This window comes from Nelumbo lutea, chromosome 3, assembly GCF_056320005.1.
Source record: "Nelumbo lutea isolate HS-2025 chromosome 3, American lotus-T2T, whole genome shotgun sequence".
Lineage (NCBI taxonomy): Eukaryota > Viridiplantae > Streptophyta > Magnoliopsida > Proteales > Nelumbonaceae > Nelumbo > Nelumbo lutea.
Window position 1 is genome coordinate 93,003,557 of NC_142686.1, and position 144,179 is coordinate 93,147,735.

At 41.1% G+C, this 144,179-nt stretch overlaps 3 protein-coding genes and 1 pseudogene across 11 annotated transcripts; 3 read left to right on the forward strand and 1 right to left on the reverse strand.

Moving 5' to 3' along the window:
- Positions 1–1,671: 1,671 nt before the first annotated feature.
- On the forward strand, positions 1,672–46,202 carry LOC148866890 (pentatricopeptide repeat-containing protein At5g39680-like). 7 transcript variants are annotated; one of them, XM_088974608.1, is made up of 6 exons: positions 1,672–2,054; positions 2,373–2,478; positions 2,609–5,012; positions 5,162–5,292; positions 35,181–35,216; positions 45,736–46,202. In XM_088974608.1, the coding sequence occupies exon 3, from the start codon at positions 2,756–2,758 to the stop codon at positions 4,859–4,861; it is 2,106 nt and encodes a 701-aa protein (XP_088830734.1). In that variant the 5' UTR covers positions 1,672–2,054; positions 2,373–2,478; positions 2,609–2,755; the 3' UTR covers positions 4,862–5,012; positions 5,162–5,292; positions 35,181–35,216; positions 45,736–46,202. The 7 variants fall into 7 exon arrangements, with proteins under 7 accessions (XP_088830734.1, XP_088830732.1, XP_088830733.1 ...); XM_088974606.1 differs by lacking the exon at positions 5,162–5,292; XM_088974607.1 differs by lacking the exons at positions 5,162–5,292; positions 35,181–35,216.
- LOC148866891 (uncharacterized) lies at positions 6,310–7,080 on the forward strand. The gene is made up of 2 exons (XM_088976437.1): positions 6,310–6,664; positions 6,761–7,080. Exons 1-2 carry the CDS (start codon positions 6,310–6,312, stop codon positions 7,078–7,080), a joined length of 675 nt encoding a protein of 224 aa, XP_088832563.1.
- A 6,780-nt stretch (positions 46,203–52,982) lies between the features above and the next one.
- On the forward strand, positions 52,983–54,001 carry LOC148866892 (pentatricopeptide repeat-containing protein At3g14580, mitochondrial-like; annotated as a pseudogene).
- Positions 54,002–54,264: 263 nt separating this feature from the next.
- LOC148866893 (C2 domain-containing protein At1g53590-like) lies at positions 54,265–102,997 on the reverse strand. Of its 3 annotated transcripts, none has more exons than XM_088981508.1 (13): positions 102,813–102,997; positions 101,989–102,693; positions 101,673–101,747; positions 101,359–101,502; positions 100,674–100,769; positions 100,423–100,554; positions 92,146–92,298; positions 92,006–92,047; positions 91,738–91,786; positions 56,406–56,498; positions 56,020–56,203; positions 55,706–55,829; positions 54,265–55,624 (listed from the first exon to the last, which is right to left on the reverse strand). In XM_088981508.1, the coding sequence occupies exons 2-13, from the start codon at positions 102,112–102,114 to the stop codon at positions 54,563–54,565; spliced, it is 2,280 nt and encodes a 759-aa protein (XP_088837634.1). In that variant the 5' UTR covers positions 102,115–102,693; positions 102,813–102,997; the 3' UTR covers positions 54,265–54,562. The 3 variants fall into 3 exon arrangements, with proteins under 3 accessions (XP_088837634.1, XP_088837633.1, XP_088837635.1); XM_088981507.1 differs by having other exon boundaries at positions 54,265–55,639; XM_088981509.1 differs by having other exon boundaries at positions 54,265–55,639; positions 101,673–101,846; positions 102,813–102,954.
- Between the last annotated feature and the right edge of the window lie 41,182 nt (positions 102,998–144,179).

A 144,179-nucleotide genomic window follows, 5' to 3' on the forward strand; every position in this document is an offset into this window, starting at 1 on the left:
GTTTTTGCTAACCCATTCCAATTAATCCATCTTACCCTTTTCTTATTTTCATTATCCCCCACCAAAATCTTTTTTGGCAGCCTACCATGATCTTACAAATTCCCTTTGGAATGAGAAAATAGGAATACAGTATGAGGGAATAATAGTAATGATAGATTTTATGAGAATTTCCTTCCTTGCTTGTGATAGTAGGGTACCTTTCCAACCTTTGGCCTTATTTGAAACTCTCTCTGCCAAATGACCAAAAGTTTGCATCTTGTTCCTGCCTATAAGGGTTTTGAACCCAAATAGATTGAAGGGGTTTCCACTTTTTTAATGTGCAAATACTTGAAGATAAGTTTTTTTAAATTTGGGGTGCATATTTTTATTAAAGAAAACTTCAGACTTTTGATAATTCACCTGCTACCTTGAAGCTTTTTCAAATACAGAAATGGCCTCCAACAAAGAGTTTGCTTCTCTAAAATCAGCTTTTGAGAAAGTATAACTATCATCTACAAAAACTAAATGAGAAACAGTTGGGGCCCTTTTGTAGATTTTGGTACCAGAAAGCTCATCTCTATCAACTTTTTTATTTAGGATGGAGGACAAAACACTAGAACACAAAAGAAACAGGTGTTAGACAGTTATGCCCTTAGCTCCAATCAGATTGATGTATCTTTTGATATTTATTGTAAATGAATAAAGTACATAATTGATTCATGTCATTGTGGTGTATTTCTGTGTAATATCCTTAAACTGAAAACTTATGAGACTCGTGTTAGTTTAGAGTCTTCACAGTCGTTGGATAGATCTGGGGAGATTTATCTTGTCAAGGCTGACACTGATGTGCTGCCAAGTTGGTTGAGGTGACTTGTCTCAACTGCCAGGGTGAGACCTGAGGTACATGTAGTGTGGGATCAAAACCGGAATATTACACATGACCCTTAGACTCGATTATGGTACTGCACTAGGTGTCAGGTCGGACTGTCTTTGATATGCCAATCAATGAGATCCTTAGAGGGGATCAAAACTTTGGTATGTTGGGACAATTCGAGAATTCATCTGAGTAGGTGATCATAGTGACAGGATTAGCCCCTTTGTCGGGCAAAGTGAATGACCAGGGATGCACTATCTCTGATGGAAACCTAAATTGCTGGCAATTGATTTCAACCGTTGAAATTTGTTTTTGCAAAATATATTTATATAGAGATATACATATATATTGTGGTTTCAAAATATTTGCAAAATGTTTTAATTCCCGGATCCATATGAATAGAGAGTGCAACATTGTACCTTGCAGCTGAGAGAAAGGTATTCTCTTGTCGGGCAATGTTTGATCATTATGGGCTGAGAGGTTAAGTATAAGATTATTGAGGGTAATACCTGATGGGCTAATCTTGCATGTGTCCACAATCCTTGGACTTTCATATGGTGGTTGGACCCAATGACCATTTAGTGTAAATGTTGGGCTCATTTAGAGTCCATAATGATGGACTCAGGGGTTCACTGTCTCTTACAGTGAATTCAGTTAGGCCTTGTAACAAAGGCTGGACTGAACCCATGTGGTTGATGTGTAAATTAATGTTTGTGTCCCATGCCATATAAAAAGAGCCAACTAGGTAGTAGGTTAAGAGGTTAAATGAATACATAAACTATTACCAAATGAGAAAAGCCCAGAATTCAAGCTTCCGGATGCGGCCTTATCTGATTAATCTGGTTTACAACGGTGGAGGGTGGGCCGGTGGGAGGTTTTTTCGGACTTTGGAATTGGAATAAATTCAATGAAATTTTTAGTGTGGGGCTCTAAAACTTTATCTAAGTTGATCTCGTCACCACTGAGCGTTCAATGCCTCGAAGCGCACCACTAAGGGACGGACGCCTTGGCAGTTTCAGTGATGATTGCATGCATCTCTGTATCTGTCCGGTGGTCGTCGTTGGGTACTCTGATGTGAAGGATGGAGTTTCTACTGGAGACATCACAATGGACACTGAGGCCGCAGCTGATACAGAGGTAGAACTTAACTCAGTGCCGGAGTTGGAGCAGGAATATCACAATGCCTCCAACGAACATAAAGGTTGGTCCTTTTCTTCTATATATTCATGGAAATTATGGAAGAGCAAAATAACAAAACAGTCTGAACATATACGAGAAGAAGGGCAGTTTTAATATTATGTAATATTTAATTGATGAAATACTAAAAATAACTTTTATATGTACATGGATGCTGGGCCCCTTTACGCCTCAACTCTGTAGAACAAGATTTACAGTCTATGCGAATTTCACACAGAACTAAATCGAAACCCTATTGGGTTTAATAGAATCCCCGAAATAAAATGAAACTGGGGAAATCTTATTCTGTTTTTTTTTTTTTTTTTTTTTTTTTTTTTTTCAGATGTTGGTTTAAACCAAACGAACCAACGACGAAAGTAATTAAGAAAGGGAAGAAAATATCAAATTGCCAAGCACGTACATCTTACCCCTAGTTTCTTTCTACCCAAGTACGTACATCTTCAAGTTCAGACCCTTCTTTAAGCTTTTAGAGGGATTCAGAGAAGAAATCTGAATCTCTCTTTTCTTTTGTACTTGACTTTCTGAGAATTACATTTTTTTTTTTTATTCTTTTTCAAGTCATAGAGCAAATCTTCATGGACAGCCAATGAGAAGGCGACAAAGAATACATATAGGGGCATTTTAGTGAATTAATGTTTGATCTAATTACTGAAAGCATGGCACATAGGCAAGCATGATGAAGGTTGCACTCTTTCTGTCGATTAAATGTTCAAAGTACAGTTCATGTCCATCCATGCACGTCCGAGACCCATATCACACTCTTGCACTCTTGAAAAGACTAAATATCTGCTGAAAGTATCTGCTGATACAAGGAACTTGAAATTGGGTAAAGTTCTCCATGGTCAGTTGATCAAGAGATCAGCTGAAAGCATTGAAGACGTCGTAATTCAATCCAACAGTTTGATCAATCATTATGCAAAATGCAACCAAATGTCATTAGCCTGCCAACTGTTTGACCGAATGCTCGAAAGAAACCTAGTTTCTTGGAGTTCTCTGATGGCGGGTTATCTCCATAGTGGGTTATCTTCTGAAGTTCTTAGACTATTTAAGACAATGAATTTGGATGGAACTCTGCAGCCCAATGAGTATATATTTACTACTGTTATTTCTTCATGTTCTGATATCAGAGCACTTGAAGAGGGAAAACAGTGCCACTGTTATGTATTGAAGTCTGGATTGTTATCTTATTCATATGTTAAAAATGCTCTTCTATATATGTACTCAAGTTGTTCAGATGTGCAAGGGGCTTTCGAGGTTTTCGAGACTGTGTCGGGATCAGATATTCTTTCCTATAATTCAATCATCTATGGGCTTTTAGAACACGGGTATCTGAATAAAGCATTGGAAGTTTTAATTAAGATGGTGAGTGAGCCTGTCGTGTGGGACAATATCACATATGTTACTGTTATTAATCTCTGCAAACATTTGAAAGATTTAAACTTGGGGTTGCAAATCCACAATCGGATATTCAGGACTGGTCTTAAGCTTGATGTCTTCATTTGTAGTGCAATTATAGACATGTACGGGAAATGTGGTAAGATATTCAGTGCAAGAAATGTTTTTGATGGGCTATGCAACCACAATGTGGTCTCATGGACAGCTATCATGGATGCTTATATCCAGAATGGTTGCTTTGAGGAAGCATTTAATCTGTTTATCCAGATGGAGTGTAAAGGTGTTCTTCCCAACGAATGCACATATGCTGTTATATTGAATTCATGTGCAGAGTTGTCTTCACTGAGGCACGGAGATGTATTAAATGCACGCATAAAGAAATCAGGACTTAGTGATTATGTTATCATCGGGAATGCCTTGATCAACATGTATTCCAAGAGTGGTGATGTTGAATCTGGGCATCAAGTCTTTTTGGATATGACTTACCGTGACATCATTACATGGAATTCAATGATATCTGGCTACTCCCATCATGGACTTGGTAGAGAAGCTTTGGAAGTCTTTCAAAATATGTTGGCAGCTGAAGAAGCACCTAATTATGTAACTTTTGTTGGAGTTTTATCTGCTTGTGGCCATTTGGGCCTTGTTGACAAGGGGTTCTACTATTTGAATCAGATAATGAAAGGCACTGGGGTCACACCAGGGGTGGAGCATTATACTTGCATTGTTGGGCTTCTGTGTAGGGCAGGGCTACTCAAGGAAGCTGAGAGTTTCATGAGGTCTACACCAGTCAAATGGGATGTTGTTGCATGGCGTACCTTGCTCAATGCTTGCCATATCCAAGGAAACTTTGGTCTGGGAAAGAAAGTAGCAGAGACTATCCTAGAGTTGGATCCTGATGATGTGGGGACATATATCTTGTTATCAAATATGTATGCCAAGGCAAGGAGGTGGGATGGAGTTGCAAAGATTAGGAAGTTGATGAGGGGAAGAAACATTAAGAAAGAACCAGGGGTGAGCTGGATAGAGATAAGAAATAACATCCATGTCTTTGTTTCAGAAGACAAGAAACACCCCCATTCAAGTCAGATACATGAAAAAGTTAGTGAGCTACTGGCACTGATAAAACCATTAGGTTATGTGCCCAGAATTGACACTGTGCTGCATGACGTGGAGGATGAACAGAAGGAAGAGTATCTCAGTTATCACAGTGAAAAGCTGGCTGTAGCATATGGACTTATGATTGCACCTATAGGAGGACCAATTCGTGTCATTAAGAACCTTCGGATGTGTGACGACTGCCACTGTGCCATAAAACTCATATCAATGGTCACTAACAGAAAAATAATCATCAGAGATGCCAATCGGTTCCACTGCTTTAAAAATGGCAGTTGCTCTTGTGGTGAATACTGGTGATGATCCATTAATCTTTCAGTCATTGAGCAACTTATCTAAAGAAAATAGTCTATTCAGCTGAGAGTTCAACTGTGCTGTATTACACAAAATCAGCTTTCAATGCAAGCCAAACTGAGCTTTTATCAGGAGGTCCATTTTGCTTGGATTCCATGTAAGTATTCTAAACCACATTTGTTAGGAGTCGACTTAAGTTCTATTTTTCATGAAGTATAAAATTGTAAGTTAATTTCTCCTGATCACCTAGGTAGACATTCAATTCTATATTTGATCTTCTTTAGTTTGTGTGGGTTACTCATACAGCAGAACCACAAGGGGAAGCAAGGAAAATAGTTCCCAAAAATGGAAACAGAAATTATAGTTTTCAAGTCTTGTCAGTATAGAGGAATTACCCATCTCCTTAAGCTTGAATACACCTGAGCCATCAGAAACAGGTTAGCTTTTGTAAATAAATCATGAACTTGGGAGAAATCAGTTTCCTTTGCAACTAATCTAGATCCTTTAACATATTAGTATTGTCCCTAACTGATTTTTAGTTTGCACTGACCAAAGCAGATTGTGCATAGAAAAATAGGATAAAAATAACTGTTGGTGGCATGAAAAGAACCATTATTATGGTTTCTTTCTTGTAGGTTTGGAGCTACTTGTTAGGAGATCAATACTATTTGTTGAGATTGCTTAGACAGGGGTTTTTGGAACTTTTTCTCTTCCTTGTACTTTTTTTGTATTTGGGCTCCCAAGTAGGGGCTTCCTTGTAATTTACTATTTTCCAAGTATAAAGTTTTTTTGAGGGTGTGAACAGTAACAAGAACACACCTCTCAACACATCTTCTTCTTCTTCTTCTTCTTCTTCTTCTTCTTCTTCTCTCCTCTTGCTTCTCTCTTCTAAACCCTAGTTTCAACTTTTGTTTGTCAACTTGGTATCAGAGCGGGTAAGGGAACTTGGGAGTAACTCTCCTGCTGATCTTCTCTCACGAGGTGAACTACTAACGTTAGACCGCCGCCGGATGACGTCAGCAATCCATACAAGTGTCGGTGGCAGTCAATGAAACTTACCTGGTTTGATTCGCCCTGATTTTAGGTGAATTTTGGTATGACTCTTGCCCTCATTTGAAGCTTCTATGATTTTTAGTGATTTTTTCAAGGAGAAAATCGCAGAAATTTCAGATCTGATGTCAAGCCTTGTACATCATGTTTAATGGCTTCTTCTTTTGTAAAACCTAGACCATTCAAGTCATTTTACTCTTTGGGAATGATAGAAAGTGGTCCCGTAATTTTCTGAGCCCTGTATAAATTTTGGGTGTTTTTTTTCTCCCTTTATTTTGCTGCCAATTTGGTTTTTTGGTCTCCTTTTGTATCTTAACCGTGTGGTGACCTTGGTTTTTGGGTCAGTGGCTTTGGTTAAATATTGGGGGTCTTTTTTGGTTGGTGAGAAAGTGCTTTGATAGAATATGGAATCATCTAAGGATGTTCAGATTATTTCCAGTGTGTTCCCGGGAAGTGTAGATATTGTTAGTGGGATGATAACTATATTTAAACTTGATCGAACCAATTTTTTAGAGTGGTCTCAATCTGCTAAACTTACCATTACTGGGAGTGGTAAACTAGGATTCATCACAGGAAAGGAGGTGAAGCCAAACCTTGAAGACCCGAAACTTGTAAAGTGGGAACAAGATAACTCCCTTGTTATGTCATGGATGATTTGCTCAATGCAACCTCATATTGCCCGAAACTACATGTTTCTTTCAACGGCCAAGGATATTTGGGATAGAGTTGTTGCCACTTATTCCCAAGTTAACAATACAGGTAGAGTGTACTAGCTTTGGAGGGAAGCTTGTAGTATGTGTCAAGGGGAGAGATATGTGGCTATGTATTTATCTTCTCTACAATCTATTTGGGAAGAAATGGATAACTTAAAAGCACTCGTATGGAAGGACCCTGAAGATGGTGAGCAATATTGGAAGTACATAGAAGAGAATAGAGTCTTTGATTTCTTGGCTAGCTTAAATCTAGAGTTTGATTTTACCAGGCAACACATTCTTAGTGCTGGCATTATTTCTCTTACTTCTGCTTACTCCCTTGTACAAGGGGAAGAAAGTCGAAGGACCGCCATGATGCAACCTCCTATGATTGATCACTCTGCTTTTATGTCATCTCGACCCAAGCAAAATACTAGCAAGCACCATATTACTGAGAAGGCTGAGGATGTGTTTTATTTGTGATTATTGCAAGAAGCCAAGACACACTAAGGAAAGGTGTTGGAAGGTCAATCCTCATTTAAAGCCAGAAAAGTACAAAACCGGGAAGAAGGGAAATGTTCACTTGGCTACAGTTGGTAATGGTGCTCAACCTTCTGATGTGCCTGATTCCTTTGACGTAATGGACAAACTTAGGAATATATTGTTGCAGCTGGAAAATGGTGGTACAACCTCTTCATCTGGTTCTGGACCTAGTAATCCATTTAGTTCATATGCCAAAACAGGTACTACACTTGCTTGTTCCACATCTTTTAGCTCATGGATTGTAGACTCTGGGGCTAGTGCCCATATGACTAGTATACCCCCACATTTTACCTCATATAAGTTAACCTAGGGGTGATCATTTCAGCCCGGCCCAAAAATTCCGGGCTTGGGCCTGGGTTTTGTGTTCAGGCCCGATTGGGCCTAGGCCCACATCAAGCCCGCAAATTTTAGGGTCAAGCGTGGGCTTAGTACTTCAAGCCTTGCCTAGGCCCGGGCTGACCCGCATATATTTAAATTAACACGTTTTGTGTATAATGTATACATATGTATACATGTTATTTTACATTATATTATATATTTTATATATAAATATTATAACATGACATGTATAATTTATATTGTATGTAATATTTTATATTATATAATGTATAAAATAAGTTTATATGCATGCTATGTCATTTAATATAAAATATTATAGATATGTAATGTTTTATATATGAGTGACATTGGCCCAGAATCAGGCCTGGCCCATCTCAGGCCCATATAGACCTGGCTAGGGCTTATGTTTCCGGCTCGGAACCTCGGGCTGGGCTGGGCCCGGGCCTAAGCTGTAGCCCTTATCATAAGTGTAAAGCTTTGCCCGGGCCCGGCCTATGATCACCCTTAAGTAAACCCTAGGGAAGGGCAAGATTACTGTTGCTGATGGATCTTAGACCCCTATTTTGGGTCAGGGTGAAGTCAAACTCACTCAACCTTTCTCTTGGATCTGCTCTTCATGTGCCCCAACTACATAAAAATTTGTTGTCTATTAGTTCTCTTACGAAATCCCATAAATTGCTCAGTGACTTTTTTTTCCTACCCATTGTGTTTTTCAGGACCTGAGCACGGGGAAGATGATTGGAAGTGGGCATGAAGTTGGAGTTTACCTCTTTGATGGACCTTCAAAGCATTGACTGTCAAGCCATACTGAGTTTTGTTCAAATGAAAAAATGAGTCTTTTGAAATTATGGCATTGTCATCTTGGTCATATGTCTTTCAATTTTGTAAAACTTTTGTTTCCAAACTTGTTTGTCTCTGTGCCAAAGTTGAATTTTGAATGTGAATTTTGTCATCTGTCCAAACAATGTAGAACTACATATCTTGCAAGTAGTAAAAGAAGTAATGTTTTTTTCCATTTGATCCATACTGATGTTTGGGGCCCATGTGCTATCTCTTGGATGGGTGGGTATAAATATTTCATTCTCTTCATTGATGACTACAGTCGGTATACATGGCTCTACTTGATGAAAAGTTGGGATGGAGTTCCTATGGTTATTTAAAACTTCATGAATATGGTAGAGACAGTTTGAGAAAAGAGTGAAGATAATAAGATCTGATAATGCCAAAGAATACTTTGAACATCAATTGCATAGATTTCTTGAAGATTGGGGTATTATTCACCAAAGTTCATGTAGTCATACTCCACAACAAAATGGGGTGGCTGAAAGGAAGAACATGCATGTTGTTGAAGTTGCTTGTGGTCTACTGTTTCAAATTCATGTTCCTACTCGTTTCTGGGGTGATGCTGTTGAGACAACTGTGTATCTTATTAATAGACTCCCGTTAAGGGTCTTAAACCTTCATTCTCCTCGTCAACTTCTCTTCCCCAATGAACCTTCTTTAATCTATCCCTCAAGATCTTTGGTTGTGTTTGTTTTGTTCATGATATGAGTCATTCCCAGCGTAAGTTTGATCCTAAATCAGTTAAATGTGTATTCCTTGGTTACTCTCCAGTCCAGAAAGGCTATAGATGCTTTGATGCTTTATTTGGCAAGAGATATGTCTCTAAAGATGTTACATTTTTGGAGTCCTCTTCCTTTTTCCACTCATCTTGTCCTCTTAATGGGGAGAATATGAGTGAAGATCGGACTCCCTTCTACCTTCTTGTTCCTCCCTCTCTTCCTTATAATGATGGTATTCCTTCTCCTCCTCCTCTTGTGTATCAACCTCGGTCCTGGCAACAGTTTTTCAGTAGGCGCAGTAGGAGGGTGGTCTTGAAGCTAAATGCCCATCACAATCTAATTCCCCAAACTCAGGTGATCTTGAAGCTTCTGACAATCCCGTTATTGATTTTGACTTTGATCTTCTTATTGCCATTCGAAAAGGGAAGATGACATGTAGCAAGTATTCTATTACTAATTATGTGTCTTATTATGCTCTCTCACCTTCCTATTGTGCTTATATTTCTGCCATCTCTTCTGTTTCCATCCCTCAGTGTTATAGAGGCAATGCAATCCCCTCACTGGAAGGAAGTTATGAACCAAGAAATGGAGGCCCTAATAAAGAACCAGACTTGGGAGGTTGTTCCTTGCCCTAAAGATAAGATTCCTATTGGGTGTAAGTGGGTTTATACTGTTAAGCACAAGGCAGATGGCCTGATTGAGAGGTACAAAGCTCGATTTGTAGCCAAAGGATACACTCAAACTTATGACATTGATTATCTAGAAAGCTTTGCTCCACTTGCTAAAATGAACTCTATTCATGTGATCCTGTCTCTTGCTACCCATTACTCTTGGCCTTATATCAAATGGATGTAAAGAATGCCTTCCTTAATGGGGATTTACAAGAGGAAGTGTATATGGACTTACCACCTGGGGTAAGCTTTCCTAACAGTGATGGAAAAGTCTGTCACCTTAAGAAGTCTTTGGATGCGCTTAAACAGTCCCCGAAAGCCTGGTTTGACAAGTTCAGAAATGTTATCTTAAAGATTGGGTTTGTTCAATCTCAAGCTGACCACACCTTATTCATTAGAAGAGTTGATGGTAGAGTAACAATGTTGATAGTATATGTTGATGACATTATTGTGACAGGTGATGATATCACAAGTATCTCTCAATTAAAGTCCTTCATCGCTTCTGAATTTGAGATTTAGGACCTTGGTAATCTTCGATATTTTCTTGGCATTGAAGTTGCAAGATCCAAAAAGGGAATTTTTCTGTCACAAAGGAAGTATGTACTTGATTTGCTTCATGAAGTTGGGAAATTAGGGTGTAAGCCTGCAGAAACTCCAATTGATCCTAACCACAAGTTGAGTTCCACTGAAGGAGAAGTTCTTCTAGATAGGGGGATATATCAGAGATTGGTAGGTCGCCTTCTGTATCTCTGCTTGACTAGACCTGACATATCCTATGCTGTTGGAGTGGTTAGCCAATATATGCATGAACTCGGGACATTTAATATGCAAGCAGTTAACCGAATTTTAGCCTACCTGAAAGGATGCCCTGGAGGGATGTTGTATTCCAATCACGGCCATGTCATAGAAGTATTGGATTAACAATTGTTCAGGAATTTGGTGGTGGGGACAACTAGCAAAAAGTTGCTTAAACCTTTCCCAATATTCATATAATGTCTCACCACCAAACTGCCGAACTCCACATATTTTTCTTTTCTTATATTCGCAGCCCGGGATGCAGGAAAATATTTATCTTAAAATATCCTATTCATTTCATCCCATGTGCATACAGAACCGGGAGGGAGAATATAAAACCAATCCTTTGCTTTATCTCTTAAAGTAAATGGAAAGGCTATGAGTTTTACCTGGTCCTCGGTCATACCGTGGGGTTTTATGCTTGCACAGACGACATGAAATTCCATTAGATGTTTGTGAGGGTCCTCACCTAGGAAACCATGAAACAGAGGTAATAATTGAATCAAGGCTTACACAAATGCTGATTGGACAGGGTCCATTGATGATAGAAGATCTCAATCTGGTTATTATGCCTTTGTGGGAGGCATTGTGGTTTCATGGAGAAGTAAGAAACAACTTGTGGTTGCTCGTTCTAGTGCTGAGGCAGAGTATAGGGCAATGGCTCATGGAGTGTTTGAACTACTCTGGTTGAAGACTTTATTGACTGAGATGGGCATCCAAGCAGATATCCCAATGAGACTATATTGTGACAATCAAGCAACCATAAATATTGCCTACAATCCTATCCAACATGATCGTATAAAGCATATTGAGGTGGATAGACACTTCATTAGAGAAAAGGTTGATAGCGGAGAGATTTGCCTTCCTTTTGTAAGGTCAGAAGACCAACTAGTTGATTGCCTTACTAAAGGTGTCCACCATCCAAAGTTTCCTAAGAACCTTGACAAATTGGGCATGATTGACATATATGCTCAGCTTGAGGGGGAGTGTTGAGATTGCTTAGACAGGGGTGTTTTTGGAACTTTTTCTCTTGTACTCTTTCTGTATTTGGGCTCCCAAGTAGGGGCTCCCTTGTAATTTACTATTTTCCACAATATAAAGCTTTTTTGAGGGTGTGAATAGTAACAAGAACACACATCTCGACACATCTCTTCTTCTTCTTCTTCTCTTCTCTTGCTTCTCTCTTCTAAACCCTAGTTTCAACTTTTGTTTGTCAACACTATTCATACATAAAATTACTGTATATACTATTTTCTTTGTGCTTTAACTGTTGTTATTATTATTAAGAATCTACTGTATATTGTATATACCATTTTCTTAGCAATTCTTGGAGTCAGAGGTACACACTTGGCAATTTGATGTTTTCTTCCCTTAATTACTTTTTTTGTTGGTTCGTTTAATTTAAACCAAGTTGTGAAAATACTGGATTAGATTTTACCCAATTGGATTTTTTTTCCTTCAACTTCGATTCTTGAACACCTGAAAGTTGTAGAAAATATTATTACTTCTGTTAGATTTAAAGGACTACCTATTTTGTAGCAACTATGCTTGCAGGAGAAGCTTAGAGCTGTAAAATGGGCTGGGCTGCTCGTGGGTTGGCATGATTGGGGCCATGGCCCATGTGGTATAGTACTGGGCTGTGTCGGGTAGAGGGACTTGAGGCCAAGGTTCAAAGTATCGATACGATACGCATATCAGTACTTAGAAACGGCTGAAACACCATTTTTTTTAGTTTTTTTTTTTCAAATTTTGGATTTTTGGGAAGCTTAAAACGTGTTTTTTATTATTAAAAAAATTGGGGGTCCGAAACACTTGAAAATAGGCATTTCGGACCATATCTTTTGAGTGTATCGTATCAATACTTTAAACCATGCTTGAGGCACATGGGCTGGCATGGCACGACCTAGGAAAATGGCTCATGTTGGCATGGCCTACAACCCAGCACAACATGGCTTGTATTGTGGCCCGACACCGATCAACACACGTTGGCCTACAAGAATATAACCATTGGGCCCCTAATGGCTATAATAGGTTTTAATGGGGCCAAATTTACTGAAATGCCCCTCAATAGATAAACATCTAGTTTCAGGGGCGTTTGCATATTTTACCTTGGGGGCATATGACTTTAATGGCCCTAACAACTACAACACAACTAGTTTGGGGGGCATCTTGGTATAATGATAAATTAACTTTATAATAAACCAAAATATCCCTCCCAACAACTATAAACAAATGATTTAGGAGGGTATTTTGGTTAATTGAATAATCCTCAACTCCTATAAATACACTTACCCTCTCTCATTCTTATCACAACAACTCTTATTCTCATGACAACAACTCTCATACTCTCTCATTTGTGTATTTTAGCAAGAAGAATTTTGAAATTCTTGTTCATTCTCCTCCGTAATCTTGAGGAGCTTATATGACCATCGATTTATAGAGTATACACCAGATGTTATCAGGAACTTGTATCAACATCTACATCATCTCCAACTCTACCTTTTGACCCACCACCCTCATCTGAATCATTGACAGATCCATCACCGTCAGACCTTGATCTTCCTATTGCTCTTCAAAAGGGTAAGCATTCTTATACTAGTTACCTTCATTTCCTCATTTATCCCTTGCGCATTAAAAGTTTGTCTTTTTCTCTTCATTCTTTGTTCCTTGTTTTGTTTAGGAAGCTCTTGCCTAAGAAATACTTCAAAGATTCTAGATCTTTTTTTCTTCATGCTCTTCAATTCAATCATACTTGGGACCTCACTTCCTTACCACCCGGGAAGCATGTAGTTGATTATCGGTGGGTGTATTCAATGAAACATTGTCAAGATGAAAGCATTGAATGATTTAAGGCATGACTGGTGGCAAAAGGCTTCATGTAGATATATGGTGTTGACCATTCTGAGACCTCACCATTTGTTAAATTGCCCTCATCAGGGTCCTTATTTCTCTAGAGCTCATTTTGATTGGCCCTTATTTCAGCTCAATATCAAGACTGCCTTCCTCAATGGTGATCCTAATGTTGTGTTTGGTTGTAGTGCAATTTTATTTTCACTAATACAAATGCAAGGTAATGCAAATGAAAAGAATGCAAATTCTGGTTTAATTTTGTTTTGGATTTTACTTTATTTTGCTTTAGGTCTTATTTTACTTCATTTGTACTGCAATTAAACAAAATAAGGTAAAATTTGAAACAAAAATAAATAAAAAATTGCATCCAAATCATTTGCACTACCATAGTTTTTCATTAGTGCAAATAAATTTGTACCACAAACAAATACAGCCTAAAGAAGAGTGTATATGGAGCAATCTCTTGGGTATGTTTCTCAATTTATGGGTTGAAGCAATCACCATGAGCTTGGGTTGGTCATTTTAACAGTGTGATATAGGAATTTGGTCTTAAGCAGTTTGAGGTTAATCATTCAGTGTTCAGTAGGGACATTGTATCGGGGAAGATTATTTTGGTAGTATATGTTGAAGATATTGTTCTTACAGGCAGTGATGTATGTGGGATCAATGAACTCAAATAGTTTTTTGTAGTAATATTTCAAACAAAAGATCTAAAATCTTTGAAGTATTTCTTTGGTATTGAAGTAACTCAATCAAAATGGAGAATCTCCTTGTCCCAATGTAAGTATGTCTTAGATTTATTGGACGAGACATCGCTTTTAGGAGCCAAACCTATTGAGATTTCTATGGACCTAAATGTGAAGATGACTGATAGTTAGGGGGAATCATTAGGTGATATGGGAAGGTATAGGAGATTAATTGGTAAATTGATCTACCTTACCATTACTCGGCCTGACATTTCCTTTATTATTGGTGTACTAAGCCAATTTATGCAACATCCAACAACTGAACTGGGAAGGTGTTATGAGAGTGTTGAGGTATTTGAAGAGTGCCCAAGACCCTAGGCTATCATATAAGAAAGGGAGAGAATGGTCTCTAGAAGGATATTCAAATGTAGATTGGGTAGATTCCTCGATGGACAAGAAGTCTACTACGGTTTATCGTGCTATTCTATTTGGGAGCCTCTTTACCTGGAAGAGTAAAAAGTAAAGTGTTGGTGCTAGTAGTCCTAAGGCAGAGTGCGGGGAAATGGCATACAAGTTATCACACACATTGCCTCCAACCTAGTTTTCCAATTGAGGACTAAACATATAGAAGTTGATTGTCATTTTGTGAGAGAAAAAGCGATAAATGATGATCTTGTTACTCCATATGTGAAGTCAGAAGACTGACTGGTTGATTTAGTCACTAAAAGCTTGGGTCTCACACAAGTTGGAGCTTTACAATATATATGCACTAGCTTGAGGGGGACTGCTGAACCTAAGTTAAGGGGTAAGTCATTTATATGCTTATTTATTTTATCTCTGTTGTAAGTTACTTAATAGGGTATTTTGTTATTATTTGGAATGTGTAGAGAAGATGGGCCGAATGGCCCATAGGCTGTTTATCCTTTTTTATCTTTTATGTTCTTTGCTGTAACGGGCCTTAATCTAGGCTTTATTCTTTCTTATGTTTTGTCTTTTTAATTTTCTGCCTAACTAGGGGCTTCTCTGTAAATTACTAAAGTTTAACTTAATGAAATAGAATTAAGGGAGTAAGAGAAGAGGTTATGTTCGAAAATCTCTCTCTCTGAACCCAAGTTGCCACCACCTTCTTCTTCTTCTTCTTCTTCTTCTTCTCTCCTCTTGAACTCTGATTTTTACTACTTTTTTTTTTGAATTTTTGCAACTTTCTAAACAGTCCTTTCTTCTCAAAAGGCTGTTTTTCTTCTTGGTATCAAAGCAGACTCGTTTTTCCCTTTTTTCACCTTTTTTTCCCATACACAGTGTGTATGGAGAACTAAATCGTATGAATAGTTAAAGAAACCTATTTCAGCCCAGTTGTTAATGGTTTCGAGAGAAAAGGGGACTAGTTTTGTCGTCCTCTTGGCAGATTCAAGTGTGTTGCCCGAAACCCTAATTTTCTGGAGATATATGATTGTGGGCCCCACATGGAGTTTGACCTGGGCGCTCAATGACTGAAGGCCTTCTCATTCTTCTTCTTGAAGATTGAATCAAGTGGATTGGTGTTCTATGAAGTCTACAAGGAGCGGCTGAGTTTTCTTTGTTTCTCACTTCCGGGTGTGACGCAGGTTACTGGTACGACTGCATAGAGGTTGGCTCACAACACAGTTTTTGTTTAGTCTTCATTTGTTGTTATTTGAAGTTGTTTGAAGTCATTTTTGAAGTATTTAAAAAGATGAACTCCTTAGACTTTGAAAACAAGCATGTTGTTGAATTCGAACAGGTTCCGGGAGCCTCTGTAGACTCTCTACTGGTTGTGACCACAGTCAAGTTGGATGGAACTGTTAGACAGTTATGCCCTTAGCTCCAATCAGATTGGTGTATCTTTTGACATTTATTGTAAATGAATAAAGTATATAATTGATTCATGTCATTATGGTGTGTTTCTGTGTAATACCGTTAAATTGGACACTTGTGAAACTCGTGTTAGTTTAAAATCTTCACAGCCGTTGGATAGATCTGGGGAGATTTATTCTGCCAAAGCTGACATTGATGTACCGCCAAGTTGGTTGGGGTGGCTTGTCTCAGCTGCCAGGGTGAGACCTGAGGTACATGTAGTGTGGGTTTTCTTGAAACCTTGAATCGGACCAAAATTCTAGTATTGCACTAGACCTTGGAGATAGATGGGCAAAACTGGAATGTTACACGTGACCCCTACACTCGATTATGGTACTGCACTAGGTGTCGGATTTGGATGTCTTTGATATGCCAATCAGTGAGATCCTTAGAGGGGGTCAAAACCTGGGTATATTGGGACAGTTTGGGAATTCACCTGAGTGGGTGATCATAGTGACAGGATCAGCCCCTTTGTCGAATAAAGTGAATGGTCGGGGAATGCACTTAAAGATTCCAGATCCAAATAAAGATTTGGATCAGGAAACTCCTAATTTGATTAGGATTAAGCTGATCTTAAACTGCAGATAAGATAAGGGATTATCCTTATCACTTAAAGAGTCCATATCCAAATAAAGATTTGGATCAAGAAACTCCTAATCAGATAAGGAGGTTGTCTCTTTAAGGCTATAAATGAGAGAGCAGGGCAGACATGCAAAAGACACTAGGCAAGATATGTTAAATTACAGAGTTCTTCCCTGTTTTTAGTTCGATCTCCACTTGTGGGAGTGATCAAGAATTGTTGTTGATATTGCTTCTTGGCAGAAGAAGCAATCTGAAGTCGTGCTCACCAACCCTTTACTCCATTCTTGTTGAAGAATTCGGTTCTTGCTGAAGAGTCGTCTTGCTGATTCTGTTTCACCTCACACTATGTCATCTTCAGTGGAAGCAGGTTTTGGTTTTCTCCTTGGGCGTGAACACCTTCATTGGGAGTTACTGCTATTCCGTATCAGGCATATCCCTCTCCTCCCTTTTGGTTCCAAATCTGGTCCGGTTTGGTTCAAGATTGAGCCTTGAAAATGCAGTTTTGTAAAATAGGGAATGTGATTCTCAGATGGGAGAGAGAAATTTTTGAAATTTCGCCCAACCTTCCTACAAGGTTCATCCATTCATATGTTGGATATCTCATCCTTTCAGTGGTATCAGAGCTACGTTCAAATCTTGAACCGAATTAAACAAGATCTGAATATGCGCAAATGGGCAGAAGGCGTTCTACCCAATTTGCATAGTTAGCATTTTTCGGGGAAATTGGTTCCCAGTTTTTGGGTGAATGATATGAAATTAAATATTTATTAATCTGATTTATATTTAGAATTGTTCTTTATATATTTCTTGGATTTTGGGCTATTCGTATGGTGGAGATCAAATTCTTTTATTGGTGCAAGAAATCTGCGCACCTACTGATTTACTCTATTCATTCTTGGTTTGTAATTAATTTTATTTTTTTAATTTTTAGACGGAATGTATAGGAATTCAAATCTGATGTAATATTAACAGAAAAATTAGTTTTTCTAATTTTATTTAATTTGAAAATGAAGTAGAATGCGCAAAGGAGAGAATTTCACAGATTCGGGTTCAACGATCTGCGATTTGCAGTTTTGGAAACTACATACTACGAACTGATCTTTGTTTTTGCAGGGTAGCAGTCTTACGAAAACCCTCTTACTGATTCTTGATTGTTATGTATCAGTTGTTTAATTTCAGATCATCTTCTTGAATTGAATATTGAATTAAACATCAAACCCTAGACCCATTCGAACTAGATTGGACCAAATTGGTTGGACCGAATCTATGGTTCGATAGGGTTGTTCTCAGCTCTAAAATTTCCTTCATGGGCCGAGGGATTAATGGTTAATTGCAAGATGCAATTCGGCCCACATCTGTAAAACCCAATTTTAATCTGTTAAAACTGCTTTAGCCCAATTCAGCATAAATGCTATATGGGTCGAACTGCTCTGTGCAGTTCAACCCATATACCTAGATGATATTTATTGGTAATATTATAAATGGGCTTTATTTATGGGTTTTACATTTATTTAATTGATTGGATCATTTATGGATTTCATGCATTTGATGTATGAATGTGTAATGTGCTACGTTCATGGGCCATAAGCACTTGGCCCATGCTGATTCGATAGTGGCTCTTTTGCACACCATGGCTGAATGCACATCATTGTCATGGTGTCCTTAAGATCATTGGATGATCTCCCTGCATGGTGGGCCCCACACCAGCTTCCTCCCCAAGAGGAACCATGTGGAACCCTATCCATTTAGGGCCCATCTAAATCTGGCTTTATGAAAGTTAGTGGGAGCTACTTTGGTTTGACCTAAATTAAATTAGGGCATAATTATTCGTTCCCTCCTGAAAATATAAGTGCATGTGATAGGGAGATTCATATGATGAAACTCTCTAAAGGCCTTCGATCATTAGTATGAAGGTTGGCTGTATTGGTGGGTGGAGATGCACTATAAAATTGGGCTATCGATCTGCTAATGCAATCAGCTGGATTGCTTCATAAGATGATTGAGGCGTCATAGACCTATGTGGGAGGGGCCTATCTTAAAACGGAAGACTCTCTCACGGTACCTTGGCGTTCACGAACATGATGGGTGAGCACTTACTGGACAGAAAGGTTTAACCTAAAATGGCTATGAACCTTGTCTAACAGAGGCCAAAGGGAAAGCTCATAAGATGTGGTTTCCCACATTTCCAGAGACACAGAAGGTGATGGTGTTTTGCAGCTGAAACATTTGGCTCCATGCACTCTATGTGGTTTCCCACATTTCCAGAGACAACTATCTCCGTAACTGAGATTGGAGGGAATCTCAGAGATGCCCAAAATGGAAATGGAACATAGATTAAAAGCCCTTTCTATGTGATGACATGAATCAATTAGGTTGTGGACTTACAAAATCTGCCTTGCCTTTACTAGAAATGGCAAACAAAAACTTCACCAAACTGTTGGATAATAACAAACTCAAGGGCCCTAATTATGCTGACTGGTTCTGAAACCTTATGGTGGTTCTAACGTCCGAGAAATTGGACAAAATTGCTAAGAACCCTGCTCCGGATTGTTCGGGTGATAGGGCTTTTGAGGCCCGAAGAAGAGAGTATCAAGAATGGGAAGAGAAAAACTCTCTTGCCCGATGTTATATTATAGCTTCTTTGGACAATCCGATATAGCGACAATTCGATAAGATCGAAGTGTCCAAGGATGTATTGGATAGTTTGAAGACTATGTATGAAGAGCAGAACCGTTCTACTCGACAAAAGGTCTTAAAATTACTTATAACCGCACAACTGACCGAAAATCAACAAATTCAGGGCTAAATCATGACACCAAAATTGATGCTGTCCTCAATTCCTTACCTTCATCCTTCAAGTTTATCATGAATTACAACATGAATAAGCTAAACGTTAGCCTTCAGGAACTCAACAATATGTTGCAGAGGGCTGAAGAACTGATAAAGAAGGATAAGCCGATAGCCATGCTTGTTGAAAATGGCAAATCGGGCAAGAAAAAGCAGAAGGCTAAAAGGAAGGCTCAGAAGAAGGGTAACAAAACTAAAATGTAGAAGAAAGATAAGGCATCGGATGCCTGTCACTTTTGCAAATAGACCGGCCACTGGAAGAGGAATTGTCCTCAATATCTGGAGACTAAGAAGCAAGGTAATTTCGAATATTTTATCATAGAGACCAATTTGTTGGTCACTTCTGCTTTCTGGTGTATTGATTCCGGGGCTTCAACTCATGCGTGTAATTCATTGTAGGGGTTCAAGATAAGCAGAAGACTGAGTGACGGAGAAGTGACACTCTACATGGGGACTTCTGCAACAGTTGCAGCTACAGTCCCAAGAATTGTAGAACTTGTTTTCGGAGAAGGAACAATTGTACTTAAAGATTGTATTTTCGTACCTAATTTAAGAAATTTGATTTCTGTCTCAAAATTGTGCATGGAAGGTTATTGTATCTTATTCAGTAGTGTGATTACTATTAAACAGAATAACAAATTCCTCGCACACGGAGAACTTGAGAACAGTCTCTATGTTCACCATCATTCTTTGAAAACAAACATTACCGAAACTACGTCAGAAATAATCCTCAAGAAGAGGACTCGTGATACAGTTAATCCCACGTGCTTGTGGCATTACTGACTTGGCCACATTAATATGATCGTATCACAAGGTTGGTAAAGGATGGTCTTTTGGATTTTCTAACTGTAGAAGATCTTCCAACCTGTGAACCTTGCCTTCAGGGTAAGATGACGAAGCGGCCATTTACTGGTAAGCCTGAAAGATTTACAGGCACACTTGACCTTATACATACTAATGTATGTGGTCCCCTGAATGTTAGGACACGTAATCAACACGTTTATTTTATTAAATTTACCGATGATTACTCACGGTATGGTTACGTGTACATAATGAGACATAAGTCTGAATCTTTTGAAAAGTTCAAAGAATTCAAACAAGAAGTTGAGAAACAGTTAGGGAGAGAAATTAAGACCCTTCGATCAGATCGAGGCGGCGAGTATCTCTCTGACAAATTTAGGGACTACTTAAAGGAAAATGGGATAGTATCACAACTATCTCCTCCTGCTACACCACAATTAAACGGTGTGTTGGAGAGGAGAAATCGGACTCTATTATATATGGTCCGATCACTTCTTGTCCACTCAGAGTTACCTACATCCTTTTGGGGTTTTGCATTAGAGACTATGATTTACGTGCTGAACCGGGTTCCAACAAAATCCGTTCCTAAGACTCCATATGAGCTCGGGACCAGTAAGAAACCAAGTGTAAGACACTTGAAGATTTGGGGTTCGACACATGTTAAAAGAACTAGTGCTGACAAATTGGAATCCAAGACCAGTCGTTGCCTATTTGTAGGTTACCCCAAAGGCTCTGTAGGTTTACTTATTCTATGATCCAAAAGAGCAAAATGTGTTTTGCAGTCGAAATGCCCATTTCCTAGAAGAAGATTACATCCTGGATAATCATCAGGAAGTTGTTCTTGATGAGGAGAGCCTAGGGGTAGTGGGAGATGTCCCACTAGCTCTATAAAATAACCAACCAAGAAGATCTACCCGGGTTTCTAGGCCTCCAGTTCGTTATTTTTATGACCAAGAAAGTTACTTGGTGGAAGCCACAACCAATGAGGAGGATCCCGTAACTTATTCGGAAGCTATGTTGGACATGGATTCCTTGAAGTGGGTAGATGCCATGAGAGCTGAGATGGACTCAATGGAGACCAATAGAGTTCGGACTCTAATAGATCCACCCTTGGGGTAAAGACAATTAGTTGCAAATGGATCTATAAGAGGAAGAAGGGCCCCGATGGTAAAGTTGAAACCTATAAGGCTCGTCTTGTGGCGAAATGATACACTGAGAAAGAGGGAATCAATTATGAGGAAACCTTTTCGCTTGTAGCCATGCTTAAATCCATTAGGATCCTACTAGCTGTAGCAACGTATCATGACTACAAGATTTGACAAATGGATGTCAAAACTGCGTTCCTGAATGGAGATCTTACTGAAGATATCTATATGCAGCAACTGCAAGGTTTCATAGTTGTAGGTCAGGAACACATGGTATGTAAACTCAACTGATCCATATATGGACTTAAGCAAGCTTCTAGGAGTTGGAACATCCAGTTTGATTCTACCGTCAAACAATTTGACTTTGAGCAAAATCCGGATGAGCCATGTGTTTACAGGAAGACCAGTGGGGATAAGGTTACATTCTTGGTTCTGTATGTAGACGACATTCTACTCATTAGGAATGATGTAGGAATGTTGATTACGGTGAAAGTATGGCTTTCACAACAATTCTTCATGAGAGATCTTGGAGAAGCTTCTTATATCTTGGGACTTCGACTCTATAGAGATAGATCGAAAAGGATAATAGTTTTATCATAGTCTACTTACATTGACAAGATAGTCAAGAGATACAGTATGGAGAACTTCAAGAAAGGAAATGTTCCTTTCAGACATGGAGTTAGCCTCTCCAAGGGTATGTCTCCCAAGACACCTGAAGAGATTGAGGGCATGAAAGAAGTTCCCTATGCTTCTACCGTAGGGAGCATCATGTATGCCATGCTGTGCAATTGGCCAGACATTGCTCAGGTCGTGAGTGTGGTAAGTAGATACCAGTCTAACCCAGGACAAGAGCATTTGACTATTATAAAAAACATGCTGAAATACCTTCCAAAGGACAAAAGAGTTTTGTTTGATATTCGATGGTAGTTCACTACAGATCGTCGGGTATACTAATACCGACTACCAATTAGATCCAAATGGTAGAATGTTTACATTTGGTTACATCTTTACGATGGGGTCCTACATAGTAAGAAAAATAGTCCACAACCCAAGCCGAGCACATTGCCGTAAGTGAGGCTGCCTAATGAACGAAGGTGTTCATTATGGAATTTGGAATTTAGCACATCACCCATTCCACTGTTGTATGGTAACACTGGATCTACGAGAGATTGATATTAAAGGGTAGCATCAACGGAAAATGTAGCAGACCCATTAACTAAGCTACTGACATAGAAAGTGTTTGAGAAACACATGGAAAGTATGGGACTTCGGCTTGTACCCGATTGGACCTAAGTGCAAGTGGGAGTTATTAGACAATTATGCCCTTAGCTCCAATCAGATTGATGTATCTTTTGACATTCATTGTAAATGAATAAAGTACATAATTGATTCATGTCATTGTGGTGTGTTTCTGTGTAATACCCTTAAAGAGAGCCAACTGGGCAGCAGGTTAAGAGGTTAAGTGAGCACATAAACTTAATGGGCCTAAAGCCCAATTTCGAAATGGGTTAATTAGATTAATTAAATAGGGGCGGATCTGGTTTTGGATCAATAGATAAGGATAAGAAGATAAGTCTTACCCACTTAAAGAGTCCAGATCCAAATAAAGATTTGGATCAGGATACTCCTAATTTGATTAGGATTAAGCTGATCTTAAACTGCAGATAAGATAAGGGATTATCCTTATCACTTAAAGAGTCTAGATCCAAATAAAGATTTGGATCAGGAAACTCCTAATTAGATTAGGAGGTTGTCTCTTTAAGGCTATAAATAAGAGAGCAGTGCGGACATGCAAAAAACACCTGACAAGACACAACAAACTGCAAAGTTCTTCCCTGTTCTTGCCACCCCTACCCAATTCGATCTCCACTTGTGGGAGTGATCAAGAATTGTTGTTGATATTGCTTCTTGGTAGAAGAAGCAATCTGAAGTCGTGCTTACCAGCCCTCTACTCCATTCTTGTTGAAGAATTCGGTTCTTGCTGAAGAGCCGTCCTGCTGATCCTCACACTGTGTCATGTTCAGTGGAAGCAGGTTTTGGTTTTCTCCTTGGGCGTGAACACCTTCATTGGGAGTTACTTCTACTCCGTATTAGGTATATCCCTCTCCTACTTTTTGGTTTCAGATCTGGTCCGGTTTGGTTCAAGATTGATCATTGAAAATGCAATTTTCTAAAATAGGGAATGCGATTCCCAGATGGGAGAGAGAAATTTTTGAAATTTCGCCCAACCTTCCTGCAGGGTTCGGCCATCCATATGATGGATCTCTCATCCCTTCAGGAACTAATTATCTGGCTTAGTCACAATTATTAAAAATTCATATTTGTGGTAGAGGCAAATGGGGTTTTATCTTTGGGAGCAAAAAGGCTCCTTTGGAAGATGATCCATCATATGAAAAGTGGATGCAAGAAAATTATACTGTTATTGGATGGCTTGTGAAATCAATGCAACCAAAAATTAGTCAACACTATTTGTGGATTAATTCAGAAAAGGAAATTTGAGATAGTGTTGCTGAAACCTATTCCCCAAAATTAAATGTGGCTAGGGTTTACAAGTTGAGAAGTGATGTGAAGAATTTGAGACAGGGGGAGAAACCATTAGCTGTATGCTTCTCAACACTAAAGTCTATGGCAAGAAATAGTTTTGATAGAAGCTGTAGCCTGGGACATCACTAATGATGCTGAGAATTTCGTGTCATTCCGTTGCTTGCTTCGGTTCACACTAGAAAGTGCTTCGAAAGGTGTCAGCAGGTGCGTGGAGCCGGAGCCCGGCATGTTCGCCCGGTGGGCCGAGTGTTTGCCCAAGCATGCGAAGCCACCTTGGTGTATAGTTTGGCGCTAGCACATCCAACAAGAAAACGACTGTGCCTAGAGTGCCCCTATTGTGTAAAGGGGCGTGTGTGAACCTTTCTCCCTTCCTCGCCAATCTTTGGTTTTGCGGCGAACGACCGACTTTTATCGGGAACCAAAGAGCCCATACACCAACAACCAAGGAACGGGAGTGGGCTCTACTTTAGCATTAAGTAGTACTTAAGTAGCTAAGTTTACAAAGGTGAACAACCCCTTGTCCTTTATAGTCGTAAAGGGCTTCTCAGAAAAGTAATGAAGGAAACCCGAGGGCTCGCTTTCCCTCCTCATCAGCCCCATCTAAGTCAATTAGATAATCTTTTTGTATTGAGGATCTCCCTTCTGGGATTCCCTAATTCCCTCAACAAGGCCATTTTTGTCTACCGTCCTTCTCACAGAGCCGTACATGGACGGGGCTGATGAGAAGGGAAAGCGAGCCCTCGGGTTTCCTTCCTTACTTTTCTGAGAAGCCCTTTACGACTATAAAGGACAGGGGGCTGTTCACCTTTGGAAACTTGGCTGCTTAAATACTACTTAAGTAGTTAAGGACAGGGGACTTTTCTAGCGAAGAAAACTACATGGTCCTGTAGTTTTCTTGCTAGCGCGGCGTTAACGCGCAACCATTTTCTTGTTGCTAGCAACAAGCAACGGCTTTCGGGCGTCAGTGCTCCTGGAGTTGCTTGTTGCGCATCCGTTTTTCATCATGCTTCATCCACTTGAGCACATTGTATCTTTCTTCGCTGGAGTGCGCAGGAGCGCCGTGTAGTTTTCTCGCCATGTAAACCTCTTCCTGCAAGTCTCCATTAAGGAATTTTTAACATCCATCTGAAACAAGGGCCAAGAGTAACTAGCTACAAGAGATAATAAGACTCTGATAGTTGTCATCTTGGCTACCGGTGCAAATGTCTCCAAGTAGTCAACACCATATGTCTGAGTAAATCCCTTTGCAACTAATTGGACCTTATACCTTTCAATGAAACCATCGGTATTATCTTTCACAGTTAATATCCATTTACATCCAACTGGTTTCTTCCTTTTGGGCTGATCAACTATCTCCCATGTATGGTTTCTGATAAGGGCATCCATCTCTAATTTCATTGCATCTTTCCACTTAGGAACTGACAAGGCTTCCTACACTGTTTTGGGTATGGGAATATCAATAATGGATGCAAGAAAGGACTTGTAAGAGGGGGACAGATGATCATAGGACAAGAACTGGGAAATGCAATGGGCTGTGGATGTGGTGCAATGGCATTTGCCTTTACAAACTGCAATGGGGAGGTCAAGGTCATCCAATAAAGGTGAGGGCTCAACGGTGGAAGGTGAGGGCTTAACTGTGGAAGGAATCTCCTCTGTAATATCTGATAAAGGAACTGTGGTACCTGGATCTGGATCTGTAGAAGGAACTGGGGCCGGCCTGGACTGCTGATGACCGAAATCAACCTGCCTCCACCGTTTGTGATAAACTCTCAAATCTCGGCACCTTTGACAACCCTCCCCATTACATTCCTCTTCACTCAATGGGACAGGTAAAGGAACTTCTAGTGAGTCAATCCCAACCTCACTACTCTTTCCTTGAGGAGAAACCTTAGGATGATAAGGTTCATCCTCAAAGAAAGTGACGTCCATAGAGACAAATCTCCCCCTAGAAGTAGGTTCGTAGCAGCAATATCCCTTTTGAGTTTGTGCTTAACCAAGAAAAATACATTTTGATGCCTTAGGGTCAAATTTGGAATGATGAGGGCCATGAATCTATACAAAGAAAGTAAAACCAAAGGTTTTAAGGGGAACGGTAAACAACTCTTTATCAGGATATAAAAGGGTAAAGGGAGGTTTCATGTCAAGAACCCGTGAAGGAATCCAATTAATGAGATATACTGCTATAAGAACAGCATCCCCCCAAAAATGTATAGGCACATTGGAGTTAAACATAATGCTTCTAGCCACCTCCAATATGTGTTTATTCTTTCTCTCGGCAATCCTATTCTGTTGTGGTGTATGAGGACAAGTACTCTGATGGATAATCCCATGGTCAAGAAGATAAGAGGCTAATGGTTTTGCAAAGTAGTCTTTCGCATGATCGGATCTAAAAATCTTGATTTTGACCCCAAACTGGGTTAAAATCATTTGATGAAAGATCCAGGTTAATGCTGGAACCTCATCTTGAGAATGCATAAGGTAAATCCAAGAAAAACGGGTATAATCATCAACAAACTACAAGAAATATCTGTACCCCCCATAGCAGTGATATGATAAGGTCTCCAGACATCAATATGCACAACTTCAAAAGGAACATTACTTCTTTTATTACTCAATGAATAGGTTGTTCTACAATGCTTTGCAAGCTCACAACTTTCACATCTCAAATTGGACATCTGAACAGACTCAAACAAATTCGGAAAAAACTCTTCAAATCCCGAAAGGATAAATGATGCAATCGATTATGCCAAAGCATAACCTGACCAACAAATTGAGAAACAAATGACCTCCTAGCTTCACTACCTTCCCAATGAGAGCTCCCTCCAAGCAGATAGATTCCATTCGTCCCACGGCCAGTCCCAATCACCTTTTGTCTCCAAATCCTGAAAAACAAATCAATCAGGAAAGAAAGTCACTGAAAAATTTTGGTTTTTTGTAATGCTACTATCTGAAAGCAAGTTAGTACTAAGTTTAGGAACATGCAAAACCGAAGATAAAGAAATGGCATTAGACAATTTGATGTCTCCCTTGCTAGAAATAAGAACAAGAGAGCCATCAGCAATGGACACTTTGTCTCTGCCGGAAGATGAATGATAGGTAGTAAATAGTGATGGCAAGCCAGTCATATGGTCAGATGCTCCTGAATCTATTACCAAATAATGTTTTATATTACCTAGAGCTGAAGCATGGTAAGCTAAGGCCCAATTACCTGAATGAGCAAAAGCTGAGGTGGGAGGAGCTGATGGTGGCTGAGGAGATGGAGCTGAATCACCAATTTCATTTTCTAGATGATTTAGATCAGCTCGGATAGCACCTAGGGTGTCTAGAGGAGTGCCTCTTGTGCCCGATGAGGTTATACCATCAGCGTTAACATCCATATTAGCATTCCCCTTTTTGTTTCTAGGTTTTGCTGGAACTAGATGAGGATGCAACTTCCAACAGGTGTTTTTAGTATGTTAAGGTTTCTTGCAATGTTCACGTACTAGGTCCCTCTTAGCTTCCTTCTTCTTATCCCTCTCCTTATTACCTCCAGACTTAGGTCTAACTGCTGCCAAGGCTGATTCGAAAGGTTGTTGTTGCAGCATAACCTTTTTCCTGGTCTCTTCACTGTGCACTAGGGAACAGGCTTGTCAGCAATTGCTGTCTCACAATATCATATTCAGAATTCAGATCGGCCAGGAACTCAAACACCTTATTAGTTTCAACCTGCTTTCTATAAGTCTGTGCATCCTTTTGACTCTCCCATTCAATTGTTTCAAAGTGGTCAACTTCATGCCACAAGGATTTCAAGGTTGAAAAATAAACTAAGACCTGTTTCTCTTCTTGTTTGAGATTTTTAACCTCACATTTCAGCTCATAAGCCCTAGCAACATTAAGGGGCTGAGAGTAGGTTTCTTTCATTACATCCCATATTTCCTTATCTGTCTTTGCCCACAAGTAGTTTTGGCTGATGTGTGGCTGCATAGAGTTGCATAGCCATGTCATCACCAAATAACTCTCTTGAACTCACTTATCATAAGTGGGATCCTCCTTAGTTGGTTCCTTCACATCCCCCAACAAATAGTTCAGTTTTCCTCTACCCACAATGGTCATCATGGCTGATTGGGCCCATTCTAAGTAGTTTGATCCATCAAACTTAATAGTTGTAATCTGAAAAGTGTTCTCAATCATGTCACCTGAATCATCAGTCTCCAAAACACCTTCCCCTTGGTTCTTAAACTCCATTCCTGGTTAGAAGTTAATTAAAAGAAGACTTTTAAATCACTGTAATAAGAAAATTGAACCCAAAAAACTAATAACAACCGGCCTAGGATGATGATTTATTCTGTAGTTACCTAGAAACAATTAACAGCTCTTAAACAACTCTTCTGGACCAGTGTTTTAAAAGGCATGGGAGGCGTACGCTTGGAGGCGCACCTCCGGGCGAGGCGCTCCCAAAACCCCCTGAGGCATATGCCAGAGGTGCTGACACCTCTGAGGCGTACGCCTCTTGCGCTTTTTTCATGAGGTGTGCTAGAGGCATACGCTTCATGCGCCTCATGCACATCCAATGAAAGGAAAAGAAAGGGAAGGGAAAGAAAAAGAAAGAGAAGAAAAAAAGAGAAAAGGTAAGAAAAGGAAAGGAAAGGGAAGGGAAGAAAAGATAAGGGGAAAGAAAATGGTTTGCCCCCTGCCTTGTTGACTGGGGGGCTTTGCCCCCCAGACCCCCCACCCCCTTTTCGATGCAGCCCAATTTGTTTTTTCGAGTTAGGGGGGTCTTGCTCTGCATTGGCGAGCTCACTTCCTCTTTGACAAAACCCCCCTTTCAACTAATGTTATGCATCTTTATCTTCTTAATATAAAAGATTTTCATTAAAAATAAAGAAAAAAATGAGATCCCCCCTTCCTCTTCATCCTCCTCCTAACCCCCCTCCTCTTAAGGAGGTTTACGCCTCCTTGTGTTCGGAAGGTTTACGCTCATTGCGTTCTGAACTATGCCTCACTCCTCTAGGTAGTGGAATGCCTCGCGTTACGCCTCCGTGTTTTAAAACATTGTTCTAGACCTTCCAAAGAGCAAGAAACAAACTTAGATGAGAGAAGCAAGTTCAACTACTTCCCCGGAATCAATAACAGACCTGAATTTTAGGTTTTCCTCTTAAAAAACCCTAAAACAGGTGAAAAAAAGGAGAGATTTTCCAGCCGCACCTCTCAGAATAAACAAAGATGTTTTCTTTTTTAATTGTCAATCTCAAAAAAAAAAAACTTTATGAAAAAACTGATGCCAACTTATCTATTACTGCTGCCGGCCTCAAGAAGAGAAAGAACTTTTTCAGAAAATTCTGATTGCTACCTTCAATCCTCAATCTTGATCAACAGGCTGCTATTGGCACCTTTAATCTTGATAAAAAAACTGACATTGATCATAAATTTACCCAGAAAACTCTGATCGGCACCTTCAATCTTAATCACTTAATTCTTTTCTGATTCTTCCTGATTACCAAGAACACTCTCCATTCTTTGGACAGCTGCTAAAGACTCCTGGTAACCTCCAAGAACCAGTCGAAGGAATGATCTTTCTAAACTTCCAGCCCTAGATAATTCTCATGTGGTTGGCTGAATTAGACCCACATGAGAAACCCTAGATCGAGTGCTCTGATACCAAGTAGTCGAACAAGACTACAATCTGTTTTAAATATTGATGAAGAAAACAAACAAAGATCGAAGAGAAGAAGGAAAGAAGAGAAGAGAAGGAGAGGAGGACTCGAAGATAGAGTTCTGAAAAGAGAGTAATAGAACAACAATTTCGCCCCCCTCTTATAATTTATATTCATATCCAATTAATTGTAAAAGGGCTGAATTGCCCTTGCTTACATGGCAAATTAATAAAGACAAAAAGACCAACTAATAAGCCTGAAATAACTACTAACTAACAAGCTGAAATAACTAACATAACAACTAACTATACGAACACAGTGGGGACCACATCAGTGTTCTCTACACTCTTAATCTTTTAGTATCTCCCGTCTTCCTTTTTGTCAAACTCAAAATACCAGAGCTAATATCTTTGTAACTAATAGTTTTAAACAAAGACTTATTGGGATTATCCTAGTAATGGGATGCTTGATACATGTTCTCTTTCCCTTCCAAAGGGCAACAAGAAGATTAAGTTTAGGGTCAATAATAGACGTACTAGGAGGTTTAAGATTACTTGAGTCCAAGGGATTAGATTGTGGTGGGCATTCAGATTCAAGAGCCACCCTCTTACTGCACTTGACGAAGAATTGCTGCCAAGATTGAGGCTGATACACAAGGGGTGGACCCTGGAGGAGGAGGGGAAGGAATGCCCTCATTACAAGGATGAGTGGAAGAAGAAGAAGTAGTAGACACAGAAATAGGAACAGGAAGGTAGAATGGAGTTTGATCTTCATTGGCAATCTCCCCCTGAAGAGGCAGATGGGATAACTGGAAAAGGGTTGAGGACTCAAGGAAGGTAACATCCTTTGAAACATATCTTTGACCAGATTAAGGATCAAAACATCTATAACCTTTCTAAACAAGAGAGCAACCAAGGAAGACACATTTAATAGACTTAGGATCAAACTTATGTCTCGAAGGACTCATATCATGACCAAAATAATAGACACATTTGAAGACCCTAAGAGGTAAACTGAAGGTTGGTTCATTAGGAAGAAGAAGCTAGTGAGGGGATCAAAGATTTAGCACCCTTGATGGTAGCTGGTTAATAAGATACACAACAGTCTCGATAGCATCTCCCCAAAAATGAGTAGGAACATGAGTTGAGTTTGGAACAGTAACCCACGAGCAACTTCAACCACATGTCTATTCTTCCTCTCAGCAACCCCATTTTGTTGTGGAGTATGACTACATCAGTTCTAGTGAATAGTGCATTGTTCTCCAAGAAACACAGATGGTGGTTTTCAAAGTACTCCTTTGCATTGTCAGATCTTATTATCTTAATTCTTTTCTCAAACTAGGTTTCTACTTTCCACCATATTCATGAAATTTTGAACAATCATAGGAACTTCATCACGCTATGTCATCAAGTAAAGCCATGTATATCGATTGTAGTAATCAATGAAGAGAATGAAATATCTATACCCATCCATGCACAGAGTGTTATATGGGTCCCAAACATCAGAATGAATTAAATGGAAAGAAATATTACTTCTTCTATTACCCGCAAAATATGTGATTCTACATTGTTTTGGATAAATGACAAACTTCACATTGAGGATTAAAGTTGGAAATTGAACTGAACAAATTTGGAAAAAAAAGTTTTACAGACTTAAAAGACATATGACCAAGATGACAATGCCACAATTGCAAAAGACTCAATTTCTCATTAGAACAAGACTAATTTTGGATCAACAATCCATATTTTGAAGCTTCAAAAAAAGGTAGACTCCATTGATTTCATGCCCACTTCCAATCATCTTCCCCGTGCTCAGATCCTGAAAAACACAACGCGTAGGAAAAAAGGTTACAAAACAATTATGGGACTTGCTAAGAGAATTGACATATAACTAGTTTTTATGAAATTGAGGAACATGAAGAACAGATCCAAGGGAAAGTTTATGGGTAATTTTGACTTCTCCCTAACCTAAGGTAGGGGTCTGAGATCCATTTGCAACAGTAATCTTGCCTTTTCCAGGGATTAACTTATACAAAATAAAGTGTGAAGGCTTACCATTCATATGGGCACTAGCCTTAGAGTCAACAATCCATGGGCTAGAGGTGGAACAAGCAAGTGTAATACCTATGTTAGCATATGCATTGGATAGATTACTAGAACCAGATGAGGAGGATGCACCACTCTTTTCCAGGTGCAATAGAAGATTCCAAAGTTTATCCATCATGTTAGAGGAGTCATGAGATTGAATGGTCACATCAGAAGACTAACCCTCGTTACCAATTGTGGCCAAATGAGCATTGCCTTTCCTTCCAGTTTTAAACTTGTTTGGTTTCAAGTGAGGATTGAGTTTCCAACATCTTTCCTTAGGTCCTCCAAAAATCTTACCTTGTTCCTTGCATTAAGATTATGCCTGATGTGATTGAGGAAGAGTGAGAGGACCTTGTGTATTGCTTTTCAAGGTGAAGCTCTAGCAACCCTAAAAGACACCCCAACATCCCATCCATTCTCAAATAGCCCATGAATGCTAACATGGAGAGTCATGGGTGTGAGAAGCAACATGGAAAGCAGTGGCAGGGTAACCTGACGTAAATGCAAATGAGGTTGAGGGAGGAGTATCCATCTGACGAATTGCTCTACCATAGAGCTCTAAATGGTCACGGAAGGAATTCATAATGTCCTCCCTCGGGTCAGGTCCAGTGAGATGTGTCTGAGTCACAATAGAAATGGGGGGCTGATGCGCCCGAGTAGCCATGTTGGCCATGTGATGTTTCTTTGTATTTTGCTGTCCGTACTTCTTATTAACCTCTGTACCTTACTTCTTAGTCAGATCTTGAGCCCATTTTGGTTTCCCATGAAGATCCCAACAGGTATCTTTGGTGTGTCGGGGTTTCTGGCAATGAGTGCACCACAATTTTTCCTTATCTTCTGTTTTTTTCTAGAGATCTCCTTTCCGGGAAGAAGATCCCCCACCAGTAGATACACCCCCTTTTGCAACTAGCACAACAGCATCCCCACCAGGGTTGTTCATCAAATTTCTCTTGCTTTCTTCAGATTGTACAAGAGCATAGACTTCCTGAACAGAAGGGAGATCCTTAGAGCTGAGAATCTGAATTCTGATAGATTCATACATAGGATTCAGACCATGTAAGAATGCAAACACCCTTTGCTGGGAGACAAGCAGTTTGTACTTCTTAGCATCCTCATCACACTTCCAATCCACACTCTGGTAGTGATACAACTCCTTCCAGGCAGATGTTAAGTCAGAGTAATAGACCGATAAACACCTCTCCCCCTGTCTACAAGTAGAAGATGCTGCCTGCAGTTGATAAATTTTGGCATAGTGTCGCAATTCTGAATATGTAGACTTTGCTTGTTCCCAGATTTCATTCGCAGTTTCAGCCCACATGAAATTCTTCCTGATTTGAGGTTGCATGGAAACCAAGAGCCAGGACATAACAATACTGTTCTCCTGATTCCATCTATCATATTCAGCACTCCCGGAGGATGGTTCTTTTATCCTCCCATTAATATAGCCTATCTTCCCCCTTGCAGTGATGTATAACTTGATCCCTCTTGACCACTCTAGGTAATTTAAACCATCAAGAGGGACAACAGCCATAGGAAAGGATAGGTCACCCCCACCCATTCCATTCAGCATTGAGGAAACTCCAGATGTGGCTGAATCTTCACTACTCATGATTTCTGGTTTAAGAAAAAACAGCAACCAAAGGAGTACTTCCTTACAAGGCTATTACAGAAACAGGTCCTTCTGACCTACGGTTTCACTGGGAGCAAAGACTAAACACTGTTGTTGCAGTACTGGAACAGGTCTGTATAACCTACGGTCTTGTAGGAATCAAAAAAAAAAAACACTACAGTTGCAGTACATAATCAGGTATGTATGACCTACAATTGTACAGAGGTCATATGACCCTCCAACAGAATAGAAAAAACAAGGTGAAGTTCACCACACCCCTAATCGGCAGGTCTGGTAGCCGAACAGTCAATGACTAAGATCAATATAATATCTGCTTTAGGACATCAACAGTCCATCGAAGGGGTAAAGAAATACAAAAAAAATGTCGAATACAACTGCTTTGTTAAAGAAATACAGTCCATCAATAGTCCATCAATCGGCTGAACAGTCAATCAATAAACAATCAATCCGTAGGGCAGCTGAACAGTAAATGAACAGTACCTCTTTTAACTTCAAATGATAGCCTCTCTGTAAACTAGAACTCCCTCTATGAACCTCAGATGATAGCCTCTCTACAGTCGAATAGACAATGAATACAACTTCTGGGCTGGAAGATGAAAAGTCTCTATAACTTCTAGGTCGAACTGAATACAACTGATTAGCAGTTCGATGGATACAGCCCTGGGAGATGAAAAGACTATCTGCTCGACATTGAACAACAGGTTTGCTTGACACCACCCTTCAGGCCTGGACGACTTGCTCTGATACCATGTTGAGAAAGAGCAAGAGAAAGTGAAGAGATGAGAGGAGGGAAGAGAGGGAGAGAGGAGAGGAGAGCCGAGAGGACTGAAAGCCCCTTCAGAACTTCTGGGGGCGAAAGAATGATATATTATTATTTATACTAGTACAGCCAAACAATGTAAACAAGGGAGAAATTACAACAGTACCCTTATGGTACTAAACCTGAATACATAAACAACTAACAACATATATATATAGGGGCTGCACCCCTATTTTTGTTATAGGAAAAGAAGAAAAGAAAAGGTGGAAGAAGAAGAAGAAGAAGAAGAAGAAGAAGAAGAAGAAAATGTGTTGATTAGACAAAAATTTAAGTTCTTCCTTACTTATTGGTTCAGGACTTGAAGCCTTTGAGGGTTCAATACAACAGTTAGCAACGTCTGTGTTGATTCAACCGAAACAAATTAGAAAATACTAAAAGGAAATTAGTATAAACACACAAAATGAATATTTTAGTTTAATAATGTCTATTTTATAATTATAATCTCAAAAAATTAAGAATATAAAAGTATTTTATTACACAACATACAAAACTGCTTGGCAATTAGGTGAGGTGAGCCTCCAAGGGCACCTTGTTGCCTAGGCACCCGCCTAGGTGTCGCCTTGACAACTATGGTTAATAACTATGTAATATGTGCCTCAGGGGAACCCTTTTTACTCCCACTCAATTCTTCTCTCTTCTCTCTTCTATCCTTTGACCTTCTAACACATTGCACCAATAAAACATGTTATAATATTATCTCTTGTACTATGCATTGTGCTGGTACTATTTTTTGAGGAATATGTCAATTCCAATAAATTACGTATCACTCCCCATGGAAATGGAAATATCTCTTGTACTCCACATAATGTTGGTAGCATTTGTTGGGGAATATGTTGATTCCTGTAAAATTTTGTGTCACTACTCATTGTAATGGAAATATGTCATGGAAATATTAGGAAGCCACAAACATGGTGGGAACCATGAAAAAGCACACTGCTAGGCATGTCTTTTCATAGGTCCCATGTCTGTAGAGAAAGAGTTCAGGAAGGTGTACCTTGATGTTGATTACCATTATTCTTCTTTCATGATGTCACTTGGCTAGCACCAAATTCCATAGATCCACTGATTATTTTCAACTTCTCTTAGGGATTTTTTTTTCTCAGTACCTATCTTTTTGAATTTCTTGTTTGATTTTTTTCCATCTAACTTTGACATGGATATGTGCTTAATTGTCAGACACCATTGGCATTGATCTCAACAATCTGCCAACAGGTTTGTTCCTTGCTTACAAAATATTTTTCTAATTATAGATCTTTCTGCAATAAGTAATTCACTTATACAAACCCCACTCATTTTTGTAAGATTGCAAAATTTCTTTTCTGTCCATTTATCTTGTCTTAAATTGCTAAATGACTCCTATCTGTTGCTAGCTTGCTGATCTAAAAAATAAATAAAAAGAGAAAGAATAGGACTGAAGAAATGAACGTCTAGCATGTGTGCAAGGTTATGCTTTTGGTCAATACAAGTTTGGTGAGATTACTAGGCAAGAGCTTTTTTTTTTTCATTTAATGAGATTACTAGGTAAGGGCATGAGTCTAACTGATATTAACAATACAAGATCCCAAGTCCTGAGTCTGAAGTGCTAAATTGTATAGTAAATTAAGTAACAGTGTAAGAAAGAAAATTGTAGTTGGTGAAGGAATGAGAGATCCATCATATGGATGGTCGAACCCTGCAGGTAGGTTGGGCGAAATTTCAAAAATTTCTCTCTCCCATCTGGGAATCACATTCCCTGTTTTAGAAAATCTGCATTTTCAATGATCAATCTTGAACCAAGAACCAAACCAGATCTGAAACCAAAAGGTAGGAGAGGGATATACCTGATATGAAGAAACAATATCCTTTAATGAAGGTGTTCATGCCCAAAGAAGTCTCCAAAGACTACTCCCACTGAAGATGACACAGCGTAGGGTGGAGCCAGGGTTGTTCACGGGTCGGGTTGGGTCGGTTTACTGAGATTTTTCCAACCGACCCGACCTGGTCAGGTTACCTGAAATTGAAACCGAAACCGACCCTATGTTAAGCAAAACCGATCTGGTCGGTTTGAGTCAGGTTGGGTCGGTTTTGGCTCTAAGTTCAACCATGGTAATAAATTGGTAGATTGGAGAAAGAAGACTGAAATTTAATGTAAAAAAGGACACCTAGTTCTATTAGAGAAAGAAGACTGAAATTGGTAGGGGGGGGGACCAAGTTAGAATAGAAGTTATCAAGAAAATAGAAAGTCAAACTGTATTAGAGAAAGAAGACTAAAATTTGTATATTTCAAGAAACCTTCTAATCTAAGTAAAAAAGGACACCTAGTTCTAATTGTAACTGGTTGCCTATTTGGTGTAAAAGACCATAAAAACTAGGATCCTTTGATTCTTTTCTTTAAACTTTTCCAAAAAAATTCCTTGTCTAGTTGTCTTATAATACTTGCCATTAAGGTCATTCCTAACTACAAGACTAGAAATTAAGTTAGGTTGTAACTAGGATAGAGACAACTTAGTTAAGTAGGAACTAAGTAGGTTGTAACTACTAACTACTAAGTTGGTTCGGTTTCGGTTTTCATATGTGAAAACTGAAACCGACCCGAACCATCGGTTTATGATTTTTTACAACCCGAAACCAACCGGTGCTGAAGAAAACCCGACCGATTTGGGTTGGGTTGGTCTGGGTTGGTCGGTTTGGTCGCGTTGGGTCTTCTTATGAACAGCCCTAGGTGGAGCAGAATCAGCAGTGTTCTTCCCAAGAACCGAACCCTTTAGCAAGGATTCGATGGAGGCTGTGAGCACAACTTCAGATAAGCCTTTCTCTAAAAACTGATATCAAGAACCATTCTTAATCGCTCCTACAAAACCGGAGATCGAACTGGCAGGTGGCGGCAACTGGAGGAGAAGGCAGGGAGAAGATGGCGCAGTCACACTGTTGTTGTCTTCTCTCTGTGTGATCTGAGATCTGATCTCTGAGATTTTTGGATGAACTGAATGGTTCGCCCCCTCCTTTTATAGACTTAAAGAGATCAACTCCTAATCCCATTAGGAGTTTCCTGATTCAAATCCTTATTTGAATCTAGACTCTCTTTAAGTGATAAGGATAAGTCCTTATCTTATTTGCAGATTGGATCAGCTCTCTCCTAATCTCATTAGGAGGTTCCCAGATCCAAATCTCTATTTGGATCTAGACTCTCTGAGTGGATAGGGTAAAACCCTATCCTATCTGCTGATCCAAGTCCCAGATCCGCCCCTCTTTAACTAGTCTAACTAAACCAGTTCGAAATGGGCTTTAGGCCCAATAAGTCTTATGTGCTCATTAGCCTCTCAAACTGCTGCCCAGTTGTGTTTCTTTGTATGGCGTGGGACCCAAACATTGATCTACACATCAGCTACATGGGTTCAGCCCAGCCTCTGTTACAAGGCCTGGTCGAATACATTGTTAGTGAACCCCTTGAGCCCATCACATGGGCTCTTAATGGGCCCAGCACTTACACTAAGTGGTCCCTGGGCCAAGCCACTTTATAAAAACCCAGGGACTGTGGGCAGATGCAAGATTTGCCCATCAGGTATTACCCTCAATGGTCTTACACTTAACCTCTCAGCCCATAATGATCAAACACTGCCCGACAAGAGAGCACCTCTCCCTCAGCTGCAAGGAACAGTGCTACACTCTCTACTCACATGGATCCCGGGAATTACAACCATTTTGCAAACATTTTGAAACCATAATATATATATGTATACCCGTATATAAGTATAGTTGAAAAACAGTCCTATGGGCCATTCAGCCCATCTCCTCTACACTCCCCCTCAAGCTGAGCATAGATGTTAATCATGCCCAGCTTGCCAGTGTCATGATGAAGCCTTGCCTTGGAAATGCCCTTGGTGAGAAAGTCTACCAATTGTCCTTCAGAAGTAATGAATGGAAGACACACTTCTCTGGAGGAGACTCTTTCTCGAATAAAGTGTCGATCAACTTCAATATGTTTGGTTCAATGATGTTGTACCGGGTTGTGAGCAATGTTGATGGTAGCCTGATTATCACAGTACAACATCATGGGTTTGTCATGATCAATCCCAAGTTCTTCCATTAAGGACCTTAGCCACAACAATTCCGAGGCTCCATGTGCCATGGCTCTATACTCTGCTTCTGCGGAGGATCGGGCCACAACAGATAGTTTCTTACTCCTCCAAGAGACAACATTACCAGCCACCAGACTACAATACCCTGAAGTAGATCTTCTATCATCAATATTTCCAGCCCAATCAGCATCAGTATAGGCTTCAAGTTTCAGATGACCATGCTTGGTAAATAGAATTTCTTTCCCTGGAGAGCCTTTCAGATAGCACAAAATCCGTTTTGCTGCTGCCATATGAGTATCTCTAGGAGCATGCATGAACTGGCTAATGCAACTGACAACATACGCAATATTTGGCCTAGTCATGCACAGGTACAGAAGCTTCCCAAGAAGTCTCTAAAAAACCCCTTTGTCTTCCAACAAAGTTCCATCCGAAGCTGAAAGTTTGTGACTCATATCAATGGGAGTTGCAACTGGTCTTGCACCCAGTTTTCCAGTTTCAGACAACAAATCAAGAACATATTTCCTTTGGGAAATAAGAATCCCATCCTTGGATCTGACAACTTCCATGCCAATGAAGTATCTCAACTCCCCCAGATCCTTAATCTCAAATTCTGTACGGAGGAAAGACTTAAGGGCCAGAATGCCTGAGGCATCATCACCAGTCACTATAATGTCATCAACATACACAATGAGATACACTGCTAGAGATCTACTTTTCTTCACAAACAGAGTATGATCTGACTGTGTCTGAACATAGTCGAATTTAACAAGTGCAGCTCTAAATCTCTCAAACCAGGCTCTAGGAGATTGTTTGAGACCATAAAGTGATTTCTTCAATTTACATACCTTTCCTTGCATATCTTTCCCATACATCCCTGGAGGAAGACACATGTAGACCTCCTCATGTAAGTCACCATTCAAAAATGCATTCTTTACATCTAACTAATAGAGAGGCCAATCAAAGTGAACTGCCAGAGATAAAAGAACCCTCACAGATGTCATCTTGGCAACAGGGGCAAAAGTCTCCAGGTAGTCAATCCCATATGTCTGTGTGTAGCCTTTTGCAACAAGTCTGGCCTTGTACGTCTCAATAGTTCCATCAGCCCTGTATTTAATGGTAAAAACCCCCTTGCACCCAACTGGATCCTTCCCTTCAGGCAAATCCACCACCTCCCAAGTACCATTTGCATGTAGAGCATCCATTTCGATCTCCATGGCATCTCTCCATTCTGGAATCCCAAGAGCTTCTGAGACAGACCTAGGAATGGGGTTAGAAGCAACAGAAGAGAGATAGGCAAAGTATGAAGGAGAAAGCAGGTCATAAGAAAGGTGTTTGGAAATACAGTGTGCAGTACACTTCCGCTTCCCTTTCCTAACAGCAATGGGGACATCAAGGTCTGGGAAGGATGATTCCAAAGGAGCTGAAGCAGTACCTGCTATCTCATCTATGATTGGGAATGTATGAGCCTCATCTGTTGTAAGGGAAACTACTTGCTCATTCCTGGATCTCTGCCTTTGATACACTTTGGGATTATGGATAGGACGAGGAGGTAAAGAAATAGGGGCACTAGGACAAGAGGTATAAAGTGATTGATCCTCCTTTGATTCATTTGGTGAGGATACAGGTTTGTCAAGAGACTCAATTGGGACATGAAGAGGAAGGGCAAAAACTTATGACAGACTCTCCCCCTGTGGACAATGTCCTTCCTGAGAGGAACCATAAAAAGGAGAAAGTTCATCAAAGGTAACATCCATAGAGACATGTCGGGTGCCAGTCTTTGAATCAAAACAACAATAACCCTTTTGTGTGGGGGAGTAACCAAGGAAGATGCATTTGTGGGCTTTCGGTTCAAACTTATGTCTCTGCACACTTGGAATGTGAACATAGTAGGTATAGCCAAACACACGAAGAGGAATTGGGAAGAAGTCCTTGTTTGGATGAAGAAGACAGAAGAGGGATTTAAACCCTAAAACCCTGGATGGCATACGGTTTATGAGATAGGTAGCAGTAAGTACAACATCACCCCAAAATCTTGTGGGAAAATGTGAAGCAAACAAAAGGCTCCTTGCAACTTCAACAATATGTCTATTTTTTCTCTCAGCAACTCCATTTTGTTCAGGGGTTCTAACACAGGAGCTTTGATGAATAACCCCCATGTCAGAGAGATACAAGGATAAACTCTTCTCAAAATACTCTTTTGCATTGCCAAATCTGAAAACCCTAATTCTGATATCAAATTGAGTTAAAACAAGCTCATGAAATTGCCTCACAAGTCTTGGGACTTCATCCCGGGATTTCATTAAGTATATCCAAGTGAATCTAGAAAAGTCATCAATAAACAAGATAAAATATCTGTAACCCCCTATAGAGGATAAGTGGTAAGGCCCCCACACATCAAAGTGCACAATATGAAAAGGAAAAGAGGATCTTTTATTGCTTATAGGGTAATTTTTTCTACAATGCTTTGACAACTGACAGGACTCACAATTGAGACTGGACACACTGACTCCCTTAAACAGTTTTGGAAACAAATGGCTTAAAGCAAAAAAAGGTAAATGACCCAACCGACAATGACTCAACATAATTTGACTTACAGACTCTGAAAAAGTAGAACCAAAGGCAACATTCTTGGGATGATCAAAGCATTGGTTAGGGGTGTCGAGCAAGTATATTTCATTCGCTTCATGGCCACTCCCAATCACCTTCTGAGACTTCAGGTCCTGAAACACACAGTGAGAAGGGAAAAAGGTTACACAACAATTCAATGACTTGGTCAGGCTACTTACAGATAATAAGTTGGTATTTAATTTAGGCACATGAAAAGTGGAAGATAAGAGTAAGGAGTCTGTAGCCTTGACAGTTCCCTTGCCAGAAATAGGGGCAAGAGAACCATAAGCTAAGGTGATTTTGTCACGACAAGGAAGTAAATCATATGAAACAAACAAGGCGAAAAGGTTAGTCATGTGATCAGAAGCACCTAGGTCTATGATCCAAGGGGTTTTGTGATTACCTGAGGTGGATGCATGGTTAGCGGAAGCCCTTATACCTAAGTGAGCAAATGCAATGGTGGCTGGACTTCCAGAAGGGATGGATGATGAAGATACACCTTCAAGGTGGCTGATCATCTTTCCAAACTTCTCATATTCAGCTTTCATAGCTGCTAACTATGCACTGGTAGACTCAACCTCTGTATCTGTGCTTGTGGCTGCATGTGCACTTCCTGTCTTTCTACTATCATTCTTTTTCTGGAATTTGATAGGTACAAGATTGGGATGCAATTTCCAGCACTTGTCCTTTGTGTGTTTCGGCTTCTTACAATATTCACACACCACCTCCTTCTTTCTTGTGCCACTGTGAGCTCCTGTAACCCCTTTGGGTTTAATTCCCATATTTGCAAAATGATCATTGATACCGACTCCTTGAACCTGCACTTGCCTCCTACTTTCTTCACTGCTGACCAAAGTATATGCTTGTGACAATAAAACATCTTCCTTGGACAAGATGTTTTGCTTTGTAATGTCGTATTCAGAGTTCAGCCCTGTCAAGAACTCAAAGACCTTATTCCTTTCAACCAATTTCCTGTAGGTTTCAGCATCCTTGGGGGTATCCCATGTCACAGCCTCTATCAAATCAATCTCTTGCCATAAAGATTTCAAGTTTGAGAAGTATGTTGCAAGTGACTTCTCCCCTTGCCTTAGATTCTTCACATCACTTCTCAATTTGTAGGCTCTGGCAACATTCAACTTCTGGGAGTAAGTTTCTGCAACACTATCCCAGATTTCTTTAGCCGAGTTCATCCACAGGTAATGTTGGCTAATCTATGGCTGCATTGAGTTCACAAGCCACCCAACCACTGTGTAATTCTCCTGCACCCATTTCTCATAGGAGGGATCCTCCTCTGGGGGAGCTTTCTTGCTCCCAGAGATAAACCCCCACTTTCCTCTACTGCAAATATGAATTTTTACGGATTGTGACCAGGCCAAATAATTGGTTTCATCCAATTTAACTGTAGTTACAGCCAACAAGGAATCAGTTGTAGTTCCCGAATTATGTCCATATTCAGCAATGCTCTTGTTCTCAATTTCTGAGTAGTCCATTATGTAACAGTTTCAATTAGGGTTTTGGCTAGCCTTTGAAAGTGATCTGACTTCAAAGAACTCAGATTGAGTTGAAATAATAGCAAACACAACAACACACAAACTTAGTTCAGAACTGACAGTCGTGAGAACCAAGTTCGGTGGCAGCACTTTCAAAGAGAAGAAACCCTGGTTTAGCTTTCAAGGAACAATCAGCAGGCCTCCAAACAATATGTATTCTTGGTTCCCAACAATAATTTCCCAAGGAGAACAAAGAAAACAGTCCACAGTACCTAAGAGGACCTTTTACAAACACTATGTATGCAACAGTCAACACTTCACTATTAACAAGCAGAAATCACTTCAAGAACACTTTGTCGAAAATCTGATGGATTTACCCATTCAATCGACCCCCTTAATCTATATTAGATTCTAATCATAGTTACAAAGACAGAAATGACCTTACTTAAGTGTGGGGCAGAGTAACTCTAATAACACTGCCACATAAGCAAGTTACTTAATAAACAGAAGAAGACTAAACTACCCCTATTTGGCACATCTTAACACTCCCCCTCAAGCTGGAGAATATATGTCATATAATCCCAACTTGTTACATAGATAGTTCACTTTCCCTGAGCTTAGAGCTTTTGTAAACAAATCTGCCCACTGGTCATTGGAGCCCACATGTTCTGTATTTATCTCTCTGGCAAGAACCTTCTCTCTCACAAAGTGGCAATCAACCTCTATGTGCTTTGTTCTCTCATGAAAGATGGGATTGGATGAGATATGTAGTGCAGCTTGGTTGTCACAGTACAATTTCATAGGTTTATCCATGTGAAACCCAATTTCTTGTAGGAGATTCCTCAGCCACACTAATTCACAGGTAGTGTGAGCCATGGCCCTATATTCGGCTTCAGCACTGCTTCTGGCTACAACCGTCTGCTTTTTACTCTTCCATGTCACAAGATTTCCTCCCAGAAATGTGCAATAGCCTGTAGTAGATCTTCTGTCACTCACTGAGCCTGCCCAGTCTGCATCTGTATACCCAACTACTACAAGTTTTCCTCCTGGTTTATACAATAGCCCACGGCCTATAGTAGATCTTCAGTGGCTCACCACACTGACTGCAAAGGAGATGTCGGGTGTCGTGATAGTCAGATAGTTCAGCTTTCCCACTAGTTGTCTATACCTTCCAGGATCTTCAAATACTTCTCCTGTATCACTGCTCAACTTAACATTTGGTTCCATAGGGGTCTCAGCCGGTTTTGCACCTAACAGTCCTGTTTCTTCCAATAGATCAAGGACATATTTCCTTTGGCACAGATTCACACCTTGTTTTGACCTGGCAACCTCTATTCCCAAGAAATACTTTAATGTTCCAAGGTCCTTTGTTTGAAAATGATTTTGTAGAAATACCTTTAGTTTGCCAATCCCCAATTTATCACTACCAGTGATGACAATATCATCCACATAGACCACTAATAAAATCTTCCCAGCTTCTGAGTCATAGCTGAACACTGAGTGATCAACCTGGCATTGCTTCATTCCAAAACTCTTCACCACTTCGCTGAACTTCCCAAACCAAGCACGTGGAGATTGCTTCAACCCATAAATTGCTTTCTTCAGCCTGCACACCTTACCACCCTCCCCCTAAGCAATAAACCCAGGTGGTTGCTCCATATATACCTCCTCCACTAGATCACCATGGAGGAAGGCATTCTTTATGTCAAGTTGAAGGAGAGGCCAATCATACATAACTGCCAAGGAAATTAGGACACGAACAGAATCAATTTTAGCCACCGGAGAGAATGTCTCCATATAGTCCACACCATATACCTATGAGTAACCTTTAGCAACAAGTCTGGCCTTCAGACGCTCCACACTACCATCTGGCAAGTATTTCACAGTATACACCCATTTACAGCCCACAACATGCTTCCCAGGAGGAAGAGTAGTAAGTTCCCACGTTTGAGTATGTTGAAGAGCAGAAAGTTCCTCCTCCATTGCCCGCCGCCATCCAAGTGAAGAGTCACGAACAATGCTGAGGTGCTTTACCAACTGACTTAGGTCAGGAGCTTGGCTCTGATACCATGTTTCGACTGTTGCTATAGTAGTCCGAACAGGAAGAGGAGAAGAAGAAGAAGAAGAAGAAGAAGAAGAAGAAGAGAAGAAGGGTCTGTCGAAAATCTGATGGATTTACCCATTCAGTCGACCCCCTTAATCTATATTAGATTCTAATCATAGTTACAAAGACAGAAATGACCTTACTTAAGTGTGGGGCAGAGTAACTCTAATAACACTGCCACATAAGCAAGTTACTTAATAAACAGAGGAAGACTAAACTACCCCTATTCGGCACATCTTAACACTTTTAATTATGCCAATGCTCCTTGTTTTTCATTTTCTGTTGTGGTTATTTCTGTTAACAGTATTTTGTTATGATACCATTATGCTGTTTCCTATAGAATAAGACGCAACCAAGTGCAAGGAAGTTGAAATATTAAATTAATTTGGAGTTAAATTTTCAGGTCTGGTGCAAATACTCGTATAGGGCCTTCTGGCTGATAGGTGCCCACTTGCATAGCAAAGCCCTAAAATTAACAACAGCTTCTCCCTTTTTATCAGATTTTATCTTTTTCTTCTAAATTATGGAACATGATCTGAAAAAGCTGACTGATTACATAATTAAAAAGCCTTCATCATACATAAAGGATAAACATATTAGTGTCATATCATTTTCCATCTTAAATATATTTGAAATTGAAAGATTTTCAGTCTTATGATTGTGCTCAACTCAAATATGAGTCCCGTGAAGTAAAGCAGATTTATTAATGATGGTTAGCACATTGAAAAAGCATACAAGGAAATATTATTATTTCCTAAATAGGCGTGATATTGGTTCTCCTTAAGTTCACAAGATTTATAAATTTTTGCCATCTTTAATTTACCACTTTATAACCCAGTCCAAAAGCCTTTAAACTTATGCATCTTTAGACACACACAGAGACATACATAAAGCTAAGATTTTATCATACCAAGTTTGGATTTTTACGTGAATGTCAATTTGTGCTGACCATGTTTTGAACACAACCACAATGAATATGGAGGTGGTGATATTTAGTTCTGGTATAAGGTAACAGTGACAATATGACTTAATTAAACTACCATAGAAAGCAATATGATGTGTAAGATTTTGGACTCAATTCAGTTGAGTTGGATGCTGCTCCAACTGTATCATGTAACTACTATTTACGTTCAATGTAGAAAATTGTTGCCATGCCAATGCATCCACAGTCCAGACCATGACCAATGTCCAGCCTTTCTGTATTATCTAATCAGGTGGAGTCAAATCGTAGCCTTATATAATGGTCCTGGAAAGTATTGGATTAGTTACCCAATGGGCTCGTTCCATGAATCTGGATAGTCCAATTGATATTCTTACTTTTGTTCTGTTTTTCCGTGGATGTGTGCGTGTGCATGACTGCACAACTAAGCAATTTCTTAGTGCCATCCTTTGGAAGTGTGATTGCATTGCCTACACTATATTTTGTTAAGATTTTTTTTTTTTGGATGTTATTTTATTTTTTTTCTTTTCAGGCAAGAGAGGGATGTTGTTTTGTCAACTCAGGAGCAGCTTTCATCGATAAAACTTTCAAGGCAGTTGGAACCCAATTTGCAGTCAATGTAAGACGATGCAATCAGAGGCAATTGGAATTTCTGCCAGTACAAAGTTCGTCCATTCCATTGCCACCAGCATGCTGACAGAGACAGGGCAGGAATTGGAGGCAGCTTTTGCATCTTAGGGGTGTTCTTTTTTTGGATTTTGAGAGGGGGAAAGTTGGTCAATGGGATTTTGATTCCCATTGACCAAGAATCCCATGTTCTTTTTTCAAATTAATGTGAGGACCAGGGAAAGTTTAATTTCTTGGGTACCACTACCCGGGTAAGTGATACCCATCTCCTAGGTGGGTAAATAAATTTCCCACCAGGGGGGAAAGTTTCCAACACTTTAATGGAACAAAAATGCCCCTTTTAATAATAGATTTTTATGATTAAAATTGTCATTTCCTTCTTTGGTTGGGAAAAAAAAGAACAAGGATAAATACACTTAACTAGGTAAGTGTTTCCCAAGAAAAACTTACCGAGGTAAATAACTTACCGAAAAGCGAACGGAGCCTTAGAACGAGAAATCTCGATTACAGTGGTTATGGTGATGTTTGATTTGAATGGAATCTAGCAACTGGAACACGGACCAAATTTAAACTGGGTTAGGCAAGGCAGTTGGTACTGATACTCATCCGGGGGGAAAAGTTCCTCAGTCCTCCCCAAATAAACGAATAAAAAACTAAATCAAAGGACATAATGGGGAAAGGAAAAACTATACATGACAAATCATAGAAGTGGTGGGGGTGGGTTACTAGGAGTGTCGCCCATGTGTTGCACTACTCAACCAATTCAATTATTTTCAGTGTTAGTGTTTGCTTATTTTCATTTTAATCCATCAATGGTTTAACTGGCGGATGAACCATTAAGTACGTAGTTCCCACCTCAACTGAGGGTTAATGCAGATAATGCATCAGATCACAAGTTTGAAGAAAATGATCCTGCATTTTGTTGCTAATCGTAGAGGAATACCCCAAGCAATCTTCCATACGTCATTGGTTGATGATCTGGTGATGCAGTAGGGCTTGAAATAATAAACTATCACGAGAGAGAGATCCTGAAGAATCACTCCAAGGGTCCTAGAATTACTCTAGGGTTTGTAAGTATCACTCTATATTCTATATGACAAACTTTCAAGAGAAATCCATAGAAATTTTCATTAACTTCAAAAAGGAAGAGTATATTTATTTATAGTGGCTTGTGTGGTTTGAAATACTGTTCATCATAATTATAAAATATGCCATTCTTTCTCTTGTGCATCAAAGAAACATAATAGCTGGTTACCTATTAATGTAAATAAACTAAAAATTGAAAAATAAGCCCTAATAAACTAGAAGGATAAGATGTTATGGGCCTTATGGCCTAGTCCCACATGGGGCTGGTTGAAATGATGAAAATGCCCTTGAGCAAATCAATTCAAGTCCCAAGAGTCTTCCCCCATTTCAAATCAACATCTGTTTTGTTGATCATAATCTTTTCTTAGCTTGAAAGAACACGACCCTGGTGAGCTAAAGGCATGATATTGCTCATAAAGATCTTGATTTAAGAGAATACAATTCATCAATTGTAATTCATGCACATTTTAAAAGAGGTTGGTTCTTCCACTTACAAGAAACTTTTGATAATCCCCACCTTTGTAAAATCAACTTCTCATCAAGAATGTCTTTAGGCACATCAGTAGATGGAATCAAAGGCAACTTTGGCAATGGGACTATGGGACAATCACTATGGCGATGATATACACTCAAGTCTTCAATAATGAAGATCGGGCTAATTCCCATGTCACTTGGCAACTCTAGGACATAGGCATTAGAACTGATATTCTTAATGATCTTGTAGGGACCTAAACTCTTGGAGTGAAGCTTCTTATAAAAGCCCTTAGAAAAGTGTTCAGGACGTATATGCATCATTACTAGGGGTGTTTATGGTTTGGTTCAATGTTGTTTAGAAAAAAATATCAGACCAAGCTAATAAATTACAGTTTGAGGAATTCTCAAACCAAACGAAGCTTTTTTGGCATGGCAACCAAACCAAACCATTTTATTACAGTTTGGTGTGGTTTCTAATACTGTTTAGGGAATTTTAGACCATTCTTTGATTCTATTGGGTTTAACCCAATTAGAAAGCCCAAATAGCACCCCTAAAAATTAAAACTTAGAACTTTTATTATTTTATTATAAAATAAAAGAGTTTATTAAATATTTATAAATTTATAAATTTGGTTTAGATATATTATATTATATTATAGCTATCTCAAATGGACTTCTTCCAGTTGACCTATTAACTAAACTAATGTAAGCAAATTCACCCATATGTAGGATGAGATCCCACCTAGAAGTATGATTACCAACTAAGAAACATAGCAGGCTTCTATTAACTATCTCATTTTGGCCATTGGTCTAAGGATGGGAAGAATATGGGAACTTAGTTTTGTATAAAAGAGTTTCCTAAGTGTCTTCCAAAAGCAACTCATAAACTTAGCATTGCAATCAGAAACAATAGTAATAGGAACACCATATAAGTGAACAATTTCCCAAAAGACAGGTTTGCCACATGTAAGGTATTTAATGTATTATTACAAAGAATAAAGTAGGTCATTTTAGAGAACCCATCTACCACTACATAAATTAAATCTTGGTCCCTTACTCTCTTAGGCAGACCTAGGCCTAGGACTACAAATATGTTGAATCAATTCTGATCCAAATCTGAATTCAATTTGGTAAGAACCAAATTCAGATACCTCCTTGATCCTAACAAATGGGATTGGATAAAAATCAACCCACTTAGTTAACAATTTGAAATCGGATATATCCCAATCCAATCCGCTATGACCCAATTTGATCTGTTAGTTATGAAATATTATATATTATAATATACTATCTATATTATATCATCAAGCTTTGTTATTACAATTCTAATTGAATCGGATATCCGATAGAACATTCAAATCATACTCTTTAAAATTCAACAAATTCTTATTGGATTTAGATTAGTCAAATTTCTGATTGAATCAAATTGAATATACCCTTTACCAAATCCAATCCAATCCTTTTGCAGGTTTACCTAGGACAAAATCCATAGAGAGGTCTTGCCAAGGCTCATGTGGAACTGGTAAAGAGAAGTACAACCTTGTATTTTTCTTTTCCCCTTTTTCCAATTGACAAATTCTACATTGTTTAATCACATGACCAGTATCAGCCTTAAAGATAAGCCAATAAAAGTGATCTTCTACTATAGCTATGGTCTTGTCTCAACCAAAATGCCCGGCAAATCCATTTGCATGTAAGCTCATGTAGAACATAATATCACGTAATGAAGTGTTAAGAAGACACTAGAAAATTCCCTTGATCAAATAACCATCATGGATAGTACATCTAGGATATTCGGATTATTGTCCAACCTGTAAAGAATCATAAATGATGTTGAAATCCTTTCAACCAACATAATCTTGGTTCAACTGATCAAACCCTACAACTTGTATAAACATAGAATGAAGTATGTACACCACTTGACTTAATTCATCGGATACTTGGTTCTAGACACCAATTGTATGCTTAATCATAAAAGTTATGTTCTACTATCTAATGTCAACTGCTAAGATGCTTCTAAGATTTGAGATATCTGAGTGCTTCATGATATGAAAACAAAACAAACTCTTAGGAAATTAAATTATGACGCCAATGTTGGAGAAATTGCACAACAACATAGAATTCCTTGTCATATATGGAGTAATTTTGTCTAGCTTCACTAAGCTTTCATTATGAAAAGCTATAGGATGCCCTTCTTGCATAAGCACACCACTTATTTCAACTTGGGAAGCATCACAAAAACCTCAAAGATTTTAGAAAAGTTTGGCAATTGTAACACCGTGGTCTCAATCATCCTTTCCTTGATAGTCTTAAAGGCTTTAGTTGCGGCCTTAAACCAAACAAAGTCCCCCCCCCCCCCCCCCCTTTTTCATAGCTTCTATAATTGGTGTCATAATAGTGCTAAAATTCCTTATGAAACACCTTTAAAAAGTAGCCAATCCATGAAAACTTCTTACTTCATGGATGCTATTGGGGTGGACCAATTAAGTATAACTTTTACTTTGTCAAGATCAGCCTTGACACCTCCAAAGGATATAGCAAATCATAAAAAGACAATAGTATGTGTCATAGAAGAGCACTTCTTTAAGTTAATTTAGAGCTTTTCTTGGCATAAGACTCTCGTCACTTGACATAGATAGTTAAGATAATCATCAAGAGTATGGATGTATATAAAAATGTCATAAAAATAAACAACCAAGAAACGACCAATAAAAGGATGAAGTACCTAAGACATAAATCTCATATGAAAGTGCTGGGACATTAGTTTAAGCCATAAGTCTCATATGAAAGGCATAACCATCCACTCATAGAGTCATCTTTCTCCTTAAAAGCAACCTTCCACTCATCTTTAGGTCAAATCCTAATTTGGTGATATCTGCTCCTAAGATCAATCTTAAAAAAAAAAAGAAATTGTAGATCTAGTCATCATATCCAACATGTCAACTAAGCATGGAATAGGTAACTAGTATTTGATTGTAACCTTATTGATTGCTTTGCTATCAACACACATCCTTCATGATCCATCTTTCTTGGGAGTGAATAAAGTAGGTATGACACATGAGCTCAAACCCTCTCTAAGGAAGCCTTTTTCAACAGATCATCTACTTGCCTCTTCAACTCAACATGTTCTATGGAATTCATTTGGTATGTAAGAAAAATAGGTAATTGGGACCTAGGAATCAAATCTATTGTATGTTGGACATCATGCATAGGTGGTAATTCATCAAGCAACTCTCTTGAGATCAAATATGAGAAATCAGCTAGCAAGTCTCCAACCTCCTTAAGCACCTCTAACATAGGGTCAGGTTTTGGTTTGTTCGCTTCTTTCACTATTAGGGCATAAACAAGGCTTGATTCTTTGCCCTGCTCAAATTACTTCTTGGATAACAAGAGAGGTTGCTCCTTTTGCTCAACTATTTGTTTATAGTGTGGAATTGCCTTTTGGGAGATCTTAGGTTACTTCTTAATCTCATCAAATGTCATAGGTTTTATAACAATTCTCATTCTATTAAATAGAAAGTAATATAAATTTTCTTTTCCACATTGGTATACATCCCTATCATAAAGCCATAATTGGCCTAATAGAATATGTTTAACATTCATAAGAACAACATTATACTATATACCATCATCATAAGACCCAACAAGAGCTCTTTGTTCTACATGAAGAATTATCTTGTTTAACCAAACAATCTTGTATGGTTGAGGATGAGGTTTTACAATTAAATTGAGCCTTTCAACAATTACTGTAGAAACCACATTCATGTTGCTACTACCATCAATTGTTAAATTGTAGAGCTTGTTCCACTCTTAACAAAGGTGAGGATGATTGTTGTACGAAGCCAATCTTTTTTTTCTCTTCTTTAGAGGTTGCTAAAATACATCTAACAACTCCAACAAAATTGTTGTCATCTTTTTCTTCATATGTTTAGATCCAGTGTACTATTCTTCACCAAGGCCTCTATCATCTTCCACTTATCCTTCTCATGTCCTATGTGTAGATTTTGTTGGGGTATTTAAATGCATAATTTCCCTTTCCACCACACTTAAAACAAGTATTTTCTATTGTTCCCCTTTTTATTAGAATCAAACCTATCGTTCATCCCTTTGTTGTTAGTTCTTTGATAAGGTTTGGATCCATTAGGCCTTGTTGGAACAATATTATGAGATATGGATCTAGTGGCTCTACCCTTATCTAGACTGGTTTGGATCCTTGATAAGGTTAGCCTTCCTAGCTTGAATACCAAACCTTGTACTATTTACTTGCCTTAAGATCTTCTCTATTTTAATATTCATCTTACTTTCTATAGACTAGCATCTAATAGTGAGATTATCAAACTTTTGCATGTACTCAACAACAGATAAGCTGCATTGCCTTAATGTCATCATTTCTCATCATGGAAGTCATTGGGTAGACATTTTTCTTCCAAGTAATGCTTCATGTCTTCCTAATGGGTGAATGGACGTTTTCCCATATTCTATAATCTTTTCTCCATACTCATCCACCATACTTTTTCATAGTTTACATGTTTAAGTCTAGCACTAACCCATCTCTCATCTGACATATCAAACCAATCAAAGCATTTCTCTAATTATACCAACCAATTGGAGAAAGTCCATTGATTGATATCACCTTTAAGACTAGGAACTTCTATTTTCACTTTGCTAATAATATCATTTTGATAATCATCTATATTAGTCTTAGAATGCTCCACCGACTCATCATATAAACCATTTAAAGTACCTTGAGTTTGTAGAGTCTGAAACCTTAGGAACTTGATGGCAGTCCTTAGTGTGTGGTTTACATGTTGACCAACAGGGTTATTGGGCTTAGAACCCTTTGCTTCGTCTCCTCCATGTATGACACCAATGTTGTTTTTACCATGGTAATCTTCCTCTCATGTTTCTACCATGATTAAACATAATGCTTTGATACCAAAACTAATGAAGTAGATAATCAAGGGACAAAAAGAGAGATAGAGGAGGGTAAAGAAAGAGGTAAGAGAGAAATCCCAATGAATCACTCTAAGGGCCCTAGAATCACTCTAGGGTTTATAGGAATTATTCCATGCAACAAACTTACAATGAGAATAAAGAAATCTTCATTAGCTTCAAAAGGAAAAGAATTACATCTATTTATAGGGTGGCTTGTGTGGCTTGGAATATTGTTTATTATAATTACAAAAATACCACTTCTTGTCTTATTCATCAAGAAACAGCAATAACTTTCCACCTACTAATGCAAATAAGCTAAAAATTGAAAAATAAACCCTACTAAACTAGAAGGACAAGATACTATGGCCTAGGCCCACATGGGGCGGGTCAAAATGATGAAAATGCCTTTGACCATATCAGTCCAAGTCCCAAGAGTCTTCCCTATGCCAAATTGGAACTTGTTTTGTTGGCCTTCTTATGAGAATAGGTCTTATAATGCCTGGACTGATCCCCATCATTTGGGTATTACCAGAATACTAGGTTGTACTCTTTCTGCGTCCTCTGCATCTTCTAAGGAGATTGTCGTGTTTGGCCGGTTAAATCATAATTCATAAGGACTTGTTAGAACCCAAAGAAGTTCTAAAAATCTTAGGAAGGATGAAAAATCTTGAATCAGTTATGAACGCCTTAGAAAGGATCTCTAAGTGTATAGACTATAAGCTCAATGGGGCTCTTTACACTCTGCGCATTGAGAAGCTCACCCAATGAAAGAAATTTGGTGCCATTGATGATGTCATGAAGAGGATAAAAACTGAAAAGAATTGCAGGCGCTCTCATGGTTTCTTCTATGGTGTGATCAAAATTTATGGAACATTGGCCAGGATTTTGAATAAAGTAATAGAGACCTTCAGTATGCCGGAGTTCAATTGTTGGCTAGAGGTTAGAACCTTCAATTTAGTGCTTAACATGCTTTTCTCAGCCAAACGGTTTGATGTGGTTCGTCAGGTGCAGTTAGGTGCTTCTTGATTGGGTGTTGCCTTAACATTCTCATCAAAGGTTTGTGTGAATGTGCTAAATCATTGGACGCAGCCTCTGCCTTGCTTGATGAGTTTCCCAAACAGGACTTGAGGCCTAATGTTAAGACATACTCAACTTTGATGCACTATCTGTCTGAGCATGGTAGAGTGGATGAAGCATTTCGGGCTGAATGAGAGAATGGACACAGAGGGTTGGCCTTCCTGATACAATTACATTCAATATACTAATTCAGGAGCCTTGTTTTTGGCATAGATAGAATGAGATTAAAGGATGCTACTCCAATTCAGAGTCCTATCAACAGGTTCTGTATGGCCTACTCAGTTCTGGGAAGTTTGTGGACCCCAAGCATTTCATAGAATGGATGGTTTCCAAGGTGCATTTCCATGTTTTCATTCCTGTAAGTTGGTGCCTTTGGGGCTCCTTCAAGAGGGTTTGCAACTTTGTACCAAGGATGTGCATGTGGAAAAAGATTCTTAGGAGAATGTTTCCAGGGATGAACAGTTACGGTTGCATTTCTTACTCTGAAATTATTTGAGCAGGCTCACAACAAAAGGATATATGCTCTGGTGACTTGGCAGCTGGATGGATCCTGGATAGAAATGTTTCGACAGGAAATTCATGAGAACGTTCTTGGATGAGTGGAAAAGCCTGGGAACTCAAGAAATGCATATAAAGCATAAGATTTGTGGAGTCATATTCCACTCTTATCAGGTTTATGTCACAGTAGTCATACTGCTTGTCCATGACCTTGGATATAGTCATTGAACAGTGAGCTAAATATAGCTTGTTTGTTGAACTAGGTTTCTATTGGGTTCTCAGCCAGCATGTACTATGGCTCTTTTTCCTTGGACTTGCGTGAACAAATGGTGACGAGTAGAAGCAATTTTTCAACAAGAAAAAAGAAAGAAAAGGCTTAGTTTTACAAAATTGATCTCAATGGCAGTATTCCTCAATATTACAAATGTACATACAAGAACCCAAGTATATTCCCAGAAATCAACAAATCCTAACAAATATGAGACAATATTCACCATGTTTAGTTCTGAGTTTCTATGTGAAGTGAAAATACAATTTAAACAATAGAAGTTGAAGCAGCGCAGACAAAACCCAACCAATAAATGCTTTGCCATCATATTCTTCTTTAGTTTTTTGATTAACTGAAGGTAATTTTAAGTATTTATTAACTTTCCAAGCAAATCCTATTTCTGTTCTGTGGCTAAATACTCCTCTGTGAGCTTTGTGCCCAAGGGTTCTCCTCCACCATGTACATCAGTGCACACAATATTGCTTTGTGTTGCCACACCTCTGGAAGCCTCCTCTATATTCTTTGAAGAATCATACAAGCTCGTCTGGACATTTTGTTCCTCGGACTTGGGGGATTCTGTGACATGCTTATTTATCAGAGGAGAGTCAATTGGGATCCCCTTAACTTGAGTAAAACCCTTTGATGAGGATACAGATTCCCCATCAGATGAGTCGACTACCCAAGGGTTCTCAGTTGAGGGTGATGATGTACCCTTTTCAGTTGATGCTAATAAAGAATCCCCCTTAGACTTGCTTGAACCTTTTCTTGAAAGTGCATGTTTCAGGCCATGAGCAGACCTTCCAGCATGCTTCAGAATGCTCTTTGCCATGCCTTTAATGTTTCCCTTGTCTGGACTTTCTGGACCATTCTTCTCGGGGCTGAAGTTCACCCCTTCTGCTTTTGGGTCTTGGACAGCTGCAGTACAAATATTATCGTCAACTGTAAACATCAAAGCTGTTGTCTTCTCATTCACTGCTTGGATGTTGACACTTTGTGAGGGAATTGTTTCTTTGATGTCAACAGGATCTTCTGTTTTAGGGCTTCTGTGAAATGCTGAACCAATTTTCTGCAGGCTCTTCCTAAATTTGTTAGGCGGGTTTTGTTTTTTTCCCTCTAGATTCTCATCATTGCTGCTATCATCATCAATGGATAAACCTGCTCCGGACTGCAAGCTGTCAATGAAGAGATTACCCTCTCCATATATTAGGGTATCAGCTTGTCTACCCTTTCCTTTTCTGGGCTCCCAAGTTCGTGAAACATCACTTCCTGGGTGATGAACCCATACTCCTGTATGCTTTTGTCCTTCAATGTCAATGGGTTCAAATTTATCTGCCACTTTTGGGTTCTGTTCCAATATTAGAGTTGAATCAGAGCTTTCCTCAGCAGTTACACTTGGATCTAGGTTCATATCCTCTCTCTTGGTTGATGGTTCCTCCTTGCATAGAATTTCTTCCATCTGCGCAAATTTTGCCTGAAATTAGGAAAACTCTCAGGTGTTCTGTTTTCATTTTTGTCACATAGATCATAAAAGATATACCTCATTATTAGCATCAAGTACAGTTACTGCTAGATGCACCCTTCCCGTTTTAATGTTCTGAAGTGGCAACCACATGTCATGCCTCTGCCCTCCTCTTAGATCAGTAATGTTTATGGAACAGTCCCTGCAGACAGTCTTATGTCAGATGATTTGAGAATTCACAAAACCCATTCAATACACAAATTCCAGCATACCAGATGTTCTCAGATAGTGATAGAGAGATCAGATAGGGGAAAGTTAAATCTACTTTAATTACATAACTACATATCTACATACACGGGCAAAGAGAGGAAACTGGGGATTAAGAGGCAGACCCAAGGTTATCATCAAACAAGTGATCTTTGTCACGAACTTCAAGAATTAGTACATTAGGTGACTCCCATGTACAAATGGGTATCTTGAATTCCTCCTGCCACTTTGGAGCCAGAGTTTTCTTCTGAATTTTTGTCTGAAATCTGTAAGGACCAAGCTGACCTTTCACATATGGATCAGACAATCCTGAAAGATATAGATCAAGTCAAAATCCATGTTTTGTATTATATGAATCATCATCATCCAAGCCTTATTCCAACTATACTGGATTGGCTACACGAATCCTGTTTCACCACTCTGTTCTATTTAATGCCAATAAATAGCAACAACAAAAACAGCAAATGCTCTTGTTAGGAACTAAGTAAATAAGTTGGCCAGTAAAACTAACCATTTAGATCAGAAGGTTTCATGTCAGCTCCTTCCACAATTTCCACTTTTGCATAAGCAATAGCTTCTTTCCCACGTACAGAAAACCAAGCATCTGAAAATTTATAAGCATTAAATATTAGAAATTGTTTTTAACTCCTGAATCTTTTAGAAAGAAGCAACAAAAGAAATACATGCTCATAACTATCTATGCCATCTTCAGATTCCCTACAGAAATCTGTGACAAGGACAAAAATCATGACCAAAAGAATAAATGATAGCTAACAAATCCATACACAAACCATATGATAATATCTAATGGTCACCATTAAGTAGTTGTGTTCAGTTATAAAATGGATATAATGTTTTGGGTGTAGAGGCAATATACTATGAAGTCATACATCTAATACATGTAAAAATAAGAAGATTCTTAAATACTAAAAAAATCATATTTTTGAGAAACCAAGCTCAAATCTGATGACGTGGTAACACTCCCACAGAACATTTTCTGGTGTTACTGAAAGCAGAAAATAGTTTCCTAGAACATTACTAGATGCCACAGAAGCTCCCACCAGAAAACCCTTTTTACCACATAATGTTATTATGGCCTGGGGGATGATTGCTCCATCAATGTGATGATAAATGGAGAAAAAAAAAATCCTATATTTGACTCATTATTCTTCCTGCTCAGACTTAGTTGAAATCTTTATTTCATTCTAATTAGATGTTACAGAGAAGTTGCAAGCAATTTTAGTTTTGCGACCTCCCACTTTGCTACAAATTATTAGCAGTTCTACCTTTATAGCATTGTGTAAACAACACTATCAATCCCAACCATTAGTTCATATCTCATGGATACTTGCCACCACATCATGCCATAGTTTGTTGGTAACCAAATAGAAATTCCCAGACGTTTGCCCAACAAAGCTGAGTTTCTTAACCCCAAATTTCCCAGTTCCAAGTTCCAATTGCTGATAAAAAAAAATCCCATTTTCAATCCCCCTTTCTCCTTTTATATATTGTCTCCCAACTTATAAAATAGTCCCTTTTTGAATCCCCTAGCTCCACCAATATATCTCTTAGGATCTTTAATTTTTTTGTAATCAATGCAGTTAATCTAAAAGCAAAGAGGTAGTATTAGGAAGGTTAGCAAAGTTCCTCTTCCAAGTAGCTAAGTTCCTAATGAACCTATTGACCAAATCCCAAAAGTTGCAATATCTAGGGTTTCCACCTAGTGGAAGAGCTAAGTATCTCAAAGGTCAACAAAACAAAAATCCAGCCAACATAGAAGCATATTCTAACCCTTCCCCAAAATTAACTCTACAACACAACTCTTGTTGAAATTAATTTTCTAATTTGAGATTTTTCTTGATCAGTATTCAAATTTGATATTTTCAAAAGCATTTTATAGTTGTATATTGTTTGCCCCTGACTCATGTCTTCACAAAAAATAAAAGAAAAACATAATATATAGTAAACAAATTCTTGTGTAGTTCTTGTCTCATACCTAGCACTTATGCAACCTTTGATGAAACCATGATAATGCACCTTGAAGATTATTCTACTGAAGACATCAACAATGAGAATAAAGAGAAAAGGGATCTCCTTGTCTCAAACCTTGCTTAGCTGGGAAAAGTTTGGCATTTCATCAGCAAGCCCAGGAATGTGGAAAAGGATAGACAAACAGAAAGATAGGAATATAGAACAATTGATTCTAGGGCTTTGATGCAATGGGGAGATGAGGAAGGTTAGGTATCTGAAGGGAGTCTAGAAGATGGTCAAATCATACTCAAAGAAATTGATCCATCTAACAATACTCTACATAAAAGAGCTCCTTTAATCTGGCAAATACCAATTTACATATGTATCTATCGGAAATAGGTAGAAAACTAGGTCTTCTATTCTTTGTGGGGGGGGGGGGGGGATGATGTTAAGAAGCTGTCAGTTTTTCTTTACTTTGGAAAATTTGGAAGATAGGAAAGGACATGAGAAGGGGCATGATTAGAGGATTTCTGGTATCCACACAATACTGGGGACTAAATAGCCTTGAAAGAGGGTTGTACATTGACTTTCTTAGATAGTTGTTATTTCTTGGGATTTTAGGGGTTGGGAAGTAGGAAAAGAAGATTACAGGTTTGTGATTTTTGTAGACTAAATGGCTTTACCTTTGTATGAGTCGGCTAGGGTATTCTTACTATGGGACTCTAGTCTTTAAGAAAATTGATTGAGAATTGGGAGCCTTCTCAGTTTCTACTCACTTCATAGAGTCATTTTCAGTGGATTGTTACATTTTAGGTTCATTCTAAAGGGTTCAATTTGAGGAGTTTGATGACATTTAAGGAAGATAGGAAGCTCTTGGGTCATCAGAAGAGACAGAATCTCATCTGGATGTTTGCATTCTTTGATTTAATCCATAGGAGTGAATCAGTTGAACCTACCATGTGAGGGAACTATTTTACTTGGTCAAACAATAACCCCCACCCCCAAATTTTCAAGTGCTTGGACAGATAGGATGCCAATGTTGAGAAAGAGATGAGAAAAAAGATACAACTTTCAATTTTCTATAATTATGGACATGGAAACAGATCTGTATCTCCCATTTAATATGCTTACATCATGCTTTTGTATCTAGTATTTGAAGATTTGAATTTGTCGTTCATAAATACTTCTATCTTTATAGAGTTAATTAAGCTTTTAACATAAACAGATTTGTCATGGTATAACGTGTTAAAATATACCAGTTTACATGTTTTAGAAGTGTAACTCCTATAAACTATAAAGTGCCTGTGCTCCAGTGCTATTTTGGTATGCGTTGTGTCCAACAACTGGTACTCTAGGCATGTACGTGTATCCGAGTGTCATAATATAGATGTCTCACAATCCAAGGCCTTTCAAGATTGAAAACAAGTGGCTGTTGGAGGAAAATTTCATGTCAATGGTTGAAGAAAAGTAAGGCTCCTTCCCATCTATGGGCTGGGTTGGAAAAGATGTTAACAACAAATTAAGAATGCTAAAATCTTTCCTTAAGGAGTGGAACAAAGAATTTCTCAGAGATAATAAATAGTAGAAAATACATGTGGAAGAGGAAACTAAACAGCTTGAATGAAACTATGAAAGTACATCTCTCTCTCTCTCTCAATCAGAAAGGAACAGGCTTCTTCAACTAAAAGAGTAATGATCTAAATTTGCTTAATTGAGGAAGCCTCCTGGATACATATTGTAAGACTATAGACATTTCTATTACTGCAGAATTGCCAAAACATATTGCAAATCCCAACCCTGTGCATGTGAATACTGCAAGTAGATGTTCTCAAGACTTTCAAAGCCTGCAGGATCCCAGTGTTTTATGCATGAAAAATCTCAATAAGCTTCAATTTTGACATGTGGCGAGATCATGTGAGAGATGAGGAAAACCACACAGGCCAATACCCGGTCCCCTCACCGACATTCTTGTCCATAAACTGCCCATGTTGAGTTGTCATTACTAACTTGGGAATTTTTTTCCAAAAAGAATATTTTAGAACTCTGTCCAAGGTTCATGGCCATCTTTCCTATAAATAGGGAACCCAACTTAACCCCCAAGCTTCTAGAGTAGATATCTTTGTCTGACTTTCAAAAATTCACAAACCATTACCGCCCCATCCTCTCACACATATATGAAGGATGAATTTATTTGAAGGAAGCAAAAATTCTGCATTTTCATGGGTGTATGATAATTTTAGAGGGAGTTCAACTTTATAGTTAAGATGAAAGTAGAGCACTCCTAAATTGAGAACCCAAGTGAGGTCAGACAAATGAATGAAAGCTACTTTTTAAATCTTTTTACACCCAGCAATGGTGATTTTCCTATATTTTTGGGGATGGAATTCAAAAGTTTCTCAAATGAAGGTTCGGCAGAGATTAGGGCGGACAAAGATGGTTTGTTCATTGCAACAGAGGGGCTGGAGAATGAGAAGAGAAGGTTAATTCTAAAATCTTGCTTAGTCGGTGTGGTCAACACTACGAGATCAGTGGAGGAGACTAAACTTTGGGCTATCCATAGATGGAAGTTGAAGGGGGGCTGAGGATTCAAAGACTGCCGGACTCCAAGTGACTATTCATTTTCGCTAGTGAGGAAGAAGCCAGGAAGGCATGGTGCATGGGAGACAAGAATATCGATGGTGAGTCACTACACCTGCCTCCTTGGGACATGGGGAAGTTATTTTGGTATGCAGGGATGAGGAAAGCCATCTGGGTTAGAGTTTTGGGCTCCCAATCCACCTTTGGAGTACCAAGTTAGTGGAGAAAATTGGAGATTTGTGTGGAAGTTGCCTAGAGATGGATGACTCCAGCCAAGCTAAAGTAAAGGTAGAATGGATTAGGATTAGAGTAAAATGGCAAGGTTACCCTCTGACTACCATTAGAGTTGTTGTGAGAGTTGTTTATTTTGTTATTTTACAGTTGTTGGTAGCATGCTGTCAGCCAGTGTCTTTTATTTCCTTATTCGTTATATTGAGTTAATATAAATGATAAGCTGGGTACCACCAGCTATAGTTTTGATTCCCAATCTCTCTCTCTCTCTCTCTCTCTCTCTCTCTCTCTCTCTCCCTTCTCTTCCCCTCTCCTCTCTGTTCTCTTTTCTCTCGTCTCTATCCAGAAAAATTACATGGTATTAGAGCGAGGTTCTGGGCGATAAAGAATCTTTCTCAGTTTTTTTTTTTTTCGTTTCTCTCTCTTGATCTCTTGGACGTGTGGAGGACAAAGAAACCTAATCGGACTGATCAGGCCACTTGCCACTGCTTTCTTTGGGATCCTCCTTGGTCGTAACACCAAGGAAGCCCTAGTAGAAGAAGGGCAATGCTGTAAACACCACTCTTCTCCTTATTCGATGCTGTGAAGGTTGTTCGATGCAGTGAGGATTGGTTTCTGGCTTTGCACCTTCGAACAGGTGCTGGACAGGGGTATGTATTCCCTTTTTTTCTCTGTGGCCAATGCAGTGAAGGCCTTGGTTTTTTTATTTACACCTTCGTACAGGTGTTAGACAGGAATATGGTGTTGTTTTTTTTATCAGACAGGAGTATGTGCTGTAGTTGAACTGTGACTGATTACTGGGTTGTTCTAATGGCTGAACCATTACTGGACTGATTACTGGTTGCTATAGTGGAATTAGACAAATTACTGGGCTGTTCTAATGGCGGAACTATTGCTGGACTGATTTCAGCAGTGTTTTTTTTTTCTCTCATTCCAGAAGTAGAATTCTTGGGGGTTTAGCATTCTGGTTGTGTGGGATCAGGTCTGGTACACGTGATTCTGTTTTTTTTGTAGTGTAGACCCTCTCCCTCAATGGAAAACTATGATCCAGCATCATCTGGGGTTACACCAACCCATAGCACAGCTGGTATGGGTGGTGAAAACTTGATCTTTTCCATGCCAATTACCCCTCTAAATGGCCTAAACTACCTGGAGTGGGCTAAAAGTGTGAAACTCTATGTAACAGCAAGGGGAAAAACTGGTTACATAAATGGAAGAGTGAAAGAGCCCAAGTGTGAGACAACTGAACATGATAGGTGGGACCAAGAAAACAATATGGTGATGTCTTAGCTTCTTGCAGCCATGGAACCCGATGTGAAGAACTTTATGTGGGCAGACACCGCTAGTGAGACTTGGGAACAGGCCAAAACCACCTATTCTGAGCAAAGGCATTATGCCAAGATTTACCAATTGCAAGCTGAATCCTCAACTTGTAAATAGGGGAACCGTAGTTTGTCTGCCTATTATTCAGCCCTTACTTTAGTGTGGAAAGAATTGGATTACTATCAGACTATAGAATGGAAACATGATGATGATGCTAAGGCCTATGAGAAGCTAGTTTCTCAACAGCGTGTTTTTGCATTCTTGTTGGGACTCGACCCTGCTTACGAACCCTTGAGAGTTCAGATCTTAGGAAGTAAAGTGTTGCCTTCGGTTCAACAGGTAGCATTGGTTGCAATGGATAATAACAATATGGGCAAGAAAAGTGACTCCAAGAAGGCTGATGATAAAGATAAGTTGTTTTGTGCTCATTGTCGGTGCTCAAGATATACTCGTGACACATGTTGGGAAATTCACGGGAAGCCCAAGTGGGCAGTGAATAACCAAGAAATGGGTAAAGTGCAAGGTCAGAAGAAGCCGAATACAGCACATAATGCAGCATACGTGGCAACCCAGGATACTTAGTTTGCCGGTACTACACAAGACCACTTAATTGGTTCTGACCCCAAGGAAAATATCATGAATTCCTTCAGAGACCACTTGGAGTCATATGGTAGGGCTTTGTGACAGATGGATAGTTCAATTACCGGTACTCCTACTTCATTTGTGTCGACATCAGGTAATGCGGCCTGTGCGTTCCATGTCACCACTACCACTGACTCCCCTTGGATCATTAATTCAGGGGCCTCTAACCACATGACCGGTAAGCCAAACTTGTTTCAGACTTGTAACCTTTTATAAGGAAGGGATAAAGTGAGGCTTGCAGATGGATCATTCTCCTCCATTGCAGGCCAAGGATCAATATCCCTTCCCCATGGCCTTAACCTGAATTGTGTATTGCATGCTCCTCAACTTCCTATAAATTTGCTTTTAATCAGTAGTATTACAAACTCTTTAAACTATCGTGTAACCTTTTTTCTTGCTCATGTGTTTTTCAGGATCTAACTTCTAGGAGGACGATTGGTAGAGGGAGCCTAGTGAATGGTCTCTACATTCTCGACAACAAAGTTGGTCTCTCGGTGTCATCCTCGGAGTCATATATTCAGAATAAGAGTCAAATTTTTCTGTGGCATAGTCTTAGGTCATGTTTCATTTGAAATAGTAAAGTCTTTGTTTCCGGTTTTATTTAAGTCATGTTCAATGTCAGATTTCCAGTGTCAAACGTGTCAGTTGAGCAAACAATGTAGAACAACTTTTCACTCAAGTAATAAAAGATCAATTTGTCCTTTTCATATTGTGTATTCTAATGTATGGGGGCCTACTACTATAATCTCTAAGGGAAGATATAAGTACTTTATCATGTTGATCGATGACTTCCGCTATATATGGGTATTTCCCATGCGTAGCAGAGATGAAGTTCCAAAGATCGTGAAAGACTTCCAGAGGATGGTGTTTATGCAATTCCATGTTGAAATATAGATCTTTCAATCAAATAATGCAAAGGAATACTTTCATGGTGAGCTCAACGAGTTCTTTACTTCCCATGGATCTATTCATAGGAGCTCTTGCCCAAGAACACCACAACAAAATGGTGTTGCAGAAAGAAAGAAAAGACACCTCCTTGAGGTAGCTCGAGGGATGATGTTACACATGAATGTTCCAAAAAGGTTTTGGTTGGATGCTATACTTGCAGCTACTTATGTCATCAATTGCATACCCTCCAAAGTACTGAACTACATGGCCCCTCATTAGTTGTTGTTCCCTCAGTCTCCTTTATTTTCCATTCCCATGAGAGTATTTGGTTGTCGTACCTTTGTCCATGATTTGTCTCCGTCTCGTGGTAAGTTAGACCCTCAGTCCATTCCTTGTATCTTTATGGGGTATCCCTCCTCTCAAAAAGGGTATCGGTGCATTGATCATGTTAGTCATAAATCTTTTGTCTCTATGGATGTGTCTTTTTTTGAGTTTGAACCATTCTTCCCCACTTTTCCTCAAGGGGAGAGTAGTGTGGAAGAGGAGAAGCAGGTTTAGGTCCACTAAGTCTCTCTTCCTTCTATTCTGGACCTTGCCCCCTTTCATGTCTTCCAACATACATACCATAGAGATCAGCAATGTGACAGAGATGTGGAACTACCAAACATTGAGCAACCGACACTGTTAGACTCCCAGGAAGTAAGTCCAAACCCTGTTGCACCTATTGATACCCCTGCACCTACTGTGGATGACCTTGACATTCCTATTGCTCAAAGAAAGGGAGTCAAGTCATGCACTACCAAACACCCCATTACCCAGTATGTCTCCTATGATCACATTTCCCCCTCATACCGAGCATTCCTAACTACGGTTGATTGCATCTCTATACCCAGAAATGTTGTAGAGGCCTTAAAATACCCTGAATGGGCAGATGCTATGAAGGAGGAGATTAATGCCCTCCATAAAAATCAAACTTGGGAATTGGTGGATCTTCCAAGGGGGAAGACCCCGTGGGGTGTAAGTGGGTGTTTATAGTTAAACACAGAGCGGACGGGACAGTTGAAGGTACAAAGCAAGACTAGTAGCCAAGGGGTACACTCAAGTGTAAAGGGTTGATTATGATGAGACATTTGCTCCAATAGCTAAGATGAACTCAATTCGAGTTCTTCTATCATTAGCTACTAACCTTGACTGGGAATTGCATCAACTAGACATAAAGAATGCCTTTTTAAATGTTGACCTAGAGGAGGAGGTGTACATGGTTCAACCCCCTAGATTCTATGCCAAGGGAAGTGAAAATAAGGTGTGCAAGTTGAGAAAGTCTCTTTATGGTTTAAAACAATCTCCTAAGGCTTGTTTCAGTAAATTTCATATGGCAGTTCAGCAAGTAGGGTTCAAGCAATGTCAGTTTGATCACACACTCTTTGTGAAGAGATGTCGGGAATAAGTTGTTGTATTGGTAGTGTATGTGGATGATATCATCATTACAGGAAATTAGAGTTCAAAAATACAAAAGTTGAAACAATTCCTTGCATCTAAATTTGAAGTGAAAGATCTAGGTCCTCTAAAGTATTTTCTTGGAATTGAAGTTGCCCGCTCAAAAGAGGGCATCTTCATTTCTTAAAGGATGTATACCCTTGATTTGTTACAAGACATATGCAAATTAGGCACAAGGCTAATAGATACTCCTATGGATGTTGATCATAAATTGGGTGACTATGATGGTGAACCTATGAAAGATATGAAACAGTTCCAAAGGTTAGTGGGAAAGTTGATTTATTTGTCCATGACCTGTCCAAACATTGCCTATTCAGTTGGGGTCCTGAGCCAATTCATGCACTCTCCTAAGAAACCACACATGGAGGTAGCAGAGAGAGTCCTTAGATACTTAAAATAGTATCTGGGGATAGGTCTACTATTCAGTAAACATAATCACCTAAAGGTGGAAGTCTTTACAAATGTTGATTGGGCAGGTGTTGTGGATGATATCATCATTACAGGAAATTGGAGTTCAAAAATACAAAAGTTGAAACAATTCCTTGCATCTAAATTTGAAGTGAAAGATCTAGGTCCTCTAAAGTATTTTCTTGGAATTGAAGTTGCCCACTCAAAGAGACTTTTCTGCCTCCTGGTGGAAGAGCAAGAGGAAGACGAGGATGAACCCTCAGCGTTCGAACCCGAGATTTCCCTCCACGCAATCACCGGGATAAAAACCTCTCAGACCATGCAGTTGCAGGCACGGGTAGCAAGAAGACCAGTACGGATACTCATCGATTCAGGAAGCACACACAATTTCGTAAGTGAGCAAGCTGCCCTTCAGTTGGAACCGCCAATGGAATTTGGACCACGACTGCAGGTAGCCGTAGCAAACAGTGAGAGGGTTCATAGTCCGAGAATCTGTGAGGACGTCCAAATATAGGTCAAATCTGAATCATTCTCTGCTGATTTGTTTGTGCTATCCTTGGATGGATTTGATATTGTTCTTGGGGTTAAATGGTTGATCACCCTAGGCCCAATTTTATGAGATTTCAGCGCCCTAGCAATGACATTCCGCTTGAAAGGGAAGCAAGTCACTTGGCAAGGTAACAGGGTAAAAGCAAGGAAACACAGGTTCATGCACTTCAGGGAGAAACGACGCATACGGCGACTATGGAAAAGCTCCTCGCCGATTTTTCAGATGTGTTCCAAGAACCCAAGGGACTTCCCCCTTCCCGAGCGTGCGATCATCGAATCCCTCTGGCGCCGGGTTTAGAACCAGTCGTCGTCCGGCCTTATCGCTACCCTCATCGGAAGAAGGACGAGATAGAAAAGCTATGTGCTGAAATGATGGAACAGGGGAACATACGCCTTAGTCGTTCGCCCTTCTCCTCACCGGTACTGCTGGTAGCAAAACGGGATGGAACTTGGAGATTTTGTGTTGACTACAGAGAGCTCAATAATCGGACGATCAAAGATAAATTCCCCATTCCCATCGTGGACGAGGTGTTGGATGAACTTCATGGTGCCCAGTACTTCTCAAAATTAGACCTCAGGTCGGGATACTTCCAGGTCCGAATGGCTTCCAGGGACGTTGAGAAAACTGCCTTCAGAACTCACCATGGCCACTTTGAGTTTTTAGTTATGACGCTCGGTCTCACAAACGCCCCATCCACATTCCAGTCCCTGATGAATGAGGTATTTCAGTTTTTGAGCTCCTGCGCTAACACAAGCTCTTCCTTAAACGGTCCAAGTGCTCTTTTGGGGAGTGTTAGGTTCTTTACTTGGGTCGCGTCATCACCGGGCAAGGTGTAATGGTAGACAGTTCCAAAATTCAAGCAATCAAGGAATGGCCCAAGCCCCAATCTGCCAAGGCTCTACGCGGGTTCCTGGGTTTGATAGGATACTACCGCAAATTTGTGCAGAATTATGGCCTGTTGGCTGCCCCGTTAACCAACCTACTAAAGAAAAATGCCTTTCGTTGGGACGACGCAGCCGATGCAGCTTTTGCAAATTTAAGGGATGCCCTCTCCTCCACCCCAGTTCTGCAATTACCAAACTTCGATCTCGAGTTTACAGTTGAGTGCGATGCATCCGGAATAGGGATTGGAGCCGTATTACAGCAACAAGGGCACCCGATTGCCTTCTTCAGCCATAAACTGGCTGACCAACATTTAAAACTGCCAGCCTATGAGTGCGAACTGATTGGGTTAGCCAGATTCGTCCAACATTGGAGACCATACTTGTGGGGGAGGTCATTCGTCGTCAAAACCGACCACTACAGCCTCAAATACTTGTTGGAGCAGCGACTTACCACTTCTCCTCAACAACATTGGGTTAGCAAACTGCTTGGTTTTGATTTCCAAGTAGACTACAAGGCGGGATGCTTGAATCGCGCCGCTGATGCATTGTCTAGGTGTGATAAGGACCCTATGCTTCTGTGTGGAATTTCCCAACCCCGAATCACCCTGTTAGATGACATCAAGAAGGCGATGCCACAACCACCAGAATGGACGACCCTTGTGCAGAAAATTCAGTCCAGAGCTGCCGACTCCAATTGGTCCCTTCATGATGGGTTGGTATTGTATAAAGATCGGGTACATCTTCCACTGGATTCCTCTTTAAATCCTTCCATCATCTCCAGCATTCATAACTCAACCCATGAAGGCACTCAGAAAACACTGCAACGCGTCCACATCATAGTGAGAGGATGGAGGTTAATTTACTACAATATACCAATGACACACTTATCTTCTGTGATGCTTCTCAAGAGCAGTTATATCTTGTAATGACAGTGCTGAAATGGTGTGAAATAGTAGGGCTGAAAGTAAATTTGAGAAAAAGTGAGCTACTGGCTGTGGGTGAGGTGCAGGAGTTGGCTCATCGGGCAGAAATTTGGGGATTCAAAGTGGGTTAAGTGAAGTTAAAATATCTGGGAATGCCTCTGGGTGAAAAATGCAACTCCAAAACAATTTGGAAGCTATTGTTAGGATTGCTGTTAGGCTCTTATTAGACTGTCATTATTATCTTTCTTTGTTAAGTTGTAAGCAAGGGTACTATTGTAATTTTCTCATTTCTTTTAACACCCTGATCAGTGAGTGAGCCGCCACTGATGCTTTTTCCAGCAAATATTCTTTCTCCTCTGCTGTTTCACCTTCTCGCTTCTTCTCTTTACTTTTAGAGAACTGATCAAGAGTTTTCTGCTATTCTTTCTTTTCCTTTTGGTTGTAGAACCAAAAGGGTTATTGTTTTTGGTGTTTTCCCTCTTCATATGATGAATTTTTGAGTTGGTGGAGGAGTTTCCTCAGTGTTCTGTTGTTGTGGTCTGAGATCCATTCGGCTCTGTGTTGTACCCTATTTTATGGATCTCACACCAAGTTTCAGACCTGGCAATCTGTACTGTGGTGTGTATGAACCTTGAGGAGTGCTATTTCCCTCTACACATCTGTTGTTTTGCAGTGTATAGACTGTGAGGGTCGGCTGGAGGTGTTTTCTCTTTCCTTTTTTAGACTGTTGATGTTTAAAAGTTTCTTTTCTACTGCTGGTTTGTGTCTTCCATCCAGTTGTAAGTGCTGTTAACAGATAAACAGGTATGGGTTTGTGGTTGTTAGTTCTGTGTACTCTTTTCTGGTGCAAGTTTCAAGTGTGATTACCATTTATTTCGTACAAGGACAATGTCTACTAAAGATTCAGCTGTCTCAGAAGTTACTGGAAACCAGAATACGACAAGTTCAGGTACTGAGAGTTAGGATTTCCTGTTGCTATCACTGTCCTTGATGGACTAAATTATTTAGAGTGGGCAAAAAGTGTGAAATTATATCTGGTCTCAAGAGGTAAGCTTGGGTATTTGTCTGGTGATGTTCCTCAACCTAGGGAGGCTGGTTTGGCTCGTGATAAGTGGGACCAAGACAACTACTTGATCATATCTTGGCTAGTAACCTATGTTCACCCTAGTCTGAGGAAGAACTTCATGTGGGCTGATACGATAAAGGAGATTTGGGACCAAGCGAAGGCTACTTTTTCTGAGAAAAGACACTATGCTTGTATATATTACCTTCAAGTAGAGTCATCTGTTTGCAAACAAGGGGAGAAGAATCTGTCACCATATTATTCTTCTCTCAACTCCATGTGGAAGGAACTTGACTATTATCCAAGGTCCAAAGTATTGGAAACGCAAGGTGTATCAGAAAGGTAATTTTAAGAGACGTATCAAGATACACTTTGGAAACGCATAGATACAAACAAAAAATCAAAATACACATGGATACACTAGAAAATCCAAAAAAATCCTTAAAAAATATGAACAACAATAAAAATGAGTTTTATGTGATTATAACTAATTTATGTGTGTGTATATACTAATATTTATTAGTTAATATTTTTTTGAAGTCATTTGTTAGTTAATATTTATTATATATAGATTTAGATAATATTTATTATGTATACAAGTTAATATATACCTTAATGTTTAATAAATAAATATAATTTGTATTCATCTTATTATTATATAAATACTAATAATCAAATTTTAGCATTTGTTGGGAAACATCCACAAGGCAAGAAAGATTACTTTAAGTATAAAAAAAACATGTTGTTTTAATAAGCAATTAAGGTTCGCATAATGGTTAATTACTTATTGTTGTAAGCAAATGACTTGGGTTTGAAACTTGTTACCTTCGGTTTTTGATTTTTAACAAGTTATTTGACAAATAACATTTAATGACATATTAAATGTCGTAATTAAAGGCAATTCAAATGAGCATTTAATTAAATAATATTAGCATTTAGTGACATCTCAAACTTAAAGGCTTAATTAAAATTGATATTAATGAGAGAGAGAGAAAAAGAGATGAATTAAATTTAAAAAGAAAAGGGAAATCAAAATCGGCTGATACATAATGCATATCGGCCCGTTTTGGGTTGTATTGGCCGATACATACCCGAAATGGTCCGATATGAGGCCGATACAGATCCGTATTGGTCTGATATGAACGTAAAAACATGAAATCATCTAATTATACATGTTCCGTGTATTGAAACTTTTCTGAAACGATATGGCTGATATGGGCCGGTACGTTGCGAAATTTAAAACCTTGCTATTATCTAACTATTGACTGGAAAAATGAATCAAATGCAAAAGAGTATAAGAGACTTGTAAATCAGCAGTGGGTGTTTGCTTTCTTGGCTGATCTTAATCCCGGTTATGAGTCCATTAGTGTTGAGTAAGGAACTCCCATCAATTCAGGAAGTGTATTCCCTAGTTCAATCTAAGGAGAGTAGGATGATAGCCATGAATCATCCAGAGCATAATTTTCAAGGCACCAAGGCGACAAGGGGGCGCCTTGTTGCCTAGTCATCTAGGTGATGGACTCTTTTTAAGTAAAACCATATATCCTAGGGTAGCTCCCTATGTTCCATAACCATATTTTCTTGATAATTATTCATAATTTTCATAAGAGAAGTATAAATTTCATGTTTAAGTCTAGAAAATCAACATTTTATGAGAAGAAAAAGAACAAAGGAAAGAAATTTCAAAAAGTACAGGGGATGAACCCCTACTTTTGTTATAGGAAAGAAGAAAAAGAAAGTTGGAAGAAGAAGAAGAAGATGTGGAAGAAGAAAATTGTTGATTAGACAAAATTTTAAGTTCTTCCTTTGCTTATTGGTTCAGTGAGAGAGAAATCCCAAGGAATCACTCTAGGGTTTGTAGGAATCACTCCACACAGCAAACTTGCTCCAAAGAAATCTTCATTCATTCATTCATTCATTAGCTTCAAAAGAGAATACATCTATTTATAGAATGACATGTGTGGCCCGGAATACTGTTCACCATAATTACAAAAATGCCATTCCTTGTCTTGTGCATCAAGAAACACAGTAACTTTCTATCTACTAATGCAAATAAACTGAAAATTGAAAGACAAGCCCTATTAAATTAAAGGAACAAGATGTTATAGCCCAGGACCCACACAGGACTAGTTAAAATGACGAAAATACCCATACTGTACAAGTATACAAAACTATAGAAAATTTAAGAAAATTCCAAATTTGATTCTTCAGCTCTTGCATTATTAAAGTTTTGAAATTTTTTAGGGTTCAATCAAGGATCAAAATTTCAATACAATACGCCTTGTATTGGGTGTATCGTATTGTATCTTTGAGGCTCCAATACACCTATTTATAGGTGTTTTCGGGGACTCATTTTTTAAATAATATATATATTTAAAAATTAAATTAAAAACCAAAGAAATGAAAAAATAAGGGGAGTATCGTTATAAGTACCGATACACCTCTGTCGATACATAGAGGTGTATCGGTACTTTGAACAATGGGTTCAATACAACAGTTAGCAATGTTTGCGTTGATTAAACCCTAACAAATAAGAAAATAATGAAAAGAAATTAGTATATAAACACATAAAAAAATTAACATTCTAGTTTAATAATGTCTATTTCATAATTATAATGTCAAAAAAATTAAAAATATAAAAGTATTTTATAACCCAGTGCACAAAACTACTTGGTGACTGGGTGAGGCGAAACTCCAAGGGCGCCTTGTCGCCTAGGCGTCACCTTGACAACAATGATCCAGAGGGGGAGCAACAGGTTGCTCTCTTGGCCAAGGGAAATGGTGGAAGTAAGAATTGTAGTGATGGTATTAAGAAGCCTGGAACTATTGATAAGGGTAAGTTGAGATGCTCCCGTTGTGGTGAACCCGACATACCAAAGAAACATATTGGGACCTTGTGGGGGCAAGCCGAAGAACTTATAGTCCTTCCAGAAGAAGCAACCGCAACAGTATGGAAAGAAATCTATTTCAGCCAATGTAGTTTTTGGTGACTCATCTTAGGAGAGTATCTCCACGGGATCTAACTCCAAAGAGGGGATGCTGAATACCTTACATGATCAGTTGTTGGAAGAGTATGGTAGGACTCTTTGGCATCTTGAAGAGTCATTTGTCACTTCATCTACCTCACATGTGCCCACTTCAGATAATCAGACCTCTGCATTCCATGTGTCTACTTCATCTTCTAACCCTTGGATCATTGATTCAGGGGCAACCAACCACATGACTGGTAAGCCAAGTTTATTTTCAGCATATCGTTTACTTTCTATTAAGGACAAAGTTAGGCTAGCTGATGGTTCTCACACTACCATTGCTGGTAAGGGTACTATATCCTTACAAAATAGTGTTCACCTACATTTTGTCTACCATGTTCACAAATTTCATACTAACTTTTTATCTATTAGTTGTATTACCAAATCATTGAATTGTAGTGCAACCTTTTTTCTAATTCTTGTGTTTTCCAAGATTGGACTTCTAGGAGAACGATTGGTAAGGGATGTGTGGCAAATGGTTTCTACATACTAGATGATGTTGTTGTTTTTGAGTCAAGTAATACAAAAAGTTTCATTCGTCAATCTAAGAGTCCTTGTAATAAATCCTAGATCTTGCTTTAGAAATATCGTCTAGACCATTTGTCTTTCAGTCTTTGAGAGTCTTGTTCCCTAAATTATTTGTCAGTGTCTGAGTCTTCACCTTAGTATCCAACCTGTCCTTTGAACAAGCATTGTAGAACAAATTTTCCTCCAAGAAATAAAATCGTTGAATTTCCTTTTCCAATTTTTCACTCAGATGTGTGGGCCCCTACTACTACTATTATTGCAAAAGGAGATTACAAATATTTTATTAGTTTAATTGATGACTTTTTGCAATATACTTGGATTTACTTGCTTCGCTCATGGGATGAAGTTCCTAAAGTAATACAAGATTTCCAAAGAATGGTGTTTACTCAATTTCATGAAGAAGTATGGATATTTCATTCAGACAATGTTCATGAGTATCTTAGAGACGATCATAATTGGTTTTTTTCTTAGCATGGTACCATTCATCAAAGTACATGTCCAAGAAGAACTCCTCAACAAAATGGTATTGCTAAGAGGAAGAACCAACATCTCCTTGAAGTGGCTCATGGTTTGATGTTGCATATGCATATTTAAAAAAAAAATTGGGCCGGTGCTATGTTGATAGCTGTACTTCTTATCAACAAGATGCCCACACGTATTCTTAAGTTCAAGGCCTCACATCAACTTTTGTTTCCTAAGCCCCCTCTATTTTCTATTCATGCTCGTACCCTTGGATGTTGATGTTTCGTCCAGATCTGTCCTTGTCTAGTGGTAAGCTTGACCCTCGTTCCATCCCTTGTATTTTTCTCGGTTATCCCTTGGCCCAAAAGGGATATAAATGTTATGATCCCACTACTTGGTGTACTTTCATTTCTATGGATGTATCTTTTCTTGAGTCTCAATCCTTATTTCTTGCTTCTCCTCGGGGGAGGGGGGGGATAGTTGTTAGGAGGAGAAGCATTTCCTTGTTCCCTCGGTTCTTGTCACATCTAATGTTGTTACTATCCCTCTTGTTGCTACTCATCATTCTCCTATTCGTTTACCTATCCAATGTGTTTACACTCGATCTAGGTCTCGTTCTTGTCCACCACATTGTCAACAGGAGCAACATACATCACCATATCATTGTTAACAAGTACCTAACACTGCATTTCTTGAATCAATGGAACCTTAATAGGCAAACCTAAAAAGTAGTGCATATCCTATTGAACTAGGTAAGGTTCCTTGTATGGCCCTAGTTGTGATCTTGTCTTCTTATTGTTGCTTGTTAAGGTACCCGTTTATCAATCACTTTGCTACTTGTACCAACTTGTCTCCTTATCATTTCTTTTCTTTCTACTATTTCTAGTGTTTCTATTCCTAAATCTGTTGCAGAGGCCCTGAATAGTCCTGAGTGGAAGAATGCTATGTTAGAGGAAATTTATGCTCTTAATAAGAATTGCACATGGGATTTGGTTGATCTTCCCGAGGGTAAGAGACCTATGGGATGCAAGTGGGTATTTATAGTCAAGCATCATGTGATGGTTCAGTTGAAAGGTATAAAAAAAGGTTGGTGGCTAAGGGTTTCTCCCAGACATATGGAGTTGATTGTCGTCTCAAGAAGTTGTTGTATGGCTTGTAACAATCTCCTAGAGCCTGGTTTGGTAGGTTGAATAATGTTTTTAAGCAAGTTGGTTTCAAACAATGCTAGAGTGATCATACCCTCTTTGTGAAGAGGGAAGGTGATCTAGTTGTTATACTTATTGTATATGTGGACGATAGTGTTATTATAGGGAACATGGATGTAGAGATACAAAAGCTAAAGGGATTGCTAGGTGCTTAGTTTGAAGTGAAAGATCTAGGCCCCCTAAAGTATTTCCTTGGAATTGGGTTGCAAGGTCGGACAAAGGCATTTTCATTTCTTAGATGAAGTACACCCTAGATCTTCTTCATGGCACCAGTAAAGGTGTTCTCTTCTCCGAGGGTCATTTTAGGGTAGAGACTTTTACGGATGCTAATTGGGAAGGTTTAGTTGATGATAGAAGATCTACCACAAGTTACTATGGCTTTGTTGGAGGTAATTTGGTAACTTGGAAAAGTAAAAAGCAAGTTGTGGTTGCTAGATCCAGTGCAGAGGCTAAGTATAGAGCCATGGCACATAGCATAACTGAAATGTTATGGTGGAAGAATATGTTAATGGAGTTGGGAATTAAAGATCAAAATTCAACACATTGTGATAATAAGGCAGTGATTAATATTGCCCACAATCCCATGATGCATGAGAGGACAAAACATATTAAAGTGGATAAGCATTTCATTTGTGAAAAGAATGGAGATGAAGGTGTTACTAGTGCTTGACATGTTGATATTTGTATGGGAATGATTGATATATGTAGCCCAACTTGAGGAGCGTTGATTGCTGTTAGGCTCTTATTAGACTGTTATTATTATCTTTTCCTTGTGAAGTTGTAACCAAGGGTACTTTTGCAATTTTCTCATTTCTTTGTGAGTGAAACGCCACTGGTACTTTTTCCAGCAAATATTCTTTCTCCTTCTCTGTTGTTTCACCTTCTTGTTTCAACTATTTACTTCTAGAGAAGCCAATTGTAGAAAGAACTGAAAAGAAACTGGTCTCCTGGAAAGCCAAATATCTTTCTTATTGAGGCAAAATTACCCTGGTGAAAAGTGTATTATCCTCCCTTCCCATGTATCTTTTATCTTTGTTTCTAATACGTTGAGGGGTTTCCTTTGGAGAGGCTGGGAAGATGAGAAGTACCACTTAGTAAACAGGAACAAAACTTGTAAAGCCAAATCTCAAGGGGGCCGGGAATTGAAGGGTTGAGAGATCCATCAGATGGATGCCCAAAGATTGCGGAATAAGGGGCGAATTTCAAAAATTTTTCTCTCCCTTCAACTGGGAATCACATTCCCTATTTAGAAAATCATATTTTCAAGGATAAATCTTGAACCTTAAACTGAACCAGATCTGAACCAAAAGGAATGGGAGAGAATGATACCTGATACGGAGAAGCAATATCTCCCAACGAAGGTGTTCACGCCCAAGGAAGGATCCAAAGACTGCTCCCACTGAAGATGGCGCAATGCAAGATGGAGCAGAATCAGCAGTGTTCTTCCCCAAGAACTCTGTCCTTCGCAAGAAACAGCAGGATGGAACGTGAGCACAGCTTCCTTTTCAATCCTTTCTCAAAGAATTGATGTCAAGATCCAATCTTGACTTCTCCCACAGCTGGAGATCGAATTGGCAAACAGGGCGGCAAGAGCAGGGAGGCGGCAAGAGAGTATTCGCAGGGTGCAGAATTCTCTCTTCTTGATTTCAGCACTAAAGAGGATCTGATGTGTTTCTTAGTCACACTCTCAAGACTGCCGCCCCCTCCTTCCTTTTGTTAACTTGAAAAGATCAGCTCCTAATCCCATTAGGAGGTGCTTATCCAAATCATATTTGGATCAGCCTTCTCTTCTAATGATAAGGATAAACCCTTATCTTATCTGCAGATTAGATTAGCTTTATACTAATCTTATTAGGAGGTTTCTAGATCTGAATCACATTCAGATCTGGACTCTCTGAGTGGATAGGAATAAGACCCTATCCTAACTGCTAATCCATCTCAGAATTCGCCCATTTAATTAACTAAATTAATAGCCTAGTTCGAAATGGGCTTTAGGCCCATTAAGCTTATGTGCTCACTTAACCTTCCTAATTGCTGCCCAGTTGGGCTTCCTTGTATGGCGTGGGACCCTAGCATTGATCTACACATCAGCCACATGGGTTCGGCCCAGCCTTTGTTACAAGGCCTGATCGAATACACTGTTAAAGACAGTGCACCCCCTGAAACCCATCAAATGGGCTCTATGGGCCCAACACTTATCCTAAGTGGTCCCTGGGCCAAGCCACCTTGTAACACCCAGGGACTGTGGGCAGATGCAAGATTAGCCCATCAGGTATTATCCTCAATGGTCTTACACTTAACCTCTCAGCCCATAATGATCATACACTGCCCGACAAGAGAGGACCTCTCCCTTGGCTGCAAGGAACAGTGTTGCACTCTCCACTTATATGGATCCCGGGAATTAAAACCCTTTTGCAAACATTTTAGAAACCATAATATATATACTTTTATATCTCATATAAAATATATTTTGCAAAACAAATTTCAACGGTTGAAATCGGCTGCCGGCAGTCTTGGTTTCCAACAGTGAGTGCATCCTCGATCATTACCTTTGTCCGACAAAGGGGCTGATCCTGTCACTATGATCACCCACTCAGATGAATTCTCGGATTGTCCCAACATACCCAGGTTTTGACCCCCGCTAAGGATCTCACTGATTGGTATATCAAAGACAGCCCGATCCGACACCTAGTGCAGTATCATAATCGAGTCTAGGGGTCGGGTGTAACTTTCCAGTTTTGCCCATCAATCTCCAAGGTCCAGGGCAATACTGGAAATCTGGTCCAGTTCAAAGATTCAATTAATCCCACACTGTATGTGCCTAGGGTCTCACCCCGGTAGCTGAGACAAGCCACCCCAACCGACTTGGTGGCACCACAATGTCAGCCTTGTCAGGATAGGTCTCCCCAGACCGACCCACTGGCTGTGAACATTCTAAACTAACACGAGTCTCAATAAGTGTCCAGTTTAAGGGTATTACACAGAAACATACCAAGGGAACATGAATCAAATATGTACTTTTATTCATTTACAATAAACTCATAAAGTACATCAATTTTGATTGAAGCTAAGGGCATACAAAACTGTCTAACAGGAATGGCAGCTATCATTGGGCCGAGTACTTCTATTGCTGGCATACGGTACACTGTGCTACGTGCTGCTCGACTGCCTTCCTCATGTTGGGCCAATAAAAATGTGAAGATAACCTATTATAGGTCTGGAAAACACCAGAATGTCCACCCAGCACCGAATCATGATAGAGCTCTAGCAAGGTTTTCTGATGCACTGAAGTAGGAGAGAGGACAAATCTCCCTTTAAAAAACAAGTCTGGTCCCTTCATGGTGTACCCTGGTGTAGAGGTGGGGTCTTGCAGATAGCTTTGCCGCACCTTTTTGAGGCTAGGGTCATTTCTGGCCTCCTCTCGTAGAGCTTCAAATAGAGGGTAATGGGGCTGAGAGTGTACTAATAGTGACAAATCAGCCGTCTGAGACAATGCATCCGCAGCTCTGCTGGTGATTCCAGGCTTGTATTCGATTAAGAAATCAAAGCCCATTAGTTTCATTATCCATTTTTTCTGATCTGGGGTGAGAGCCTTTTGGTCCAGTATATACTTCAAGCTTCTCTGATCCATCCAGATTGTGAACCTTCAACCCAACAAGTATGGTCGCCATTTATAGACTGCCAGTACTATTGCCATAATCTCCTTTGTATATGTTGACTGATTCTGGGCCCTAGTGGAGAGGGCCTTGCTGAAATAAGATACGGGCCTTCCATTTTGCATGAGCACTGCTCCAACTCCCACACCTGATGCATCACATTCAACCACGAAGGTCTCTTCGAAATTTGGTAAGGCTAGGACTGGTGGGCTGATCATGGCCTGCTTTAGAGAATCAAAAGCCTTCTGGGCCTGCTCTGTCCAAACGAAGCAGTTTTTTTTGAGAAGCCCAGTTAATGGGACTGCTAGTGACCCATAGTTGCATATAAATCTCCGGTAGTAGCCGGTAAGGCTCAAAAACCTGCATAAGGCTTTGACTGTTTTGGGCGTGGGCCAGTCTTGTATACAATTTATTTTTTCTGGGTCAGCCATGACCCGTCCAGCTACAACCACATGGCCCAAATAATGGACTTCAATCTGCCCAAAAACACATTTTGAAAGCCTGGCAAATAGTTGATGTTGTTTCAGAAAGCTCAATGTCTGTTCCAAGTGTTGGAGGTGTGAATTCCAATCCTTGCTGTATACCAGAATGTCATCAAAGAAGACCAAAATGAAACGCCAAAGGTAGGGCCTGAAGATATCATTCATGATGGCGTGAAAGGTAGAAAGGGCGTTGGACAGCCCAAACGGCATAACTAGGAACTCACCATCGTGGGTTCTGAAGGCTGTCTTGTATACATCTTCAGAGTGGACCTGGACTTGGTGATAGCCGGATCGGAGGTCCATTTTGGAAAAATACTTGGCTTGCCCCAGCTCATCTAATAGTTCATCCACAACGGGGATCGGAAACTTATCCTTGACTGTGATATGGTTCAGGGTCTGGTAATCTACACAAAAATGCCAGTTTCTTTTTTACAAGGACTACTGGGGACGAAAATGGGCTAGTACTAGGCTGTATCCATCCCTTGTGCAGGAGCTCTTTCACGAGCCTCTCAATCTCAGTTTTTTTGGAAATGTGGTATCTGTAGGGCCGCACGCTAGTAGGGGCTGCCCCTGGAATTAGAGGCATATGATGATCTTGGAACCGATTTGGGGGAAGCTGGTCTGGGTCTCTAAAGACTTCTGGAAATTGGCCTAGCACCTTTTGTATGTCATCTTGGTCCTTCTCAGATGATTGGACCTCATTTTCCAGCTTTAGTAAAGGCCCAATAGGCACTGGGCCCATCTACATCAGCAGCAGGTATTCTTTTCCAAACCCCACTTTAATCATGGAGTGTAGACCTTCCACTATTGGTCTGGGTACCTCCTGACCTTGCAGATGGCAGCGGAGCTGTTGGAAAACGTGGGGTTACTGGTTCAGATCTGAAAATAGAATTGTATATATTCCTAGGATTGTGGAATGATTGATTTAGAAAGTTTTTCTTTCTATTTTTGTACTTTCTATTTTCTCTTCTTTCTATTTTTTCTTCTTTCTATTTTCTTTTCTTTCTATTTTTCTTTCTTTCTATTTATTGCAGCAGCTTACTGTATAAATATGCCAATTGGCAATAGAATGAAACACATCAGTATTCTACCATTCCAAAACATGGTATCAGAGCTCTAGGTTTGTCAACCTTGAGATTTTTTTTTTGGCCTTCATTGCCAGTTTTTTGTGTTTTTCTCTTCTGGCCTTCAGTGTTAATCTGTAACCAGAAGTGTTCCTTTATTCTCCTTTCCTGCTGGCCTTATTTTTCCTCCATTAACAATGTTCGACATGACTGCAACAAGTGCTCCCGTCCAAACCGATGAAGGAGCAACAAATTCTCATCCTCACACTGGTGATTTGCAAAATATTCAGGCAACATCTAGACTGAATGGCCAGAATTACTTAAAGTGGTCACAACTAGTGCGTACCTATTTGAAGGGAAAAGGAAAAATTAGTCACCTCCTTGGAACAGGACCAAGGTTGGGCGAGCCAAATTTTGATGCTTGGGACGAATAGGACTCCATGATTATGTCATGGTTGTGGAGTTCAATGACACCCGAGATCAGTGATACTTGTATATTTCTTCCCTCTGCAAAGGCTATTTGGGATGCTGTTTGACAAACCTATTCCAAAGCCCATGACACTGCTCGTGTCTATGAGGTCAAAGTGAAGACTGTGGCGGCCAAACAAGGGAGCAGGAGTGTTACAGAGTATGAAAATCTGGTGCAAAATTTATGGCATGAGCTTGATCATTATTGGGTTCTTGAGACAAAGTGAACAGATGATGTTGTGATCTTGAAGAATTTTATTGAAAGAGATAGGGTGTATGATTTTTTGGTCGGACTGAATGCTGAATTTGATCAGGTCCGAATACAAATTCTTGGCAAAGAAGAGGTGCCTCCATTGAATGAAGTCATAGCCCTTGTCAGAGTTGAGGAAAGCCATCGTGGAATCATGCTTGAGCCTAAAGATCCCGAAGGCTCAGCCATGGTGGCAAGGGGAGGAAGTTACAGTGGTTCAACGGGTGAGAACAATCACAACTTGGCTCATGACACAACCACCGTGACTCTAACGATAACCTCTGGTGCACCTATTGCAAGAAGCCCAGACACACGAAAGATCGGTGCTGGAAACTTCATGGGAACCTCCCACATCCAGGAAGGAATGGGGAAATCGAGGAGTTTCAAAAGGAGTTCAACAGGCCCATAATGTCTCCACAACCCCGCAGCAAGAACACTCAAGTCAGGGACCATTTAATGATGAAGAAATTGAAAGGCTAAGGAGCTTCCTAAAATCCTTGAAACCAGGAAGTGGTTGTACCTCTCTTGCTCTCTCAGGTGAGTCTTTATCTCTAGGATTACATGCCTCGGCTAGTGTTTTTCCATGGATTCTTGATTCTGGAGCTACTGACCACATGACACCCTCTTCACTACATTTTCTCACCTATACACCCTGTCCTAGTAATAGAAAAATTTCTGTTGCTGATGGTTCTTTCACCACAGTGGCAGGGATTGGGAATATTCAAATTACTCCATCCCTATTACTTAAAAATGTGCTTCATGTTCCTAAGTTATCCACTAGCCTTATCTCTATACATAAACTCACCCAGGATGTGAACTGCAATGTTGTGTTCTTCCCTTCTTATTGTTTATTTCAGGACCAGGTTTCAGGGAAGAAGATTGGACTTGCTAAGGAAAGAGATGGACTCTACTACCTTGAAGCAACCAGCAAATCATTTCACACTGTTATGCATGTCACACACGAGTAATTCTTATCTACCTCCAATAAAGATTTAATTTGGCGTCATCATTTCCGTTTTGGTCATCATTCATTTCCTATTTTAAAAACAATGCTTCCTTCCTTGTTTAAAGGAATTGATGTTGAAACCTTTCATTGTGATGTTTGTGAACTTGCTAAGCACAAAAGGGTTTCTTTCCCAATCAGCAATAAAAGATCTTCAACTCCTTTTTATTTGATTCATTCGGATATATGGGGCCCTTCTCAAATTCCCAACATTACTGGTTCCAGATGGTTCGTCACCTTTATTGATGATTGCACTAGGGTCACATGGATTTTTCTTCTTAAGTCTAAATCTGATGTGGGTACGATTCTTCCCAACTTTCATAACATGGTCCAAACTCAGTTTGGTGTGAGAATTAAAAGGTTTCGATCTGATAATGCTATAGATTATTTTAATCAGAATTTGTCCCCAGTTTTTCAGAAAGAAGGCATTGTGCATGAATCCTCCTGTGCTAACACTCCCCAACAGAATGGGGTAGCTGAGAGAAAAAATGGCCATCTTTTGTAAACCACCCGAGCCTTTCTCTTTCAAAATCAGGTGCCAAAACAATATTGGGGGGAAGCTGCCCTTACTGCTGCCTACACCATAAATAGACTACCATCTAAAGTTCTTGACAATCGAAGCCCAATACAAGTCCTTTCTCAATTTTACCCTGATATTCGAGCCTCAAATAATCTCACACCAAGAATTTTTGGCTGCACTGCCTTTGTTCATGTCCATAATAAGGGAAAATTAGACCCACAAGCAATCAGGTGTGTCTTCTTGGGATATTCCCCAACTTAGAAAGGTTATAAATGTTATCATCCAGTCACCAGAAAATTCTACACCTCCATCGATGTCACATTTGAGGAAGGAAAATCTTTTTTCACTCAATCTTATCTTCAGGGGGAACCCTCATTAATGGAAGATAAGGCCTCGGATCTACTCTCCCTAGATGTATTACCCTCCTCACAGACATTTAGTCGTCAAGAATCACATCCCTCTGAGTCACATTCCTCTGAGCTCCACATTCCCGAGTCTCAACAAGAGTCAAACAACCCGACCATTGAACCAAATTTGGACACTGTTAACCCCACGAATGATGTGCATGATAATGTGAGATATATGCAGGTTTACTCTAGGAGGAAAAATCCAGATCCTCAACCTGTGCAAGTTCAAGATTCAACTCCTAATCCTAGAACTGAGGGATGCTCAGAACCTGAACCTACACCTTCACAGTCTGAGTATGAGTATGACCTACCTATTGCACTAAGAAAAGGAACTAGAGAATGTACCAAACGCCCATTGTACCCTTTAGCCAAATATGTATCATTCCAAAGATTCTCTAAATCCCATAAAAGTTTTCTAGCCAGCCTTAACATCATTCCAATTCCTAATACTCTAGCCGAGGCACTTTGTAATAAGGAGTGGAGAAAATCCATGAGAGTGGAAATGGAGGCATTAGAAAAAAACAACACGGGAAGTTGTGGATCTACCAAGAAACAAGAAGACGGTAGGTTGTAAATGGGTGTTCACAATTAAGTGCAAATCTGATGGGTCATTAGAAAGGTACAAAGCACGCCTGGTAGCCAAGGAATATGCACAGACTTATGGGGTAGATTATCAGGAGACTTTTGCCCCAGTAGCTAAAATGAATACAGTAAGGGTGTTACTGTCGTTGGCTGCTAACTATAATTGGGATTTGCAACAGTTTTATGTAAAAAATGCGTTTCTCCATGGTGATCTAGAAGAGGAGATATACATGGACATTCCACCGGGTTTTGGAGAAGGCATTAAAGGTAACAAAGTTTTTCGGTTGAAGAAAGCACTATACAGTCTTGTTAGAAAGTAGAAGATTGACTCTCTGATTGATTCTCCATAATTTTAGGTCCATCAGTTTAGGAAACTTAATTTCCTAGAATCATGGGATATTAATTGGAGAATCCCACTGATATAGAAATTAGTTTTTTAGGAAAAGTTAGTTTCCTATTTTATCACCCTGTAAATTAGCTCTGTAATTCTATATAAAGTTGTGTATATGCTCCTTACAAGACAATACAATCAATTTATTTTTCTCTCAAATTTTCACATGGTATCAGAGCTGGTCACGACTTAATCCACGCATAGTATCTCTTTGGTCATCTCTGCTACTGGTTCAAGAACTCTCTAACAGTATTTGGGAGGTTCTTGGGGATATCTATATTAATCCATCACTTACACTAAAAAGTGTCCTTCATGTTCCAAAATTGTCCACTAACCTGATATCCATCCAAAAACTCACCCATGACATGAACTGTAATGTGCTTTTCTATCCTTCTTACTGTATATTTCAGGACCGGGATTCGGGAAGAGGATTGGACTTGCTAAGGAGAAGAATGGACTCTACTATCTTGAAGAATCATGCAAATCAAATATTGTCCAGGATAGGTTATCTCTGTCACTCCTTTCATCATCCAACAAAGACACCATTTGGCTTCATCACTTTAGACTAGGACATCCATCTTTTGGAATTCTGAAAACTATGTTTCCCTCCTTGTTTAAAGGATTGAGTGTTGAATATTTTCATTGTGATGTGTGTGAATTTGCAAAACACAAGCGTGTGCCCTTTCCAATCAGTAACAAGAGAAGTTCAGTCCCATTCTTTTTGATCCATAGTGATATATGGGAACCCTCCACAATTCCAAATGTGTCTGGCTCACGATGGTTCGTCTCTTTTATTGATGATTGCACTAGGGTCTCTTGGATCTTTCTTCTTAAATCTAAATCAGATGTAAGTAGTGTACTCCCAAATTTCCATAACATGATCCAAAATCAGTTTGGGGTCAGAATCAAAAGATTTAGATCGGATAATGCACGGGATTATTTCAACCAAACTTTATCCCCATATTTTCAAAAAGAAGGGATTATCCATGAATCCTCCTGCATTAATACTCCACAACAAAACGGAGTAGCAGAAAGGAATAATGGTCATCTACTAGCTGCAACCCGAGCCTTACTTTTCCACCAGCATGTTCCAAAAACCTATTGGGGGGAAGCTGTGCTTACAACCGCATGCATTATAAATCGATTACCTTCAAGGGTGTTGGGATTTAAAACACCAATGGAAACACTTTCTCAATTTTATCCCGATCTACGTACAACAAATAATCTCACCCCAAGAATCTTTGGATGCACTGCTTTTGTTCATGTTCATACCCATAATAGAGGGAAGTTGGATCCAAGAGCCGTCAAGTGTATTTTTATGGGTTATTCGTCCACCCAAAAGGGTTATAAGTGTTACCACCCACCTAAAAAATTATGCCTCTATTTATGTCACTTTTGAAGAAAAAACACCATATTTCACTCAACCTTATCTTCAGGGGGAGTCCTTGTCATTCATTGAAGATAAGGACAGAGGATTTGTTCCCGCTTGGTCTACCTACAATTTCTCAACACCCAAACTCAGCATCTATACCAGTTCAATCCGTATCTGCACCTATCGAACCACCTCAAACCAAACCAACTTCTTCACCCATTCATACCAGACCCATGACAGAGAATGATGAACTTTGTGACCCTATGAGATTGCAGGTATATTCAAGAAGAAGAAACCAGGATCCTAATTTTGTGCAAGTTCAAGATTCAACTCCTAATCCTGAGAATGAGGTAAATACAATTCCAGAAATTTCTTCTGAATTAGCATCTAACCAAGATCTTCCTATTGCCCTTAGGAAAGGCACAAGAGAATGCACTAAACATCCCTTATATCCCTTAGAAAATTTTGTGTCCTTTAAAAAATTCTCACCATCACATAGGAGTTTCCTAGTTAGTCTAAACACCATTCATATTCCTAATACTTTATCTGAGGCATTATCTGATGAGAAATGGAAAGATGCTATCAGAGAAGAGATGTAGACTCTAGATAAGAATCAAACATGAGAAATTGTTGACCTACCACCAAGAAAGAAACCCGTGGGCTGCAAGTGGGTTTTCACAGTAAAGTACAAGTCAGACGACTCTCTAGAAAGATACAAGGCAAGACTCGTGGCAAAATGATATACACAAACCTATGGTGTTGACTATCAGGAGACATTCGCTCCAGTGGCTAAGATGAATACGATAAGAATTTTGTTGTCACTAGCAGCTAACTTCAACTGGTACTTGGAGCAATTTGATGTAAAGAATGCTTTTCTTCACGGTAATTTAGAGGAGGAGATATACATGGATATTCCTCCAGGCTTCAAGGGAAATCTAAAAGGAAATAAAGTTTGCAGGTTGAAGAAAGCACTATATGGTCTCAAGCAATCACCTAGGGCGTGGTTTGGAAGATTTACTAAAGTTATGCTTACCATCGGATACAAACAAAGTTAGGGAGATCATACACTCTTTATAAAGCATTCGGATGCAGGGAGAGTCACGGCTCTTTTGGTATATGTCGATGACATAATTGTGACAGGAAATGATGAAAAGGAGAAGGAAGCCTTGAGAAGATGCCTAGTCAAAGAATTTGAAATAAAAGAACTTGGGAGGTTGAAGTATTTTCTAGGGATTGAAGTAGCTCATTCCAGAGAAGGCATCTTTATCTCACAACAGAAATATGTAACAGATCTTTTAAGAGAGACAGGAAAGTTAGCATGCAAACCATCCTCCACACCGATTGAGCCAAATCACAAATTGGGAGAAGCAAATGAAGATCCAGTCGTGAATAGGGAAGTGTACCAAAGATTAGTAGGAAAACTTATATATCTTGCCCACACAAGGCCAGACATAGCATATGCCGTGAGCGTGGCTAGCCAGTTTATGCACAACCCGAAAGAGGTTCACCTACAAGCAGTCTATAGGATACTACATTATCTAAAGGCTAATCCTAACAAAGGAATATTGTTTAAAAGAAACACTGGATTAACTCTAGAGGCATACACCGATGCAGATTATGGAGGCTCTCCCATGGATAGGCGGTCCACTACAGGTTATTGTACGTTCCTTGGAGGAAATCTTGTGACATGGAGGAGTAAGAAGCAGAATGTGGTAGCTAGATCAAGTGCGGAGGCAGAACTTAGGGCAATGGCTCAAGGAGTATGTGAATTACTATGGCTCAAGATAATTTGAAAGACCTAAAGATCAGATGGGAAGGTCCAATGAGATTATTCTGTGACAACAAGTCAGCTATTAACATTGCTCACAATCACGCCCAACATGACAGGACAAAGCACATTGAGATAGATAGGCATTTCATAAAGGAAAAGCTGGATAGCGGATTAATTTGCACTCCATACGTCTCAACGAATGGTCAACTAGCAGATGCCCTGACAAAAGGGCTTTGTAGTGTGGCATTCCAAGGACTTATCTCCAAGCTGGGAATGAAAGATGCATATTCACTAGCTTGAGGGGGAGTGTTGGAAAGTAGAAGATTGACTCTCTGATTGATTCTCCATAATTTTAGGTCCATCAGTTTAGGAAACTTAATTTCCTAGAATCATGGGATATTAATTGGAGAATCCCACTGATATAGAAATTAGTTTTTTAGGAAAAGTTAGTTTCCTATTTTATCACCTTGTAAATTAGCTCTGTAATTCTATATAAAGTTGTGTATATGCTCCTTCCAAGACAATACAATCAATTGATTTTTCTCTCAAATTTTCACAGGTCTCAAACAATCTCCGAGAGCATGGTTTGAAAGGTTTACGAAGGTAATGCTGAGTATAGGTTACAAGCAAAGTCAAGGTGACCACACATTGTTTATCAAACACACAACCTCAGGGGGAGTTACTGCACTATTAGTCTATGTGGATGATATAATCGTTACTGGGAATGATAAAAAGGAGAAGGAAGCATTGAAAAACTGCCTTGCCAGAGAATTTGAGATAAAAAGACTTGGGGAGACTAAAGTATTTTCTCGGAATTGAAGTTGCACATTCTAAACAAGGCATCTTTATCTCTCAACAAAAGTATGTTGTTGATCTTTTGAGAGAAACAGGAAATATGGCATGTAAACCACTTCCACGCCTATAGATCCCAATCATAAACTTGGAGAAGCCAACGAGAATGCAAGTGTAGACAAGGAGATGTTCCAAAGACTAGTTGGAAAACTCATTTATCTTGCACATACACGACCAGATATTGCACATGCTGTAAGTGTAATAAGTCAGTTTATGCATAATCCTAAAGAAGTTCATCTGCAGGCTACTCATCGAATTCTGCACTATTTGAAAGCCAATCCAGGAAAAGGAATTTTATTCAGAAGAAATGGAGGACTGACTCTTGAAGCATATACAGATGCCGATTATGTAGGATCTCCAGTAGATAGACGGTCCACTTCTGGTTACTGTACCTTCTTAGGAGGAAACTTAGTCACTTGGAGGAGTAAGAAGCAAAATGTAGTGGCTCGGTCAAGTGTAGAGGCAGAATTCAGGGCTATGGCACAAGGAGTGTGTGAATTACTCTGGTTGAAGATAATTTTAGAAGACCTGAAGATTCCACGAGAAGAGCCTATGAAACTATATTGTGACAACAAGTCAGCCATCAATATTGCTCACAATCATGTTCAACATGACAGGACGAAGCACATCGAAATTGACCGACACTTTATAAAAGAGAAACTGGACAGCAAGTTGATTTGCACTCCCTATGTGTCTACGAAAAGACAACTGGCCGATGCACTTACTAAGGGCTCAATAGTACAGACTTTCGGAGAATTATAGCCAAGCTAGGAATGGAGGATCTCTATTCACCAGCTTGAGGGGGAGTGTTGGAAAACGTGGGGTTGCTGGTTCAGATCTGAAAATAGAATTGTATATATTCCTAGGATTGTGGAAGGATTGATTTAGAAAGTTTTCTTTCTATTTTCGTACTTTCTATTTTCTCTTCTTTCTATTTTTTCTTCTTTCTATTTTTTCTTCTTTCTATTTTTCTTTCTTTCTATTTATTGCAGCAGCTTACTGTATAAATATGCCAATTGGTAATAGAATGAAACACATCAGTATTCTACCATTCCAAAATAGGAGCCCATCACAATAGAAGTCCATGGTCATGTGTCCCCAATCACAAAGGACTGGGCCTAGTTGGCTCAGCCATTGAACACCCAACACTACATCAGCCCCACTGAAATCCAATGGGTGCAAGTCCATGATGAAAGTGTGGTCTTGGATTACCAGCTTTGCATGTTTGCAAATACTTTCACATTCAATGTGGTTACCATCCGCCACTCTAACAGCAAATGGAGAGGTGTAGAGGACTGTCATACCTAGTTGGCGATCCAATACTTGTGTGATGAAATTCAGTGTGCTTCCGCTATCTATGAGTACGGATACCCAGCGGCCTCTAAGTTTCCCTTCAACCCTCAGATTTGGGGGATGTCAGCCCTATTAAAGCTTGCAGAGAGATCTTTGGGTTGTCGTATTGAGTCCGGTCCGGTTCCCTTTCCTCCTCAGCTAGTTCTTCCTCCTCACCTTCCTGCCCAGTTTCCTCCCATTGCAGCAAGAACATTCGCTGGGTTTTGCATCGGTGGCCAGGCCCAAACTTCTCATCACAATTGTAGCACAGGCCCTTCTCATGCCAGGCCTGCATTTCGGCCCAGGAGAGGCGTTTGAAGGGGACTGGGCTCCTATTTGGCGGTGTGGGTTCTTTGGGTGGGCCGAGTGGTTTGCCCCACAGTTCGGCTGGGTTCTGTCATGGGCCGAGGGAGAAGCCCATCTTGGCAGGATGGGGTTTTAACAGGGGCTCAAATGGTCGAGTCGTCACCTTCCTCAGTCGGTCGAGTCGCTCCTCTTGCAACCTTGCCAATCCTGCCGCAGCAGACAGAGAAGTGGGTTGAAAAGCCTTTACCTCAACTTTGATGTCGTCCCTCAGTCCTCCAACAAAGCAGCCAATCAATGCCTTCTCTGGACACCCATATACTCTGGTGGCTAGCCGTTCAAACTCAACTTGGTAGTCTCGCACCGTTCCCATCTGTTTTACTCGGGATAGCATCTCATCATAGTCGTCGTACCCAGTAGGATCAAATCTTATACACAGTGCCACCGTGTAGCCCTACAGATACCACTATTGGAAACCAAGGCCCAGACCTCCACTTACTCGCACCTACCTGAGGAAGAAGGCACGCCAGCAGTTTCAACACCCAACTGCAGTAAGCAACACGTCAGCTGGTCCCTCTGCATGAATTCGTTAGAGCTCAGAGTTTGTTGTTAGAGCTCAGAGTTGGTTGAGATATTTTGTAACCAAAATCATTGTAAGTATGGGTTGGTCGAATGAGTGATCATGCAAAGATTGAACTCTCTCTCTCTCTCTCTCTCTCTCTCTCTCTCTCTCTCTCTCTCTCTTTTCTCTTCATTTCAGCTTAGGAGGAAGGGTCTCCCTCAAAGAGACTCCTGAGGTGAGCAGCAACTCATCAATTGGTATTAGAGCTGCGTCGACTAACTTGAACGATCGAAGATGACCAACACCAGATCGGTGATGCTGGATGAGAGGGTGGACAAGATCGAAGTCAATCTCCACCAGGTGGTCACAGGACTTAAGGAGATCAAGGAAGCTATGTCAGTGATTACATCTCAGAAGGAGAAAGCTTCTCCCGCCACCGGCTGAGAAAGTGACAATGAAGAATCCAGCTGGGGCAGCAGCAAGAGGGGGAATTTCATTCCAAGAAAAATCACCAAACTGGATTTCCCCTTCAAGGCCGAGAAATATTTTGAGTATCATGATGTACAGGGACTCCAGCGCGTGACCATCGCCTCTTTTCATCTGGAAGGGAGGCGATTCTGTGGTTTCAATGGTTCCGGCGCTCCCGACCCCAAATCTCATGGCAAGAATTCATGGAGGTCTGGACCTTGGTTCCCAACATATTGCCTTGTTAGGGAAGTGGTTTTGGAGATTTGGGGAGAGTCAAGGAGGGCTGTGGAGAGGAGTGGTACAGGCCAAATATGGAGATAGGAATTTTGGATGGGACCCAGGAGCTTCAATCAGTCCTATGGGTGTTCAATTTGGAAAGGAATTGAGAAGGCCTACAAATTGTTTGCAAAAGGTTGAAATTCAAAATAAAAAATGGGGAGCGGGTCAAATTTTGGAAGGATTTTTGGTGTGGGGAGAGGTTCCTGTCCAAGAGCTTCCCTGCTTTGTTTGAAGTGGCGGTGGAAAAAGAAGTCAAGGTTACTGAATGCTTGCAAATTCAAGATGATAGCATGGTCTGGATCCCACAGTTTAGGAGGAATCTCGACGATTGGGAAGTGGATGAATGGATGGAGCTACTGTAGCTTTTATATAGTACACAGGTGGAGGTTGCTAGGTCTGACAGAAGAATCTGGAAGTGGGAGAAGACTGGAAGATTCACAGTTAAATCCTTTTATAAGGCCTTGGACAGTGCAAAAGGACATTCAGTCACAGCTCATATCATCTGTTGTAAATTTGTACCTTCAAAAATATCTTTCTTTGTTTGGACAGCTTATCTCAATAGAATTCTAACAAGGGACAATGTTGTCCTGAAAGGTGCTGCTCTGGACTCAGCCAGTTGTGTGCTATGTGATGGACAGTTGGAAATAGTGATCACCTTCTACTGCACTAAAGATTCTCCTCTGGGGTTTGGAACAGAATTTTACACTTGTTTGAAGTATAAAGTTGCTGCCCCGGGACAGTAGAGGACTTTGTGAAGGGTTGGAGGGTGGAAGGGATGAGTAAAAGAGGGAAGTTAATCTGGAGTATAACCCCAGCAGTGGTTTTCTGGTGCCATTAACAAGAAAGAGATGCATGATTCTTCAAGAACACGATAAGTGCTGCTGATTCTATTTTTCAGAAAATTTTGGGAAAGATGTTCTCTTGGTTGGCGGGTCAGAGGTTGTTCAGGATAATTTTTTTGTAAAGCAGTGTGGGGGTCAAGGTTAGAGGGAACAGTTTGTCTTATTCCCTGAGTACATCATCTTGCCGTACATTTTTTGTTCATACTAATACATTGATACTTAGCCTTTTCTGAAAAAAAAAAAAACTCAAATGAAGAGGACAAATGATCAGAAAGGGAGTTTGAGAAGGAAAAATGGGAGGCCCTCAAATTGTTTGATGGGGGCAAATCTCCAAGATGATTTCAACATGAGTTTCTTTAAAGACGTTGGAATTTTCTAAAAAGATGGCATCCTCAAAATGGTTGTTGCGTTTTACAAGAGGAAGATATGAAACCTTACATCTAATGCTTCTTTTATCTTGTTCCCAAGAAGACATAGATACTGGTTAGCAAAGTCGTGTATCCTCATCAAGGTGCTTTTGTTAAGAGTAGACAGATCTTATTATAGCAGGTGAGTGCCTAAATTTTCTTATTAGAAAGGGAAAGTGGGCATTATGTGCAACTTGGATCTACGGAAAGCCTATTATCATGGGTGGAATTTCTGGCATACATGATGAACAATTGAAGCCAAGAAACAATTTCTTTCTTTATTTTTGTATTGGTTCTGTTCATGGGGGAAAGGTGAGTAAACTCAGACTTTTATTTTTATTAAGGAAAGATATATCATATTAGGTGTGTTAAAATCACCAAGATGGAGAAGCTTTTGTAGCCGACAAAACTTAACATTAAAACACGTGTAAGAGACCAAATGAACACTTTCTATAAAATTTAGTAGTACCCAGATCAATGGGTACCCATGCCACCAGAAAACAGCCAGTGCATCCCCTGGCCTCACCTACAAATTTTGAGAACAAAGTGCTGATGTACTTAAAATGCCAGTTTTGCTCTTCAAGTTACCAACCAATACACTTGTAGCTGTTAAATGTAATGCCTGATTGACAAGTTCTTCATCATAGCTACCTGTTGGTGCTGAGACAAACTTTTCCACATCAATGACCAACATGTTGGGCTGCAGTGCAAAGAATTTACATTAAGAATGAGTTCCTAATAGAAGGTTGCCAGTCGGCAATTCTACGACTTCTGAATTAAGAAATATTCTATGGGGCAAGTGGAAAAGGTTATTTTGTTGTTGATTTAAGCTTCTCATTATTGAGGATTTTAAAGACACTTCAATATGTATAGCTGAAATCAGCTTTGTTCAAGGATCAGCAGTTAAAGAAGTACTAACCTCCACAAGTGTCTGTTGGAATGCAATAGCTAGAAGCTTATCCTGCTTAGAATAAGCATTAAGAAAAATGGTCAGATTCCTCTTAAAAACATAAAAAGGTGGACCCTTGTCTTCAATCATGCACAAAAATGAGAACTTACCAACCATCCTGCAATTCCTGGAAGTTCTGCAACATCAACTCCATGATTGAAGATGGGTTTTACTGTCATCTGGAAGTATGGTGGCTCAACAAAGCATAACCGAAGACGCCCAAGGAAAGGCCATTCACGGAGGAACTTCACACCAATCAAAACCTACATATGGGAGACAAAAGTATTGTGAATATGCTAAAGGTAGAAGATATAATGTTTTACCTGCTTTTGTATATACTCTTTTACAATTGTTCTCTCCTTAACAGTAAGAATATGTTTTCTTTCCCAAAAAGAACCAGCACAGAATAGAACTTTATGAAGTCTATACTTGAAGATTGGTGACACAGCTTATTTCAATGGTAAAGTCAAGTCTGAGATCATCCACATTGTGCAAAAACAAAAATTAATGTCCATTTGCTTCATTCCATGGGTTCAATTAATGTCCATTTTGCTCCCAGTCCTAGATGGATGGTGCTTCTGATTCATGAATAAATCTTTTATTTTTTAGAAAGGTAAAGTATAATATATTGTATTAATATCAATGTGTGGTCCTCTGTACAATGAGACAATGTCTATTTTGTCCCTTCATGTGTACAAAAAGCCAATTCTTCAAAACTTCTACTGCCATATTGATCACCCCTGCCTCATAAATTGACTTCTGTTCAAAGATTCTTCTATTCCTCTCAATCCATAAAGCCCATGTACTCGCTGCTGGGACAGCTTCCCAGCCAACTTTTCCTTTCCTGGACATATCCGACACTTGCCAAGATTCATGAATAAATCTTTCTACATGAGCCCCATGTTTGAAGGATAAAACTCCTATTAGGCTACGCAAATGGCTTGCATTGGTACTACAAGTTATTTTGTATTTTTATGTTTCTTTTTATTAAGGTAGATTACTTATGCATGGAGTTTTCATTCCCCAAGGAGGAATCAACCCCTCCTTTCCTCCCATGTTAATTAATCAATTCAAATCTAAGCTAGTTTCCTGTTAGTTTCACAAACCTATGTTACCTAGATATGGAAAGGACATTGCTGGAGACAGTATAAAACAAGAACTTATAGTTAAAAACATCTGGCATGATATGGCACCCTTGTATAGATATCCAGGTATCATAGTCACATTATATAAATGACAGGAGAGAAGAACTGTTTTAGCCTGTTAGAGTTAGCCGAATAAGGGTAGATTAGTCAACTCACCTTGGTTAAGTTATGAGCTTATGTGGCAGTCTTATTAGAGGTTCTCTGTCCCATACTTAAGTAGGGGCAGTTTAGTCCTTGTACATTTAATTAGAGCCTAGTCACTATTAAGAGGTCGACTGATAGGGTTTAGCTATCAGGTTCGACAGTTCTTTCATCTTCTTCTTCTCTTCTTCTTCTTCTTCTCCTTCTCTTTCTTCTCCTTACTGGTTCGGACTACTGTAGCAACAGTAGAAACATGGTATCAGAGCGTGACAACTTCAGTTCGTGACAACTTCGGTTCATGCTTCAGTTCTCTCCTTTTCTTCTCTAGGAGAAAAGTGGTTCGTCCCAGGCCTGAAACATCACAGCTCTTCTTTTTTCTGGTGCACAGAACCTCCTTTCCTAAGAAAACAACTTCAGCAGTGAATGGTTGGCTGAAGCTCTCAAACGAAGGTTGGTTATCTCTCCTCTGTGTGCTGTTGGTATTTCTGGGTTGAAAATCTTCAAGAACTTGAGAGGACTGATCAGAACCTAGAGAACTAGGTTGGTTGTTGCCCTGGTTCTTGGAAAAATTCCAAGAACAGGCTGTTTTTATAGTGACCAAATGGTGTAAGGGCTGCTACTGTAGGTGGCCGAATGGTGCAAGGTGTAATGCAATGGTACTAGTTGAGTTTTTGTTGGTCTTGTGGTGCCCTCTTAAAAGCGTTAAAGAAGGTCTGTATTGTGTGTGATAGCTATGGCTGTGTGGTGGTGCTTGTGATGCACAAACTCTGTTGAGTAGTTGTAAGAGAGCTTGCATGTGGTTAGTAAGTGCTGAATTAATGTCGGTGTAGTCTGTGTTTTTTTTGTGAAATCAGTAGTGGTGTGGATAAGAACAAAGGCGTGTGTATCTATCATTGTGTTTAGGGACTGCTGTAGGTTCTGGAACATAAACTCTTGACAGCAGCACTTAGTTGGTGATTGGGAATTCAGATTAGAGGCAGCATTGAAAGAGTATCACGGCAGCAATGGGAGATAGCTGTAGTGATCAGAAACCTAGATACTCTGACTATCTAGGTGTACAGATGACCTCAATTAAACTGAATGGTGAGAACTATGTTCCATGGGCCAAGTCGGTGGAAGTTTTTCTCAAGGCAAAGAGAAAAGTGAAGCATGTGAAAGAAGATAAACCACCAGCTGACTCTCCAGGGTTTGATGATTGGGAATAGGAGGATGTCTAAATCATGACATGGCTATAGAACAGTATGGAACCCAAAATAAGTGCCAACTTCATGTTCTAGATACAGCTAAGGACATATGGGAACATGCCAAGAAGTTGTATTCTGGGCAAGATAATACTACAAGGGTATATCGGCTCTATCAGGAGTACTTTGGTCTGCAACAAGGAAATAAAACCCTAGAAGAGTACTATGCTAGTATGAAGAACCTCAAAAATGAACTCAATGTCTATCATCCTCTCACTCCAGATGTTAAGGTTCAGCAACAACAGAGAGAACAACTAGATGTCACAAGGTTCTTAGTGGGGTTGAAATCAGAGTATGAACCAGTTAGGGCCCAAATATTGGGGGGCTCTACCCTTCCTACACTTGAGGAAGTGTTTGCTCGGCTTCGCAGGATTTCTTTGGGACAGACAGAGAATCCCACACAGTCTGATAGATCAGCTTTTGTGATAGCCAGAGGAGGTGGACGTGGTACGAAAGGGGGAGGACATGCCTCCCGAGGAGGTCGTGGTGGTTCCATATTTGGCCGTGGTGGTGGTAGTGACTTAGGGGGAGGCCGTGGCAAAGAAAAAGGCAGCTCTACAAGGAAGTGTACCCACTGTGGCAGGGAAGACATTCCGTAAATTTCTGTTATGATCTTCATGGCCGCCCTCCCTCTAAATGGGCGAATCATGCTGTTGTTGGTGGGGTTGATGTCAATGATAATCAACAGGCAGACCTAACTCCTTCCACATCTACATCTGTTTTCCGGAAGGGAGATGGTGAGTGTACTGCGTGATGAGTATGAGCGGTTCCTTCAGTCCACTTCACAGCACACTATTGCTACTCTTGCCCACTCAGGTATAGCTTGCCTGTCATCTAAAACCTCTCCTTGGATTATTGACTCTGGAGCCTCTGATCACATGACCGGGACTCCAGGTGTGTTCTCTTCTCTCTCTGAAACTTCCACATCTCAAACTGTTACCCTTGCCAATGGTTCCTCCTCTCCCATCTGTGGTGTTGACAACGTTGACATGGCTTCTCTTTCTTTATCATCTGTTCTATATGTCCCTAAGTTTCCATTCAATCTTATGTCTGTTAGTAAATTAACCAAGACTCTTAACTGTTCTATTACTTTTTTCCCTTCCCCTTGTGTTTTTCAGGATCTCAGGACGGGGAAGAAGATTGGTGGGGGGCATGAAGCTGGTGGATTGTATTATCTTGATGGTGGTGGATCGTCAGTTGCACTTCAGACTTCACTCGCTCCCCTATAGTGGCATTGTCGACTGGGACATCCTTCTCTCAAGGCACTCAAGATACTAGTTCCGTCTTTGAGTCATTTGTCAGTGTTACAGTGTGAGTCGTGTCAGTTTGGGAAACATCATCGTGTTTCCTTCAGTCCTAGAGTTGAAAGTCGTATGTTGAGTCCTTTTGCTTTGGTTCATTCAGATGTTTGGGGCCCGATCAAAAATAGTCTTATAATGGTTACAAGTATTTTGTCACTTTTATTGATGATTGTTCAAAATGACATGGATTTATTTAATGAAAGAAATGAGTGAATTATTTTCCATTTTTCAAAAATTCCATGCTGAAATACATACACAATTTGGTGTTCCAATCAAAGTTCTTCGTTCAGATAATGGGCGTGAATATTTTCTAACTTCCTTTCAATAGTATTTAGAACAGCATGGCATCATTCATCAAACTTCATGTGCATCCACTCCTCAACAAAATAGGGTGGCTGAACGGAAGAACCGTCATCTCCTTGAAACAGCTCGGTCTATTCTTCATCATATGAGTGTTCATAAACGATTTTGGAGTGATGTTGTACTTACTACGTGTTTTCTCATTAATCGGATGCCCTCCTTTATTCTTCATGGTCGGTCTCCCTTCTCTATCTTGTTCCCCACCTTGTCTCCCTTTCCATTAACACCTCGTATCTTTGGCTGTGTGTGCTTTGTTCACAATCTGAGTCCTGGAATAGACAAGTTGGATGCACGCTCCATTAAGTGTGTCTTTCTTGGCTACTCTCGGACTCAAAAAGGGTACAAGTGTTACAATCCCATTACTCGGAAGTGCTATGTCTGTCCTGATGTCACATTTTTTGAGTCTGTTCCCTTCTTCTCAGGAACTGAAGCATCTTCGTCTCCACCTTTACTTCCTCTTCCTCTTCCGGTCAGTGATCCCGTTCTGGGTGTTCCTGTTGGAGTTGACTCGTCACCTCATCCAGTGCAAATCCCTACTGAACGACCACCAATTCGGCAAGTGAATACACGTCGAACAAACCAAAGCAAAATGACTCAACATACGACTTGACCTACCCATTGCCTTACGGAAAGGTAAACGTAGTTCTACTCTCCATCCCATTTCCAATTTTGTTTCAGTATCTCGCCTTTCCGCCTCACATCGCCAGTTTGTTTCACTATTGTCATCTATTTCCATACCTAACAATGTCCAAGAGGCTCTTAGTTCACCTAGGTGGAGGCAAGCAATGGAGGAGAAACTCTCTACTCTTCAGCATACTCACACGTGGGAGCTCACTACTCTTCCTCCTGGTAAGCATGTTGTGGATTGTAAATGGGTGTATACTGTTAAATACTTTCCAGATGGTAGTGTGGAGCGTCTGAAAGCCAGACTTGTTGCTAAAGGGTATTCACAGTTGTAAGGAGTGGACTATATGGAGACCTTCTCTCTAGTGGCTAAGATTAGCTCTGTCTGTGTGTTAATTTCCCTGGAAGTTATGTATGATTGGCCCTTATTTCAACTTGACATAAAAAATGCCCTCCTTCATGGTGACCTTATAGAGGAGGTATATATGGAGCAACCACCTGGGTTTGTTGCTCAGGGGGAGGCTGGTAAGGTGTGTAGACTGAAAAAGGCAATTTATGGGTTGAAACAATCGCCTCGTGCTTGGTTCGGGAAGTTTAGTGAAGTGGTGAAGAATTTTGGAATGAAACAATGCCAGGTTGATCACTCAGTGTTCAGCTATGACTCAGAAGCTGGAAAGATTTTATTAGTAGTCTACGTGGATGATATTGTCATAACTGGCAGTGACAAATTGGGGATCGACAAACTCAAGGTCTTTCTGCAAAATCATTTTCAAACAAAAGACCTTGGGACATTGAAGTATTTCTTGGGTATAGAAGTTGCTAGATCAAGACAAGGTGTAAACCTGTGCCAATGAAAATATGTTCTCGATCTATTGGACGAAACAGGATTGTTAGGTGCAAAACCGGCTGAGACTCCTATGGAACCAAATGTTAAGTTGAGCAGTGATACAGGGGAAATATTTGATGATCCTGGAAGGTATAGACGACTAGTGGGGAAGCTGAACTATTTGACTATCACGAGACCAGACATCTCCTTTGCAGTCAGTGTGGTGAGCCAATTTATGCAGAACCCTCGTATATCTCACTGGGATGCAGTTCTTAGAATTGTAAGATATTTGAAGGGAGCTCCGGGCCGTGGGCTATTGTATAAACCAGGAGGAAAACTTGAAGTAGTTGGGTACACAGATGTAGATTGGGGGGGCTCTGTGTCTGATAGAAGATCTACTACAGGTTACTGCACATTTCTTGGAAGAAATCTTGTGACGTGCAAGAGTAAAAAGCAGACGGTTGTGGCTAGAAGCAGTGCTGAAGCCGAGTATAGAGCCATGGCACACACTACATGTGAATTAGTGTGGTTGAAGAATCTCCTACAAGAAATCGGGTTCCACATGGATAAACCTATGAAGTTGTACTGTGACAATCAAGTTGCGCTCCATATCTCATCCAACCCTGTTTTCCATGAGAGAACAAAGCACATAGGGATTGATTGCCACTTTGTGAGGGAGAAGGTTCTTACTGGAGAGATAAGCACAAAACATGTAAGCTCAGGTGATCAGTGGGCAGATTTGTTTACAAAAGCCTTAAGCTCAGGGAGAGTGAACTATATATGTAACAAGCTGGGATTATATGGCATATATTCTCCAGCTTGAGGGGGAGTATTAGAGTTAGCCGAATAAGGGTAGATTAGTCAACTCACCTTGATTAAGTTATGAGCTTATGTGGCAGTCTTATTAGAGGTTCTCTGTCCCATACTTAAGTAGGGGCAATTTAGTCCTTGTACATTTAATTAGAGCCTAATCACTATTAAGAGGTCGACTGATAGGGTTTAGCTATCAGGCTCGACAGTTCTTTCATCCTCTTCTTCTTCTTCTTCTCCTTCTCTTTCTTCTTCTCTTTACTGGTTCGGACTATTGTAGCAACAGTAGAAACATAGCCAATTGAAGCATAATAGTTAAAACTTCAACCATTATCAGTATGATCATATCAGGCAGGGTGGCAACCAGCCTATCTTTCCAATGTTAGTGTAAGCATGCTAAGCAGTGGACTTTGGGAGGTTCGTTTATAATATATTATGTTCTATGAGAGAAATTGTGTAATTGTACAATTCAGTGTTAATACTAATGTAAGGGCTAGCAGCCCACACATTTCTTCCTCTTCTTCTTCTTTTCTCATCTTCTTACTTTTTCTTCATAAAATCAATAAACACATCAGACACAGATTCAAGTTAAGCCATGTTAGCAGGACTCTTCAAGAAGGGAACAACAATTGTGGCAAGCACTTCAAGTTTAAACAGGAAATGCTACACCCAAGTTGCACCCCTGCTGCAGCCATTTAACAAAGGGTGCATAAGAGATCAAGTCAATATCTTTTCTCCACAAGGTACTCCAAAACCTGGACGATCATGTTGCTAAGAACCATATCAACATGACATGTGATCATCTACAGAAAGTAGGCATCAGCATTAGTTTGCATTCTTCTAGAACTAAGAGCCCTTCTTCCACCTCACAAGAATGTCCACAGGTCATTTCAGTGAACATAGATGCTATGTGTCAGTGTCACTTTGACACCCTTGAGGAGACTCAAATCATCATTTTCTCCTCAGATCCTTGGATTTGATTGCAAAAGAACCAGAAAAAAGTAGTTGATTCTTGATTTTGGAAAAAAAAATATAAAAGAAAATATAAATAACCTACATTTAATGTGTTTTGAAGGACTAACATACTTCCTTCCCCATCAGTAATTTCCCATAATGTTGCCAGAATTTGAGAAAACTCAAAAGACTTGTTAATGTGTTTTGAAGCACTAGTATACTTTCTTCCCTTTCAGTAGTTCCCCAAAATGTTGACAGAATTTGAGAAAACTCAAAAGGCTTTCAACAAGAATAGAAATCAAAATTAAAATTTTTGAAAGGTTGAATATACTTTGGTAATAATATTCCAAGATTCTGGAATCCGGGTTCCCCTCAAATTTTTTATATATGATATGAGAAAGGGGAAAAGTAGGAATAAAATGTAAATAATATGGATACTTGGACCTACTGGGTTTCGCCATATTTACAACCATATCCCCCTTTTGGTAAAAAGGTTCAACATTAAGAATATGATTCAAGTATCAAGGATTTTCTGAATCTAGTTAGTAGACACTAGATCTTATAATGAACCATGGAAGCAATTAGGTTCTCCAACAAGTTATCCAATACCAAATATTAAGATCAACTTAAAATTATACAATAGAAGGTAATATACCTTCTCTAAGGATTAGATAAACCTCTTTTGTTGGGGGCAGAGGAATGGGTTAGAGGTCTACTATGTCCATCCTTTACTGTCCATGCAGTGTCACTAAGTACATTTCCAAGAGATTTTAACCAGAAAATATCAAAGCAATTTCCAACTAGTTTTCTTTTTTTTCATTCCTTTTTCTATTGAAAGATTTCTACATCTTATACCTATATACTCCAATCTCCAGTGTGATTTGATAGAAATGAAAAGATACAAAACTTTAAGTTAATGTACGTTAACAAAAGAATGTCATATATTGACCAAAGAAACAAAAAGATACCATACTAAATTGCACACCTTCCCTTCAACATGCATGCTTGTCATGTGCAATTTTGTCCACATGCCAAATCCTAGTCTGTTTCTTAGCTTTACAGCAATTATTGCACTCATGTCATCTGCTGAAAGAAAATTCAATCCCAACTCCAGAACCTGTATTGAATTGATTGTAACCTTTTCTTGAGGGAAATAAAACTAGATAAACTTTAACCAAAAAGTGCATTCAATATGTATAGTCTATGGTTCCAGTTGAATGGCTAAGGGATGTATACCAGGTGGTCATCATCAGTTGAATGACGAAGGACCCTTATGTCTGTAAACATTGGAGCCATCCTTCCCATATATAGGTGCTGAATAACTGCTTTCTTCTGCACATGCAAAATCAAGAAACTAGATCATTTCTCCAAAGAATAAATGAAATATATTCATCTGTGCATAATTACATGCAAGAATACATACATGCACACGTACAAATACCATCCAAAGTTTATATTGACACTACTAAATATAAAATATTGATTTAACTATCTAAGACCCTTTTAGGCAACATAAGGGAAGCATGCAGGAGCCCATGTAGGAGACTGCCCAGCTAAACAATGCTGCTCTAGAATAGGTTGAGGTACCATCCATGTGTGAATACAGAGGATGCAGAAGGGCAACATCACCTTAGATTTAAAGCAGAGATCTCTAACAATGAGAGGTAATGCCACAAGGCCCACAACACGCAGGGCAAGGAGAAATTAATCAAGACTATGAACTAACAGATAAAGGCGGTTGCAACAGGAAATGCAGACCTAACTGTGTTGGTTATGATTAAGATGTTCAGCAGTAACAATATTCTAATCAAGTTTTCCAGACTAACAATATCTCCTAGTCATTAGAATTATGTTGGCACAGAAATGATGTGCATTTTTTGTGATTTCAGGGGTAGAAACTAATCAAAAAGGTGGAACATACAGCAGTCCATGGTTTGTACTTCTCTAAAAACCAAGGAATTATTGGAAGAAGAAACTTCTGTGATACAATGTGTTCCATGCATATAGGCCAAATCTTCTCTATTGCATGGTTTAACCACCGCACTGTCTCTGAATCAGAAAGTACCTGAAAAGAACAGGAAATGCATTGAAGTAAAATATTTAACATAATCCTGAGGTCTTCATAACTTCAGCGGCCAAGTTTTGGCAAGGAAACAAAACAAACTATGAATATAATGGAAATAAGAAACGTTAAGAACAGATACAGCAGAACCATACTACCAGGCAGGAAATTACCCTTCTCTGATTTGCTTGTTTTCTTTCCTCAAACTGCAACTTCTTTCGCAACCTCATGCTATAATGTTCATGAACCTTCCATAAAGGTGAAAGCGAAATTCAGGGTGATAAAGAAACAAGACCCAACATGCAAAACAGTATTACCTTAATCGACTTGATCTAGAACACCATATCCTAGAGCACACAGTTGATAGAAACAAACTATAAGAAGAAATAATGCATTGATAGAAAATTAACATTAATACAAAAGAATATGTGCCATTTGCATCTTTAATTAAAATTAGATTTTCAGATGTTGATAGGCATAAAGTCATACCTCATAGAGATAGATTAAAGATATGAAGTAAACCGCAGGGTGGCAGATGTTAAAAGAAGATAAGGTCCAAAGCAAAGTGAGCACAATGGCAACATGGTGTATGATTGAGACATCCGTTATAGCCATCCTCGATTTCGACTACCAAAACCCAGTAACCGTTCTTTCATCAAACAGGACTCGTATCAGATACAAACATAACCAGCTTGAATCCCAAATATCTTTCACCAAAACCCGTTTCCAACACTCAATTTCTCAGTTCCCATACAATTACCATCAATCAGAAGTACCAAACACATTAGTTTCCACATCCAACTTCAAATTATACCCTTCAGAAAGGAGAACCATCATGTATTATCAAGTAATCAAGGCACTTAACAGTTAACACGCGCTACCTATCACACTTCCCAATCGCTTCATGTCATTAAACAACAAAAAACCAGTCAAACCTCACGACTTCGACGTGTCAGATTCCTCAAGACGAAGAAAACCCAGAATTCCGTCGACTTTCTTGTCTATCAAAAGGACGCGTCAGAACAATCTCCAAAACCACAATCAAACGGAGCAAATTTCACACCCACGGTCAACAAATGCCAAAGAAAAAGACGTCAAAGATTTCTGATTTCTCAAACCCGGAAAACAAATACCCATAAGTCCTTCAAAGTTGTAACCAACGATTCTATCTCCAAAACCAACACCTACGGACGTCTGCATGTCATTTATATCATTGACAATTAAACCACTCGAATTACAACTAAAATATATAAAACTCACTGAAGAACAAATCAATTCGCCCTGTAATCGTATCTAAGATTCAAAGATCTCACCGTTTTCCACCGAAAATTGGACAACGTTCCGGCCGGCGACGGGGACAACCACACTGAGCGGAAGAGTAAGAAAAGTATGAATTCAATCAAGGTCCTCCTTTTCGCCGATTCGCCTTTCGAGTTCACGCAGAAGGTCCCGCGTGCGACTGATTCAATTCACTTACGCAGGGTGAAATGTCTGTGAGGTCGGTGTCAGAAGCGGTTTGTAAGTAGCAGATCTCAATTCACGTTTATAGAGATGACGTGGCATACGAGTTATAACCGTAGACCGTTGGATGGTCAGCTTATGACCGCCGGCATTGTCTTTTAGTGGGAGAAAAATTATTAAAATAATAAAAAAATTAGAGGATAAACTGGAAAAGTGAGAAATATAATAATTAAATATTTAAATAATCAAACAAAATTCAGCTCCTTCATTAATTGAAGTGAGAGCTTGGAAATTTGGGATATTTTCGGGGTCCACAAAGCTAGTGAAGTTTCTGGATAGGGAGGACGCTGCGCAGACGCGCGCGTTGGATGTTGACGCGCACGGCGCACGTTAGGATCAAGCACTCTTGGGCTTTCCGTTTTGATTAAGTCTCTGTTTGAAAGGAGTATAAAATATAAATAGATAGAGTGTAAAATCTTATATTTTGCATTATTTTGTAAATATTTGTATTTGTATCTTTTTTAAAACCGAAAGGAACGTGAACTAGAGTATTTATATTATATATTTATATAATTATTTATGATACATATTGTAAACATAAAAAATCAAAAAAAAAAAACAAATTAATCAACCGGTTAATTGATTGATTTTGGTTCACAATTTTTTAAACATCAGTGGTAGTAGTTCTATTCAAAAAAAAAATAGCCGACGGTTTAATTAACTGAATCATGGACCTATGTGACATTAGCATTGCCAGTCCTATTTTGATTAAGCACTAGGGCTGGGGTTGATCCAATCATGAAAAATGTTCTGTGTTCGGTACAAGCTTGGTAGAAGAACTCAACCCAAATCCAACTCTAAAAGTTACCGACTCAAGTTATATAGTTTGGATCTATTCCCTATAGAGCGCACCTCACCCATCCTCATAATGCATCACAGCCGTACATTTGGGAATATCTCATATAGATGATAACATCATATATGGGAAATGTTCTCAATGTAGGCCTATGATGCACTGTGAAGTTGGTGTGACGCACATGCTCAAAGGGGTAAATCACATCTCAAGTTTATAAGCAAATAATATTAACGATATAATTAGAATCAGACTACCAAGGGCCAAGCCAAGTACATCCGCTACTGACTAGAAGACATGATATCTAAAGACTTGTAACCGATCAATCGGTATTTATAAATCAACGGGACCCGCAATTTTTGATTGGTCAAACCCCTTTAGTATAAATTTGGTATTTGGATTTAATTTTTATGACTTGCACCAAACCTAAGGCATCTGAAAAAATATAACAAAAACCATATGAATTTTGATGAAAACCAACCTAACAAATAACTACTTTTTATGATGAGGGGTGATTTGTCTAACCAATCACAACAGGACACGTGACTAATCCAAACCATCTCGGTGCCACATGGGACAAGTCGAATGGAGCTAGGTTGGCCCAAACCAACTAATCCAACCTAAGAAAGAATAGCGGGTTGTCCCTCAGCTGAGTGGAGCACATCACCTTGGGGGAACAAGCTGATGACTTTATATGCCATCTTGGCCTCCTTGACCTAAGCAGCCAATAACTTATAGCAATCCAACCTCTGGTTTACCGACCTATGTGGCAAATAGTTCTTATCTGGTTAGCATACTTATTAGTTTTGAAACTGATGGCAACACATCGCCCATTTGGCAGAGGTGACCCTAATCCCCGTACACTTCAAAGAGACTAGATGAGGATCGTCGCCAGCGGTGGTGTAACATGACCCAAAGATAACAGGCTAATAAGGCTTATTGCTCCCAGATATCTTGGACAGCTCTTGGACCTTGAAACCTATATAAAGCTCCTCCATTCCTTCACAAGATATGTGTGATTAAGTGCATATTCTATTATTTTCTTGCTCTCAACATCCATGCTTCCTTGTAAGTTGTAACCAGTTCGATTAACTTAAGCATCAGAATGCCCAGCCTAGGTCCAAACCCTCGAGTACTCTGATTTCGTCTGTCTTGCAGATCGGCCTACCGACCTCAACATCTCACCGTCCAAACTGTCATCTAGTAGGGGCAATAGCATCTGAGCATTGATGCCAGTTGATTAGTTATTAATTTTGGGTAAATTTCTTAAACTATCCTTATGGTTTCGCTAATTGACCAAGTGTACCTCTACTATTTGAAAATTGAGTGACACTGCCCTATTGTTTCTAACAATAGATTAGTTCTACCCTTACCGTTTGCATCCGTTAATAGTCCGTTAAATTCATATATAAGTGACATATATTTTTTTAATCCCAATTTTACCCTTACTATCTTCTTCCTTTCAATAGCAAACCGAACTAGTTCGATCCTTAAGGAACCCAAATTTGAGTATTGCCTTCATCAAAAATCAGCTATATTACCTAGAAAAAGAAAAAACGAAACAAACAGATAGAACGGGGGATGTCAACCGAATACCCTTCACTGGGAACCAAAGAAGAGCTCTTGAGCGGATATGCTAGAAAGAGCTTCGGTGTTTCCATTAGCATTCTTTCTTCATCGGATTCTTTTCTAAACTAATCATCTGGCGCAAATCGATTCGGTTCTAAAGTAATCTCAGCAGAACACAAGAACAGAGAAAGAGAAAAGAGGAGACAGCAGATACCGCGCAAGTCCTTCAAACAATCTCAAACCTACTGCTAATCTTTCCAAAAAGGTGCGGGTGCCGAAGGGGGTCGATGTAGACGACGGTGGCGGAGCTGTTATAGTGGTTGTTAGTTGCTGTTACGGTGGCACATGCGACATGTCAGCAGTTTTTAATCCAAAGCCCAAAGGGAGCCATGCCTTGTTGAAGCTGAAAATGAAAAATACGTTGATGCAATCTGATGAAGGAAGGTTTGGCCCGACCTCGTAATCACTCAACATGTGGCAAAAGCAACAGCTCGACACAACAACACGCCTGAGGCGCGAACTCCGAAAGGAGGAACTAGTAGTCCAAACTCCCTATGAGGAGCCCGAACTCCCCGCAAGGAGCCCGAGCTCTTCCTTAGGCCCCGAACCTTACAAGCACAAAGGGCATTAACTCGAACTGGCCTGCCCCATGGCAGTTCGGGACACACCTCTATCCGAACTCAAGACTTCACCTTGCTCACCACTCCAGCACTTCACCCCCAGGTGTCCACAGCACTTTGCCCCCAGGACGCCGAACTAAACAACCGTACCATGCCTGACACCGAGGAAGTCCGTATCCAGCGGCGGAGCACCTGACTGACTCGGGATCTGACGCTTGACAGTCGCACTTCAAACAGCCAACTGCCACTGCCACTTACCACCACCATCTCCAGTTACAGAGACGGCTTTGACAAGGAGCAGTGGCGGTTTTGTCCCAGCAGAAGAGATGACACCCGAACTGGCAGAAGCACAGAAGTAATCATACCCGACCTGACAGAAGCCTCAGAGTGAGTGCGCGAAGTGGTTATAAAAGGCCCCCTACCCCCCAAGAACAAGGTATGTGAACTTTGCGCCATCTGGTTTTGTCTTGCCTTTGAGGGAATACTAACTTGAGCTTCGGAGCAATCTCACCGGGTTCCCCCCAGAGTTCTCTCATCTTCTCCGTTTCAAGTTCCCTGTAGCTCCGTTCAGAGGCAAGGCCGTCGATAGCTAGGACCGGCTGGATTGCGCACCATCAATTGGCACCATTTGTAGGAACCACTTCTAAAAGCCTCCCTTTAAAACTCTCATAACTTCCTCTTCTTCTAAAAACTCCAATACTCATGGCTACTTCCAGCAATGTCGGACGTGGCATAGAGATGAACACCACCGGGGAACAACAGCAAGTCCCCGTGGTGTGCATCGGACAATTCACTATCCCCCTTCCGGTGGATGGGATCCCCAGCTTGAATTTGCCACAAACAGTGGCGCCCATAAACCTTCCTGCCATGAACGTCCCTCTTCCACTCCCTATCGAAACAACTTTTGCTTAACCAATTGTTGTCCCACTGGCGACCCGCCAGAACCAGTTGGATGACCTAATGCAATGCATGTGAGCAATGCAAGCCCAAATGCAACAATTCCAATAGCATCAACTCCAGTAGCACCAAGTACTACACCACCTCTCTCAACACCACTATCAGCAGCAGTTCCCCCAACTACCCCTAAACCAGTCACTGCTTCCACCTCGACACCCCACTCAGAAGCCGGTTAAGGTCTCCCCTCAGGGTGGACGCCCTCACCGAGGAGAAGCCTCACAACTCCAGAACCCCCCTAACAGCCAGGCCTCATCCCCAGGCTGAAGGGAAAGGAAAATCACCCCCGCCTCGCAGCTCGCAGGCGGGTCGGAAACCTCGCCCGCAAAGTCATCACCTCGGTGCTCCAAGCCTGAGTTCCTGCCCACAGAGAACCAATTCAGCGCCCTAGCAGCAAACTACCAACATTCTGAGCCCATCGAGCTCGGCAACACAGAGGCCAGCAGCGCCAACACTAGGCCCACTCAACAACGAAGGCGTGAAGTCGTCGAACTGCCACCCATGTCCTGCCCGAGCTCAGAGGTAAGGAAGAGATGAGTTGGGACAAGGTGAAAGCTGCCCCAATTCTCTCAGTTCCTTCCCCCTTGCATCAGAACTCCTGGCGGTCCCCATGCCTAAAGACTTCAAGCTCCCTCCTTTGGACAAGTATGACAGGTCCAATGACCCCAACGACCACGTCGATGCTTTCCAATCCCAAATACACCTCGCTAGGGCCAGTGAATCATGCATGTGCATGGCCTTCACCACCACCTTCTGGGGGGTAGCCCGCACTTGGTACAGGAACCTGGCCCCCGGGTCGATAAGAGGCTGGGCCCAGTTCATGCAGGTCTTCACTGCACACTTCATTACAAGCAAGCGGTGCCCCAGAACCGAGGAAAGCATCTTCGGAGTAGTCCAGAGAGAAGGAGAATCCATCCGGGGTTACATCAAGCGGTTCAATGAAGTGTGCTTGTAGATACCGTGATTAGACCCTGTGGTAAAGCTCGCGGTGGCCAAGAGAGGAGTAATGCACAAGGAGCTCAAATGGCACATGGTAGCCAGCCAGCCCGCGACCGTGGCCGAATTCCTCAAGCTCGCGGATAAGTTCATGAGAACAGAGAAAGAAATCAACCAAAGAACCGAAGGCAGGGTTGAGAAAAGGAAAAGAGAAGGTGAGCCCTCCAACCCAGGTGATAGAAGAAACCTGGCCCGGGAGGCAAAGCCAAGTCAGCTGTCCCAAGCTCCCTTAGTAATTTGGACGGATTACACGCCGTTAAACACGAGGCGGACCGAGATCTTGATGACGATCAAAGACGCCCCATACATAAAGTGGCCACCTCACCTAAAGGGGAATCCAAACGAGAGAAATAAAAATCTGTATTGTAGTTTTCATACAGATCACGGTCATAGTACCAAACAGTGTAACAATCTCCGAGACGAGATAGAGGGACTTATCCGTCGCGGATACTTGAGAAATTTTGTACAGCATAATAATAATAATAATAAGGCAGGTCGGCAAGGGGAGCACGGAAAGGATGCCCCCAAATCCAGCAGAAGATTGGCTGAAGCGTTGCAGCGACAGCCTCCGGAAGAGAGGCCAATTCGGGGAACCATCCATGTGATAGTGGGAGGTTCGGTGATAGCAGAGTGTACTTCAGCAGCAGCCCGGACATCAGTTCGTGAGGCAGTCCGGGAAGGACAGAACCCTCCAAAGAGGTCGAAGACAGAAGAACTGATCTTCTTCATGGAAGACGATGCGCGAGGTGTCTAACGATGACGCGCTTGTCATAAAACTAAGGATCAGCGACTTCAAAGTCAGGCGCGTACTTGTGGACTCAGGTAGTTCGGCGGACATCCTCTTCAAGTCGGCATTTGACCAGCTACAGTTGCAGAGAAGCGAACTGAAGCCTGCAAGCACTCCTCTTGTGGGCTTCAGCAGAGAGGAAGTCAGGCCCCTCGGGAAGATAACAATACTTGTGGGAGTCAGCACATGGCCTTGTGTGGTCAGACTCAACCACGATTTCCTGGTGGTCGCGACCCCCTCCCCATACAATGCCATATTAGGGCGGCCAATTACGCATATTCTGCGAGCAGTGGTCTCCACCTACTATCTGACAATGAAGTTCCCCACAAACTTCAGTGTGGGGGTAGCGCGGGGCGACCAGCTTGAGTCCCGCAAGTGTTATGTTGCCGCCCTGAAGGGAAAAACCAAGGGAGCCAACGACCTCGACCTGGAGTGGCCTACGGAGTAGGGCGAGGAATGAGCTTCGCCCACAGAGGAAACGGTCGCGATCCCGACCTCGGCTACAGATCCGGCTCGAACGCTACAGATCGGTGCTTCCATCAAGGAGCCTCTACGAACCGAACTAGTGAGTTTCCTACTTCAAAATTTAGATATTTTTGCATGGTCCGCGACCGATATGCCCGGTATTGACCCTGGCCTTATAACTCACAAACTTAATACTGACCCTGTAGTCAGACCCATTAGACAGAAGAAACGCAACTTAGCCCCAGAACGCTGGAGGGCAGTCGATGAGGAGGTCGAAAAGCTCCTCGCAGTAGACTTCATAAGGGAAGTTCATTACCCGAGCTGGGTAGCCAACCCAGTACTAGTGAAAAAGGCAAACGGCAAGTGGCTCATGTGCGTCGACTACACCGACCTGAACCGAGCTTGCCCAAAAGACTACTTTCTCCTCCCCAGAATTGACTGCCTAGTAGATGCGACATCAGGACATGAGCAGCTAAGCTTCTTGAACACCTACTCAGGCTACAACCAAATTAGGATGGACCAGTCCGATGAGGAAAAAACCAGCTTCATAACCGAGTTCGGCCTATACTGCTACAAGGTCATGCCCTTCGGACTGAAGAATGCTGGGGCAACCTTCCAGAGACTTGTAAATAAGTTGTTTCGGCCCTTAATTGGCACGAAAATATAATGTTATGTAGATGACATGGTCGTTAAGACGCAGTTCTCATAGGAATTAATACAAGACTTAGATTCTGCTTCCAAATTCTGCGTCAATTTAGCATGAAATTGAACCCCAACAAATGTGTCTTCGGTGTCACCTCGAGTAAGTTCCTAGGGTACATTGTCAACCGGAGCGGTATTGAGGCCAACCTGAACAAGATAAAGGCCATCCTAGATATGAGACCACCCCGAAAAGTAAAAGAAGTTCAGAGGCTAAACGACCGCATAGCCGCTCTGAGTCGCTTCATGTCCAAATTGGCAGACCATTGTCTGCCTTTCTTTAAGGCAATCAAGGGCAAAGGGTTTGAATGGACCTAAGATTGCCAGCTCGCGTTTGATGAGCTAAAGACCTACCTCGCTACTGTGCCAACCTTAGCCAGGCCCGAGTAGGGCGAGGTCTTAGAACTATACCTCTCGGCAAGCGACGAGGTGGTCAATTCGGTACTAATAAAAGAAGTAGATCGGGTCCAGCGGCCCGTCTATTATGTTAGTAAAATTCTGCAGGGAGCAGAGACGGGATACCCACAGATAGAAAAGCTTGTATACGCACTGGTAATTGCAGCTCAGAAACTCCGCCCATATTTCCTGGCTCACACTGTCATCGTCTTGACTAACAAACCTCTGAGGCAAATCTTACTCAAGCCCGAGGTTTCCAGTCGGCTGACGAAGTGGGCCATCGAGCTCAGCGAGTACGACCTTCAGTATAAGCCATGAACTGCTATTAAGGCCCAAGTCATAGCAGATTTTATCACCGAGTGCACGTTCAACCTCGAAGCCCCTGGGCCAGTTGAGGCCGAGATCCCCAGTTTGGGTGAGCCCGGAGCTCCTAAGCCAATAGAGTCTGAACCCCCTGAAGCAGCAACCAGTGTGGCATCTCTCCTGGTTAGGCCAAACGCGAACTGGGATAAGGAGCCCTGGATCCTTCACGTAGATGGCTCCTTGAACCAGCAGGGCAGTGGGGCTGGAATAGTCCTACGCGGCCCGAGTGGCACGAAATTGGAATACGCACTACGCTTTGAGTTCGCGGCATCCAACAATGAGGCGGAGTACGAGGCATTGATAGTCGGGCTGAACCTAGCGCAAAAGGTAAGAGCAAAGCACATAGTTATATGCAGTGATTCCCAGCTCGTGGTCAACCAGGTTACAAGTGAATACGAAGCACGTGAGCTCTCTATGATCGCATACTTGGTGAAAGTAAAAGAGGTTCTGCTCAACTTCCAGTCACACTTAATCAGGCAAATCCCGAGGTCAGAGAACACTGAGGCCGACGCCCTGTCCCGGTTAGCCAGCACGAGTCACAACACCATGAGAACCGTGTACATAGAGGACTTACCTCGGCCTAGCATTCTCAGTGAGGCAGAGGAGGTCGCTCCCATCCTTGAAGCAGAGCCGAGCTGGATTGACCCACTCACGAGCTTCTTGCTAGATGGAACCCTCCCTATGGACCACAATGCAGCCAAGAGGGTGCAGCACCAGGCAGCCAAATATGTCATAATAGACGAACGGTTGTACCGACAGTCCTACACACTCCCCTACCTGCGTTGCTTGTGACCTGCCGAAGCCGAGCTCGTACTCCGCGACACTCATGAAGGTCTGTGCGGCGGACACCTAGGGGGCAGAGCCCTTGCCCAAAATGCACTTTGACAAGGATACTACTGGCCAACGATGAAGGCAGAAGCTGTCGAGCTCGTCAGAAAATGCGATAAGTGTCAGAAGCAAACCAATATCCACCATCAGCCTGCTTCCGACCTCAAGTACCTCACCAGTCCATGGCCCTTTGCGCAATGGGGCATCAACCTCCTGGGGCCATTCCTGCCAGCAACAGGTGGGAGAAAGTTCCTAGTGGTGGCAGTAGATGACTTCACAAAATGGATAGAAGCTGAACCTCTAGCAACAGTTACAGCCCAAAACATACAGAACTTCTTTTGGAAGAACATAGTATGTCGCTTTGGGCTACCTTGGTTACTGATCTCTGACAACGGCAAGCAGTTCGAGGATATCAAGTTCCAAGAATGGTGCCAAGAAATGGGAATTCGTTAGAACTTCACATCGGTCGCACACCCGCAAGCAAACGGTTAGACATAGGTAATGAACAGAGCCATCCTCCGCGGATTGAAAGCACGACTAGACCGAGTTAAAGGGTTGTGGGCAGACGAGCTACCAAGTGTTCTATGGGCTCACCGAACTATGGAAAAAACCACCATGGGAGAGACCCCCTTTAACCTCACCTACGGCACTAAAGCGGTAATCCCGGTGGAAATCGAAATACCTACATTGCGACTAGAAGCATATGATGATCAGACAAACGGAGACAAGTTACGCACTAACCTCGACCTATTGGATGAGGTAAGAGACCTCGCGCACATCCAGACAGTGGCCTACCAGCAAAAAGTAGCTCAGTACTACAATGCCAGAGTAAAAAAGCGGAGCTTCCGTGTCGGTGACCTGGTTCTCCGTAAGATCATGGTGCCCGAACACGGCATGGGCAAACTTGGACCAAATTGGAAAGGGCCCTACAGAGTAAAGAGAGCGCTCGGGGGGGCATACCAGCTCAAAACCTTAGAGGGCAAACAAGTACCCCAAGCATGGAACATCGTCAACTTAAGGCAATACTACCTATAGACCACCAAGCGAAGCAGACAAAATCGCTACCAGAGCCTAAGGACTTGGATACCGAGCTAACGAAGGCTCAAACGAAGTAGGCAAGCAAAGAAAAGTGTCGGCCAAAGGCTCAGGCGAAGCAGAAAGAATGAACTAATAGAGACATCGGCATCTCAGGGACTAAGTATTAAACACCAATCGGACATATGGTCAGTTCGGAAAATATGGTCAGTTTGGGAGAAAAAACAACCAATACATAACCAAAAGAAAAGTCATTCCATTTCAAAATAAGAGAATGTACATTTCGAAAAAAAATAATAATTTACATGTCACAGGCCCGGAGCTACTTCTTCATTATCAAAAGCCACTTCAACGATACCCGAAGGTCCTACCTCGCCCTCAGAATTTGGCTCACCATCAGCAGCATTCGCCATCTCTTGAGTTATGCACAAAGTGGATATGGCACTGATATCGAGCTCGGGGTATGTGTTTCGGATCATCCATCGGCTCAGTTTAAAGCCCCTTCTGTACGAGTCCACCATCAGGTCATCAAAGCGCGGCGAGGCAATGTACTCATCAACGACCTTCTTCTTGGCATCTTCGATGCCTTGAGAAAAGATCTGTGTCCTCTCCCTAATATCCTCCTGAAGGTATTCAACCTGATGCTGCAGATCCAGCCTCAGGTCCTCCATGTGCTTCACCACTACTCCCATGGCCTCGGCATCTCTCTAAGACCTCGCTTGCTTGGTCTGTGCAACGCGAGCAGCCGCCTCAGCAGCTCGGGATGTCATCTCGGTAGCACGGAGAGCCTCTTTGGCAACTCGTGCCTGCCTCAAGCTCCTTTCCACCTGGGCCGCCAAGGCATGGATAGAAGAGTTCACCTACCAAAAGGAAAGAACAAGTTATCAGAAGAACGACAACATGAGGGATAAAAGCAAAAGAGCTCGACAAGAAATCTGACTCACCACCATGGCATGAGTGGCAGCCCGACAGGCCACCTGGTTCAAAGGAAGATCGGTCCGCGCTGCAACCTCCTCAGGGAAGGTGGCCTCCCTACTCTTCTGAAGAGCATAGTTCGGCGACAACACGCTCTTGAATTCCCCTTGGGCTCCCGAGCCTAAGGGCCCAGCTCACGTATAAGCGGACCTAGAGTAAGCAGGAGCACCAGAGTAGGCGGGAGCCCCCGTGTAAGTAGTCTCGGCATAAGGGACCCTTGCCGCTTCTTGCATTAGAGGAGTCACCTCGGGCTCCCTAGGCGGATCCTCTGACGGGTAGTCTGGTACCTCGGGCTCCGTATCTTGGGGCAGCTTGACACGAGTTCGCTTGGCGACTCGCTTCCTCCTCTTCATGCCTTGAAATAGGTGCCCACCACGAGTCCTTTCTGAGTCCACCACACCTACAAAAAGAAGAGTTCGACATCAGAAAAAACAAAAGAACAAAGCAAAACAAGAAACCTCTGAGCAAGGAACCTACCCGAACTCAGGCCGGTCGCAATGAGCTTGGCCTCCGTCAGATACTGATGATATTTTAGCCCAAGCCATGCCCATTGCCTGAGGCCCTTCACCGTCTCTTTATCAAGCGTAACACCGGAGTCAGGGGTGGCCATCCCCCACCCGGTCTGAAATGGCCACCCTAGTACACTTTGCACCCTGAAGTAGTCCCACTTCCACGCCAGGACCTTGTTGGGAAGTTCATGTAAAAGCTTAAAACCCGAGTGAGGAGACAGGTAATACGCCCGCCTACGCCCAGGAAGCGGACCTGCTTACTTCTTAAGCATCAAAATGGAAGAGAAAATCTCCAAGTCTAAAGGAAAGCCCTGTTCGCAAAATAGGGAGATTGTCCCCACCAAGTTACGAATGGAGTTCGGGTGAAGTTGGCCGACGGTAATGCCGAAGTGGTTCATGACCTCGACAAGAAGAGGGTGGAAAGGCAGATGCAACCCCACAATGAGCTGCTCCCGGAATATCATGATCTCATCAGGACCGTGCTCCCAAGGGAAACTGCCCGAAGGTATGAAGTAGGCATAGTCCCCAAGCAAGTTGTAATAGGTAATAAGGGATTGGAGCCCCTCAGGCGTCATGGTTGAGGGACCAAACTTGTCTAACATCCAACCTCGACGAGAGGTGGACGCCAAACTACCCGAGGCGACTCGGCCTACGGGTTCGAGCTCTTCCTCGAGCTCTACCTCCGGTTCGCTAGGACCACCAGGGGATGCAACTCGGTTCATAGAAACTACATCTGACCCACTTGAAGAATCGTCTGAGCTATCCGAGCTAGACATCGAGGAGAAAAGATGGATTCCAGGAAAGTACTCACCCGAAAAAAGGCTTGAACAGGCTACGAGAATTGGAACATGAGCTAAGATCCTGAGAGCGAACTAAAAGCCTGGATGTGAGCTGAAACTTGGACGCGAGCTCAAGAAGCAAAGCACAGAAGTGACAAAGCGACTGGGGTCCCCCACTATTTATACCCACAGTGACTGAGAACCAACAACGCAGATCAAAGCCAATCCGACGGCTCGCAGTCGCGGTGACCACAGGTCCCCTGAAACTGACAGAACACCAATGCACGTCTCCTCGCATTAAAGCGGTAGCGGCGCATTTTTTCGAATTTGAAAAGATCCGTTGTCACGTCTCCCAACGGCGCGCTTTTTTGAAATTTGAAATAAGCGCGCGCCGCCACTCCTGTCAGCATTTTTAGACAGATTGTCGCACTTTCCATCTTTCTGGCGCTCGAGAAACCCAGAAAAATCCTGACGAACGCGCACTTCGCGCTATCAGTAAAACAGTTCAAAGTACGGGACAAATCCACCTACCACCTCACGAACTCCCCACGTTAGAGAAAGTCCCTTAGCGCGAGGAGTAGGGAGCAATTGATGAAGGAAGATTTGGCCCGACCTTGTAATCACTCAACACGTGGCAAAAGCAACAGCTCGGCACAACAACACGCCCGAGGCGCGAACTCCGAAAGGAGGAACTAGTAGTCCGAACTCCCTACGAGGAGCCCGAACTCCCCGCAAGGAGCCCGAGCTCTCCCTTAGGTCCCGAACCTTACAAACACAAAGGGCATTCACCCTAACTGGCCTGCCCCATGGCAGTTCGAGACACAACTCTATCCGAACTCAAGACTTCACCTCGCTCACCACTCCAGCACTTCGCCCCCAGGACACCGAACTGAACAACCGTACCATGCTTGACACCGAGGAAGTACGTATCCAGCGGGGCACCTGACTGACTCGGGATCTGACGCTTGACAGCCCCACTTCAAATGGCCAACTGCCACCGCCACCTGCCACCGCCATCTCCAGTTACAGAGATGGCTCCGACAAGGAGTAGTGGAGGTTCTGTCCCAACAGAAGGGATGGCACCCGAACTGGCAGAAGCACAGGAGTAATCATACCCGACCTGACAGAAGCCTCAGAGTGAGTGTGCGAAGTGGTTATAAAAGGCCCCCTACCCCTAAGAACAAGGTATGTGAACTTTGCGCCATCTGGTTTTGTCTTGCTTTTGAGAGAATACTAACTTGAGCTTCGGAGCAATCTCACTGGGTTCCCCCCAGAGTTCCCTCATCTTCTCCATTTCAGGTTCCCTGTAGCTCCGTTCAGAGGCAAGGCCGTCAATAGCTAGGACCGTCCGGATTGCGCACCATCACAATCCAACACATAATTGGATGTTGGCTCCACCTCAATCATCGACAAGTTTTTGCATGTAATAAGCTGACGACGGTGGCAGAGCTGAACTCGACCCCAACAATCAGGTGAAGAGAAGTTTTGTTTGCAAGGGTGAAGAGAAGAAGAAGAGGAAGGGTTTGTTCACGCCATGGGTTGCAGGGGTTGTAGGTTTTGTTGCAGAGATCCCTCCTCTCTGTCTCCCTCTTTCCATCATTGACGATGCCATAATGCCATGGGTTGCAGGTTTTGTTACAGAGATCCTTATTCTCCGTCTCCTTCTTTCCATTGCCGATGATGCCATGATGCCATGGGTTGCAGGTCTGAAGAAAAACCTGAGCATGAGGCACAAAGCCAGCAATCCTAAGCAAACTGGGCTCGATGAGGGTTGGGCAGGGATTCTTGGGCAGTATCCACTGCTTCAAACTTGGAAGCCGAGTAACAGCAGTTGTGCAGGCTCGAAGGAACCCGGATCTGAGATGGAGAGATACTCAGATCTGAGATCTGGTCATCACCCGCTGTTCCCGCAGTTCCAGCGATTCCGGTAGTTCCAGCAGTAGAAAATGAGGAGAGAGGTTCAAGTAATTTATAGTTGAGGGTAAAATAGTCCTTTTTACATCAAGTTTGACGAATATTAATCACTAAGTACTAATCAAATTGTCAAAAATTTTTCAAACAGTAGGAGTACACTTAATCAATTAACTTTTAAAAAATTTATCCTAAATTATTTTCTGCTATCATGTCTTTTCAACATCATATTCATATAGATATAATATTCGACACCCATTTAGGCTGCCTTAACCCTGATTCAAGGGGCGGGTCAGGCCAGGTTTATCACCCAAACAGAGTGCACATGAGTCCAGATCTGCTCGGCACACTAACCTAGGGTGTGTCCCAACCGCATATCACGAAATCTCCCCTAATTACGTGTCATATTAGATATTCCCAATACATAGTGGGATGTAGTTGTAAAATCGTCCTGAGCGTTCTGTGAGGAGAATTCCCAATTCAGTGCACATATGTAATTGCCAAAATTCTTTTTTTTTTTTTTTTGAGAAATGTAATTGCCGAAATTCCGTTTTGTTTTGTATGTGCAAGTCAAATCCACCATTTTAGGACTCATTTCACAATTTGTCATTTGGAACGGTTCTCAATTCAAAATTTCAAATCATGCATGGAAAATAAGGGCACAAGAAGACAAGGAATTGAAAGAAAAGGAGTGAACTCTCTCATTTTGATTAATGTTTTATTATAAAAATAAAATATTTTGATATGTGTTTCATAATAAATTGAAATTTGTATTAAAAACCAGACAAATGTGCACGCGAAAAATTCTTCCATATGGTGATATCAGAAAACCTATAAGCCACACCCTGTTAATTGGCATCCACTTTATGACCTCAGCTCATAAAGTGAGAGGCTGAGGATTTTCCATACCATTAAATTTGCACATCATAGAAGAACAATATAAACAAATATTAATGCCTTGATTATTAGGAGTTTGGGCTTTGTACATCTTTTAACAGATGGCGGTCACTTTGACGTGAGGCCCCTTACAACTTCGGGCATTATTTAGTGAAAATATTGTCTTGTAGAACTTCACTGAGGTAGTATTGAAACCAACGTTTTATAGTTTAGAGGTGAAAATGAAGATGCCCAAACTATATGGTTTGTAGTGAAATAATACATATGCATATTAAATTATTTTATTAAAAAGGAAAAATCTATTATGCTAAAAAATATGGTATGAGGCCCCTTGCGTGATCTGGATGCTCCCTCATGTCAGGTGATTTGGATGTTGATTCAGATTTCTCCTGGTTGGGGTTGAGCTATGCTGAGCTGAGTTGGAAGTAGCCGAGCGGGTATGTTCTGCAAGAGAGAATGCTAGAGTGCCCGGGTTTTCTTTATCCAGGGAGGGGAGGGCACTTTGATGCTTAAGTTAGAAGATGCTTTTAGAATTCTTGAGAGAGTGAGAGAGCTTGAGATTGTATGATCGTGCATACCTTTCTAGGTAGAAGTGGGCACCTTATATAGGTTTCGATGGTTAGAGCCCTTCACAACGGGTCTCACCATCTTGCGGAGCCGTTTTCGCTTAGTTGGGCGCATTAATATGTCGGTTACAAGACATGTGTGGAGGTTACATTCTTCTTGAATAACTTAGAGCAATGCGATGCGGTAGGCCAGTCTAACGGTCGAGGTGTCAATGTCCCAGAGATCTCAGGCTGGTAACGCATTATCGTTCCAAGTCAGCGGGCTCTCCTCGCAAGTCGTTGTGGATTCCTACAGCTCGGCTGGTCTTTGAGATAGCTCACCATGAGTTAGGGAGCTTGTCCGTTCGGCCCGGCCAAGGTGGAGATCGACTTAGGTGAGGTGCTCCCGGATGACTTGCCGAGCTAATTTGATTACTCAGCATCGAGGTGTCACTTAAAGGACACGTGTCACGAGGCGATTAGGAGGACCAAATTACCCCTTATCAATTGCCCCCACTCCCGAGCCTATGTCAGCTCAACGAAGGGATTAGCTTTCAAGAAGGTAATTGGTTCAACTAGTTTGTAGGTCGCCCGACTTGCTTTCTTGATCCGGTCTGAGGTTGGGCAAAACCATGGCGGTTTTTTCAAATTTGAAATTTGAAAAGGAGGCACACATAGTGAAATTTGAAAAAGAGGCGCACACTATGAGCGTGCTGATTTCAAATTCAAAAAGGAGCGCACCCCGTAGGCACACAAATTTTGAATTCAAAGTTGTTCGCATGCGTCACCAGCCGTCGATTCGTTGCTAGTGCATCTCCACCATTTGTTCCTTTGCATGGTGGGTTATAAGTACGGGGTCCCCATTGAGGTCTCACTTGCACTGTTTTTTGAGCTTTTGGGGGTGGTGTCTGATTGGAGGAGGTTGTTGTCTGAGTACTACTCATTGTCCACTCTATCGAGGTTTTGTTAGTCGCTATTTGATCTCCTTTACCTTCTCGAGTGAGTAATCTACTTCTTCCAATGTCTCATAGCCCTTCTGGTAATAGGTCATCCGACCAAAGGTCAGATGATGAAGTGAGTTCCTCAAGGGAGGACTTTTGGGGAGTACTGCATTGGGTCTTTAGTAGGGAGGAGGCATGATGTCGAGCAAGCTATAGCCATTTTTGGCCCGACCGAACTGTCTAGGGAGTGGATTGTAAAGTCATGCCACACTTATCAGAGCCCTAGCGAGTATAACTGCATTGAGTTGCATGCTAATCAGTATCCTTGGGACCATGACCGGGATACTGTGTGCACTTATGAGGAGGCGCCTTCGATTCCCTCTTCACCCTTTTATTCTCTCGGTGTTGAGGTATTATGGTGTATCTCTAGGTCAGCTTGCTCCCAATGCAATCCGGACCTTGGTGGGGCTAATCAGTTTGTGCCACCATCGTAACTTCCCTCTGAAGATAGATGTCTTCTCTAGATTGTGTAACATGAAGTGAGCTTCTGGTCCTTTTTGCTTTTATCTCCCTATCCAAAGTGGTTACAAGGTGTTGGCCAAATTTCCTAATAAAGTTAAAGAGTGGAAAAGTATGTTTTTCTTCCTTTCTAAGGATAGTGGCTAGGGCATGAGCACCACTTGGTATAGCGATTGTCGGAGCTTCGATGAATGTTTTGGTGAAGAGCTCCGTGCTATGGTTCAAGAATTTGTATGCCAAAAGGTCGAGGTTGAGAGCGTTATGGCCAACCCTATGCTTATATAGGCCAGCTTGAGTCACGTAGGTAGGTTAGTCATTGAGTCATCTGCATTTGCATTTGGTATTTAATTGATGTTTAACTCAGCTAACTCTTTTTCTCTTCTTTAGTCATGGCGAGCATGGCTTCGATGTTGGCAGCTTCCAAGGAGAGAAAGGCTTCAAGGAAGAAGTGAAGGGTGGATTGCCGCTCTTCGATGGAGGGGACCTCGACCATCGCTGAGGTGAGGTTGCCACACTTTGCCACACTTCGCTCCTCCCATTATCGACCTTGAGGAAGGCAGCGAGCCGATGAGTACGATCAGTACTCAACAGGTCCTGCTACCTTCCAACCTCAAGTCACCCATGAGGGACGTGAGGCTGGCCCTTATGTCTTAGACATTCCTTGCTTCATTCCCAACGTTGACGTCTTTGTACTTAATCGTGTGATGGATCCTTGCATAGCTCTATGCTCCTCTTGGAGGATGTGCGGTTCTTTTGTAGTCTAGACCCAGTCGAAGTCGGGGCCCGATTTACCCATCACATTGTCCAGGTTTGTCTCTTTGCAAAGTTTATTCTTTTTGGTTCAGAAAATTTCTGTTTTGATTATGCCCTTCTTCTTTTGGCGACGTCCAGTTCAGCATAGAGGATGATCGCTAGTGTTACTATGAGCTGAGTGAAAAAATGCAGCACGAGAGCAAGAAGATGCAACTTAAGCTGGCTTAGGCCCGTGACACTATTGCTGCCTAGGAGTGCTAGCTGGAAGAAAGGTGGTTGAAGTATACCTAGGACACCTGCCAAGCTGAGGAGGCAGCCGTCGCTCGTTTCTTGAAGTCCCCTTAATATGAGAAGAAGAAAGTGGAGGACACCCTTCCCTCGATGAAGAAGGGCTTTAAAGTTTTTTGTCGCTATTTGAAGATGTTGCATCCTACCTTCAACTTTGGATCTCTCTCTATGAACGGTGTACTGGGTGAGCTTGCTATACAAGTTAATGGGGAGCCTTTGACTCCTAGAGAGGGTGAGGAGGAAGATGGTGACGAAGGGGACGAGGAGGGTGATGTTGCCGACGATGAGCTGCAGGGCAGCAATGAAGAGTAGCTCAACCTGTCTGGTGGTTTGGTTTCTTTGATGATTTCGGGAGCCTGCGTGCTCTTGTAAGCTGTTCCCTTCGGCCTGCATGCCCTTTATCTCCGAACTTATTAACACTAAGTTTTTTTTTTTTGCTACATACATGTACAAACTTAGGCCTTTCTTCTGATTAATGAAATTTAGCCTTTTGTATCTGGTGCTTTCCTTTTGGATGGGATTCTTTCCTGTTTCTACTGTTCATCTCGGTTGAATTATCACTAGGTCAGTCAAATGCCTTAGTGTAAAAACTTTCTTCATATTGGGCTATTGAGAGGTCGACCCAAATGCCTTAGGAAATTTTCATAGTTGTTGTTCGGAACTTATCTTCTGTGCTATTTTGGCCGAGCTATTGGTAGGCCGGCTTGAATGCCTTGGCGAAATTTCACAAGTCCACGGATGTATATCGGAACACTTCTTCTTAAAGGTAGTACTTTTGCAAGTTGTCTATGTTCCGTGCTCGGGGTACCACCTTCCCCTCTAGTGTTTCGAGCTCGTACACATTTCCACATATCACTTTGGAGACTTTGTAAGGGCCTTCCTAGTTCGGGCCTAGCTTTCCCACACCGGGCTCAGGCACCATAACTTTTCTAAGTACCAATTCTTTAACTCTGAATTGGCGTTTCTTAATCCGGACGTTATAGTATCGAACCACTCACTGTTGGTATGCTATGGTTTAAATGTAGGCCATGTCTCTAACTTCTTTCACCAAGTCGAGGTTGGCCCATAGGTCGTCTTCATTAGTTTCTTCGCTGAATGACTTGGATCGTAAGGTCGGCACTTCCATCTCTGTCGGTATTACAACCTTGGTTCCATATGTTAGGTTAAAGGGGGTTTCACCTGTTGCCATTTTGATGGCTGTTCGATAGACCCATAACACACTGGGCAGCTCGTCCACCCACAAACCTTTAACTTGGGAAAGTTGAGCTTTAAGACCATAGAGGATTGCCCTGCTAGTTACCTTGGCCTGATCGTTAGCTTGGGGATGGGCAACTGAGGTGAAGTTTTGCCTTATACCCATTTTTGCGCACCGGTTTTGAAACTTGATATCCCAAACTATTTACCATTGTCCAAAATCAATACTCTCGGCAACCTGAATCTGCATATAATGTTTCTCCAAAAGAAGTTCTATACATTCCGAGCTTTTTATGGTGACTAGTGGCTCAGCCTCTACCCATTTTGTGAAGTAGTCAATTGCTACCACTAAAAATTTCTTTTGTTCAGTTGCTAGCGGGAAGGTGCCCATTATGTCTACCCCCATTGTGCGAACAGCCACAGGATGGTCAAGTATTTCAGGTATGTTGTTGGCTGGTGTAGGATTTTTGCATGTCACTGGCACTTATCGCATTTCCGTAGCATACCAGATCGATCGCATCTGCTTTCATCATGTCCAGTAGTACCCTTGTCGCAAAGCTTTTTGAGCAAGGGCTTTGCCCCCTAAGTGTCCTCTGTAGAGTCCTTCATGAATTTCATGTAGTATCCGATCAGCTTCAGTTCGGCGTAAACACCACAAGTAAGGTAGGGTGAAAGACCTTCTGTATAGCTGCTTGCCCACAATCATGTAGCGAGCTTTTTGTCATTCTATTCTCCGAATTGCATTATGCTCCTTTGGTAGTATGCCTTGGCGTAGGTAGTCAATGAGTGGATCTATCCAACTCAGCTCTACTATCGTTATTTGGGCGACCTCCTCCACCGCCTTCTCTATAGAGGGGCGGGGTAAATCTTCTATGTAGACCATTCTCTTTGTTGAATCAATCATGCTAGCCAACCTAGAGAGGGCATCGACCTCGATGTTTTCCGATCTTGGAATTTGCTGGAGGTACCAAGAGTGGAAGCTAGGCAGGAGTTCCCTTACCTTGGCTAGGTAAGCCGACATGGTGTGTTTCTAAGCATCATACTCTCCATTCACTTAGTTTACTACAAGTTGTGAATCGTTGCAAACCACAAGATGTTTGGCCCTAACTTCCTTTGCTAGAAACAACCTGGCTGTAAGTGCCTCATACTCGGCCTCATTGTTTGAAGCTCAGAATAAAAACTAGAGCGCGTATTCCAATTTCACCTCGCTAGGTCCATAGAGTATTAACCCAGCCCTGCTCTCGCTCTAGTTGGATGATCTGTCCACATGGAGTATCCAACGCTCCTCATCCCAGGTCGGGATCTCTTGATTTGGGGTAGGTACCATGCTGGTTGAAGCTTCTGATGTGGTTGCCAGCTTAACAAATTTAGGGGTAAGTCGGCCAGGACTTGCGCCTTTATTACTGGTCATGGCTCATAATAGATATCATATTCCCTGAGCTCGACTGCCCACTTCATTAGTCTCCCTGAGACCTTAGGCTTCTAGAGGATCTTCCTTAGAGGTTGGTCAGTCAAGACTATGACAGTGTGTGCCTAGAAGTAGGGTCTTAGATTTCGGGTTGCTAACACCAGGGCAAAGGATAACTTTTCTATGTCCGGGTACCTTGTCTCAGCAGCATGTAGGACTTTGCTTACATAGTAAACATGTCACTGAACTTTATCTACTTCTCTTATTAGGACTGAATTGACTACCTCATCACTTACGGAGAGGTAGAGCTTAAGCTCGTCCCTGGTCTCAGGTCTGGTCAATAAGGGAGGTGAACTTAGGTACCTTTCAACTCGTTGAAGGCGAGCTGACACTCTTTGGTCCACTCAAAGTTTTGGTTTTTCTTTATTGCCTTAGAAAAGGGTAAGCACATCCCAGCCGACTTGGACATAAATCGGTTTAGGGTGGCTATTCGGCCAGTTAACCTTTTAGACTTCCTTAACCAAGCTAGGAGGTCGCATTTCTAATATCGCCTGGAATTTTTCCGGGTTGGCTTCGATGCTACGTTGGCTAATGATGTATCCGAGGAACTTTTCTGATGTCACATCGAAGACACACTTGCTCGAGTTAAGTTTAAGGTTATTTTTTCTCAAAGCATCGAAAACGAGTTCTATGTCGACGATTAAATCATTCAAAAATTTGATCTTAGCTACCATGTCATCAACACAACACTCAACTTTATTTCCAATTAAATATGAGCAAAACACAGTTTACAAGTCACTGGAAAGTTGCATCAACTCTTTTTAATCTGAAGGGCATGACTTTGTAATAGTACAAGCCCATCTTGCTTTTTAACTTGCCGGGTCCATCGAGATCTGGTTGTAGCCGGAGTATGCATCCATGAAACTCAACAGCTCGAACCCTGTGGTTGCATATACTAGGTGATCTATCCGGGGGACAGGAAAGTTGTCTTTAGGGCAGGCTCGGTTCAGGTCGGTATAGTCAATGCACATGCGCCACTTGCAGTTGGCCTTTTTCACTAGCACTGGATTTGTGATCCAGCTCGGGTACTGGACTTCTCTCATGAAGTCCGCAGTGAGTAGCTTCCCTACTTCTTCATCTACTATTTGCCATCTCTCTGGGGCGAGTTTCTTTTCCTATGCTAGACTGGTCTGATTGTAGGGTCAACATGCAATTTGTGAGTTATTAGTTTAGGGTCTATGCTGGGCATTTCTTTGTCGAGTAGGCAAAAAAATCTAAATTATTAAGTAAAAAACTTACCAAGTTGAAGCGCATTGGTTCTGTCAGGTGAGCTCCCATTTGAACTATTTTTTCTAGCTCGATTTTTAAGACTGGTACCAAGATGGTTTTCTCAGTCGGTTGAGCTCGCTCATCTGTGTTTTCTGGAGGTGGCTCCAGGTCAATGTCAACGGAAATCTTGCCTTTTGCCTTCAGGGTGGCTACATAGCACTTGCGAGATTCCAGTTGGTCACCTCACATGACTCTGTTGCCTCCGTTAATAAGGAACTTTACAACCTAGTGACATATAGAGATGACCGCCAGGAGGGCGTGCATGATAGGTCGACCTAGTATGGCGTTGTATGGGGAGGGAGTGCCAACCACTAGGAAGTCGCGATCGAATCGAACTGTGTTAAGAGGCGAGCCAGCCTCAACCGGTACCCTCACCTTGCCAACGGGCCGAACTACTTCTCCGCTAAAGCCCAGTAGGGGTATGTTGGTGGGCTGTAGATCCTTTATTTTGAGCTCCATGTGCTCGAAGGCTTCTAAAAATATAATGTTGGTCGAACTGCCAGAGTCAACCAAAATTCTTTTCACCTTGAAGTCGTTGATGAGTAACCTTACCACCAAGGTGTTGTCGTGCGAATATTGTATTCCACGCATGTCATCTTCAGTGAAGTAGATCACCTCTTCCTTTCTTGGGCACTTTGGTGGGTTGATATTTTCATGCTCAAGTTTCCTAACTGCATTCCTTCCTGCCGAGGTGGTGCATCTGACCACAATTGGCCCTTCGATGGTCATGTTAATGACCCCCCGAATAGGTCACTCTTGTTGCTGGTTCTTGGGAAATATTTCCTGCTCTTGGCTTGTCTGAGGCACCTCCTTACCTTGCTCTACAGTTTGACCTTCATCCTTGACGAATTTCTTTAGGTAACCTCAACGGATCAGGTCTTCGGTCTCATTTTTTAGGTTCTAGTAGTTCTCTGTATCGTGACCAATGTCACGATGGAAGTGGCAGTACTTATTTGGGTTTCTAGTGGCTGGATTGCCCTTCATCCTGGGCGACAACTTTACATAATTGGTTGATTTTATTTGCATTAAGGTTTCCCCTCTTCTTGCATTCAGAGGGGTGAATGTATTATTGTACAAAGGTGGGGTAAAAGATCGCTTGTTTGAACCCCGCTGAGGTGACTTACTTTTCCTTCTAGGCGAGCTGCTTCGCCTGTTTCTTGGAGACTTGCTTCTTTTAGGAGACTTACTTCTCCTCTTTGACTTGTTGCTGCCTGCCTCCTCTTCAGCTCGCTTCCTTTTTCTGGATAGTTTGGACTGTGATCCTAGTGCTTCTATGCTTCCTTTGCCTTGATAAATTTCTCTACCACATCGAGGAATTCTTTCATAGTGGCTGGCCGGTTCAATTCTATCTCCTAGCATAGGTCAAGATGACATACTCCATTCTTGGTAGCGATGAGCTGGACGGTGGGGTTCAAGTTCGGGATTTGCAGGCATTCTACATTAAATCTCCTTATATATTCCTAAAGGGTTTCATTTGGCTTTTAAATTACATTTAGTAAGCAGGTTGCTGATTTGAAATGCTTCTTACTATTTATGAAGTGTGTGATAAATAGGTTGGTGAACTGGTTCCAATTTTTTATAGAACTAGGAGCCAACCCATAATACTAGAGTCGAGCTTCTTCTTTAAGGATGGATGGAAAGGCGATGCACATACTCGCACCATTAGCCCCATGAAGTAGCATTAGGGCTTGAAAGCTGTCAACATGCTCGACTGGATCTACCGCACCCTTGTAAGTCTCGAGGACAGGTGCTTTGAAATTCTTTGGCCTCGGAGCCTAGAGGATTTTTTATGCCAACGGAGACTCCCGAGTGATGAGAGGTTGTCCAGAAGAAGTGCCTACCTGAATGACTACTTTGTTGTTCTCTTTGTTGTCTACTCTTGTCCAGCACACTCCTAGCTGGAGTGAGCTGATTTTTCTTTGTGGTGCGGTGGGCATCTTCTGTGCTTCCTCTTGGACCCTTCATACGAGCTGGCAGCCTTAGTTTCGATGGGAGCCGTAACTCGACTTTCCACCTTTAGCTGGTTCTGATTTAGTTTAGGGGCTGCGTTGTCGACCTGGGGTTGGTTGTGAACTGGCTTTTGAACTTGGTTGGAGACCTAGATTTGACTATTAACCCTGCAGGGTTCTAGTTGCCGAGTTGGTTCAGCCCAGTGTTCTATCGTGGTACCTGTTGAGGTGGCGGCACTTGCTGGTTCTGTTGTTGATGTCGAGGTTGGTGGTGGTGGTGGTGCTGCTGTTGCCCTGCCATGAAGGCAAACTTTCTTTCCCAGAACCTGAGCTGGTTGCTCATAGAACCGGCGCACATCAACTGCTACGGATGATGCTATGGGATCGACCGCAGGAGGAGGCACGTTTACATTATCTGGCACATTAACTAGGTTCAAGAGAACATTGATATGTCCGATGGGCACAATGGGTACTTGGCTGTTGTTGGCGGGTTGGTTGCTTGATGAAGCCATTGGTTTCTTAGTTTTTGAAAAAATGCAAAGAGAGTACTTAGCTTTTTGTTTTAGTTTTCCCATAGATGGCGCCAATTCATGTTGCACGACCTGGATGCTCCCTCGTGTCAGGTGATTCAGACGTTGATTCAGATTTCTCTTGGTCAGGCCCAAGCTATGTTGGGCCAAGCTGGAAGTGGCCAAGCTGGTATGCTCTACAAGAGAGAATGTTAGAGTGCCCAAGTTGTCTTTACCTTGGGAGGGCACTCCGATGCTTAAGTCAGAAGATGCTTTTAGAATTCTTAAGAGAGTGGGAGAGCTTGAGATTGTATGATCGCGCGTACCTTTCCAGGTAGAAGTGGGTGCCTTATATAGGTTTCAATGGTCAGAGCCCTTCACTACGAGTCTCACCTTCTTGCGGAGTCATTTCCGCTTAGTTGGGTGCATTAATATGTCGGTTACGAGATATGAACAAAGGTTACATTATGCCCGATTAACTCTAAGCCGTGCGATGCAGTAGGCCAGTCTAACGGTCGAGGTATTAACATCTCCAAGATCTTGGGCTGGTAACGCATTATCGGTCCAAGTCAATGGGCTCTCCTCATAAGTCATTGTGGATTCCTACAAGTTGACTGGTCTTTGAGACAGCTCACTGTGAGTTAGGGAGCCTGTTAGTTTGGTCCGAACGAGGTGGAGATCAGCTTAGGCAAGGTGCTCTTGGCTGACTTGCCAAGCTAATTTGCTTATTCAGCGTTGAGGTGTCACTTGAAGGCCACGTGTGGCGAGGTGATTAGGAGGACCAAATTACTCCTCATCAATTATGTTTATGAAATCAATTGATTGGTCATAAATTTTTTGAATATCATGTCTTTCTGGTATCATAGTTGAAACCTATAAAAAAATAGTTCATACTTACCAACAATATTAATGGAGAAAGTTGTTGTAAAGTTGGATTCAAACATAGTGATCAAATAGTTAGGCTTTATAAGTGCACTATTACCTTGTCAAAATTGGTTGCAAGGTTAGTTTGGCCTTGGTGGTTCTTATTAACCCTATGTGTTTTTTTGTGCTAATGAGTATAAAATCTAGACTGCTACATTTTATGAAGCAGAAGCTCTGCTGAGTTAATTAGTTGCCTATGTTTCAACAGTTGTCTACACCATCATCATCTCTTCAGTTAAGGAATCTCCAAGAAAATCTAACATCAAGGTTGTTGAAGACATTAAAGGCTTTGGAGTTGTTGAAGAAGGATGATGTAATAAGTTGTACTTAATTGTTTTGCATTTTTCTGGATCTTGATGTAATAAGTTGTATGATGCATTTCATAGATGCTCAATAAGATTGAACTTAGTCAATCCTTATTGGGTTTGGTTCCTTGGCTTTTTTGAGCTTAAACAAGTTATAAAAGTCAGGAAATACTTATTGAAATCTAATGGAAGTGTTTTCAAACCTCTAGGCAAAATGTACCAAAGTTTCTAAGTGCATCTTTAGGTTGTCTACCAAGCAAACCAAACTAGAGTGTGAGAAGTAACCAAGTACTCAAAAACATATATTGACTAACTACGACAATCGAGGCTTGCATAGTTAGGACTATGAGTAGTCAACTACCTCAAATATATGTGCTGACTGATTATGATAACAGAGACATGCAAAATGCCTAATCTAAGAATGTGTCAACTACCCTAAATAGATGTGTTAACTACTCAGATTGATTTAGTTCACAGGCTTACTAGTCACTACTAAAGAGGAACTAGTTGACTAGGAGAGAAAAGACTTTTCCCTTCATATTGTAGTCAATTATCAAAATGTTCAATCGTCTACCACAAAAAAAGAAAAAACCATTTGAAGGCTCCAACAACTAGAAAATGGTTACTTGCTCTCAAATCCTCTATAAATAGAGGTATTTAGCTTGATTTAAAAGATAAGAAAGCAAGAACAAAGGTATGAATCAAGTTTGTGAAGAATAACTTATGCATTCTTTGTACATATTGTAAATAGTTATTTTTCAGAGAGAGTAAGCAAGGCTAAAGTCATTTTGAGGAAAAAATTCATATGCTTCATTAATGTTAGAGGTGAGCTTTGTTTGAGAAGCCTTCAACCTTATTTTCACCCATCTATTGGGATCTTCCTCCTTGAGTTAAGCATCTATAGAGAACTCTAGCAATTGAGTTAATTTGACTTGTATTAGTTATATATGCCTATTGAGAGTCTATTCTTGCTATAAACCTACTCTTGTGCTTGATAAGTGAAATTTATTGATCAAGTAGATGTTAGCCTTGTTGAACACCATTTAAGGTCTTATTGGCACCTACAAGGCTTGAAAGCCTTGTTGGTTTGGGTCTTATTAACACTTGTATAAGTTCAATAGGTACATGTATTGCAAGCACCCATAAAGTCCTATTGGTTGCAAAGGCTTGGTTAGTATCCAAGAAGTCTAGTTGGTAAGTGGAAATCTTCAGTGGTGGTTTGAGGTAGAGGATGCAGGACCTTTATAAAAATCCTTGTGTGACTTGTTGTTTTGTTTCTTTTCTTTTTAAGCTTGCAATTTATTTTTCTTTGTACAAATACTTTTATAATTGCAATACTTGAATCTTTGATATCTTTGATATCTTTTCTCTATTTGTTTACTTTTATTTTTTATCTACATGATACAAGGTCAAATAGTATAGTTTATTAAGCCCTAAATTCACTAACAGCACTAACTGCACTAACTTTACTAATTGCTTTACTTTTACTGTTTTGTTGTTTACTTTTGTTATTCATTTACATTTTAGAAGTATTTACTTTACAATAGTTAGATTTGTCCTTGAGATTCTAGTAGCAACATATCACTGCTTAAATCTTAAGTTGATAGTAGATTTGATAGTTGGTCCATCTCTTAGCTATCCTTGTGTAGCAGGTCAATTTCTTTGCTACTTGTTAGTGGTTGGTCATCTCTTTCTAGTTGCTAAGACAAACACCACCAGGTGTGGTTTCCATTTATACTTATGTTCATTTACTTTCAATTGCACTTTATTTTTTTTATACTTATTTACATTTATTGTTGTTATTCATTCATTAAATGTAGAACCACTAACAAGGTAGTATGCTCCAATTATTTACTATTTAATTTATTTATCAACTACTATCCTCTTGTTAGCTATCATTATTATTGTTGTTCTTAATTTTTTATTGCAACCCCTACAACTCTTGCTACTTTACTTGTTTGTTTGTTTTTGTACCTGCAAGTTTTCTAGTTTAGCAGTTTGGTTAATTGAAGAGTATAATCTTGATTAAATGCTTAACTAAACTGACCAAGCCTAAAATTTCCATTGTACTTTGATTGTCTAAAATCTTAGGTCTCCCTCTCGGTAGTGTCTTTCTTTCACTTTTGAGTTGTAGTAGTGGGCCACCCGTTGCTGGTAGGCAGCCACTATAATCTGTGCTTGTTCCCAGGCTTCTTCCAACAGACCTAAGTTTGCTCTAAGTGCTTCACTATTCTTGGCTTCGTTGTACGCTTCAGTTCGAAACGTTGGCTGGCCGATCTTTACTGCTTCTAACCATAGGTCAGGCCGAACGGGGTCTCTCCCGTGGCCGTCCGAGGTGTGGTTTGGTATGCCTAGAGGACACTACTTAGCTCATCAGCCCATAGGCCTTTGGCTTGGTCTAGTCTGGTCTTCAGTCCATCTGAGATGGTTTTATTGGTGACCCCAGCTAGGCCATTTGTTTGGGGGTAACCCATTGAGGTGTACTGCTGCTTGATGCTGAGGGAGTCACACCACTCCTGAAACTTGGCATCATCGAATTGCTTCCCATTATCGGTGACTATCATGTGGATGTACAACCTTTCCTCCAGCAACGTGTAGTGGGCTGCCTGACACTGGAGTCGCCTAGCTTTGTTCCTGTCATTGGGTAGTCATTCTATTAGTAGGAAGTCAATGATGGGGTCCATCCATGATGATTTGGTCTGTACTGGAAGTACTTGGGCTTTTTATATAGAGGGCCGATGTAGTTTCTCCACACGGATAGTGCAGCTAAGGGTTGCATCCGAGGTACTTTCCAACTTAGAAAGGGCATCGGCTCTTGCATTCTTGGCTTGCGGGACTTGCTGCAGGGAGAAGCGCTAGAAGTGGTGGGCTAGTTTTTGAACTTTGGCGAGATACTTGGACATGCTTTTTTCTCTAGCCTCGTACTCACCATTGACTTGATTCACCACTAGTTGTGAATCGTTGAAGGTTTCGACATGTAAGGAGCCGAGGTCCCTAGCAAGCTTTAAACTAGCGAGGAGGGCCTCGTACTCAGCTTCGTTATTGAATGTCGGGAAGTCGAACCTTAGCGCTTACTTTATGACTGCATTGTCTGGGGTGAGGAGGATGAGGCATGCTCCAGTTCTTTTGGTGTTGGATGAACCGTCAACAAAGAGTGTCCACTTGGGGTGAGTCCCCTTGGCTGGGCGACCCACTTTATAATCTTCAGGGGCTTGGTTGAAAGTACATTCCATTACGAAGTCAGCTAGGGCTTGTGCTTTGATAACGGCCTTGGCTAGTACTATATGTCAAATTCAGATAGCTCGATGACCCATTTGGTCAAGTGCCTTGAGGTCTCGAGTTTGGTGAGGACAGCCCTAAGGGGCTAGTTTGTAAGGACTGTTATAGTGTGAGCTTGAAAGTACGACCTGAGCTTTCTATCCGAGACCATGAGGGCGAAGGCCAATTTCTCCACCTCGGGATATTTGGTTTCAGTGTCACAGAGGACCTTGCTAATATAGTATATCGACTTCTGCACTCTGTCTTCTTTTATCAGCCCTGAGCTGACTGCCTCATCGCCAACCGATAGGTATAGATATAGGGTCTCTCCTGGGGCTGGCCAAGTGAGGAGGGGAGGTGAGGCAAGGCAGGCCTTTAGCTCGTTGAAGGCGTGCTGGCATTCCTCCATCCACTAAAAATCCTTCAACTTTTTGATGGTGCGGAAGAAGGGAAGGCATCGATCAACCAACTTCGACATGAAATGGTTGAGATCAGCTATCCGTCCGTTGAGTCTCTAGGTCTCCTTCACCGACTGAGGGGGTGCCATGTCCAATATGGCTCGTATCTTGTCAGGGTTGGCCTCAATGCCTCTTTGAGTAACATCGAAGCCTAAGAACTTGCTTGAGGTGTCTCGGCTAGGTCTGAGGTGTGCATCTTGGCTTTTAGGCTCTTTACCACCATATCATCCATGTAGGCTTCAACATTCCTTGCCATTTGATTTTTAAACACCTTGTTGACGAGGCGTTGGTAGGTGCCCCCTACATTCTTAAGGCCGAAGGGCATCACTTTGTAATAATAAGTGTCGTTCTCGATGATGAACGACCTCTTCTCCTCGTCCTCTAGGTTTATCTTTATTTGGTTTTATTCGGAGAAGGCATCCATGAAGCTGAGTAGCTCATACCCTGCAGTGGCATCGACAAGGTGGTCTATCCAAGGCAAAGGAAAACTATCCTTAGGGAAGACTCGGTTAAGGTTTGTGAAATCAATACAGATCCGCCATTTCCTAATAACTTTCTTTACCAAACCACATTTGACAACCAATTAGGATAGTATACCTCTCAGATGAGCCCAACGTCGAGTAGCTTGCCAACTTCCTCTCCTATGGCCTTCTAATGCTTCGATGCAAAGTTTCTCTTCTTTTGCTGAACTGGCCTAGAGCTCGGGTCCACACTCAGCCTGTGAGTGATGACCGAGGGGTCAATTCCGGGCATGTCAGCGGCAAACCAAGTAAAGACGTTAGCATTAGTTTTGAGGAAACTTACTACCTTGGATAGGGTCTCTAGGGGAAGGTTGGACCCAACACGGATTGTATTCTCAGGCTCGGCCTCATCTAGGGGAACCAAGACTAGGTCCTCGGCTGGTTCGCCTCGGCTTGCTGGTTCTTCTCTGAGCTCAAAGCCCTCTAGTAGCAGTGCTTCCTTGTTTTTTCCCTTTAGTGCTACTACATAGCACTGGCGGGCTGCTTGCTGGTCCTCATGAACAACTCCGACGCCATGCTCAGTAGTGAACTTGAGGGTGAGGTGATACGAGGAGGTGGCTGCTCTAAGTACGTGAATGGTCGGTCTCCCATGATTGCATTGTAGGGCAAGTCGATCCTCACGACCAGGAACTCATTCATCCTCGTCACCTACTAAGGCTCGGTCCCTACCGTGACAGGTAGGGTAATTTTTCCCTCTGGTCTGACCATGTTACCGAAGAAACCGACCAGTGGGACGTCGGCTGGTTGGAGGCGCTCTAGTGCTATCTTCATCTTCTGAAAAGCTTTGTAGAAGAGAATGTTAGCTGAGGAGCCAACATCTACGAGGATTCTCTTAACTATGAAGTTTGTAACAATGGCCGAGATCACCAAAGCACCATCATGGACTGCTGCTTTGATTTCTTGGGGGTAGGCCCGTGGAAGCTCAACTACTTGGCGTAGGCCTTGCGGGTCGAGGCCATGCCCCTAGTGATGACGTCGATGACGCCGACTATCTGCTGGTGTTGCTGCTGGAAGGATGAGGCATCGGGCTCGCCACCCATGAATTGCTTAAGGTGCCCTCGTTGGATGAAGGACTCTATCTCGTTCTTCATATCATAACAGTCCTCTGTGTCGTGGCCAGTGTGGCGGTGGTACTTGTAATGTATTTTGGGACTTTATTTTGGGCCACTTCATGAACTTCTCCTCCCCGATCTGCATCAGTATCTACGTCCGGGTGGAGTTGAGTGGCGTGTATTGGTTGTAAGCCAGGGTGGAAGTTGGTGGCTTCTTGTGGTCCTTGCTACTGTTGTTGTTGTGGTGGTGGTGGTTTCCTTTTCCCTTTCTCTTCTTCTCAGGGGGCCCGTTGTGTTGCTTGGCCTCCCTTTCTCGGTGGTCCCCGACCGAAGCCTCTTTGGCCGCAATGTATTTTTGGTCCTTCTTGAGAAATTCTAGCTTTGTCTTGGCGGGGTCTTGGCGACCGAGCACTTCAGGGCCGAACCAGCGTGGAGGCCATTGATGGCAGCGTGCATGGAGACCATGGGGTTGAGGAGACGGACCTCGAGCTCTTCCTTCTTGAAGTGGTCAATGTAGGACTGTGGACTCTCTCCCAGCTTCTACTTGATAGACATTAACGAGACTACACTTTTCTGGCATCGTTTGCTGTTAATGAAGTGAGCAAGGAATAGGCTAGCAAACTACTCCCACGAAATTGATCTAGGTGGGAGGTTGGAGAACCATCGATGGGAAACTCCCCTGAAGGTGGCCTGGAAAGTCTGGCACATCAAGGCGTTGGAATACCCATAGAGTATCATGAGTGCTCTGAAACTCTCTAGAAGGTCGTCGAGGTCCAAGGTCCCGTCATACATCTCTAGTGTGGGAGCTTTGAAGTGTTTGGGGAGAGGCTCGGAGATGATGTCCGGGGTGAAGGCATCTATCCTCTCTATCAGATTTCTCTGGTCGGCCAAGGCGTCAGCTTGGCTCTCTTGAACTTGGTAGAGCTCATCTTTTACAGCCTCGAGCTTGGCTCACAGTTCCGCAATCTGAGGGTCTGCTGGGCCTTGCCACCCGTCTTTGTCCTCATAAGCATGGTGAGGGTCGGCACAAACTCTGGAATGCTTTGAGGCAGGATTGTGCACTTCCTGTTTGGCGCGGTGATCATTCAGGACGTTGCGGAGGTCAGTTTGAGACCAGCACGAGAGAGGCACGACATCGGCACTTGGCTCTTGAGTGGGCACTATGACGGCCGAGGTGCTCGCCTTCGTCCTGGGGGTTCTCCCTTTGGCGGCGATGGTGTTGCTAAGAAGGTTGGCGGTTGTCTTCGGACCGCACTGACTCTTCTTCCCTTTGGTTGGGAGGTCTCTCGTTCCTACGTGGTGGGATGGCGGGACGGTTGCTGCCAAACTCGGCGAGCTCGGCCCGTTGGAGGTTGGCTAGGCCGAGTGCTGGGGGCTCGACGTTGTGCTCACGTCGACCCTGGTGATCTGGCACCCCGATGGGGTGGTCGCCTCGGGAGGGACCTCCTGCCTGGGGGTAGGCTTGTTCCACGCGCTACGTTAGGTATTCTAGGTGGTCGAGGACGGCCTGGAACTATTCATTCATGACTAGGTTTTGGGGGTTCTTGGCTCTTCGTACCATGGTGTTTGAAGCTTTAGAAGATCTTGAGTTTGTAGTGTTTTGAGGGATCATCTTAGCAATGTTTCCCACAGACGACGCCAATTGTTGATGCTTAGTTTGGCCAAGGGCAACAAAGTAATTTCACTCCCAAGCTTCAAAGGAAGACCGAAGGCTTTGAGGGTCTAGAGGAGATGTGCCGAGGCCGAGGACTAGAGGCCAAGGCGAATAGTTCCTCTAGATACTGTAGAAGCTAAGGGCTGGTACTGAGAAGGGTGTCTGAAGGAGGATAAGGTGTTGTTCCCATTGTAGTGAATCTACGAGGGAGAAGGTGTTAGAGGCCTCGAGTGATTACCCGAGGCGAGGACTCCGATGATCAAGTTAGTATGTGCACGAGGGGTCTAGATGAGGTCTTAGATAGCACTAGGTCCTTAGAGGAGAAAGCACTAGAGATCACAAAGGTTTCGAATCCTTTACCTTGTGGGGGGTGCCTTGCATTTATAGTCGGAGCTACCAGGGGGTAGTTGGGCTCGGATGGTTCAGATGCGAACTGTATGAGGGCCTGGCAAGATGTTCTGCCAGAGCCACACGGTGCCCTACGACTGGGTCTGCCTGGTCCGCGTCAAGTAACCCTTGGTGTCCTCTTAGTAAGCCTATGCGGGCTCCTCCATTCGACACGCATCAGCCTTGTACAGGCCAGCCGAATGCGCCTACATCAAGAGGTAAAAGAAGAAGGATGCCATTCTTGCTGTAAAACCATCATCCTCTCCTTCAACATCTTGTTAACCAAACACAAAGTCAGATTTGGATCAGCCATCCAAATGATGAGACCTTTGACACAAAGAAAATCATATTTTCTATCCTTTATGAGAGAGCAAGAGTCCACCCATGACTTAAAACACTCTGCAAAATTATCTATTTGTCTAAACCTTTGTGAATTGCAATTTAACATACTACCAAACCAAATAAACTACACTCGCATAATGGTCTAAAAAAAATGCGTGCATGATGGATTCATCTTATTGCATAGGACACTTAGCCAAGGGTGAGATCCCTCTCTTGGCTAAATTTCCTTTCATAGTCACTACATTCCAGCAACATTTTTAGAAAAAATAAAATTAATTTTTGGGTCTATCTTCATTTTCCAAAGCTCTTCGCAATAGTTTTTTCCTTCGAAAAATTTCTTAAATTATCCTTATGGTTTAGCTAATTGACTAACTCTACCTTTAGGATATGTTTGGTTTGAAGGAAAAGGTAGGGAAAGGAAGGGAAATGTGGGGAAATCTATACAAGATTTATAACGGTTTCACTTCCTTTCCTTACTTTTTTCCTTCAAACCAAACATAGCCTTAATGTTTAACTATTGTCTTGCACCACCTCTGCCATTTTTGACAATTGCCTAAAAACTCCCTTATCATTAATGTTCCGTCATAAACCAATCACATGTGACATTATGTGATTATTATATATTTTAAAAATCTCTAACTTATCCTTTTATCCTCCAAAAGAACCCTTTTGGTCTCAGCAAGACGATTTTACCATAAAATGCCCTTTTACGGTTGAAGCAGTCACTAGTCTTTAGTTTGAACCCTATAATTCTCAGTGGGGCTGTGATTTACACAACAAATTTTTCTAGACCTATTTCCGGGAAATATGGAGGATGCTTCTTAGATGGGTCACCTTTTTTATCGCAATCTCGAGGAGAGACTCCAAGAAAGCCATTGGGGAATAAGTGAGGTATTGTTTTTTCCATTTTTGGTTCGTTGGTTCAAAACACCTAGCCTTCCCTTGTTCTAGATCTGAAACTTCATAGCCACCGCTACAACTTCCTTCTCCATCTCTCTCATTTTCTCACGCTCTCTCATCATTTCCCTCGTTCTCTCATTGTTTTCCATCTCTCCCATTGTCCACTGACTCCGTTCCTTAGTTTCACTGCTCGGATAAAGAAGATTTATGCAACTGCCGTGGAGATTTCAGTATCTCAATCCGGGAGATCATTTTGCTCCTACCAGTCTATTGGTTGCCATCTACGAGGCTCATCTTTAATTTGTTTGGAAAAAACCAGACCATCTCATAAGTCATAACCCCATCTTCTCTCTATCTTTGCTCTATGACCGACGACAAGGGTAGAAAGACCAACAAGTGTGCTTGGACTATGTGTTTCATTTACTTTTTAACACCTCCAACACAATTTAATAATAAAGTGGCAATGGGAGAGAATACAAACAATGCATGGATGGCTATCGAACTTTCTTTCTGTAGATCCTTCTAGGATGGAACAAGAATCATGGATACATAGCCACGTATATTTGAAGGAAAAAAGAAGTGAAGAAAAAAAAAGCAACAGGAATGTAAGTTAAAAGGCTTGAACTCTAGTCATTTGTTTTAAAAATTAAGAAGTTTATTATATATTCATCATATTTAATTATATTAAAAATTGTAAAATATATTATATATTTATATGACCCACAGTATATATATATATATATATGTCACATCATTATAGTTCGACCCCGGTCGAACCTCTAACATGTGAACTTCTTCTTTCTCCGGCTCTATGCCTGGTCCGGTTCTATATCTGATCCGGTTCTCTGAACATTGGTTACAGTAGAGAGAGAGAGCTTTTGATCTATTTTAATGGTGCAATTTCTACTTTTTGATTATGCCCTCCTCTATTTTCTTGTATTCATCGCCTATGAAATAGAACTCGTTGCAGCAATAGTTGTCTGAGCTTCCCTCCTTAACAAGTTGGCAAAGCATAATGCTTGTCTCAACTCCATCAATATCCTAGTCAGAATCTATGAAGGCTTCCTCCATTCGAGCACTAGCAACTCGGAGACGGAAACATTTGAAACTTCCCCTGTTTACCCCATTAATTTCTTGGTCACAATCTGCAAAGACTTTTTCCATTCAAGCGCTAACAACCCAGAGACAAAAATGATGCAGTTTTTTATTTTTATTTTTTTATTTTTTTATTTGGGTTCCTCTCAAATTGTTGCAATTGTGTCATTTTAGAATCACTCCAATCGGAGCAAATAAGTCAAGTGCAATACCAACTTGGAATTGAAGCCTTTGATTGAATAATTAGAAAATCGTGATGCAATTCAAACGAGAGAACGTAAGACAACGAAAAAGCATGAGCACGATAGATCTATTACTATTTTGAGCATCATGCTGGAATGGAGACGGGGTAGAGATGAAAAACGGAAAATGGATATAGAGGCAGAGATGAAGACGAAGATGGAGCAGCGACCTATTTCCTATCTTCCTGAAATTCTAAATTTTGAGGAAAAGGAGAGCAAATTTGACATTTTGTTTGTCCATTGGTAAGGATGATGTTAATTGTCAGAAATAGTAGAATAGTGTAAGACAATAATTAAACAGTCAAGGTAGAATTAGGGGCTGTTTAGCAAATACTTTTGGGAAGATCTTCTAGTAGCTCTAATGGTTAAAAGACGCATTAAGCTTTTACATTAAGATCTGATAGTATGAAACCCGTTTGGTTAAGGCATATCTTTCCATTCGTCTTTTCATGCGAAGACGAATAGGAAAAAACCGCAAAAGCTCTATTTGGAGCTTCCCAAAAATCGTTTGTTTTAGACTTCTCACATCTTTTTTACATGTTGACTTTTGGCGGCTAGATCTACTGCAAACTAAATGGGAAAAGACCAAATCATAGTCTATTGGGTTTGTAAGACAAACCGCATGAAAAGATGCACCAAATGGAACCTTAGTCAATTAACTAAACCAAAAGGGTAGTTTAAGAAAATTTTCCTTTTTCTTTTCATTCATGCATCTTGCTACACTCCTCACAATATTAGGAGTATTTTCCATAATGTTATTCTTAGCTACAAAATAAGAAGACTTTATAAAAAACACCACATTTTTAGTTGGAAAATTTTCTTAAACTACCCTTATGATTTACATATTGTCTTAAAGCACTCACAATTGACATCGTCATTGAGCACTAATGAAAAAAACAATTTGTCGGATTTCCCCTCCATTATTCCATAATTTTTCAAGATAAAACCCAACTAATGAAATTTTTCACCACCACCACCACTATTAGTACATCCATCGTACACCACCTCACAATATTCCAAAACCTTCATGAGTTTTCCGTCGTCATGCATTTTCCATATCTCATTGTCTCCACCGATGTACTTTTCATTCACAAACACTCTCGCCGGTGATCTGTCCAAGGTCTATTATCCCACTCACGCTAAATCGCTAACCAATAACCACTAAACCCCTCCCTTGCTATCATCAGTTGAATCTGAATGACACGTGGATACATAAGCTATTCAACTTTCATGGGATCCATAGGTTCGATACCTTGTTAGAAAACTCATGCTTCATAGAAATATCAGATCGGATAGAGTCGACGAATGGGGTAGGTTCATTAACAATTCACAGATTAAAATGCCAAAAAAGAAGGAAACCTTGCATTTTAGATAGAGAAAAAGCAAATTTGGGTTCAATTCGAAAGGGAATGGAGCGGGAATTCAGGGAAGGCTATAAACATAACAAAGGACAATTTGGGAGAGATTGGGAGAAGTGGAAGTAGAGAGACATGAGCGGCATAACAGGATCACACTCCCTAGCCTTCAGGGTGATGCGCCTCTATAGGCCATTATTCCACATCAACAATCCCCTCTGGCTCGACACTCTCGATTTCCTTACTGGAAAAGACATCTTCAATGACCCTAGTGCCGCTTCTCAACTCTCTTGCCTCTACTGTTGCGGCAAAACCAACACTAACAAACTTAAAGAAGACAATCTCACCTATTATAACCGCTTTGAGATCTAGAATCCCACTGACACTATGCACTTCCCAGGCTCTCTCTCTCTCTCTCTTTTGTTTCTTCTTGATCAACCTAATTAAGTTTTGAAGGTATGTCTCCATAATTTGTATCCACAGAGCAATTTATCTCAGGGAGACCTTCTGTAGCAATATCAACATCACACTAAATGCAGGGTTTGCACTCTCATCTATTTTCTATCTTGTATCAATAAAAAACTTCTGAGTTGAAGAAATAATTGACCTCCCCCAACAAAACTAGTATCGACTCTGAAGAAAAACAAGCCAATGGGAAAAACCAAGAGCTAAATGAGGGACTCAATGTGGTATAGATGAGAGGCCATCACTGTCAAAAAACAATAGGGGATCCAATCATCATCACCAATGATCCCTCCAAATGTTAGGCTTATTAGAAGTTGTCGAAGATGAAACTCTGAATAAAGAAGAAAAAACATAGGAAGAAAAGAAAAAAAACCCAATAAAAAGGATAAAAAATGAAGAAAAAAAACCCAAACACTTGTTTGTCCCTCGGTTCGAAAAGAAAAAGGTTGTCTTTGGTTCTATTGCACTTTGGTTTGAAACTTTGTAACATAGTTCCCGCTCCTTGTCTTGGGGCCCTAGGTTCTCTGTGACAAAAGGGTATTTTAGGGATTTTTGAAAAATATATCAGTTACGTGATGTTACCTATGAACGGTTTATAATAGAGAGCTAATGGCAAGGGAAATTTTAGATAACTGTTAAAAACAATAGGGGTACTTAAGATAATATGTAGACAATGAGGGTGAATTAGTCAACTAGTTAAACCATAAGGGTAGTTTAAGAAATTTGCCCTTTTATTTTTGGTCCAAGTTAACTTATTCCTCAAACTTTCTAGAGGTATTTTAAGAATACTTTTAGCTATTGGTTTCACAAAGTTTTCACTAATTAGGTTCTCATTACATCTTTTAGTAGGATCCACCATGGGGCCCATGATTTTAAAGCCCTGGACCTTAGGTAGCCACGGGTCATCCCAAATTTTCACTTCATTGCCAGAATTAACAGCCCAACAAACTCCTTGATTTAAGACTTCCTTCCCCACCATTAAACTTTGCCAACCCCAAGATCCCCTTTTGGGCAAAGAGGAACTAAGTTTTTCTCCTTAAGTATTTAGCTTTCATTAGTTTAAGCCATAGGCTGTTTTAATCTGTGCACAGCCTTTTTGCCTGTTTTGAACCCTAACCCCCCATTAAGCTTAGGGAAAATTTTTTGAAATCTTCTTACTGTTTAGATAATTGATAAATTATACCTTTACTATTTAATTAGTCTTAAATCATCTCTATTGTTTTCAACAATTGACTAACTCTACCCCTATTATTAGGGCCTATTAATGTCCTGTCAAAATCTATTCACACATAAGATCATATGATGTATATTTTTTTAAAAACCCAATATTACCCTTCGTCACTCATCATCATCGTTGCCGGAATAGTAATATTACCCACTCGGTTTAGCAATTTTTATTATATGTAATAATTAAACAACAAAATACAAATCGGAATCCCAAACAGGTTGGTGAGCGGGGAAGTTCAAATGTCATGAGCACACAGATAGAGAATAGCAATCGCACGAGCTGTAACCAGAGCACCTCGAATATTTCTACTAAATGAAGCAACGAGTGCACTAAAACTTAAAATCTGAGAGTATCGTCGAAGAAGCACTAGACAACACTGCAGTCGTCTTCACGATGATTGTGATCACTCACCGTCTCTCCACAATCCACAACATTAACATGATTGCAGTGGTACAGAATGGACAGGTGATGGAGACAAGGTCACATGACAAGTTGATTCAAGATGAGGATGAGTTATATGCCTCACTCGTTCGACTCCAACAATCCAAGTCGGCTAGACAAGAAGAGGCTTCATCAACATCGTCCTTACCATCCCATGTTGTGAACCAAGAGAGCCACAACACTAGTAGCCGATGATTCTCAGTGATCAGTACATCTAGCTCAACGAACTCGATAGTTGCAACGAGTCGAGCATCACTGGGGGTGATGTGGAAGCCAGTGAAGAGAAAGACTTGACGATACCATTGTTTCAGAGCTGCTACTTAATTCCGTCAAGATGATCAGTTCAATGCAACTATCTGGTCAATTCTGTCACAAAGTAGCCCTTGCTTGCTTTGGTGTTGTTTGGAAATGTTGCTACGTCGTTGATGGTGGTGAAATTTCTACATTCATCTTGGCTCATCACCACCAAATCACTAACTAGGACATTAGGCACGGTTGTCTGAACCTGAACAAGCCTTCTGCTCGTTGGCTCATACATCTAGATACATCTCGACATTATCAGAGGTAGGTGGCCATCTCAAACTTCTTCCATGTCGGAAAACATGATCTTCCTCCCCTTGGGTTTATTCTTTTTATGAACCCAACCACATGTAAACAACACCAGACAGACACTATAGAGTTTGTTTCCATCAGAGAGAGGGGTGTAAATCCCATTCTTGACACTCCAAGCTGATGTAGTTTCTTGGAGGCCATCTAAACAAGTCTATTGGTTAGTCATTATGGCACTAAGCAAGGTTTGGGCATCATTGGCCTGCAAGCTAGTGAAAGCTTTGTCAGAACCGGTCGTATTGATTGTACTTGACATGAAATCCAAATTTAGTGTGGTTAGGAGTCCTCGATCATCATCATTGTCTAAACATTCCAGAGTGAAAGCAAGTGAGCTTAGGGTGTGTGTGTGACATTATTCGGTGGGGTGCATCCGGTGTACGTGTTCATGATGGGAAGTATGATATTAGTGTATTTCTTACTAGATTTTCCTTCTCTCCTTTCGGCTCCTCGGTTCCTCTTCACTGAATTACACCCCCCTTGTTTTGTTCTTTTCTCTCTTACTGTCACCCCCTATTTTGAATCTTCAATATTGAACCAAAGTTGTAACCTCACTCCCTCCACCTCTCTCTCTCTCTCTCTCTCTCTCTCTCTCTTCCCGTATTGTTCTTCTCCACTCTCCTTCCTTCCTGCTACCTACTTTAACAAACAGAGAGATAGATCACCACCACAGAACAGAGCACATGCATCCATCATATGATATTCCAATGATCATCCAAGCACATCCTCAATGATGTCCCCATTAAACCAAGATCTACGATCATTAGGAGTCTAATGCCAATGCCTAGTTTTGACTGAGTGAAGATTTTGTCAAGCATCTCTTAATCCTCTAGAGATTGAGGAGAAAATTTTTAACATTATCTCGATCCACCAAAGTGAGTAAATGTTTTTCCTTTTTTTTTGGGTTGTGGTGAATGCTAGATATCTTTTTCCTTTGTCCTTTTAGCACTATCTCCATCCACCAATGATATTGAACTCAATGGGGAATGGAAATTAACCAAATTATCTCTTCTAAGAGCCTGTAATAGTCCTGCTCATCGGTGGTGATTTTTACCCAATTTACATAAGAAGAATAGAGATCAAGGACAAGGTTATACGATTTGCTTATCATAAGACATATGAATAAAATGGCCATTTCATCATTTCCATTACAACTTAAGGGCAATGAAAATTAGGCATTTAAGACAATAGTTAAAGAGTAGGAGTAGAGTTAGTTAATTAGCTAAACGTTTCTTTGAAATTTTAGAAGTTCCTCACACACTCCTTTAGGTAAGAGGAAGCATGACATTATGTAGGCCAGGATAACAACCACTTACTTCAGTAAAACCTTCTTACATGCCTAAGATAGAAGTGAATCTTGCCAGCTAATAGTTTTTTTTTTTCCTTTCAATTAGATGGCTAAAGAGAACCTTTTTTGTTCTCCCTATCTCAGTTAATAGGTCAAGGTAAATGGGTGGGTGCACCGGGCTTTTCATTCCTATAAAAGAAGCAAGAGATTTTTTTTGGAGCCTCCCTATTGAAAAAAAAAAAAAAAAAACTTTAGATTTGTCCAGATTTACCTTTTGACCCAAAGATTTTTCATAACATTTGATAGACTCCAACAAGATTTGTCCCTCTTTTGGGTTTTCCCAGGTGAATAAGTAACTATCATTTACTAAAAAAAATGTGAGACAAAAGGGCACTCTCTATTCATTTTGATCCCTAAGAGCTAATTAAATAAAACAATGCTATTTAAATTTGCTGATGGAACTTCAGACACAAACAAGAAAATATAGGGAGATAGGGGATCCCCTTGCCTAATCCCCCTTTTAGGATTAAAGACTTCACTTGGATTGCCATTCACTAACAACCTACAGGAAACAGTGGTTACACATTCCATTACCTATACTACCCATTTATCACTAAAACTTAATTT

Excerpts from the sequence above, each read along its gene's own strand:
- LOC148866890 (XM_088974608.1), top strand. The coding sequence starts at position 2,756 with ATGTTCAAAGTACAGTTCATGTCCATCCATGCACGTCCGAGACCCATA.
- LOC148866891 (XM_088976437.1), top strand. The coding sequence starts at position 6,310 with ATGGAATCATCTAAGGATGTTCAGATTATTTCCAGTGTGTTCCCGGGA. Across the intron at positions 6,665-6,760 it reads TTCCCAAGTTAACAATACAG|AAATGGATAACTTAAAAGCA; the intron begins GTAGAGTGTACT and ends CTATTTGGGAAG.
- LOC148866893 (XM_088981507.1), bottom strand. The coding sequence starts at position 102,114 with ATGGCTATAACGGATGTCTCAATCATACACCATGTTGCCATTGTGCTC. Across the intron at positions 100,555-100,673 it reads CAACTGATGATGACCACCTG|GTTCTGGAGTTGGGATTGAA; the intron begins GTATACATCCCT and ends AATTCAATACAG. Across the intron at positions 56,204-56,405 it reads GAAACCTTCTGATCTAAATG|GATTGTCTGATCCATATGTG; the intron begins GTTAGTTTTACT and ends TATATCTTTCAG.